Genomic DNA, 114,364 nt, shown 5'->3' with positions numbered 1-114,364 from the left:
ACGTACAATGTGTTAAACGGTGATTTGTTTACAATTTGATAATACTAAATTAGGGAAATAGGCTACACATAATTCATGAAAAAAGTCGCAGATTTACAAACGCCTCGATCAAATGGTATGTTTATTAAAATGTTTAAAACTGGAGCTATCATAATTAAAGATATTCGGTATCATCATTAAGCGAATCTGGTATTTCTAGATCTAATAAAGTACACTGTTTAAGTAATAAACCTTGGTAGGAACCATAAATTTGTCTTTAAGATGAGAATTCCCAAACAAACTCAGTATCACTTCTCGTGCCAAATTATTTAAAAACTCTTTTATAGTCTATCTACCGAATGTACTTTCGAAGAAAAATTGTATTATTCCTTTTTTTATTTGTCGTTTCCATGTTTGTGTTCGTTTATTGGAGCAACACAGGTAAAACTAATTAAATGAGTGTTTATTGTTAAATAAACACAATTTCAGATGACTACCCACCACTGCCTTGGGAAGAAAATAGTGTTTCACGAAATGCAAGCGATTATATTAGTGAAACTGTAAAACCACATCTATTTGGAAACAATTTTTGTGCAGAAAAAAAACTTTTACTTGTTATGATTGTGTCAAGACCTCATGGATTTAAAGCGCGCTGTGCCATCAGGGAAACGTGGGGACAAAAACGTGAATATTTCCATTGGAAAAGAAAATTTCTAAACGTGTTGTTTTAGATCCAAATGTGTCATTTTTCTTTTTGCTCGGAGAAACAGAAGACATGGCCGTTCAAGTGAGTGAAAAATTTTATTAAAAAAAGCAGTATTATCGCCAAACAGTTTAGACTAATCATGGAGAGTCGGACGTACAAAGACATCATTCAAGAACGCTTCATGGACACGTACAACAATTTAACGTTAAAATCCATCCACATGTTGAAACTGGTCAAGAAGCACTGTACGAAAACACACCAATATCTCATGAAGGTTGATGATGACGTCTTTTTGAACGTACCTTTATTGCTGGAAACTTTATCAACGCGCCGCGAACATGAAAATGTTCTTTTTGGACGACTGAAGAACACGTGGCCTTTTAGACGAAGAGGCTCTAAATGGTAAGGTCACAGTTTTTCGACGTACGATAATTTTGTTTCGCAGGTACATGCCTTATAAAATGTATCCTTATTCAAAATATCCTCCTTATTTGTGTGGTCCAGGATACGTGATGTCAGTTGATGTCGCTGAAAAATTTTACTTTTGCGCTATGCATGTACCTTTGCTTCACCTTGAGGATGTCTTTTTAACTGGAGTCTGTGCACAAACTATGAATATAAGTCACATACATAGTAAGAAGTTCACGTGTGATCCGTTGAGCAAAAGCATATGCCATCATAAACATCTCTATACTCTTCACTATGTCACACCCCATTATATTAGAGAGTATTTTCGAATGTTGGATAAAGATTTGTGCGTAAGTCATGTGGATTTTAGTGCTGTTCTGGTAAGTAAATAAGGTAGAATTTAAAGTCTAGTTCACTCTTATCAGTCCACTCTACTGTGTAAATTTTCGGGCGTAAATCAGGCTTTCAAATCTTTAGGGAGAAAACTGAATGTAGCGATTTTCAAGGTTAACACGTTGTCAAAGTTGAGTGTATTAATATAGTATATTAAAGAACGTGTTTTATAATGGCACGCGGTTCCGGTGGGACGAGTGCACCAATGCCATTATAAAACAAGTCCTTTATACTATTTTTTTGAATTTGCACCCCTTTTTTAATAAAAAAATTAAATTTTACGTTACACGATTGGTAATGGTTTTGTAACCACGACTTGCCGCTTGATTTTCAAATTTAATTGAATATTTGCCATTTATTGAGTTTCACTGTCACTGAATTTTGACATAACGTAACCTAACCTCACAGCCAGTATTCATATCTATTATATTTAGGTACAATTATTGTTGGCCGCAAAAGACAGTTCAATTATATTCATACATTTTTATTCACGCAGCAATTTATTAAACACAAATCGTAAAAACCCAATTTACCAAGAACTTGACAGGAAACAGGTGACAGCCAGACTAATTAGTTCTGCCAATTCTTAAAAAACAAAATTTCCTACTTTGAGTTCTTTTATAGATACCTATAAACGACTCCAAATTGAGTACTCTAATGGACCTATTAAAGCGGTAAATTCGAAAAAATAATTAATTAAACATTTGTTGCTACAGGAAATTTTTAATAGAGACTTATTAGCTTCTAGGCATGCCACAGTTGCGTCAAGGTCAAATGCTCTTACTGCCAATTGTTATCAATAAAAATTTCTACGAGCTGCTGCCAACTTAACTTTTTAATGAGTGGACCGATAGTGATGAGCTCTGGTATATTTTTTTAAAGATTGCCTTAATCTTAAAATCGGTTAACTCAGTTATTCAATTACTCAACAAATTCTGTGCAACTTGTGAAATATTTGACAATTCACTAAATCTAGAAAAAAACGAAGATAAATATTATAGTTACTGTTGAAAATCGTGGTAAGATTCTAATACTTCAATAATAAAGGTACCTAACGGGTGTTCAAAAACGATTATATTTAGGGTTGGCGGTGAAAATTCACTTGTTTACGCCTATTTTACAGTGTCAAAATTGGCAGATATGGAGTGCGGGTATTACCGCCTGTAAAGTATGCAACCTTCCACTCTGGAGGATCAACAAACCGTGTCGGCCCATTTAAATATCATCGAAAGAGTTGTTTAGAGGCAGTATTTAATTATTTTTTGCATTGTAGTTGAGTTGTAACTTCTTAAAATGTATTGCCTTAATGATAATTTTGATCAGTGAATGGTAAATGTTTAATTTCAGCCAGAATACAAGCTGGTATCTATTATTTTTGGCATATTAAGTTAAATTTTGATAAAATCGTAAAATTCTTCCAATTTATATGCAACTTTGCAAAATCCATGACGATACTAATTACAGCAGATATGACAAATTAAAACTATTAGAATTTTTTGAATAAAACTATTTTCTTGTAATTTACTTCGCGTTAGGAATATTTCTAAAAGCTAGGTATTATTCTAATAAGAGAAGTTGCTTAGAATCGAATTTTAAATTCATTAATACCAAATGAGAAGTTTTTAAACGAAAATTTTCCAATTTTTATTTTACCACATACAGTTCATCTATGCAGTAATACATGGTATAATAAGAAATGGGGAACCAAAATGAGCCATAAATTCTTTAATACATACAATGTTGTCCATGCTCTCTTACACAATTTTGAACCACTTTCAACTTTAAATTTTGAGTTTCCCTAAAGTATTATTTTTGCGAACTATAAAATTAACAAAATCATTTATTTAGCAGAAATGAACAAAATAATAATATTTCATTATCAATAATTAACGATCGAATTTAAAGAATTTAATATATAAAAAAAATCGACAAATGAATTTTAAGTTGAAATTTTGTAAGGAATGTATTCTGATCAACTTTTCTTGAAAATCGAAGATGTCCAACCCCAAGGAAAAGTTCATTTTATTCAAAAACTCGTAGACAATCTATCATTTTCAAATTCTTTCTTCTAAAATTAAGGAAGATAAAAGCTTATTCATTTAAAGTATAAAACACTGTATTATTTTTTCGTCTAATCTGCAAATATTTCAATTTTATTTTAATTTTCATCGTCAAGCGACAAACCCCTCTAACTTTTTTTGCGATTTTTAAAATATCAAATTGGAAAGTCGTCATTCGTTGGCGTTTTTGAACCACTAATTACGCCAAAAGTGTCCGAAAATAAACAATTACTACTCAATGGCAGTATAGATAAGACATATTAAAAGATTGCAACCCAAGCATAGTAAAAACACAATCAAAAATAATTAAATACTGCATCTAAACAACGGTTTCAATGGTATTTAAATGGACCGGTAGGGTTTGTTGATCCTCCAGAGTGGGAGGTTGCATACTTTACAGGCGGTAGTGCTCGCCCTCCATTTCATTAAGTTGACAGCAAAATAATGTTAGGTTAGAAAAACACTTTTATTGCAAATTTGCTTATTAACGCAGAAATAAAAAACCTTTTCTTGCGTTTCGATAATAAGACATAACCATGAATATCATATGTTCTTCAGACAAACCCATTGTGGTAACACAGTAATGAACATCAAAACTCACAATTTAGTTCTGAAAAGAACTGTTTGTTATCACAGGAACAAAGCTAAAGACGAAATTAGCAACAAATTGACAAAACCGTTATCAAAATGTCAAGTGTGTCGTCAAATCAGATCGGCAACCAATCATACACAACTTACGCAGTAATTAAAAAGTTAAGTTTCAATTCCATAGCCAACCCTAAATATAATCGTTTTTGAACACTCGTTATAATGTTATTGAAGTAATAGAAATATACAGAGTGTCCCAGAACTCGCGCCCCAGAGAGAAAGGGCTTATGAAGGCAACAATTCTGAATCAAAATTTTTTAACTCAAAAAACATCATCCATTGGTCAGTTGAACATTAGACTCTCGTTGCCTAGGAAATTGGGATGGCCTTTTACTCCACTTCTTGAATAAGCTGTCGGGATTGGTTGTTAACTTTTTATCAGTTTTTGAATACTATTAAACTTAGTCAACTTTTGTTTTGAAATTTACCATCTGTATTGCTGTCGGCAGCCTCCTTCGCTCCTGGGGCGCGAGTTCTGGGACACCTGTATAATAATTTCTTTTTTCGCAGTAGTAAACAAATATTTCAAGCTGTAATGGAATTAAGCAATTTTCTTCATTTCCTCTAAAACTGCAGGTTGTGTGGTTAACCAGTTTGCTGTTTAAGCCATCTATAGGTGCTTCATTACATTCCTAATATGTACATTTTTTCAGAATATTATTTACTTTCTTGGATTTCCATGAAGGATGTTTATGAATCTCGAAACAACTTATACAGGATAGGTAACCTTAGGGCTACAGAAAGTAAAATATCTTGGAATTTGCAATTATTTTAAATTTTTGTTGTATTTAGAAAGCTGCAAGGCTTTAAAATAGTGTAATGAACGGTCAGACAGCCCAAAAAAACTTAATTACTTTTCACGCCGCCTAACGTTACCTAACACCCTGTATAAGATCCCTAAACGAAATGCGATTGTTTGTTAAATTATAATAAATGTTTAATTTTGTTACTATGTACATAAGAAAATAATTATTGCTTCTTCAAAATGAAGAGTTCGCTGTTATTGAGACAAATTTATATTCAAACATTTAACTTATAAATACAAGTAACATTGTTTACTGGAAAATCTATTTGAAAACAAAGACCCATACAAGAACTTGCAATACAAAAACATTTCTTATAATACTTGATATTATAAAAATATGCCAATAAACAAAAATACGAAAAACAATTCAAGAAAAATATAATCCCGACTTACATTTGGCAAGACAGTTTCAACCTGTCTCTTGTAGATCAATTTTTATTATTCATCATCTGCTATTCTACAAAAGTGATCAAGTGACGCGACTATGGACTTCATCATTTTTTTCTCACGTTTCTTCTCTTTCTTTTTTAACTTTTCAGGTACATATTTCTTTTTCTTTGAATATTTACATGTGGGACTCTGTTTGGTTTCAAGATCCATCTCCTCAGTCACCAATTTTCGCTTCTTACAGTTGTCATTACACATTTGTTCCCTGACTTCTTCTAAAAATAAAGCAGTGGCAGTCTTCTTTTTCTCTAATTTTCGTTTTTTCATCAACTTCTTTTTTTCTGCTTTAGATAAGTCATCAAATGTCCTCTGAGCTTCTTCAAAACTTCTGTGACAGTCACTTAATTCACTACTAGTTTCTTCAATGTCTTGTTCAATTCCTTCATCACAAACATTTGAGTTTGGATCAACCACGCTTGAGTTGTTACTATTTTCATCTTTAATACTCTCGTGACTTGAATCTAATTCAGGTGTGTAATATTTAACAACAGTAGCATCATTGAAACTGACGCTTTTACGTTTGTTTTTGATTCTCTTTGAACTAGAACCTGAAGCTTTAGGTTCCTCTGTAGCACTAGATGCTGCTTCTTCTTTATGTTTCTTGAGTTTTTTGATTTTTTTCTCCAAACTGCTGACGTTATCTGTTAACGAGACATTTTTCATTTTTTTGAGAAGTAATTTTTCTTGTTTTTCAATTCGTGACAGCTTTCCACTTAATCTAAGACCATGTCTTGCACCCCTAAAAAATGACATTTATTGGTTGTTATGGAAGTTATAGAAAATTTTACTTGTGAGCAGTGCGCCCCCCACATGCTGCAAACAACTCATCATCATTGAGGGCACTGAATGACATCAAAGGTTCAGGAGCTTCAACTTCATAACTTTGCATTCCTCTTTCTGTTATTTTAGCTGTCTTTAAAAATGTCCCATATTCAAGATTTTTATTTTTCTTCAATTCCCTCAATGAATAAGTTTTTGTGGAGATCTCAACTGGCTCTTCTTGTAATTCCAATTTAACGACGTCTTTTTCTACTTTGACCTAAATGCAGAAAATGTAGAGTTGTCACTTTGAATGTTAAGTATTACATTAATATTGCTGGCTGCACTGTTGAAAATTCTTTCCCACCAGTTGTTGGTGAATTGGTCTCCAACGTCAACTCCAATACCAGCGTTGTCGAACTTTAATTTCGGTTTTAGGGCTTCAGAAATGCCGTCTTCGTTCTTGCCCAAACCTTTACCTGATAAACACAACATTTGGGGTTAGGTTTTTAGTCCATGACGACTAGCTGAAATGTACTAAATTTGATATGAAAGCTAATTACCATCTTTCCAACCGTATTTTTCTAACTGTTTTTTGGCAAAATCCATTTATGCACGTGGCCTTTTAAGCCCATTTGACATACAAACAGTAACTTTTTGACGTTTTGTTTGACAAATGACAGAAAGCAGCAAATGACAGGCAAATAGAGGGGGAGTTGACGTTAATTCCAGTGGCGGCGCACATGGAGGGAAATAGGTCTTTGACTTTACAGGCGATTTCTGAGTTGCTGCCGTAAAATGCTTGGGACCCATGACAAGTACCAAGGGTTCTCAAACGCAAAATCAGGCGTAAAAGATTACCTAATCACGCCCGTTAACATCATGGCTACTTCAGTATTTTATTTAAATAGCTATAGTTCGTACAGTAAGTGTTTGAATGACAGAAAAGTCACTAAATCTACGCAATAAAAAGTGTACCATACGCGCGAAATTTAAAATAATAAAATAACCCCAGTTACTGACAACCCTGTCAACTCCATTTTGCGTAGGAATTTGGTGTTTTTAGTGTATTTTGTAGCATAATTTGCTGCCAACCTATATGTCAACTGTCGAAATCTCCCAATCTCTCACCGGATATACTATATTAATTTTTTATTTCTTTGTTTATATAGGGATATCGCACATTTGACTTCAGCGCCGCCTACCGCCAAGTGATTGCATATATTGAAGTAAAACAAAACGTTTCCGTTGTCGCGTTACTTTCGGGGCCTAAAATTGCATTGTCCTGCAGAATTTTTGTTGTACACTTTGCATAAAAAGTTTCACATTGTTCGTGGAGTATTTTAAATTGAAGATCTCTCCTGTAAACGTTTTTGTGGTGTTACTCAAGTAAAAGACATGAAACTTGATAATAGGCTTATTTTTTGCTTTAATTTGTCATTACACTAGTTAATTGAAGAAGTGGGAAATCATTTTCAACGTAAAATTGTCTCTTAATTTTGAATCTGAAGTCTGTTTTGATCCATCAGGTCCGGACTTGGAGATATTATTGAAAAAATATTTTTTTTGGGTTATGCTGTATAACTCAGTTTCTTTTTAAAGATGGAATTGTGCATTACTGTTTTAGAAAGCCTATTAAATAAGCTTTTCAATGAGTTATAGAACTCAACACTGGGGTTAGTAATTTTAAAGATATTATTAAAAAACTAAAGTCATTTCCGAAACCCAAAAATGTTACTTTTAAAAGAATTTCAGGCGGCGACAGTATTGGTGGTTTTGTTTTGGGTACAAAACTAAATCTTTTATCGGTTTTCTGGTTTATATGACAACAAAAAGTTCATCTTGCAGGAATAAGGGCGTTTTTCTATATTTTTTACAGACGTGACAAATAAATTCCTAAACCACAATAATTGATATGATGGAAAGAAAAAACTATTATGTTATTTAAAATTTACTGGAATTGTACATAATTCGCTTTTGGAACGATTTGGGTCTCGTATTTGGTAATGAAACTAGCAAATTTATGAGCGCGCGTGAGATGAGATGTTTACTAATAAAAATGTCAAATTCGCCGTGTGAGGGCGCTGATGCAAGTTTTATGCGATACGCCTATAGTATACCTTATTTCAATTGATAGCGAGGCCCCCATTTTAGTGTCAACGAGTATATATGAGTGAGCAGTATATTGTACTAGGTCGGCAACTTTAGGTTTATAAAAATGTTCCTATAAAGAGATTGAGAGATTTTGACAGTTGACATATGGGTTGGCAGCAAATATGCTACAAAATACACAAAAAACACTAAATTTCTACGCGAACTCCAGTGACATGTTATAATATACCTAGACGGTGAAAAGCTGGTGGTGGGGGTAGAAATCCGTGTTCCAAGCATGGGCCATCTTGGAAATAGCATTTGTGTATGCAGTGATACAAGATGTTTATAAATGTTTCTAGCATCAAGGGCATGTCAAATAAATTTGCCGCTCTTTACAAATGTGGGTTTAGATTTTACAACTGACATTTGCAGTTAACCTCAAACATGGAGCAAAGTAAGTTTTGAGAAATAAACTGTAACCGTAACTAAAACGTCATTGAAATAAGTAACATTATAAATAATTTTCAAGGTAGTTATATTCACTATGAAAACAAAGCGGCAAAATAGTGTACGACACGAATTCCAGAGCCTCCTTTGATGCTAGAAACATTTCTAAACACCTTGTATAAATCTGATACACCGGCGTATCAAATGTTGCCTATATTGCAAAAATCTGTTTTACATTTTAAAAGGTAAAAAAAATGTTATTATAACTTTTTTAAGATGTTTTTTCAACGATGGCATTAAAATAAGTTGCCAAGCGTCGTTATTGATTAAATAATGAGTTAAATAATAATTTATTTGTAAGAAGTCAATGGTATAGTTTGTACGGTGAGAGATTGAATGACAGAAAAGTCACTAAATCTACGCGATAAAAAGTGTACCAAACGCGCTAAATTTAAAATAACAAAATAACCCCAGTTACTGACAACCCTGTCAACCCATTTCACGTAGGAATTTAGTGTTTTTAGTGTATTTTGTAGCATAATTTGCTACCTACCTATATGTCAACTGTCGAAATATCCCAATCTCTCACCGGATAAACTATAGTCTGTTTTCTTTTCTTTGTTGTAGAATTCTCAGTGATTTTTGATAAACTAGTTCTATTTTATCGTAATCCAATGATAATGAGTGTAAATACTAAATGGTCTGTAGTTTTTATAATGTATAATGTATAATTTTAATGTATAAAAATAATTAAAAATTGTAGAAGTGATTTAGTTTTGAAAAATTTTAAAATGGTTAAATAAAACCTAGTTTTTAATTAAAGGCTCTTCTTTATTATTTTGGTCGTTTGGTATACAACTTAAGTCATAATTTATCCAATTTTGCATGTTTCTTTAGACTATTTTCGGTGGTTTATTTAAACTTAGAGTAAAACATGTCACTTGAAAATTGCGGGTTGCCTAAAAATTTGAATCCACAATTTCAATTTCACAATTTCTAGGCCCTTTCCTGTGTATGACAAAAGTGATTTGTCGTTTTGTTTAGTATTACAATGGTCAAATGTGTCATTGTTCAAGAGTTAAAGAGTTAAAAACAATTTGTTTCATGAGATATTGAAAATTGGCAGAAAACGAGGCACTAAACATATAAAATTGAAAAAAGCCAAATACAGCTACGTTGATGTTAGTTTATGGATTTTACTTGCAAAAAAATTGTTGGAAAACATTCAATAGCCACAGGTGTATCATTTCCGTGACTATTAAATAAATATGTAACTTTCTTTTAAAACCAGAGCCGAATTACAGAATAAAACCGAATAAAACAGAATAAGTTCACAACAGCCTTCTTTTAAATCTCCGAAGAATGCTTGTTTCTTTAAGACAATTATCTGCATCGTAGGGCATTTTAAATAAACAAAAATGCAACTTTATGTTGCTTGTTAGATACTGTTGTTCACCGTTAAAACCGCCATTTTGTAGTTTAGTGGCGCCATCTACTGACACCCGAATAGCCCCAATCGGTCCACTCATTAAAAAGTTAAGTTGGCAGCAACCCCTAGCGATTTTCATCCGTAACAGTTGGCAACAAAAGCGTTTGACGTTGACGCAACTATAGCATGCGTAGAAGCTAATCGTCTTGCACAACATTGCCAAAACTTGTTAAATCTCTATTAAAAACTTCCTGTAGCAACAAATATTTAATTAGTTATTTATTAATACATCCAACTTTGACAACGTGTTAACCTCAAAAATCGCTACATTCATTTTTCCCCTAATTTTCTCCCTAAAGATTTGAAAGCCTGATTTACACCGGAGAGTGGACTGATAGCAATGAGCTGGACTTTATAATGATGTTCTAATAATCAATAAAACAACTGCAAATAGTGAATTCGGATTTTGAAAATATTATTATTAAGAACAAAAAATATTTTTTTATTAATTTATTCATAAATTTTCTTCAGAGTACAAATATTTTACACGCTACATTTTTCTTAAATAGTCAACATAATTTAGACAACCACGATTTGCTTACGTACATAAAATTAAATACAACATAAAATTTAGTCTACCTAGAATATGGCTTAAAGAATCAGAATCTCACGTAAAAGGCTTGCGTAACCCTCGGTCTCACAGTTTCTCTAGTGATTGTGCTAAACTGCCCTTTGTAATCTGTATCCGAATTAACAAAATGCTCTTGAGGATTAATGTATGGTACTGCTTCATATCTTTGCCTTGTAGGTTTAGCTTGATAATAATTGGAATTAGCTTCTTCACCAACATATCTAGGCCTCTGATAATTGTATTCATTTGAAGAACTAAAACCAGCTGGATATCCACGAACGGGCAAATTAGGCAAAGTAGGATTTAAAGCATCATTTAAAGTGACATCATATTCATCTTCTTGGAGGTTGTTTAGTGGATCGGATTCCAACACTTTTGGTTTCTGAGTTGTTCGTGGACCTGAATATTCTTTGTTGGGTTTAAGAGTCGGCCTTGGTACTGTTTGAGGACGGTTTGAAACAGGTTTGAACTCTTCTTGGAAAGAATCAGTCTGTGATTGCGCGTATTTTTGGCGCATGGGCATTTTTATAACAACAGCGGAAGGCTTGAAAAGTGGCTTCACATCCACGGTTTCCTCTTTTTCAACTTCTTCCTTACTTTCTGGTTTCTTGTCAACAGCTTTGCCCCCCACAGGTTGTAGGCCTCTGGAAGAATACGGGTTGCCCCCTCTACTTGGAAGAAAAGGTCTCTTTACAATTCGTACGATCGTTTCTGGTCTTAGTTCTTTAACTGTCGTGGTTGTGGCTGTTGTTGTCGTCGGCTTCGGTGTTGTTGTTGTTGTTGTCGTTGTAGTCGTGGTGTGTTTCTCTACTTTAGTCTGTGGTCGAATATTGTCTTCTTCGTAATCATCATAATAATCGCTGTCATGTGAAGGTTGTTTTTTATTCTGGGTGGAAATTCGTGGTCTTTCTCTTTGAAGGGGGCTGTATTTCGGCTTCAGCGGTCTTCGAGGCGGTTCATCTTCGTAGCTGTCATCTCTTATTGATTGTGACGCTCGAAGTCTCGAAGACGTTTGTTTTCTGGTGTCTCTTTCTTCTTCGTGTTTAGTTGAGTGTTTTCTTGAATCATTTTCAGGTTTTCGGTTTTTTGGAAGTTCTTCTTCATAGTCATCGTAATATTCTTCTTCAGCAGGCGGTGGTGTTTTCGTTGTCACAGGCTTGTAAGCGTACTTGCTGGCCTCGTTTTTAGGCACCGGTGGTTTAATTCTAGGTGCCGTTCGTGGTCTGTCATAAATTGAGCTACCACTCGTGGGTTTAATGATTGGTTTATCAGCTGCAACGCCTGTTGGAGCAGATTTTTCACTGTCTTCGTAGTCTTCTTCAACAGGTCGCCTGGAACCTCCCTTAGGACGACTTCTCTTCCTGTCTTCTTCTTCCGGGTCCTCATCAGAAGGCCGTCTTTTATGATATCTTCGTTCCGACGTTCTTTTATCCGATTTTCGATCATCTTCATATCTGTCATCTTCTTCATCATCGTCTTCGGGTTTTCTTCTGTCTTTGTTTCTTCTTCGATCTGGTCTACGATCATCTCCTCTCCTGTCGTATGGTTTTCTTCTGTCTTCGTCTCTTCGCCCCGATCCTCGCCTCGCATACCTCTCATCTTCATACTCTTCGTAATCATCATCATAAATTGGTCTAGGTCTCGGTCTTGGTCTTTTCCTTCTTCTAGATTCTGAGCGCGAAGGCCTTTCATCGTAGTAATCATCGTATTCATCATCGTACTCGTAGTAATCAAACTGTGGCCGCCTTCTCCGCAGAGGCCTCCGTCTTCCTCCTCCAGGTCTACGAGGACTCGCCGGAGCTGTTGCTGGTACTGCCGCCGCCAACGCAGGGTGTGGTTCTGAAGGTGGAGTGTACACAATCAAAGGTTTCAATGTCGTGGTCGATGCAGCTTGGTACAAAGCGTCATTTCTGTAATAAGCCAATCAATAAACATCAATAAAGCAGTAGTTTACAAACCTGTGCCAATATTTCTTTGAATTGACGCAATCCACTTCGGACACAAAATGGCAAATAAAGGTTTTCTGGTCAAAGGCAGTATAATTTGCACATAAAAAGTCATATCTCGTTCCAAAAAGGCAGTGATGATAGACCTGTAATAAATACGACCTTGGCATCAGCAATAATGATCGATAATTAAATGTTAAGCATGGACTAGTGCGGGCACTACCCAAGGTTACTAAAATTAACAGGTTTGCTACAAAGTTTTGAGCCAATAGGAGCAGGCCTCTTGAACTGGCGCAAATACGTCATCGGAAAGCCCTTTTAAATTCCAATTGAATTTTTTTATTGCTATTATTATTTAAAACGGCAATATTTAACACTCTGATGCTTCTACAAGAACTTTGTTAAACAACATTGGCGATCAACAATGTTTTTACACCCCCAAACCAAATGTCAGAACTTTCTTGTGACGTCACACGTCCCTAGTAACCAAAAGAGGGTGGAGTTTCAGCCTTAGTAACGAGCAAACCTGCTTAATTTAGGAACCTTGGGCACTAAAGTCCGTTTTTTTTTTAAAAAAAACCACCAACACCGCAATCTTCCCCTGCATTACAACCGGCAACGTTGCCTAGGGAGATTTTTTGGTGAGAAAATAATTGTCAAATTTTTGACATTTCTGAAAATGACGCACTGTTTTCGTTAAAAACGTTTCTTTTATAGTAGGCAGCTTTTACCATGGCGTACCTGACTTTTAGAGTCGAATATTATCTTATTGCACTCATAATGTGGAGGGTGTAAACAGGCTATTGTGTCCGAAAATTAAAATTTACGACATCTTCAAGTAGGTAGAAAAATGTGGACCCGTGCCGCTTCCAGGTATTAGCGCGGGAGCTCAAGATGATTGTTGATCCCTTCACCGTGTTTTTTTTTTAATGACGTTGATAAGCTTTTAATTTTTGTTTATTAAATTAAATTTTAAACAAGTTAAAAAAATCGTGGGCTATAAAGTTTTCAAAATTTTAAAATGAGATCGAAAAAATTAGCATCATTTTAATGTTGGAACGTGTATTTTACATAATTATAAAGAATTTTTTAATCACAGTAAATGTCTGACACTTGCTGTGCCGTTTATAAATTTTAAAGTTATAAAGACAAATGACAGGTTACAATTTTTAAACATCAATCAATTTGATGTGGGGAATTTTAATTTCACGATAGTAATTCAAAATTTAATATCAACAAGATGTTTCTGAATTTGCAAAATAAATTATAAACATTCGTTTCCTTCTCATTGTTTTTTCCCAGAACGGTAGGTACCATTTGCACTCGTATTTGACATACGCAAAATTAAATTTCTATCGCAATCCAATTTTGCTGTTTAATTAATCCACAAATACGTAGTTTCCAGAATCTTTTGTAAGAAGTCTGTTTAACTATGTATTTGTTCTTAATTCTTTCATTTTTAGAAAAAGTGGGGACTTTAAGTCGAACATTAAAATGTCGTTAAACTAAAAGGTTTTTTTAAACAATCTATTTGGAGTGGTAATATGTATAAAGACGACCGCTAAGTATGAAAAATCATTTTGATATTAACTGTTTGGCGAATTTTGTTCACTTTGTATTCTTTACAACCTATTTCATCCTTGGTTAGATCAATCTAATGAAGAAGTTTGAAAAATTGATGTCTCTCGGTTTTTTCAAATTAATAAACAAAAATTAAAAATTCAATAACGTTTTTAAAAGAAAACATTGAAGGGATCAATAATAATCATCTCGAGCTAATACCTGGAAGAGGCACGGGTCCACCTTTTTCTACCTACTTGAAGATGTCGTAAATTTTAATTTTCGGACACAATAGCCTGTTTACACCCTCCACATTACGAGTGCAATAAGATAATATTCGACTCTAAAAGTCAGGTACGCCATGGTAAAAGCTGCCTACTATACACCCTGTTGGACTGCAAATCAAAGTATTTAATAGTGAAAAGACTCGGCACAGCCTGAAAAGCCGTTTTGTGTAATCAAATTGTCAATTAGGCGACTAACCTATTTGATTTTATCACCAAAAAGTCACCATCGACGACGTTGCCGGTTGTAAAGTGGTGGGAGAGTGCGGTGTTGGTGGTTTTTTAATAAAAAAACGGACTTTACCGCCTGCAAAGTATGCAACCTCCCACTCTGGAGGATGAACAAACCGTACCGGTCCATAAATACCATTGAAAGCGTTGTTTAGATGCAGTATTTAATTATTTTTTACTATGGTTGGATTGCAATTTTTTAATATGTCGCGACGTGAGAATTATAAGGTTCTAAGTGATTTTTTGTGAAAATTTAAATTGTCTGTTTTGCGATTTTTTTAAACATTTTCTATCATGTATAAAAAAGAAGTGAGTTAATATTTTAACAAGCCAAAATGATTTTAATAGATCCTGCCATTTTTTGAAATAAATGCTTAATAAATTAAAGAGAAATCACTGGATAACGTGAACACTGATCAATTTAATGCAAATGTTAGTTAGAACCTTATAGTTCTCAGGTCGCGATGTATTATCTATACTGCCATTGAGTAGTAATTGTTTATTTTAGGACACTTTTGGCGTAATTAGTGGTTCAAAAACGCCAACAAATGACGACTTTCCAATTTGATATTTTAAAAATCGCAAAAAAAGTTAGAGGGGTTTGTCGCTTGACGATGAAAATTAAAATAAAATTGAAATATTTGCAGATTAGACGAAAAAATAATACTGTGTTTTATACTTTAAATGAATAAGCTTTTATCTTCCTTAATTTTAGAAGAAAAAATTTGAAAATGATAGATTGTCTACGAGTTTTTGAATAAAGTGAACTTTTCCTTGGTGTTGGACATCTTCAATTTTCAAGAGAAAAGTTGCTCAGAATACATTCCTTAAAAAATTTCAACTTAAAATTCTTTTTTTGATTTATTTTAAATAATAAATTCTTTAAATTCGATCGTTAATTATTGATAATGAAATATTATTATTTTGTTCATTTCTGCTAAATAAATTATTTTGTTAATTTTTTAGTTCGCATGAAATAATACTTATATAAATGGTATAAATAAATTTAAAATTCGATTCTAAGCAACTTCTCTTAGAATAATACCTAACTTTTAGAGATATTCCTAATACGAAGTAAATTACAAGGAAATAGCTTTATTCAAAAAATCCTAATAGATTGAGTTGATTTTGCAAAGTTGCATATAAATTGGAAGAACTTTACGATTTTCTCAAAATTTAACTTAATATGCCAAAAATAATAGATACCAGCTTGTATTCTGGCTGAAATTAAACATTTACCATTCACTGATCAAAATTATCATTAAGGCAATACATTTTAAGAAGTTACAACCCAACTACCACACCAAAAATAATTAAATTCTGCATCTAAACAACGCTTTCAATGGTATTAAATGGACCGACACGGTTTGTTGATCCTCCAGAGTGGAAGGTTGCATACTTTACAGGCGGTAGTGCCCGCACTCCATAGACAGTGTTGTAACTATAAAGACCCGATATTTTACTTACATAACACAATGAAAGTTTGACATATTGCATTTTAAGAAAGCAAAAAGTAGTACGAGTGTAACGGTAGCAGAAATGCCCGAAATTTATTGTTGCATTATTTACCACAATATCGAATTCGTGAAGAAATTTGTAGAAGATAAAGTGGTTTATGCATTTTTTGAACATACAGCCGGGGACAAAAAATGTTAGACGTCAATGTCATCTAATTGTCACATGGTGTAAAACCCCACTTAGAATTTGTAACCTTACTTTTTTGCATTGCCAATTTTGACAGTTTTAATGTTTTAATTTCAAAATAGATAAAGTCCAGCTCATTGCTATCAGTCCACTCTCCTGTGTAAATTTTCGAAATTTTTTGGGTGTAAATAAGGCTTTCAAATCTTTAGGGAGAAAATTAGAGAAAAATTGAATGTAGCGATTTTTGAGGTTAACACGTTGTCAACGTTGAGTGTATTAATAACTAACTAATTTAAAATTTGTTGCAAATTTTTGAAACGTCAGAAAAATGACGTCTAAGATTTTGTGTCCGCGGCTGTATGTGTTTACATAAACAGCGATTTGAAGAAAACCTTAAATAGTGAAATACCACGATTCTTGGTTTTCAACAGATGATTAATGATGTTGTTTCCATCAATTAAATTTTGCAAAAATACTTATTTAATGTCAAGGCCAAGTTTGTAAAGGATACCGAGGATTTGTAATAAGTTCGTTACTGAAATTGTGCTTTTAATAAGCAAACTAAAAAAATAAGAGAAAATCTCTGATAAGAACACTAATTAATTATGTATGATGCGTTAATTAAAGTAATTAACAAAAGTTTTATAAAAATGTTTTGGTATTTTGTCTACGCTTTCTAAAATTTTTTTGCATAATTAATAAAATCGGATTTTCATATCTTTGCTTTAATTCCGTCAACATAAACAATAGACGATTTGCCAAATCAAAAAATGTTCACCCAACAGAACACAATATATTTTGTCAGTTCTAAATAGTTTCATGTAAAGAAAATTTGGAATTTGCAAGAGTTCAATTATTTGTAAGATTTTCGTAGATTTGCATGCTACGGTTGGGGATATGAAATTCTGAGCAGTCCGTTTTTGCCATTTTAAAAAGTCTCAATGTAAATTCAGCTTTACTCCCTCAAGTTTCCAAAAAAGTCATATTAATTTTCACATTTCTTAATTTCCTAAACTTATCAGTACTTTGAAGTTGAACATCTGAAGCGAAAGCGGTTAAAAAAAGGAAAATGTCTCAGGGACAATACAATGCCGCACGGAATTCATAACTTTGACTTCACAGTGTCAAAATGACAAATATGCCAAGAATCAAAACAACAGTTATGAGTAGGCAATGTCTACTTTAGAAATTATGACAAATTATGATTCTAGAAAATGAAGAAATATCTGCATTTTGCTCATTTTGAAAAAAATGTTTAAATAATGGAAATACAATAAAAACAAATAAACATAGGTAAATAAGTAAATCAGACTTTTAACTAGAATTTTAATGGCTTAGAGGTGGAGTTAAACCTAAGTAACAAGAAGATAACAAGAGAATAGTTTGGGTTTGATTACTAAAAATAACAATCCCTTTGAGGAAAAAGATAATTAGCAGAATAAGTAGATCAATATTCTAAATCTGTAACCACTTTAGTCTTTGGTCTTAATACCATACATTTTACTTACATTCTTTGCAATTCTATATAATTATGAAAATTACAGTAAATGCCTAGAAGATATGAATATTAATTCTATTTAGCAAGTGATTAAACTATAAAAGCAATGTTCAAATCTTCGTTATTAATTAATATTCAACAGAAAATCAGGAAATTAGTATTTATTGGACAGTGGTGCATTAGTTTAATTAATTTTAAATTGCTGACAACTTAAGTTTATAATTTTAGTTAACAAAACGGATAATAACAAAATGAGAAAGTGAGATGGATTGGATTCCTTTTACTTAAAAAAATTAAAACTTCCTTTTTTGACATCACGTGCAACAAATTTTGAATAGCAGTTGCCGATATCTAAAACTGTTGATTTTGATTTAAATTGATTGTATGAAAATTTGACCAAAATACTTTCCTATCAGTCAAAATGAAGGTAAAGCTTTAATTCACGATAGATTCTGAGAGGTGACAGAGACTGAAATTTATGATTTATCAATCTTCACTGGACCGTTTGTATTTTAATGAACTTTTTATTTTCCACAGATTTTATAATTTGACGTCCGATTGTTTTATCTGATCTATATTGTTATTTTTTATATTACTTTTAGAGTAGACGGTGGTATCATCATCATAGTTTATCATAATTCTTCTACGTATTGACTTTAACCCTTTTGATAAAAATATGATGACTAGTATTATACGTAATCTTGCAAGTAGAAAGAAGAGAAGGTCATTTCCGATCAATTATAGATTTGAAATTCGATTAAAGTTTTATTTTTTTTATTTTAATTTTAATTTATGATTTGTAGTTATTTGTACAATATATTTTTTATTTGTGAACGAATTTCAATAAAATTTAAATCGAACATTATTAATTTTACATTAGTCTATTTCAACGTTATACATATACATACTGGGTGATTTTCAAATAAAGGCGGAAAAAGAAATCCATTACAGTTTATTGTAAATGAAGAAAGTTAACAGGTTTCGTTTTTTAAACTGCTTTAAATTGATTTCAATTTTAATAGTACGCCAATGATTACTAAGGTTACTAATGTTACTATGCATTATTAGCGAACAAAATTCTCTGCTGTGTTGTTAAGGTTATTTTGTGCATATCAGTGGCGCCGAATAAGGTCAGGATTTTGAAATTTTTACTTTTACCTTAAAATTAATAAAAATCACCGAAAACGTCTTCTACGTATCTCCATAAAGCCCAAGTCCGGACTAAGGGGGGGCTAAGGGTGCTGTAGCACCGGACCCCACTTCCTTAGGGGCCCCTTGCCATGTAAAAAATTACATTTAAAAAAATCAAATCAAGTAAGTAAAAGTTTTTTTTGCATAATTTTATCGATGGGCCCCCTTTTACAATTTAGCCCCGGGCCTGTAATTTTCTTAATCTGGGCTTGGTAAAGTCGTTATTTTTTTTCAGTTTCTGTTTCAAATTCACCCTGTATATGCAATATTAGCAACCATTTTAATGGATAAACGGTTTTTTAGCCAAAGCACTGTTATAATTATCAAAAGATTCAAATATCAGACTACAATAAAGCCGAAATAAGCCTCAGTAGGTTGAAATGAATTATAATCAGATTATAACCTCAAATGAGAAATTTAAAACATCCAAAAATGATTCTGTTGATTTTAGACATGTTAGCTTAGTTTTTCCTCTATTTATTGGAAACTAGATCTACATGCTACTTTGAGTAGCTCACTTCAAGGTTTTAATTCGTCAAAATTTAAGTATTTACGCATTGGATTGTACATGGAAGGGTATTTTAACACACACGGATCTGGTTTTAGTACAATTCAGCACATAAATCTTATTAAATTTATCGCAATGCTAGAAAATTTTCGAAATGTGACATTGAGATGAGCGATTTGAAGTAAATGGTATTAAGATTTTAAGATAAGATTAATTTTAGATAATTTAAATTAATATTAATAAATTATTTTTTTTTTTAAGAAAATGGTGACATCTGCAATGCCGAAGATTTGGACTGAAAATTCTTAGCTGGGTTACCTTACATATTGTATGTTTTATCATTTTTTAAATTAAAAGATTTTTTAACCATCTAGGAAATGAATATATCATCACGTTTACTGTCCTTATTAGATAAGTACTTCTAACAAGTAGGTACCTAGTAATTTCATAGAAACTTAAAACACTGGAGATTTTTTTACATACACGTATCTCTCTTCCTAGTCATATTCTCATGTCAACACCTCTGCTACAAATTATATATTATTACAATACTACCATACAAATTACTGTTTATGTCATCGTCTTTATTGTTCGTTCACTCGGCAGTGGAAAGTGGTGTACAAGTCAGTTCCGCTTTTAAATAATCATTTTTTCATTTACATTTTTTCTCTATACATAAATTACCAAGTAGGTACCGTGCACCTTAATTATCAATCATTTTATCTTTCTGTGTTCCGGTATTTAAAGCGATCACTAGAAACAGCAAATCAAACGAGCCAAAACGAAAATGGTACGGTCGAATTTCGTTTTGATGAAAAAAATCTTTACGTTTCCGCACTCTGATTCTTGATCAAGATAAATGTTATTTTTAGAGTTAGAACAGACCATGAAATTTGCGTCCAACGGCTATATCCATATCATTATGTTAATTTAATTGTTAGACAACAGTTACAAAATGTCAAAATCTCAGGTGTTTTTTGAAGTTACAAGTTGTTACAAAATTCTAATTAATTTTGACGGAGCAAACAAAACTAAACTTCTATTGCTTGGTGTTTTAGATAATTAATAGTTATTTACAGTCGCGTGTGGTAACTTACATTTTACACATGCCGTGCGGTAAAAATTGCCCAAATCGTCTGCTCTTCAGATGCGTTTAGAAATTAAAATCACTTTTCCATAATGAAAATTGATCACCAAAATGGTATTTACCTACATTATTATCTCATTTAAGACAATATTTCTATTTTTAATGTCATATTAAAACATTTTTTTATACAGCGCCATCTTGTGTACTTTTTGTGGACCAACTACAGAATTGACAGATGACGAAATTTATAAATGTCAGAGGTGACAGTTCTTATGAATTTTGAAACTGACAGCGTATTTCTTCACTTTTAATTACAGTGAATGATAAAATGGGGCCGAAAAAATGAGGCTGTATTAACAGGCTTAAATTTTAATGCACGAAACCAAAACTATGTAATTATTCAGACATTTTTTATGCGCAAATAACTCTTAAATCCACAGTTTTTACCCACATTTATTCCACTAGTGGATTAATAGTACATTATTATATGAGTATGTTATGAGGCCCATTATTCACCTCAACCGAGGGGTTAACCTTTCATTCTTAGAAAATAAATAAGAAATCACTAGAAAATGAGGGGATATCATTAGGACATCAGGGGCAATCGATAGGAAATATAGGGAAATCAGACGAAATCACAAGGAAATCAGGCAAATTTGGACAAAATCCCAAGGAAATCAGGCAAATTTAGACGAAATCACAAGGAAATCAAGAAAATTTAGACAAAATTCCATAAAAATAAGGAGAGAGTTGACAAAATCACAAGGAAATTAGGGGAAGTTTGAGCAAATCACAAGGAAATATTGAGAGGTTGAACGAAATCACAAGGAAATAAGAGGAAGTTGTACGAAATCACAAGAAAATGAGGGGAAATCATTAGGATATCAAGGGCAATCGACAGGAAATCTAGGGAAATCAGACGAAATCATAAGGAAATCAGGCAAATTTGGACAAAATCCCAAGGAAATCAGGCAAAGTTAGATGAAATCACAAGGAAATCAAGAAAATTTAGACAAAATCCCAAAAAAATAAGAAAGGAGTTGACAAAATCACAAGGAAATCAGGGGAAGTTTGAGCAAATCACAAGGAAATATTGAGAGGTTGAACTAAATCACAAGGAAATAAGAGGAAGTTGTACGAAATCAAAAGAAAATGAGGGGAAATCATTAGGATATCAAGGGCAATCGATAGGAAATCTAGGGAAATCAGACGAAATCACAAGGAAATCAGGCAAATTTGGACAAAATCCCAAGGAAATCAGGCAAAGTTAGATGAAATCACAAGGAAATCAAGAAAATTTAGACAAAATCCCAAAAAAATAAGGAGAGAGTTGATAAAATCACAAGGAAATCAGGGGAAGTTTGAGCAAATCACAAGGAAATATTGAGAGGTTGAACCAAATCACAAGGAAATAAGAGAAAGTTGTACGAAATCACAAGAAAATGAGGGGAAATCATTAGGATATCAAGGGCAATCGATAGGAAATCTAGGGAAATCAGACGAAATCACAAGGAAATCAGGCAAATTTGGACAAAATCCCAACGAAATCAGGCAAAGTTAGAAGAAATCACAAGGAAATCAAGAAAATTTAGACAAAATCCCAAAAAAATAAGGAGAGAGTTGACAAAATCACAAGGAAATTAGGGGAAGTTTGAGCAAATCACAAGGAAATATTGAGAGGTTGAACGAAATCACAAGGAAATAAGAGGAAGTTGTACGAAATCACAAGAAAATGAGGGGAAATCATTAGGATATCAAGGGCAATCGACAGGAAATCTAGGGAAATCAGACGAAATCATAAGGAAATCAGGCAAATTTGGACAAAATCCCAAGGAAATCAGGCAAAGTTAGATGAAATCACAAGGAAATCAAGAAAATTTAGACAAAATCCCAAAAAAATAAGAAAGGAGTTGACAAAATCACAAGGAAATCAGGGGAAGTTTGAGCAAATCACAAGGAAATATTGAGAGGTTGAACTAAATCACAAGGAAATAAGAGGAAGTTGTACGAAATCAAAAGAAAATGAGGGGAAATCATTAGGATATCAAGGGCAATCGATAGGAAATCTAGGGAAATCAGACGAAATCACAAGGAAATCAGGCAAATTTGGACAAAATCCCAAGGAAATCAGGCAAAGTTAGATGAAATCACAAGGAAATCAAGAAAATTTAGACAAAATCCCAAAAAAATAAGGAGAGAGTTGATAAAATCACAAGGAAATCAGGGGAAGTTTGAGCAAATCACAAGGAAATATTGAGAGGTTGAACCAAATCACAAGGAAATAAGAGAAAGTTGTACGAAATCACAAGAAAATGAGGGGAAATCATTAGGATATCAAGGGCAATCGATAGGAAATCTAGGGAAATCAGACGAAATCACAAGGAAATCAGGCAAATTTGGACAAAATCCCAACGAAATCAGGCAAAGTTAGAAGAAATCACAAGGAAATCAAGAAAATTTAGACAAAATCCCAAAAAAATAAGGAGAGAGTTGATAAAATCACAAGGAAATCAGGGGAAGTTTGAGCAAATCACAAGGAAATATTGAGAGGTTGAACCAAATCACAAGGAAATAAGAGAAAGTTGTACGAAATCACAAGAAAATGAGGGGAAATCATTAGGATATCAAGGGCAATCGATAGGAAATCTAAGGAAATCAGACGAAATCACAAGGAAATCAGGCAAATTTGGACAAAATCCCAACGAAATCAGGCAAAGTTAGAAGAAATCACAAGGAAATCAAGAAAATTTAGACAAAATCCCAAAAAAATAAGGAGAGAGTTGATAAAATCACAAGGAAATCAGGGGAAGTTTGAGCAAATCACAAGGAAATATTGAGAGGTTGAACCAAATCACAAGGAAATAAGAGAAAGTTGTACGAAATCACAAGAAAATGAGGGGAAATCATTAGGATATCAAGGGCAATCGATAGGAAATCTAGGGAAATCAGACGAAATCACAAGGAAATCAGGCAAATTTGGACAAAATCCCAACGAAATCAGGCAAAGTTAGAAGAAATCACAAGGAAATCAAGAAAATTTAGACAAAATCCCAAAAAAATAAGGAGAGAGTTGATAAAATCACAAGGAAATCAGGGGAAGTTTGAGCAAATCACAAGGAAATATTGAGAGGTTGAACCAAATCACAAGGAAATAAGAGAAAGTTGTACGAAATCACAAGAAAATGAGGGGAAATCATTAGGATATCAAGGGCAATCGATAGGAAATCTAGGGAAATCAGACGAAATCACAAGGAAATCAGGCAAATTTGGACAAAATCCCAACGAAATCAGGCAAAGTTAGAAGAAATCACAAGGAAATCAAGAAAATTTAGACAAAATCCCAAAAAAATAAGGAGAGAGTTGATAAAATCACAAGGAAATCAGGGGAAGTTTGAGCAAATCACAAGGAAATATTGAGAGGTTGAACCAAATCACAAGGAAATAAGAGAAAGTTGTACGAAATCACAAGAAAATGAGGGGAAATCATTAGGATATCAAGGGCAATCGATAGGAAATCTAGGGAAATCAGACGAAATCACAAGGAAATCAGGCAAATTTGGACAAAATCCCAACGAAATCAGGCAAAGTTAGAAGAAATCACAAGGAAATCAAGAAAATTTAGACAAAATCCCAAAAAAATAAGGAGAGAGTTGATAAAATCACAAGGAAATCAGGGGAAGTTTGAGCAAATCACAAGGAAATATTGAGAGGTTGAACCAAATCACAAGGAAATAAGAGAAAGTTGTACGAAATCACAAGAAAATGAGGGGAAATCATTAGGATATCAAGGGCAATCGATAGGAAATCTAGGGAAATCAGGGAAAGTTAGACGAAATCACAAGGAAATCAGGAAAATTTAGACAAAATCAAATCAGGAGAGAGTTGACAAAATCACAAGGAAATCAGGGGAAGTTTGAGCAAATCACAAGGAAATATTGAGAGGTTCAACGAAATCACAAGGAAATAAGAGGAAGTTGTGCGAAATCACAAGAAAATCAGGAGAAGTTGGACGAAATTACAGGGAAATATGGAGAGATTGAACAAAATCACAAAGAAATAAGAGGAAGTTGTACGAAGTCACAACGGAAATCAGGAGAAGTTGGACGAAATTGCAAGAAAACAAGAGGAAGTTGGTCAAAATCGCAAGGAAATCAGAGAAAGTTAGATGAATTCACAAGAAAATAAGGAGAGGTTGAACGAAATCACAAGGAAATCAGAGCAAATTAGACGAAATCACAAGGAAATGAGGAAAGGTTGGACAAAACCACAAAGAAATCATTGGAAAATTAGGGGAAGTCGGGTGTATGCCTGGCCATAACCATAACAAGCGAGTGTAATACTATGCTTTATCTACGACCATTCGTGAAATAAGTATGACTTGTTAAAGTGAAAGTCAAACACCCCTTGAAACGACGGCGTAGCCGGAGTGCTTTAATGATTGAGCGCTGTAAAATAGATATCGCACAAGAGTTGTATTAAACTAAATAATTGAATTTTTCGAAATTCATGAGAACTGTCACATCTGACATTTAAAAATTTCGTCATCTGTCAATTCTGTAGTTGGTGCACAAAATGTACACAAGATGGCGCTGAATAAAAAAATGTTTTAATATGACAAACTACGCGTTGTGTTACAAGTTACAAGCTATCTATCTTAATTGTTACATGCGTTACATGAAACCGACGATAGTTTATCTAAATTCTTTGTTTTATTTAGAAATTTCCATTTTATCGCTTGTTTATTTTAGGAACAAAAAGCGACTCGGTACTTGACAGTAATTCACCAGAACAATTTCACCGTCAAAGTGAAAGTGAATTATAATGATAATCAAAAGATAAATCTTGCAAGGTCAATTTTTGTGACAATTGTGGTTCAGTTGCCTGAAGATATTATCAACGGTGATAAAACCTGAAGGCAATGAAGCGCCGATTTCGTAATACTGGATAATTTCTCACAAATTGCAAAAAAGTCCTTCAAGATCCTTTGACCTTAGGAATTTATTAGAAAGCGGCAGCAAAAATGCAGGATACTGCAGGAACTGTCTTGCATAACAATAAAAAAACTGTTATGGTGTGTTTTTACCTGACATTTATGAGGAACACTGGCATAGAAACCGTCATGTAAACCATCGCATTTGAAGTCAATGTCTTCAGGCACTCTTTCGTAAAATGGATATTCCGATAAATTGTACCCATTCAATTCTTTGGGTAAGTTGGGGTCCCATATGTAATCCAGTTGGGGAATTCCTGTCAGAGTTTGTTTGGTCCCATTTGCGGCTTCTGTACTCACTTCTGTTGCAGTCTGGAAAAATAAATATCGATAATAATGTGAAGGTCGTTTAGAACCTGTCTCTCGGAATGTATTGCAATGCGTGTTCGATCTCAACAGCCAGAGACAGACTCACAATATGACTTTAAGTAATAGAAAGTCCAACATCTAGACCGCAACGAAATTCTTTTATAATTATAATTATAAATGATAAATGCAGTGTTAATGAGCTCAGATTTAGTCAACTCGTAATTGTAGGAATTTTTTATCAAAGTGCGTATCAGAACCATAGAGAAAATAGCAGCTTATTAACACAAGGTATTCAACAAGGACGCCAAGATCGGATATAAACAAGAACTTCAAAAAAATCTGTTATGTAACAATGGTTAGGTGTTTGAAATAAAACACTAATTTTATGGGCAACCGCGTTTCAATATAACAATTACATGGAATTAACAAAAGAAGTTTGAAGTATTTATTGCTGTTTTTCAGTGGGTGCTTTTTGATTCTCATTACCTCTAAGAGTGGCATTGTTTGAATTTAATGTCGGTATTTCTCTTGTGGCTAAATGAAAGTGAAATGGGAACCTTGAATTAATGTTCAAAATCCATGGACTGCATTATTTACATAACTTGGTTTTTTTATGTAGCGCTTGTTCAAGAATTTTTCAGAAAAAGTTGCACCTCTTGCTTCTCAAAAGGTGATAAAACAAGTTCTCTTCTTCTGACATAAATGCTACAAGGTGTTTATAAATGTTTCTAGCATCAAGGGTGGCTATGAAATGTAAAAAAAATTTACCGCTCATTACAAACGTGGGTTTCCATTTTTCTACTGACATTTGCAGTTAAGTTAACCTCAAACATGGAGCAAAGTAAGTTTTGAGAAATAAACTGTTCTAGTTGTGGTTTAAAATCTGAAAATTAAAAACTTGGACACAAAATTGTAACTGAAGCGTCATTCACGTAGGTAACATTATAAATAATTTTCAACATAGTTATATTGACTATGAAAACAAAGCGGCAATGTTCATGCTAGAAACATTTATAAACACCCTGTATAATTTACACTACTAGACGATCAATGTCTTGTAGATTTTCATCTCTAAATGTTAAACTTGTAGCAACACAATAATTTCAGGTGATGCTGTAAATTTTCTGGCTCCTTTTAAGCAGGATCCGTTAAGTTGCGCCAATTCTGCGCCACAATTTTAATTTTTTGCGCTACCTGCCCTAGAAAGCTACAATCATTTTTTTGCCCGCGTCAGGTCAGGTCAGGTCAGGTCAGAATGAAATAGCAAATATTGGAATTTTTTTGCTCATTTTCTAAATGAAAATTTATAAAATCCGTCCCTGTCGGGCTAAAATTTTAAGATTTAGAACAGTGAATTAGCTACTCAAAAGTAACAAGTTTCCCAAATATCGTTACGTTGGCACTAAAACTACAAAAATTAAGGGCCGAATGCAAAACATTAGAAATTTTTGGCCCATTCTAAAAATGCAAAATTCAAAAATCCGTCCCTGTCGGGCTAAAACTTTGAGATTTAGAACACTGAATTAGTCGTTCAAAAGTAACAATTTCCCCAAATTTCATAACTTTGGCATTCAAACTTCCGAAATTACAGGGCCGAAATGTGAAAATTTCCAGTATTTTACAATTAATTTCGTATTTTTGCTAATTTTGGGAATATAAGAATGAAACTTGGAGACATTACTCCTTTTAAGACGTGTATTTAGTCTGCCAAATTCGAAAATTTTAGAACCAGAAACAGAAAATTTTTCATATTTTAAAAGCGAGGTATACAGATTTTCGAGGTCCATCGATTTCAGAGGACCAGCTAGTGAATGAAGGTAAAACAAGGAAAAAATTTTGTAGCCAACTTTGCGACGAGTTTTTATCTAACTTGCCAAGTCCGCAGATTCACATCTTGAAATGTTTAAATTCTCTTTAGATCTGCGCATAATTGGCGCAATTGATTGACATGAAAAAAAAAATTAACTGGGGGGGCTGGGGCTGACGCAGGTAACTTTTTAGGGGAGGTAGCGCAAAAAATTAAAATTGTGGCGCATAATAGCGCATAATTAGCGCATTGGCCTATGTAATATTTCAAGTTGTCTGTGTGGCATTCGCCAAACAAAGATTTTCAGTCGCAGAAAAAGTATAGTTGAAAACTCGCATCGAATGTCGATTTCCAGCTTGTGCACAAATATTCATATTCGCGAGAAATAAATAACATTCCAACCTAGTAGGAATACTTTTTAAAATAAATAATTTTTCCACGAATAATTTTATAATACAGTGGTGTATAAAATGTGAATTTTAAACAGTGGACTTTCTTTAATTTCTAATTTTTGGGGTGGGCGGGCGAAGAACTGGTTTTGTTCTTCTGTAAAATCTCTTCCCAATCTTAGAAATAGATTAGTTTCTGTCATTGGGTAAAACTGAAATAATTTATGGCTTTATCTACGTAAATATCAGTATAAGTTTTTGAGGATTTTGTTATCACAACAGAAGATATGTAATAAGTTAGTGTAATTATTATTATTATATAATTAGCATATTTATTTGTACTTTTTAATACAAGTTGCAAGTTTGATTTACTGCAATTTTATTAATGATTTCTAGTGATTAATTGAAAAAGTATGAGCACGGTAGTTCCATCAATTTAATAGAGCAGTGAAACTATGACTGACAATAATTGGTTTAATTAATCTTTTTTTTGTATAATATTAATTACGATAAATCAAGATAAAAGAATTAATTTAAAGCCGACATAATTAAATTAAACTAAATTGATGGCATTACATATTTTATAGCCTTTGGGTGAAAATATTAAATGTTCCTTCAAGAGTTAAGTGCCTTTAGTAAACTTTATTTATTACATATAAAAGGTTCCAATTTTAGTTTTACCAAAGTTGGTATTAATTTAGCGTGGGGGAGTGTCAAAATAAGTTTGTTTCCATTTTGATTGACATTTTTGGTTATATCAGGAATTTATTGAAAATACAAAGAGATTTAAGTCTCATTTGATAAAAAGAGGATAATAAAAGATCACTACGTGATGTGGATGTTTTTTTGACTAGTAAACATGTTTGTAAACAAATCGCCTATTTTTGCGAATTCAACCTTTGGGCGAACATTTTGCAGTCTTTTAATCGAATCTGGGTTTAGATTCGAAGCAAGTGAACTATTGAGGTTCAATGAGCCAAAAAAGACGAAAAGGTTATATTTTTCTCTTTTTTTTGTGGAACGATCGGATGTTAAGCCATAAACTTAACATTACTTGCACCCACTGCACCTTCTCATGTTAATTACAGTTAAAATATCTTAAATTACAACTCTTGTTTTTAAGTCTCACTGTGAATTATGGAGATCTAAATATTATCTAAAAAGAAGTTTTTGTCTAAATTTTGAGAAAATCAAATAATTTCTCAACATTGCTAATATTATTTCTGTCATTTCAGTTAATTGTAAACAAAGTCAACTGTCAACAAGACAATGCATGCGATATCACTAGGAGGTACAACCCAATCCACAATTTTGCGGACAGTCCCAAAATTTCCAATACTTTGGAGTTTGGACCTCACGTTCAAAATAAACAGTGTATAAACGCTGTTTCCCAAAGACTGCAAAAACCGTTCGAACAAAAAACGTTTACGTTCGCCTCTTATCTACCATACTTCTTTAACTTTCACTTAATTACTGATTTTAAAAACAACATTTTCAAAAGTGTCTGTTGCGACCGACAAATTAATTTGTTGAAATAAATTCAGCCTTCAAAAGGGCCAATTTTTATATCTAATGGTGGTAAGGTGGTTTTCCCCGACTTGCTTTGTGGATAAAGCTGAAATCTAATTAGAAAAGAAATAATAAAGTTACCTGAAGTTATTACGAATAATGACCAAATGAAATAAATTCAGTTTCATTAGTAAACAAAACACTTTTTATAACTTTAGGTTTATCGGGTGCGATTTTGGTTCTCTAACGATAATTATCGGTACCGAGAATTTCGTTTGTTTACATCACGTGACCATTTTATTTCTCTGTTTTACCGGTCCCGTGGACGAAATTTTGCCAAAAGAGCGACACTATTCTATGACTTAAGTCTGCCTTAACACAATGCATGCCGTTTTGGCTCTCAAACGATAAATAAATATTTTTGTTAGTAATTTTTCAGAGATCTCATTGAGGTTGGTAATTTGGTTCTCCCTAACACGTCAAGCGCTGTTGCCACATCTTTTTGTTAAACGCTAACTTCAAGTGTATTTTGAAAAGTTAATATCTAACCTAACAAGTGTCGCAGAGCATGTAAACCTGCAATTTAAACCTTCAAGAAGCCTTTTTATAATGATAACAATATTTGTTTTTGTGAACCATCGCACGAAGCAGTGTATTTTTTTCGATTTCTGACGTCCGCCGTTACAAAAGTTGGCCTGATAGTTTTTTAACTGTTATATGCCGGTAATGAGTAACGAAGAGAAGTATCTCTTGGGTGTTACTTAACATTTACGAAAACTTCGCTCCTCAGGTTTGATTTTAACAAGGATTTATCGCCAATCTTCCGATTCCGGTTCAAATTTGGTCAAGTGTGTTACTCTTTTTGAAGCATGTGCAATTTGGCTTAATTTTATTCCTTTCGCAAGAACGGGGAATAAAAGCGTTAAGTCAGGAATCGTTTAAAAGGCAACTCCGTAAAAGTTGATACATTCAATCTTCCCTACGAATAGTAAAAAATATCTCATTTTAGAAAATAGATAATAGATAACATTTCTATTTCAGTTTAGTGAATTCTTTAAAAACACAATGAATAACTTGATGTCATGTGAGAACCTGACCTGACTTCGCACACACCAGTGGCGACTCGCAATATGAGGCAAATTAGGCTGCGCCTCACCACTTTTGTATCTGGCAAATTTAAAATCATACTACATTTATTATTACACTTTTGTATATAAATTTAATATTAATGATCACTTATTATAATCATAACCCTTGAAAAAAAATAGACTTCAGTTTGTTGTTTAGAATATATCGCATGAGGCTCATTATTTTCAGTTTCAGTTCCACTCATTTTACATGCGATATTCACGCGAACTGGAACATCTCCAGACGACCCGATGTACTCGGTAATCTTCGTCGTACAATATTTTGTAATTGTATTAAATTTACCTACTCTTGGAGGACGTGTGATGACTTTTATCTGGTTTAATCTGTTCTATGGGTTTAATTATACCCAATGCGGTATTCTACGTAAGAGGTAACTTATGGTTACTCCTAGCCTTTAAAAAGATTCCAGGAAGCATGTCAAAAATACATAGTGAACAACACAAAAAAGAAATTTGGAAATCCCAAACGCCCAAATTTAAAATTGTTTCTAATGATAAACTTAAAAATCGTTCTAATAGGAGAACAATTGAATTGCACTTCAGATAGTTGTGCTAATTTTAAAGAATTTTTTGGCTAGATTAATATTTATAGATATTTTCACAAATCAATTCAAAAACGAAATTAATTACCATATTACCAATTTAGGTGTAATCTATAATGAGCCTCACCTTCCCAAGTGATCACAAACTGTAAAATGGAAGTTACCAATGTTTTTGATCAGAAAGCTAACCGCTCGCAAGTAGAAGTGCTTGATGCCTCATTTGGCTATTTGTTAATGTCCTACCTTTTGACACTGTTTTAATCTACAGCAGATTCTCCAAAGGTTTAAGATATATTCTTGTATTGAACCGTTGTTGTGCGGTTCTAATAAATAATTTTGAAAAAGATGCAATACAAGATGATCGAACTGTTAACCACGACGTTGAGGCTGATATTATCATTCTATTGCAGAGTTTTGAATTATATATTTTCTTTTATTTTGTTGGTAACTATTTGATTATTTATTCTCTTGCCCACTCACATTCTCAATTCATATTCCAAACCTCGCTAGTTCTACTGTTCATAAACTGAACGTAGAATTTTTTTCTTGCACAAAATTGGCATATGAAACTGTTCAGAGTTGTTGGTTTTTACTAGACTTGGCAACTCTGGCTTCTAAATATTTTGGTTTCAAATGGACACCAACGCCTTGAATAAAAATGTTTCCATTTTATAATTATTCCAAAGATAAAACAAGTAGCAAACTCCTTTGTATGGACATTAATGTAAGATTTTGGAACAATCCATCAAAAAGGAAAGAAAAATCAGTCTTTGCTGTCCAGTTAATTTTTTACACACAATGTTCTTCATGTTTCATCTAAATAATGAAAAACTAACCTTAGAAATAAATATAATACATTCCTGCATTTAGCCATCGTCGCATTTCTCAATTGAATTATGTTAATAAACGTTAATTTGTAATTTTGCTTGTCTTTCGTAGTGAGTAAACAAACTGTTGAGGTTATGTACTACCGAAAACATCTTTTCGGCTGGGTTCAGGCTGCCGAGAAGTTTTTTGTTGCAGTACCGATAATAGCTGCGTCAGTAACGAAAACAATAGCGTCAGTACTGTCAACTAGGATGACGTCATTGACTTGGACAAAAGTCAGATAAGAAATACATGTTCTATGGTACGAACTGTCAAGAAAATATTTGGTTATAATGTTCTAAAGGCTTTCTTATGGTTTTGTTCCGTTCAGACCATGGGACGGACTTACTCATTTACTTCGTAGTGCCCTTAGACAACATCAATTCGAATCATTTTGCATGTTTTTTAAAAATTCTAGATCGGTAGAAAACAAGTGTGAAATTATCGTCATCTCGAATAATATGTGGCAACAGCGCATCAATTTTTACGGTTGGTGAAAACCGAAAAGTAACCAAACGAAATGCTCGGTACCGATAATTATCGTTAGGAGAACCAAAATCGCACCCTAATAACACTTTTGAAAAAACCATTAGCAAAGAATAAAAATAATCTAACTCAAAATAGTCCACATTTGAACACTTTGGCACTGTAAAACCCACATTTCTGTACCACGATTATTGCTAAACTGACGGGAATTCGGATAAAAACACGCCATTTTGCCACTTACATATTTATTAGCGTTTTTCTTTCCAACACTCAAACCATTCCGACTAATCAGTCTCACCAGTATTTCTGCAGAAAACTTTAAACATTTTTTTCTCGGAAACGATGACGTTTTAGAACGCAAAATTTGGCTATTATGACAAACTGTGTTGTCTGATATTGGGGTTAAAATCTTTGCACTTTATTCGGGTTCACCCTGTATGTAATGAATTTCAAAACCTCATGCAAAAGATGCCGGTCCACGACGAAATATTGAAATGAAATCTCACTATAGAAAATTCTTTATTTTGTAAGATTATTTAAGATTTTATGCTGATTGTGAGTAAATCAATTTGAAATGTGTTCATTTGACAAATTTTTGAAAAAAAGTCATTAAAACCCTGCAGACGGTACAATTGTCTTATAAATTTATTGTTAAAGGTACAGATGCACTACCGAAATCGAAAAATTTTAAGTTTGCATGACGTTTCATTTGATCAATTCTGAATTACAAATGATCTTTTCTGAAATACAATTTACTAACATGAATTACAATTGATATATTCTGATATTAACTTGACTAATCTGAACTGCAATTGATATTGTCTGAAATCAACTTAATCCTTTCTGAAATACATTTGGACATTGTGTAGTATTGTTACTTGGTTTCATGTGAACGATGCCACACTGATAGACATTGCTGATTCATAAATCTTTTTTCCGATTTTTTTCGCATCATGCTTTTGCGTAAAATGTCCTTTAAGTAGTAACATTTGAATGGTCCATTTGAAGGTGAAATTATTGCACAGAAATCGTAAATTTTGACATTAAACTTTTACTCTTTAATCCATCATATATCCAAAAATTGAAGATTTGATTTTTTTTAACATTTTTCTGGTTCTATTCATATTCTATGACATCGTCCTATGATAGATACAGTATCACGGTGGTGCGCGACTTTTCGGACATCTGTATGTACAATTGAATAACGAGTTGACTATCCTTCCTTCCAGTATGTAGATGCGACATATGTTAGTTTTCCATGCATTTTTTTGGGCATTTGTTATATACATTATTATGAAAAGCAATAATTTGATTTTTATGTTTAAAGAATCTTTTTATTGAGTGAATAAATTCAACTACTTTTTCATTGACAAATCAATACCCTACAATAGTTTTATTATAAGTTGTATGAAAACCAGTTTCATCAATGCAAATTTTCTTTTATTCTTCTTATGCCTGCATTTAACAAGATTTCTACTAGTTTTGTAGTTTAAGATGTTTTTTTGACTTTCTTTGTTTAGTTTAATTTTCTATTTAATACAGGCTGTCCCAGAACTCGCGCCCCAGAGAGCAAGGGAGGGTGCCGACAGCAATACAGACGGTAAATTTCAAAACAAAAATTGACTAAGTTTAATAGTATTCGAGAACTGATAAAAAGTTAACAACCAATCCCGAAAGCTTATTCGAGAAGTGGAGTAAAAGGCCATCCCAATTTCTTAGGCAACGAGAGTCTAATGTTTAACCTGACCAATGGATGATAGTGTGTCTCCATAGTTACCAATTTTCAAATTCTGTTCAGCTTCGGGATTGGCTGCAGTTTTTTTGTCTTATCTCGGTTTTTTTTTGAGTTAAAAAATTATGGTTTCAAAATTTTCGTTCAGAATTGATGCCTCCATAAGCCCTTTCTCTCTGGGGCGCGAGTTCTGGGACACCCTGTATATTCATTATTCAACACAACAGTAGAAAGAGGGCTATAATTTTGTTATTTTTTCATTTTCTTTAGCATGCCTTCACAAAGTAGAGCCATATCTTGTAAAGCTGCTAATTCTGTTTCTAATTCCGAAATTGTATCTAAGAATATGTATTTTTGTTATTCTTTTTATAATTTCGAAGCTCAAAATGGACTAAGCGATTATATTACAGAAAACTCTCATTTTCTCATTTCTCTTCTGATCTTTATCTCTTCTACATCTCTACATTCTTCTTTTTGTTATTTTTTTTGTCAAACAAATAAAAATCATGTAATCATTGTTTTTGTAAAACATAGATTTGTTTAAACCCCACTTTGAAGTCTTCTTCTCTTTACTTGTGTATCTTTTAGTATTCTTCTTTTTCTATACGTAAGTATACGTTTTTTATTCACAAATGTTCATTATAATGTTTTAATATTACATTTTTTTTCCTACTGGGCCAAATAAATGGGTTTTCTCAAGGATATTTAATTTCTTCTTTTTTGACTCCTAAACCTTTATTTTCTGCCTGCTGTTCTATTTCTTCAGCTAACACCTGCCACATTTTTATAAATAACTAAATAATTTGACAAATTTAACGATCAAGGTTTTTTAAGCTTTTAGCTTTTTGAGATTTTCACCGAGATTTTAACTTTAAGTCGCTATATGTATGTATACAGGGCAGCCATTTCGGCGACAAAAAACTTGCGATAATCCATAAAAAAAAACAATAACATTCCCAAACGAAGGATGACAATGAACTAAAGAATCTATTGTGTTTTTGCATGAGTTCAAGAAACAGAGCGCAAAAAACCTATCAGAAATAAACCTTTTTATTGAAAACAGCGGTGAAATTTTATTATCAATACCAATTTATGAATGAATAAACGTAAACAAGAAAGTCGTTCCCAAACAGTGAGACCGAAAATTCAAATTCAAAATTGTTGTAGCTCATTTTTTATTCCCCAAAACCAAAAAGATTTTTTACTCAGTTTATCAGTTTAAACACCCTGTATGTGCTTTTATTTTAGTCATCAAGTTTTTAAACTTTTATGTTTTCTTACAGATTAAATAATAAAAAAATACAGTTAATTTTTAAATGCTGGCAAATGAGGTAATTATCACAGATGAAAGTGAAAAATTAAAATTACTTAACACATCCTTTGGTGTGCAAATCATTGAAACCTGAAACTTTAACGTTCCAATATTTGTCCCAAAAAAATTACTTACATAACTTTCTAGAAAGCACATTACCTGAGTAAAAATTGACATAAGTTAAAGGAGCAAATAAGACAATAACAATAACTATTCTTGGTTTAACAAAATGGAATTAATAAATCCATTTTATAGTAATTTATCTTCATTTACAAAAGGAATAAAATTTAAATTAAGCTTTTGTTTAATCAAAGTAAAGTGACACCGTTTCATTTGTTCATAATGTTGTACAGCTTCCACGTTAAATGCCATTGTGTTAACGACGCGACACGTGGTAAATCAATATTGCGCAAATTATTTCATTTCATTGGTGAAAATTATTAAGAAAGCGTAAAAAATTACACTTGACCTAATAGAAGCTACCCTATTACAATCTTGCAATTAAAATTGATGAGCATTCTTCAAATTTTTAAGAATAGTTTTATTGGGGATCGATACAGTTATCGACGTTTTATGTATAACTGATACAGCAAACCTACACCTTAGCGCCAATACTCATAAATAGATTTCCAGCTGTTTCTGACATTTATTATTGACATCTGTCATATATAATATTTTTATTTTGTCATTTGTTTTATTTTTTAGGTGGGTATTATTATTTTGGACTTCTGATACCATGATTTAGAGAAATTAATTGCCAACTTAATTAATATTTATGGAAACTTTACCTATAAACTCTTTCTATCAATATTTTTTTGGATTTTTTTAAAGCCCATTAGTCTGATTCTTTCAAAATATCTAACAACGCTATAAATATCAGAATAAAGCAGGAAAGTTGTTTTCTGAGATGGATTCACGTTTTTTAGGATCGTCCTAATGCCAAGGTTTTTGATATTTTTTTCAAACTCAGAATGTTCACTTTCACACTGACCTCATCTGGAGAAGATTCTGAAGAAGTTGCTTCTGTCGTGGTAGTCGTAGTCGTCGATTTACCAAATATTAATGCTGTCGCTCTAATTCCGTAAACATCCTGAAGACTCAACCAAAGAACACCTAACAACAATAAGAAAAAGCTCATTATAAAAGAAAGTTGTAAAAAATGCAATAATTATTTATAGCATATGCCACGCAATTGAAATGAATCTGGGTGAAGGTTATTAGATCAAGATTTTTTTGAATTTTTGGTTTTTGTTTGTGTACTAAATGCGTATTTTAACGATGAATCAAATGAGTTTCTTGGAGTGACTGGGACACATTTGTATTTCTAGAGTGTATTAAGTGCATGAGTTTGAATGGTTAATGGGAAGTAGATAATTTCAGTAAAAGTAAAATGGACTAGGCATAACAAGTCGAACAAAATGGAAAGTTAGATTTATTGAGAAAATTTATGGAGTGGTTAGTGGAATTTCAAGGTAATCTCACAAAATTTTCGAAAATAAAATACACATTATTGTTATACCAACCTGCCGATAACAGTATCCAAATTCCAGGCGGTCTTTTCATCCTTCTGCAACAATGAAAAATGTATGAAAATTTGCTCAATATCCGAGATTACGATAATTAATCTTTGCGCAATTAGTGTGATGAAATATTCAGTGTTTTTCATGAATAAATCGTGCCGAACTAACAAAAATGTGTAGGTTTCTTCTTCACGATCATCGTGAACTTCGCAATTATCGGCGCTATTACTTAAATATTACTTAAATTGCTAAAATAGTAAAAACCCCAAAGGAGTGGTTAACGATCGGAATTTCATTGGAAGGTTATTTTCGCATAAATTACAAAATTAAGGTTATCGATAATGAAAATTCACTTTAATGTAGATCATGCATTGAAAGACTGCATTAATGTCGCTCGTTCAGTGAAAGGGAAAAGCCTCGAATTGAGAAAATTTGTACAATCTGAGTATATCGATGAGTTTGTAAAAGTATACCTAATATTGTTTTGTTGTAAAGTCCGTTTTTTCATTAAAACCGCACTCTCCCAGCACTTTACAACCGGCAACATCGTCGATGGTGACTTTTTGGTGATAAAATAAAATAGGTTAGGTGCCTAATTGACATTTTGATTACACAACAGGGCCTTTCAGGCCGTGCCGAGTCTTTTCACTATTAAATCCTTTAATTGGCAATCCAACAGGCTGTAAAAGAAACGTTTTTAACGAAAACACTACCTAATTTTCAGAACTGTCAAAAATTTGACAATTATTTTCTCACCAAAAATCTCCCTAGGCAACGTTGCCGGTTGTAATGCAGGGGAAGATTGCGGTGTTGGTGGTTTAAAAAAAACGGACTTTAATAAAATACAGAGAAAAGATATTTAGCCAACAACTGTTTATTACAAAGTTTATGGTTGTAGTTATGTTAATCGCATTTTATGCGTGGTATGGCTAATAAAACATGTGCTGTTAGAAAACAAGAGGTCAGGATGGATTCGCTATGTTATGGTTCGTTAAAGTAATGTTGAAAATAAACGCAAATTTACTTTTCGTAAGATTGTATCGGTCGTAAGGATTTTTATGCACAATCAGTCAAAAACGCACATCTTTCCTAACCGCTAAGAGGTTAGAAAGTAAGCGATTCCAAAGGTACCCATTTCAGCGGTCGAAAACAACTCAAAAGCAATCAGTAATGAGTCGTAATCGGACAGGAATGAAGCACTTCCCAACCTCTGGGGGCGGCACAGACGATTTTCAACTAAATTTTTAAATTAAGATACAAGGTGTTTATAAATGTTTCTAGCATCAAGGGTGGCTCTGGAATTCCTGTCGGACACCACTTTGCCGCTTTGTTTTCATAGTGAATATAACTATCTTGAAAATTATCTACAAGGTGTTTATAAATGTTTCTAGCATCGAGGGTGGCTATGAAATGTCAAAGAAATTAGCCGCTCATTATAAATGTGGGTTTAGATTGTTCAACTGACATTTGTAGTTAACCTCAATCATAGAGCAAAGTAAGTTTTGAGAAATAAACTGTTCTAGTTGTGGGTTGAAACCTGAAAATCAAAAAATTGGACACAAAATCGTAATTGAAACGTCGTTGACGTAAGTAACAATATAAATAATTTTCAAGTTATATTCACTATGAAAACAAAGCGGCAAAGTAGTGCACGACAGAAAATCCAGAGCCACCCTTGATGCTAGAAACATTTATAAACACCTTGTATAATGGAGTGCGGGCACTACCGCCTGTAAAGTATGCAACCTCCCACTCTGGAGGATCAACAAACCGTGCCGGTCCTTTTAAATACAATTGAAAAAAATTATGAAAAACTAAAGTTTTTTCGGTTAAACCGATTTTTTGAATAAAGTGAACTTTTCCTTGGTGTTGGACATCTTCGATTTTCAAGAAAAGTTGCTCAGAATACATTCCTTACAAAATTTCAACTTAAAATTCTAATTTCGATTTCTTTTAAATATTAAAATCTTTAAATTCGATCGTTAATTATTGTTAATGAAATATTATTATTTTGTTCATTTCTGCTAAATTAATGATTTTGTTTATTTTTTAGTTAGCATAAAAATATACTTAATGGGAACTCAAAATTTAAAGTTGAAAGTGGTTCAAAATTGTGTAAGAGAGCATGGACAACATTGCATATGCTAGAATTCATGGCTCATTTTGGTTCATCAATTCTTATTATACAATGTATTACTGCTTAAAAGAACTGTATGTGAGAAAATAAAAATTATCATTTTGGTATAAATGAATTTAAAATTCGATTCTAAGGAATTTCTTTTAGAATAAAACCTAACCTTAGAGATATTCCTAACGCGAAGTAAATTACAAGAAAATAGCTTTATTCAAAAAATCCTAATTGAATTAAATTGGATTGAATTTGCCATATCTGCTGTATTTAGTATCGTAAAGAATTTTGCAAAGTTGCATATAAATATCCCTAAAAAAGAACTTTACGATTTTATCAAAATTTAACTTAATATGCCAAAAATTAATAGAGATACTAGCTTGTATTCTGGCTGAAATTAAACATTTACCATTCACTGATCAAAATTATCATTAGGGCAATACCTACATTTTAAGAAGTTGCAACTCAACTACAATGCAAAAAATAATTAAATACTGCCTCTAAACAACTCTTTCGATGATATTTAAATGGGCCGACACGGTTTGTTGATCCTCCAGAGTGGGAGGTTGCATACTTTACAGGCGGTAGTGCCCGCACTTCATGTTACTTACGTCAACGACGTTTCTGTTACGGTTTTTTGTCCAAATTTTTGACCAATCTTCTGTCATTCTTATGTCACTTATGTTTAGTGAACGGATAATAGCTGGATTATGTAAACAGGCGTAGATGGTAACCGCAATCGATTTTTTTTTGACAAGTGATTAACCTCAAAGACACATTTTTGTTTTAAAAAGTGAGTTAGTCTTTATAACATTTAGTTAATTGTGAGAGTTAAACCCCTAATTTATTTTTTTTCCAATATAAATGTGTTAAAACTATCTCAGTTGTTATTTTAGATTCAATGCAAATTGTCTTAAAAATTTGAGAAAAAAAGCTGTTTTATCAAGTTAGTTTTTAACTTCATTACGTCAAAATTGGGAACCACGTTTACACCCATCTGTCAACATCTTGTGTCACAAATGACATCTATCCTTTGGCTCGCTTTCGATTGTAACAAAAGTCTTACTTGGTGAAATTGTCGTTTTGTCGATGTTAATTAACGATTTCTGGTGTCCATAAAGTCAACATGCCCGTTTTAATCAAAATTAACCTTTATAAGAGTGAATGAAGTGACTTGTGAAATTTTCGTGTAAACGTAGTTTGCCGCGGCGCTGTCATAATTTTGAAAACTAACTTGATAAAACAACGTTTTTTTCGCCAATTTTAAACACAATTTGCATTAGATTTAATAAAAACTCAGATATTTGTGTTACAGTTATGTTGAAAAAAAATTGAATTCGCGAATTTCCGCAAAAACTCAAAAATCGCTAAAAATTATACTTCGCCAACCAAACCGTAATAAAAAACAAATATTCGCGTCAGCTTCTAGAGCTTTGTCAATGTGCGTATGCAAATTTTCAAAATTGTAACTTTAAAATGAAAGACGATTTTGTATATGAAAAAATAAAAGAGACAAAATAATTTATACATGGAAAGAAAACTGATTTGGTATTTAAAACAGGAAACAAATATATATTACGTAACATGACATTATAATCAAGATTAATTTAGACCTGCGCCTCCACAGAGAAGATAGTGACGTAGGATTTGTTTATCGATTATTCAGAAACATGTGAACTCATTGTTTCAGTTGTCACCGTTATGAAACATTTGTTGGCATAACACTAAACCGCAAGAATGTCTAATATGTTACAGATGGAAAGATGTAAAAAGACCCAAACAAACGGATGCGCATTAGCAAATCACGTTAATGCTCATGCGCCAGCGAACATCTGATGTGATGCAGTGGCGTCGTGTCAACACCAACATTGGTTGAAAAATAAAACCACAATTATGGGACGTGATTATAATCTAGAAACTACGCCCTAGGTTTAAAAATCTTCTTTTATATAATTTTTAGAAACCTTTGCATTCTGATTCGATAATAAATATTTGCGGGAATGTTCTTTCAAATAGTTCATCTGTGACGCCTATGGTTGGGAGGCCCGTCAAATGTCAAAAATACCCCTCTACCATGCGCATGTTGGGTTTATTTAGATATTTCCAACTATACGTCATTAATTATAGAAACAGTATCCCAATTTAATTTTGACGTTTTTACTTGAACAACATACAAGGTGTTTATAAATATTTCTATCATCAAGCGTGGCTATGAAATGTCAAATAAATTTGCCGCTCGTTACTAATGTGGGTTTAGATTTTTCAACTGACATTTGTAGTTAACCTCAATCATTGAACAAAGTCAGTTTTGAAAACAAACTGTTCTAGTTGTGGTTTGAAACCCGTTAATCTAAAATTTTGACACAAAACCGTAACTGAAAAGTCGTAGACGTAAGTAACATTTGAAATAATTGTGAACATAGTTATATTCACTATGAAAAGAAAGCGGCAAAATAGCGCATGCAGGAATTCCAAAGCCCCTCTTGATGCTAGAAACATTTATAAAAGGCGAATAACGGAGAATACTATCATCGAATTTACAGTTTTAAGTTGGAATAACTGAAACTGCCTCCTTTACACAATTTGCTGTGAATTTATGAAAGTCAAACATAAATTAATTATTGTAATGTTTTTGCAGGGTTATACATATTTTCATTAGTGTATCTACATAATAATGTCAACGGAATATTTATGGAGGAATTTTCCATAGAAATTGCATTGCTTCAAGTAATAGGTATACTTCCAGTTTTAAAATACATCCATAGTTATAAATACGATTCTAATAAATCAGTTTCAGTTAATCAGGAATTGATACATTACTGGCAGGCTATTTTACGTAATATAAATTATTTAAAATTGTTATATAATTATAATTGTATTTGTTTCAAATCCAATTTTGCTAATTGTTATTGAGTATAAGCTTTAGTATAATAGTTTACGTCGAGAATAAATGTTTGCATGATTGGAAATTACTGACATAAATTTATTAAATAAAATAAATATTACTTATACATAATATTATCGTTATAACACTATTATCGAATGATTATTTTGTTGCCATTTACAATATTTTGTTCCTGGCAATTTTGATTGATAATAATCAAGAATTAAGTAATATTTAAATAATATTTTAACTCAAATTAACAGTAATATTAATAATACACCAACCATCAAAGACCAGCGATAAATTGTTAAATTTAAAACTTATACTCTAATTTATTATGGACACTCATAATTGATGCTTCGGTAGTCAAAGATAATGACACAGTTGTTTTGAATTATTTTTTAAATTAGAAGCCAGTGAAAGCTATTTGATTTATGTTAGGATTTATAAATAAAGTTGGAAAATTTTTAATTTATTTTGAGTTAATTTGGCCAGTTTTTTACTTTTGTTTTGAGAACTTACTAATTTGAATAAGTTAGATTTATGCATTAAACTAAAGCAAATAATATGCTAATATGTAATGAGTTATTAATTTGTCAGGAAAATGTTTCCGGAAATCATGGTTTTTAAACAAAATGTTCAAGTGTCAAAGCAACATTTTGTAATCTGTCACGTAAATTCGACAAACTGACCCGTAAAATTAACTTTCAGAACGTTTTTACCGATTAGTATCAAGGTGATTAAATTTTCCTGCGCCTACATTAGCAGAGAGAATGAAAGATAATTTCCAGGAAAAACTATTTTGAAACTCCCGTGTGGCTGTATCAAAAATATATGTGCTGAATCTTAACAAATTTATATTTAATGGTTTTAATGTGATCAATGCAAATCAATGGAAATTTTGATTTAAAAAGTTGCCACAAAAAATAATACTTAGCATGTTACGTTGTTTGATATTTCAGTTTCTATTAAAATTGGAACAAATACAAAACAATATTCAATTAATAAAAACATGATAAAAGCACAAAAACAAACTGTATAAAAATCAGTGTCCGATACTGATTTTTCGGATTACAAATTGCGTAAACACCATACTCGTTGGTGACAAAACACTTATGCAATTTGAAATTCTATTTTGCACATATAAAAGCGTATCCACACTTCATTATCAAGTAATTTACATTTTCCGACAGAATATTCATTAATTTTACATTTTCATGAATTCGCAGACGTTTTACGACTAAAAGTGTTTAATTATTATCCTTTCTATTTTTTCTTTGTTTGTTACTTTCATTATATAAAGAGTTAGAACCGTAACCAAGATTTTCACCGGTTTTTCTATACGCAACAGGGAAATATTCAAATATACCTGTCTTTGATTGGCGAATTATACAGAAAATGCTTACCTACTTGTAGCACACATGATTGTTACGACTATATATTCATAGACGGAACTTCATATCTTTTATAAAATAAAATGATTAATTTATATTAATTAAATAAAAAAATACTAAAATGTTACCCACGCATTTAGTTGTAAATTCTTTCCAAATCTAAAAAACGCAAATAGTTTGTTTTCATTTTAGAGGACACCAACTCTGAAATTAAAACATAGTAGACATAGACAATCAATCATTCTTCTGTTACGTAAAAGTGTCGAATGCATTACTATTTATTTAAAGTGTTAGCCTAATTTGATTTACCAGTGGCAATGAAGTAATAAACAACTTTTACTTTCTACGTCAAGAGAGGGTCTATTTTTTTCATTTTGGCGCGTACGTGTTTTGTACCAAATTGCGACAGAGAAATGATAGAACATTTATGGGTGACGCTATTTGATTCCGAGTACCGATAACCGTTAATTTCATTGTTTCAGAATGCATAAAGTGTCTGGTACTATAATTTGGCCGGAAACTGGATCATGTGACGGGTGTTTTCTCTCCGGAATCTTGTTGATTGGATGAGAAACTGGTCAATGATTGCAATTGCTGATTTTACATAAGACAATTTATAAGCTAAAAAGTATTAATGTCGTGCAATGAACTTGTTATTTCATTTCCTCAAAGTGCTTCCGTTAACACAGGTTCCTTTTATGTCGTAGACTATTGTTGGGTTATCGAAAGCATAGCAGTTGTGAATATTAATTAATACACTTCGTGCACTGAACAAAATTTGCAATGAACTTGAGCAATCAAGTTGGGAACCTTATTACTCACAAGTGAAGACACTGACTGCTGACTGCACCTCAGAATATTGCTTGTAATTTGAATGAAATTAATATTGAAAGGTTTATGCACAACATATTTTAGAACTTTTCTTTGTAACATTATAAAAACACACTAAATTACTAAAAACTCCATCAGTTTGTGCAGGTAAATTTAATTTACAAATTAGATACAAAATGACTTGCAGGAGTAAATAATAGTCTAATAAGATACTATTTATTTAACAATAAATTTCTAAAATTGGCCAAAATTGAATTAAGATTGAAATCAGTTTAATTGTAAAGTGCAGCTCATTGCTATCAGTCCACTCTCCTGTGTAAATTTTTTGGGTGTACATCAGGCTTCCAAATTTTTAGAGAGAAAATTAGGGGAAAATTGAATGTAGCGATTTTTAGGTTAACACGTTGTCAAAGTTGAGTGTATTAATCAATGAGTAATTAAAAATGTGTTACAAAGGGATTTTTTTAATAAAGATTTAACAAGTTTTGGCAATGTTGTGCAAGACGATTAGCTTCAAGGTTTTGCTGCCAATTGATGCCGATAAAAATCACTAAGGGCTGCTGCCAACTTAACTTTTTAATGAATGGACCGATAGTAATGAGCTCTGGTAAAGTATATCCGGTGAGAGATTGGGAGATTTCGACAGATGACATATAGGTTGGCAGCAAATTATGCTACAAAATACACTAAAAACATTAAATTCCTACGCGAAATGGGTTGACAGCGTTGTCAAGTAACTGGGGTTATTTTGTGATTTAAATTTCGCGCGTATGGTACACTTTTTGTTGCGTAGATTTAATTACTTTTCTGTCATTCAAACTTTCACTGTACGAACTATATAGTTCGTACAGAGAGAGAGAGTGAATGACAGAAAAGTCACTAAATTTACGCGCGAAATTTAAAGTAACAAAATAAGCTCAAACTCAATATAGCATAGTTTATTGTGACAAACAAATAAATAAAATTCTTAATAAAGCAACAAAATAATAAACAAATACGCGAAAAACAAAATAAATAAAAATTTTAAGTAATAAACAAAATAATAAGTAAATAAATTTAAATTAAATTCCAGTCTTTTTTTTTAGACCGCAGCACAAGTAAATCCCGCCTTGCTTTGGTTCTATACGTTGACAACCAACCAAACGAAATATCACCAAAATCAAGAGTGTAAAATAAAATACATACATCGAAACCGCAATCATCAATTTTTAATGATACATTGAAAATAAAAATATATGTATTAAAAATCGATGTTTTTTTGTCGAAATCGATGTAAAAGTCCCAGATTTAACCTAAACTATACCAGCGTAACACGTTATAATTTAATTTTTAACTGTATTTCATTTTTTTGTGCTCCCGCTATGAGAAACTCTGATTTAACACAATAAGATATTGGAGTAGGTCAGGTTAACTACATACTTTGAACCATACTCAATTTGTGTAGAATTACCGATTAATGAGAGCTAACAGATGTTTAAAACAAAGATAGTCTAGAAACCTTGAAAAAATGAGTTTATATGACGTTATTATGACACTTAATTTACATCCCATATGGTCGGCCTTCTTTATAGTCCAAGAATACAATGAAAAAATAGGACTAGAAAAAACCCAAAAGATAAATATCATAGAAGACTGTGACATTGTTCAACAATAATAATTATAGTTAATTGGACAAGTATAACTTTCATTTAAATCGTAAAACCATCATTATGCCGTTATTTCCATTATACCATCATAATATAGTGTATTAAAACACAAGTTATATAATCATAAGAAATGATACTCCTAAAGTACCAAAATAAAAAAATATATATTATTGGCTCTAATAGAACTCTAACTTTTTTCTAATTTTTAAGTCCCGAATTCTAATACGAGATAAAACCACTTTTCTTATTACATTAATAAAGTTTTTTCATTAAACTTTAGAAAGTAATTTTCTGTATGTAATAAAATTGTAATGAATAATCATTAATTCTTCAACTCATTACTTTTATAATTTACTGAAAGTTATTATTTAACATACAAAAATTGTTCTCACCTCACTCAGTCTCATCACACTATTACCACTTTCCGTAAAAGCTTTAGTTTAATTAATCAATTTTATTATAGTGCGATAATTTAAAGAATAAATTGAGCAGGGCATGACTTTGTTTCATAGTTTGGTAACACTGAAAAAACAATTAAAAAATTAGACCTGCAATAACATTGTGTTGTATAAGGTGTTTATAAATGTTTCTAGCATCAAGGGGGCTTTGGAATTTCTGACAATTTCTGTCAAAGTTTTAGATTTTCAGGCTTCAAACCACGACTTGAAAGGTTTTTTTCAAAACTAACTTTGTTCTAATGTTTGAGGTTAACTACAAATGTCAGTTGAAAAATCTAAACTCACATTTGTAATGAGCGGCAAATTTATTTGGTATTTCATAGCCACCCTTGATGCTAGAAACATTAATAGTTCGTACAGGAAGAGATTAAACGACAGAAAAGTCACTAAATTTACGCGCGGTATTTAAATTAACAAAATAAGCTGCCAACTGTCAACCCAGTTCACGTAGGAATTTAGTGTTTTTAGTGTATTTTGTAGCATAATTTGCTGGCAAGCTATATGTCAACTGTCAAAATCTCTCAATCTCTCACCGGATATACTATATAAACAACTTGTATTTGACTGAGATTTCTTATGCAGCTCGCACATAACCTCCAACGGGTTTAAACGTCAATCAGTGTTACCAAAATTACATTAATATAAGTCATGCCTGATTGTGAATAAGATATCTATGTGCCTGATTTATGTTTTAAAAGCTCACCCGGTAGTTTAGGTATGCGCATAAAGAATGATTGATGTCTCAACATTGTAGTATTTTCTTCTTCTGCACGTATTATCAACAAGAATATAAATCAAAGTGACAAAACTTATGTTACAACATGTTGAATCCTTCAATCTAGAAATTATCTTCTCAAATAACTTCGACTAAAACAATTCCAGAGAAAAAAATAATGATAAATCGATTGTAAACGCGCATATTTTAGTTTTCAGAAATCACTTTCAGTAAATGAGTGACAAGTCGCCTCATCTAATGGTAGTTAATGTTGGCAGGTTGACAACTAAATTGTAAAAGAAAGTCAACATATAGTGCAAAGATGTTATGCTACATTAAAAAAGCATTCAAAACTGCCTAGGGGAAAAAATAAATTTTACTTTTAAAATAAACACAATCAGTATAGTATATACTCCGGTGAGAGATTGGGAGATTTCGACAGTTGACATATAGGTTGGTAGCAAATTATGCTACAAAATACACTAAAAACACTAAATTCCTACGCGAAATGGGTTGACAGGGTTGTCAGTAACTGGGGTTACTTTGTTATTTTAAATTTTGCGCGTATGGTACACTTTTTATCGCGTAGATTTAGTGACTTTTCTGTCATTCAATCTCTCACCGTACAAACTATACAACGTTATTAAACTGAATAACCAAATTTAATTTATTGAAATGAAGGCATTGAGAAGAATTTACACCTTTAAATTGAAAAATCTTTGACGTTTGAGGCAAAACTTCAAGATGTGAGTCATCACAATTTATAGAAATATAGAATCAAATTCTGTTCTTTTTCAAACGTAATAAAAGTAACACATTATCCAGCTCAATTGTCAGGGTATAAGTTTCACTTACATGCTTAAGCAGAACACAGCACTTTATAAACCAGCTCATTACTATCCCACTCATTAAAAAGTTAGGTTGGCAGCAGCCCTTAGTGATTTTTATCGGCAACAATTGGCAGCAAAAGCGTTTGACCTTGACTCAACTGTGGCATGCGTAGCAGCATTGCCAAAACTTGTTCAATCTCTATTAAAATCAATCTTTTGTAACAAATTTTAAATTAGTTATTGATTAATACACTCAACTTTAACAACGTGTTAACCTCAAAAATCGCTACATTCAATTTTCCCCTAATTTTCTCCCTAAGGAATTGAAAGCCGGATTTACACCCAAAAATTTTCGAAAATTTACACGAGAGAGTGGACTGATAGCAATAAGCTGGACTTTATGTTGGACTCACCGTAACCATAGAAATGTTTTCATTGCACTATGATTCTGCATGAATTTAATGTTTTTATAGTATATTAAAGAACGTGTTTCATAATGGCCAATTTGGTGCACGAGTTCCCGGTGTACAAAACGAGCCGTGGTCCTTTATACTATTTTTTCGAATTTGCACTCTTTTTTTAATAAAAAAATTTACAATTCTAAGAGTTTTCGTGTTACACGATTGGTAATGGTTTTGTAACCACGACTTGCCACTTGATTTTCAAATTCAATTGAGTTTCACTGTCACTCAATTTTAACCTAACGTAACCTAACCTCACAACCTGGAAACAGGTGACAGCCAGACTAATTAGTTCTGCCAACTCTTTAAAAACAAAATTTCCTACTTTGTTCTCTTATAGATAGATAAACGACTCCAAATTGAGTACTCCAATGGACCTATTAAAGCGGCAAATTCGAAAAAAGTAATTTTCTATGGTTTGCAAAAAAAATCAATGCAATTCAGAGCACACAGAGCTTTATTTTTGCTCTTAATGACATAATGCACTATATAAATTAAAGTCTGGTTTTGAAATCGACTCTTCTTTTCTTTTGGGCCAACTTTTTTCATCAAGCCAAAATTGTTGCGTTACTTTTTTTTCTCTTAATATCTGATTGCTACATGTTTTAATGCGAACTCTCATGTCGTGTTACGACTTACCACGATAATAATAGTAATTAGAATTCAAGTCATAACAAGTCACATTTCGAACTCAACTTTCCTCTGTACTCGTCACTTTTTTAATGTATTCAAATTTGCCTAATTGGACCAATTTAAATTTTGTTTGACATCGACGTTTTCATCAATAAACAATACAACTGACCTAGTTCACTGTTCTCACATTTCTATCGCAATTTTGCAAAATCTTGCAGCTACACTATGAACATGCCATTGAATTTCACCGCATTGCTTCAAAATTTGGTTACATTTATGTTTCACTTTTTATAATGTGTGAATGCTTTGAAGATCGTTGCTCCCACATTCTAAATGTGTAAATTTTTCACGACGAGAGATTTAAACTTGAACGATTTAATTAATGTAAATGTAATGTAACTATCTAATAGGGGAATTCGCATTTTTGAATTTTGACGAAAATCGATAGTTTTCATTCGTATAATATGATGTCGCTATAAAGTGTAATATTTTAAATGTATTGAAATTAATTATACAAGGTGTTTATAAATGTTTCTAGCATCAAGGGTGGCTCTGAAATGTCAAAGAAATTTGCCGCTCATTACAAATGTGGGTTTAGATTTGTCAACTGACATTTGCAGTTAACCTCAAACATGAAGCAAAGAAAGTTTTAAGAAATAAACTGTTCTAGTTGTAGTTTAAAACCTCAAAATCGAAAACTTGGGCACAAAACCGTACCTAAAACGTCATCATAAATAATTTTGCTGATAGTTATATTCACCATGAAAACAAAGCGGCAAAATAGTGCTCGACAGGAATTCCAAAGCCACGCTTAATGCTAGAAACATTTATAAACACCTTGTATTATTACCCATGGTACATGCAAGTATTACATTTTTTTATTGACTTTAACTCTATTTATTAAAGTGCTTTAAACAAACTTAAAAACAATGAATTTTTTGTCTTTTGGCCTAACGAGAAAACTATTCGATGAAATTTACCAATTTGGTTGCGACTTTCATTCTATAGAGTAGTTTACAGTGTGTCCCCAAAATAAGTTTGCAGAAGGTAAAAAAACTTTGTTTTTCGAATTTGCCGCTTTAATAGGTCCATTAAAGCACTCAATTTGGAGCCGTTTATAGATATCTATAAAAGAACTCAAAGTAGGAAATTTTGTTTTTTAAGAATTGGCAGAACTAATTAGTCTGGCTGTCATCTGTTTCCTGTCAAGTTCTTGGTCAATTCGGATTTTACGATTCGTGTTTAATAATAAATTGCTGCGTGAATAAAAAATGTAACAATATAATTGAATTGTCCTTTGCGGCCAACAATAATTGTACCTAAATATAATAGATGTGAATACTGGCTGTGAGGTTAGGTTACGTTAAGTCAAAATTCAGTGATAGTGAAACTATACTATTTTAATTTAAAATAAATAAATCTTTGAATAAAACTTTAATATTATCAGACTGGTGTTCCTAAAATCGTAAAAAACAAAAACTAACAAAGAACTTTTTATTTTTAATTTTGCAACAAATGCCAAAAGAATAAAATCTTTCAGCACATAGTTCAATAATTCTAACTCGTAATTCGACTGCATTTATTATCCGATTTTTTAATGCTTACTCATTATTGGGTGAATTTGCCTTTAATCTTTAATGCACTATTTGATATTTTGAATCGACAGCCTGCTATTATGTACTTACGATTAGAAAACTGAATATTTAAAAATATGAAAAAATTGATTGTAAGAGTATAAACTAATAATTTTCAAATTTTAATTGCAGATTTATCTGTTTTGAATTAAGCTAAAAATGTTATTCCTTTGTCGTTTTTGTGTAAAATGGAAAATAATATTTTTTTCCCTCTTGTAAACTCGATCCGGGGACCAACTGTATAGTGGATTGTATAGAAATTAAAAATTAAATAAGCGACAAAAGCTTTGGATCAGTTATTGTTATTAATTTGATCAGATTATAAAAAATCCAATATAGAATATAGAAAAAAAAATAGATATATACTATATGTCAGAATTATTGACATCTCGGTAGGCCATGTCTGTGTAAAACGCCTCTAACAATGTGAACGACTTTTAGCATTTTGGTTCTAAAACTGTCAATGTAACATTTTGAGGTTATGAAGTAAATTCCTTTTTTTGAGCTAATGGATTGATATTTTAATCAGATTCTGAATCTACCATCATAACACAGATTTCTTCTGCTTCAGATTCCAGTTTCTCTTCAGAATGTGATGAATCAGATTCTAAGTTGACGTGACACACATTACATACACATAGGGATAAATATAAATCTAAAAACACTAAATTCGCTTATATTAGAAGATCCTGCCAACATAAATTTGAATTTCCAAGGCACACTGAGATGTCAATAATTCTGAAATATAGTATATAGCATATCCGGTGAGAGATTGGGATATTTCGACAGTTGACATATAGGTTGGCAGCAAATTACGCTACAAAATACACTAAAAACACTAAATTCCTACGCGAAATGGGTTGACAGGGTTGTGAGTAACTGGGGTTACTTTGTTATTTTAAATTTTGCGCGTATGGCACACTTTTTATTGCGTAGATTTAGTGACTTTTCTGTCATTCAACCTCTCACTGTACGAACTATACCAGAGCTCATTACTCATTAAAAAGTTAGGTTGGCAGCAGCCCCTAGCAATTTTTATCGGTAACAATTGGCAGTAAGAGCGTTTCAAATGTTTAATTAGTTAGTTATTAATACACTCAACTTTGACAACGTGTTAACCTCAAAAATCGTTACATTTAATTTTCCCCTAATTTTCTCCCTAAAGATTTGAAAGCCTGATTTACACCCAAAATTTTTCGAAAATTTACACAGGAGCGTGGACTGATAGTAATGAGCTGGACTTTAGTCACTATATACAGGGTGGCCCATCTAAGACTTTCGGGCTTAATATCTTTGTTATTTTTGAACGGATTTTTCCAAAATTTAAAATATAATTTCTTGAATAGGTAAGGATGATGTGACATTACCAGCGTCATCGTTGTCTTAAAAATGTTAATTTTACTTGTCTTATTTTAAATTTTAATTAGTTAAGATTTATGTCATTTTATAAAACATCAATAATTATCCGAGTGTGCCAAAACTCAACCGTCTAGCTAGTCAAGTTTCCGAGAAAAAGAGAAATAAGACCCTCAACATTTCCAAAAGAGGCAAAATCATAGTCGGCTATGAAAAAAATAATTTCCCACGCCCAATTTTGGACATCCCTGCGTTCGGTCTGTCAATAATCGCTGACGTTCTTGACATTTGTAATATTTCTCATTTGAGGTTATGTTTACTTGGATTTTTTGCACCAAAACGTTGCCTGATGCATTGTGATTAGTTTCCAATTTCAAAAGATCGAGATAAATCGTTCTGCGCAAGTTTAAATCAATGATATTCATCATCATGCTCAAAAGTAAACATAACCTCAAATGAAAAAAATCAAAAATGTTGAGAAACGATGCTCGGTACAATGCATTGTGATTAGTTACCAAAAGATCGAGATAACATATCGTGAATGTGCAAGTTTAAATCAATCGTACTGATCATAATACTCAAAAATAAACATAACCTCAAATGAATGTCACAAATGTCAAGAACGTCACGGATTAATCAACAAGTCAGGGATGTCCAAAATCTGAACTTGCTGTAGAAGTCGATTATTTCATAGCCGACTATCAGTTTGTATCTTTTGGAAATGTTGAGGTTCTTTTTTGTCGTTTTCTCGCCAACTTGACTTGCTAGACGGTTGATTTTTGGCACACGCGTAAAATTATTGATGTTTTATAAAACTACATAACTCTTAACTAACTGAAATTTAAAATAAGACAAGTCAAATTTACATTTTTAAGATCAGGATGGCGTTGGTAATCTCACATTCATCCTTACCTATTCAAGAAATTATATTTTAAATTTTGGAAAAATCCGTTCATAAATAACTAAGATATTGAGCCCGAAAGTCTTAGATGGGCCACCCTGTACATATATAAATCTGACTGTGTATTCGTAGAAATTATCGTTAAATGCGGTAAATGCGATAAATGCGCCCGCCGACCGAGAATAATGCAAAGCAAAAATGTGAATAAACGTGCAGTCTAAAAGTAGACCGGTTGAATAAAAAACATCAACATAATATTTTATAATTGTATTTCTCTTGTATAATAAAAATCCAACCATTCATTGTAAACTGACATATCAGGTTAAGAAAGACACTTTCACAGCAACAAAGTTGGGATTTCTTGATAAAAAATGTGTCGGCTTTTTGAAATCCCGTTTCCATTGTGTATAAATTCTCTTCCAAAAACAACCATAAATTGCAACGGTTCTGCATACGGAATTCTATCAGTGGGCGGAGCGTACAGCTCAGTTGTGACGTCAAACCAATGAAAAAGTGTTTTACTTCCCGCCTGAATATTTAAATTTCTTTAGCCAATTTTGGCAAATCCGTCATGTATTTTTGAAAAATGTTTGCACCACTGCGTTATTTGAACAATTCTACAAAATTTGGTGCAAAAATATATAGGTTACATTTTTTACATTCTCCCTGAAAATATCCACAATTAAACCAATTACAATTTGAACTTTCTGGTAATTGGGAATCACTGGTTTATAACAGCTCGTGCAACCAACACGCAGGGAAATAGAGCAGAAAGTGCCGTTTTGATAACTTAAGCGCTTGGCCTTTATTTTGTATAGCCATTGTTTTATGGTTTTATCCTTGACTATAACAATTAAAAGTCAACGCGATTGGGATCTGTCAAGTTTCTGCGATAATGAGGAACTTTCAAATATCTATTTTTATGAAAGTTGCAGTTTGAGAGTTGTCAAACGCATTTACCTAGCTTATGCAAGAAATATTGATTTATGCGGTTGTCTTATGTAATTGTATTATCAGGAGGAATCTTGGATGCATGATTTGGCTACTGGTTTTAGCACGTGCTACCTTATCTCGAATGTCTTTAGAAATCATTGAACACCTTCAAAAATGTACTTCCTTATCTGTAGCAATAGTTCTATGGTCTTTTGAGGGCGTTGGCGAATGTCTTTACCCATGTGGAAAATGGTACGAAATGTAACTACCGCCATTAAAAAGCCGATCACCTTCACTTTGCGTCGAACAGACTTAAAAATTCACTTGCAGCCACACCTTAGCTACGCTTTTCATATTCTTAACACAACGAACAGGTGCCTTTGTCATTTCGGATAACAGAATTCCAGATCGTAGATAAACCAAATTCCTGAGGTGTTTTATAATGTGTTAACACCAATGGAAAGTCATAATAGCGTTATTAACACTTATTAACACATTCATATTGGTCAAAAATTAACGATTTCTTTATGCAATAAAGCGTGGATTGTTACGTAAATAAGTTACCTAGAAGTAAACCGGAAAGTTTGATAATGTCATAGGAAATCAATTCGGAATTTTTATTGTCTTTGAAAGCTGCTGATCATGTGAATTTATTACCTGAGATCCTCACTTTTGGCTTGATTTCCGTGACTGATGGTGCGAAAAGTGAAACCATGAAAGGAAGCGGGACTAAAATTTTGGGACTCACACAATGGGTGCTAAATATTTATAACAATACCCACTCATCACGCCAATTATGACAATAATTTTACAGAAAATTGCATAAGTCTGTTTGTGGAATCTCAGCAAGGTTCCGTTTTAATGTCCAATATGTTTCCATGAAGAAGTGAATAACATCGTCGAAAATCCGGTTTTTGAGAAACTCTAAAGTTCGTTCAACCGAAATAATTCTTAGATGTGTCAATATTTACACAGAATAGCCATTTTGGGCCAACTGGCCCGTGAAATACAGAGTGATTCTTATTAATATTAACCACAGACGGCTTTGCAAATTTTAACGTGTTACACATAAGCGTGGAATTGACGGGGGTTAGGGTGCGTGTAATAATTAATTATTTTTCGGCAATATTGAACATTAACCGCTACTTGTTATGCACCAGTGATGCGAACTGAAATGATGCAAATTTAGTGTAGTCAAAGCACATTTTGGACCATTAAAATGAATTTCTTTCACCGCGAAATGTCACCAACTTCGCTGTCACTGATCTGTCATCTGTCAAGTCAGGTGGGAGTGTTTGCGGATTGTGGTTGGTACAACACAGATGTACACTTTTACTTAGCTTGTCTCATTGTTATGCTTGGTAACAAATGACAAAATAACGTTCTCCAGTGAAAAGCACACAGTTTTTTCTAACTTGAGCAAAATCGTATGGTGTAAGAAAACACATGCCCAAAAAATGTCAACGCACCCTTTGGTTAATATCAAGATACATACAAGGTGTTTATAAATGTTTCTAGCATCAAGCGTGGCTTTGGAATTCCTGCATGTCGTACACTTGTTTACATAGTGAATATAACTATCTTGAAAATTATTTATAATGTTACTTACTTCAATGACGTTTTGGTTATGGTTTTGTGCCCAAGTTTTCAATTTTTAGATTTTAAACCGCAACTGGAATAGTTTATTTCTCAAAACTTACTTTGCTTCATGTTTGAGGTTAACTGCAAATGTCAGTTGACAAATCGAAACTCACATTTGTAATGAGCGGCAAATTTCTTTGACATTTCATAGCCACCCTTGATGCTAGAAACATTTATAAACACGTTGTATAAGACTGGTACGTCAACTCCTTACTGTAAAAATGTGCCCGATTTTTGGGACCAGATAAAACCTCACATAGATGGCGACACTCTAGCGAAGGACTGTCAGGTAATTGTCAATTTGCGATTTTGAGGTTAAAAAAATTTTGTAGTAATCTTCATGTTGATTAAGGAGTAATTTTTCAAATAAATATGTAGGTGTATATTACCGAAGGAACTCTAAAAATAGAAACATCACTGTTTAAAAGTTTAACGTGTCCACAAATGACGCACTTCGTCATTTTTAATGGTTATTGTTTAATGTTTAAACACAAAATCACCGTTCAGAGAACTCAAAAACTGTGTCCTTTATTAATAACGGTTAGGTTACGGGTTGAGGTAACGGCTTTCAGTTTAAAATTGACAGTTAATTGACAATTGTCAGTACGATGACAGTCCTACACTATCCTAGCGACACCTAGCGAGTGTTTGACCTGGTCCCAAAATTACGACACAAAATGGCTACCGAGTTGGCGTACCATTCTTCTTATCTATCTTGGTTAATATTAATAAGAATCACACTGTATAACAGAGGTGTTCAGTGACTTGAAAACAAAGGTATTCACTTTTAGGTTCTTGTAATTTCCTTCTTATTGTTTGTTTGGTCTTATCTTAAATGTTTGCGGTTTGTTACCTGTTGTAATTGTCATAATTGGAGGTATGAATCAAATTTTTTTTTGTTTACCATTAGAAAATCGGAGAACTTTAGATGTTTATAAATTCGTGATAAATAATTCCGTCAATTCTTGAAGATTCTGAAAAATGCCAGCAATGTCTATCAAATTGAATTTTAAAGGATCGTAAAAAGTAGAAACCAGTTAACACTCTTTTGATTAACAAATTCTCAAAAGCAGCAAAGGTCATTATTTACAAACCATATGCTTGAATTTAAATCTAACTTGTAAAAATTGTTATTTGTGTACCAAGGCCAAAAAGTGGTTTTTTTTTGGCCGAGCCGAGGGCAAAATATCACTTTTTAGATTTTTTAGGCGACATCATAAAATTTACAAGTTAATTAATATTTATTTATGGTTTTTTGATTTAATCATTTATAACAACTGAATAATTGTAAATATTTATGAATCCTTCAGAAAAGTTCATATTTTCTTCATTTACATTTGCCGTTTCGGCATGTGTAGCTTCTCAATTTGTATGAATTAGGTTTGATGCCAGCACTGCTAGACATGTTCATTTTCAATAATTCAACATGTCTTTGTAGCACTTTATAGCAGTTTGTCGATTTGATTTTACGAAAATAATTATAACATGTGAGCCACAAAATTTTTGTTTAGGGTAGGCCATGAAAGAGAGAGACAAACATAGAAGTCATGTCGGAGTGAAATTTTGTTTTTGATATAACCTCAATTTTTTGATGAAAATATGTAACATTACGAGGTGCAAATAAGAGAAAATGTATCGTGTGTCTCTGCAGAATCAATAATGTATTGAAAACTAATTGAATTAAATAAAATGACAAATGTCAAACTACTGTCAAATTTTTTCGACTAAATTTTGTCAAAGCCTACCCTGAATAAAAATTTTGTGAATCACACGTTAAAATTGGGGGTTATGTCGGTATCTTGATGTAATATGCAAAACTAGGGATAGATGGCGCCACCATAGATCGGCCAAAAAAGACTTACTTTTAGGCCGCATTTGAGGCCTAAAAATCCCATTTTTAGTTTAAGTCGCCTAAAAAATTAATTTAAAATTTAAATTCGGAGGAACTTAGAAATAGAAGACTAATGATTTGTTTTAAAAATTCTGAGGTGAAGAATTAACAAGTTACGTTGATCTTAAATTTCTGTTAAATTAAATGAAAACACTTTATTTGCTCATGAATACTGCAATTTATTGGGAAAAATATCTTGTTTGTACGTCAAAGTAAATTAAATTTCAAATAACAAATTGCATAATCGAGACAAATCTTTTTATTGTATTTCAAACAAAATTATCTTCTTATATCTGCTTACTCTAAGATATTGCTAGGAGTTTTTGAAAATTGTTATAATTTTCATCTTTAGAGGTTATCACATTTTCTTAAATTTTCGTATTCGTAATTTTTTATAATTTTAATAATTTGGATAATTATTCTTTTATGAATCTTAGATTATGATATATTTAGGATCTTTTATTCACAATTTTTTAGACTTCAAGACATCCTATTTCTTAAGTTTTTCGGCTAGGTCCTTATTTTGACGATTCCGATCTTTAATTTTCTCAATTTTAACTCAGTTTTTCAAAAATATCAAAATTTAAAAGATTTGAAGGCGTTTCAAATGGGAGAAGTTAAATAAATTATATGTAATCTGTAAACTGAAAAATTGTCTGATCGGATAGTCTATGAATAAGTTAGAATATAAAAATAAATTTTGTAATAATAGAGAAAATGAAAATAATTATAAAAAGTTTGTCGATACAAATCAAACACAAAAAAGTCAGCAAAAATTAAGTTCAGAATATTTCCGTATAGGAAATATGTACAAGGTGTTTATAAATGTTTCTAGCATCAAGGAAGGCTCTGGAATTCCTGTCATGCACTATTTTGCCGCTTTGTTTTCATAGTGAATATAACTATCTAGAAAATTATTGATAATGTCATTTGCGTCAACGACTTTTAAGTTATGGTTTTGTGTTTAAGTTTAAAATTTTCAGGTTTTAAACCACAACTAGAACAGTTTTTTTTTTTCAAAACTTACTTTACACTGTGATTGAGGTTAACTACAAATGTCAGTTGCAAAATCTAAACCCGCATTTGTAATAAGCAGCAAATTTCTTTGACATTTCATAACCACCCTTGATGCTAGAAATATTTATGTACCTATACAGGGTCCGGCAACACTTGTGTCCACCCCCAAAATCGCCTTCAATTTTAAAGATAAAATTTTGAAAATTTACAAACGCTCATAGTTGACAAAGCTCTAAAAGCTGACGCAAAAATTTGTTTTTTATCACTGATAGTGTTGGCGTCGCGACGCCCTTAAAATGTCATTTTTAGTTAATTGTGAGGGTTTGTGATATCAACCTCTAATTTAATTTTTTTTCAATATAAATGTGTTAAAAATATCTCAGTTGTTATTTTAGATTCAAGGCAAATTGTCTTCAAAATTTGAGAAAAAAATGCTGTTTCATCAAGTTAGTTTCCAATTTCATTACGTCAAAATTGGGAGCTACGTTTACACCCATCTGTCAACATCTTGTGTCACAAATGACATCTAGATATCCTTTGACTCACTTTAGATTGTAAAACAAGTCTTACTTGGTGAAATTGTCGTTTTGTCGATGTTAATTAACGATTTCTGGTGTCCATAAAGTGCAACATGCCCGTGTTAATCAAAATCAACCTTTATAAGAGCGAATGAAGTGACTTGTGAAATTTTGGTGTAAACGTAGTTTGCCGCTGCGCTGTCATAATTTTGAAAACTAACTTGATAAAACAACGTTTTTTCGCAAATTTTAAACACAATTTGCATTTGATTTAAAATAAAAACTCAGATATTTGTATCACAGTTATATTGAAAAAAATTGAATTCGCGAATAATTCCGCAAAAACTCAAAAATTGCTAAAAATTATACTTCTTAGGCGTCGCGACGCCAACCAAACCATGATAAAAAACAAATTTTTGCGTCAGCTTCTAGAGCTTTGTCAACTATGAGCGTATGCAAATTTTCAAAATTGTAACTTTAAAATAAAAGACGATTTTCGGGGTGGACACAAGTGTTGCCGGACCCTGTATAAATGATTACATTGTATTTTTTTTTCAACACCATTTTTGTTTTTACGAACGAAATATGTTTCTGAATTAAATTTAAAAAATCATGGCGAAAAAATTTTAACCAGTTTAAATAGGAATTATTCAGCTTAGCAAAATTTTCTAATGTTCAAATTATAAAAAACTAACTGCTATGCGACTCAAAAAATTTCAGATCTTTAACGTCTTAATATCTAAAATTCTAAAAATCTATTAATTAAAAATAATATAATTTAAAGACATGAACACGAAATAAAATTAAAATCTAACATTATGTCGTAAAACATTATAATAATAATAATTAATCAATATTATCTTTAACATCTTTGACTTCAATATAGTTGCAAATTTATTTCTTTAGAAGGAAAGTCCAGTTTCTAGAGAATTTTCACATGTCGTGACAGGATGCTGATATTTTTTTCTCAATTTAGTTTTTAATTACATCTGATAATAACCGTATTGTTAGTGTTTTTTAAAAATTAAATTAAAAAAAAGGGTTTAAAATAATAACCCAAGTTTAGAATAAAACTGTATATTTTAGAAACTTTACAACCGAATTCAAATTAGTAACAATATTGTTTGTGTTAACCACAAAATAACAGAACAAAACGGACATCTTCAAGAAAGTAAAACCAGACATAACTCTTTGTTAATGCAAGTGAAACCACCAAAAAAGAGAGCAAAACTGAAGAATTCTTATTTAAATTCCAATTACTTTTCAAAATGACTACCAACGGTAAATGTAACCGTAACTTCAAACTTATATAAAAAAAATACGTGTCATCACTACTGTCGGCGGCCTTCTCATTAGTTATTTTAGCACTATTCTTCAAAAATACGGAACCATGAAGTGCTATTACTACTGACATTGAAAAGTTGACTTCATTAAAGTAAAAAAAAGTTTCACAAGTTTGTTTTCGTCTAGTCTTTCAAATAAAATAGCTAAAGGTTTTAGAACAATTGTTGACCTTTCTTTGGAATTGTGCTTTAATTTTACTTTTGCTCACACCCCACAGGTGTGTTCTTTGAAAAATAGTTGGCATAAATTAAAGCCTGCATTAAAGCCATGAATGACAATTGCTGAGCATAAGAGAAAGGAAAATCGATTCAATATTTTTATTGTAATTCACGTTTACTGACCACATCTGTTATAGTAATTATTGTAATTTTAATTATTCTGCTGATTGCTGGTAGCACGACGAATATTTAGCGAAAGTTAACAAATAAATATGGAACTTTGACTTTTACCCGAAATGTCACGTTGCATACCTAAGTGCTTTATTTTATTTACAAATTTAAGAAATTTCAAGTTTCTAACGTAATTGTGAAATCATTGCGCACGCTTAAGTAGCTTAATTATAATGCGTCTTACCTGTGTTTAACTAGAACAACTGTTTTCCAATGAATTAATTCGAAAATTTAACGCATTTCACTGCACAATTTATCACTCGTCGATTTTACGAATCGCTAAAGTCTTTTGTAAAATAAATCAAATACAAGTAGGTCATCAAAGTCAAAATAGTGGTCAGAAGCAGATACTTGAAATAAATTAGCAAAACGTCTTTAACACAACCCAAGAACGTCTTCACTGCTTCCAGAATTCTAGTCCAAACAGACAAAAACTTGCTTCAAAAAAACGTTAACCGGAAACATCGAAAACGGCAAAACCGCATAAAGTCCAAATCTCATCAACTTGAATCCAATTTTTGAAAAACCGTAAAATTTTCGATAACAACTTTGAACCATCCCAGTTTCACTTATTTGTTTAATACAAAGCGCACAAACTTTTTATTCACGCGTTCTTCGCATCTCACCTGACTGCAACAATCCAAGTGAACTGACTAAAGGCGAAGACAGAATTTTCAATTCTTCAGCTAATGTCGGCGCGATTGGGACAATGCGGTGTGGGGGCTTTCTACTGGGACTGCGGTGCCAAAGACCCGATTTGCCGCTGCCTTGAGAACGTGGTGCTAATCCGACAACTTTCTAAGGTGGGATATGACGGACATTGCTGTCTCCTTTTAGAATCAGAGGCCATCTATGCGCTCATTCATTAGTCTATGCACACGCTAATCGGTTTATGTAACACGGCTGTTTAGGGGGCGACCTGTAAATTCTTACGACATTTATGGACCCTAATTGACCCCAGAAAGAGGTGCGTAAGCAAAGCACTTCTTGCTTCTTTCTTCAAAAGTGCGATAATTTCATGGTTGACTACCGCCAAATTCCAAAAGTAATTACATTGGTCTGCATAAAAATAACGACATTTCCACCATTTGTTAAGCGGCAATTAAAACCACAGCGCTTTCGTTCTAATATTGATTTGTAAACAAAAGAAGAAAGTCTAATCTTTCCCATTCTAGAAATTTGTTTCATAACGAACGCTTGAAATATTTATTTCATTACTACAAAAGTACAAAATCTTATCTTATTCAATGAACTAAAATGAAAGGATGCTCGACACAGCTACTCATTGAGTTGAAAAAAAATGGTAATGACTGAAAACAATGAGATGAAGATAATTTATTGACTATGGAATAAGTTAAATTTGACGAGGTTTTATTGCGGTTGGTTGTACTGCGGTATTCTGTAGAGATCTTCATTGATGCCATACAAACTGGGGGTTCCCGCGCAGTCTACGTTGAACCACCAATCACAAACGCGCGCGAACTGGTTGAAAATCGTGCCATTGGGGCAAAGGAAGCTGAATTGCTGCCCGCTAGGCAAGCACCAGTGCCAGACCTGAAGAAGAAAAGTAAAAAACGTAGTAAATATATGCAAGCAATAAAACACTTCTGTATTATTGGTTGCATACATTAATAATCAAATTAATATGTAATAAAGATTATTTATTAGTGACAAGGCTTTTAGTACCTGGCATTGCGCTTCGGGGTCACTGTAGTACCCTGGCAGTCGTTGATCGCATCTAAACGACAGCCCTTGTGGCACCTCACTATAAATAGGGTAATCCTGTCCTGGTACATATCCGTCCAGTTGCTAAAAATCGATAAATTAATGAAAATCGCTGAACTGAATTTCCGTTTTTTATCAAAATGTCATCACTAAACCGGAAACGCTCTGACGAATCTCTCGCTTCTCTATTGTAATACTGTAGGGTTACGAATTCAGGATTTCCAGACGGCTGAACATCCTAATTTTGATTTTTGAAAATGAAGAAGATTCAATGTGATGAGTTTAACAACGCATTGTTGGGAAATTTAACACTTGAGCAAATCATTGTTCTTAAACGGGTCAAGATGACGTAACACGTGCACGCATTTTTATGGGAATTGGGTCAAAATGATTTTCGAAAATTTCTATAATTGCGCAATTGATGAACTTACACAAAACACCAAATGCACTGTAAATCCACACAGAACAGCGATGAAAAACACGTGAGGTAATGAAGACATTTTGGGCACGTAACACTGAGACACTTCAACCCTGAGTGATTGGTATTGTTTGGTGGGTGGAGAAGTAATGATTCTTTTAATTGCCGGCTCTGTTTTATATGGGAGATGCTTGGCGAAGATTAAGTAAGATCTTCAGTGGTAGCGTAATAGTGGATTCTCATACTTTCAGATGTGGTGGAACTGTTTTTGGTCTCACACACCTTATGATAGATGCAAGAACTGAAAGCTATTCACATTTTTTAATTGAAATATTGACAAATTCCAACTTCATTATTATTGCTGGTCTACTTTTTATTTTTCTGCAGAAAATTTTTAACCTTGTGTCGTGTATTGTTAGAGGAACAATTATAGCAGACAGTTATTGAAATTGAAGTGCTAATAATTGAAGTAACAATATCAAAATTTGTAGGTAAATAACTTGTGTTTGAACATTAAACCAATGATTTTTAGATAGTGGTTTAGACAATTTAGTTATAGAAGTTCTGCCATAAAAAACACCACGACGTTAAGGGAATGGAATATTGCATTCAATTTTGGAGATATTAAGGCATTGAGCTGACTTTTCCATTACAGTGCTACAAAAATAGTATATTATTATATGAGCAGTTATGGTACTCATTAATGAATTAGTGAATAATGACCATAATTGCGAATATAATACTATACTTTTTCTACTCCACCCTCCGTGTCTCTTCAAGGTCGTGATGTCGCCACCTGCGTCCACAAGTAAAGTTGCTGAAGATCTCCTAAATGAATGTCCAGTATACAATTCAGGGTTAGGAAGATCCAAAAATGTGGCAATTTGTCTCCCTATCGAAGCAAACTTGTTAATTCCAATTCTTTGACTTGTGCAACGACCATTTTGATAATTGCAAAAAAAAGAACGGCATGCAACATCAGGAGGGCGTAGAGCGTATTTCTTGATTATTTCATAAAAAAACACCTGTGATTGTAAATTTGCGAACTATTTTGTTTTTTGTGTTCGGTAGGTCACCAACATTGCAGACGTTAAATCCTGAATATCCTGAATATTCAGCACCGGCAGGCACCCATTACACCCATAATTAATGTCACCTAAGTAAAAAAAACATTAGTAACATTTTTAGTCACGCAGGTTTAACAAACTGTACCTTGGTTGTCAAAAACATTTTGTCATTTCTATTCTTGATGGAATTGTGTATCTCTTTTGAAGTGAATGTTTTAGCTTTTCCGTCCGTCTTAGTTTTCCGTAATTTTCCAATTTTATATTATTATGAATTTCAAGAGTTCTTCTTAACATGGAATATTGAGTCCAAAGTGTTGAAGATTTATACTTATCAGCCAATTCTCTAAAATAAGCCAAAACTTGTCCTTACGCCAGTCCATGAAAGATTTCTATGTAGTCTCATAAAGTTTCAAGATTTAGGTGGCAGTAAAGCGGCCGTTGTTGCTTTTGCTGCTTTAGTTATCTCGGGAGGAGTAGAATTTTCCAAATCACTATCATCACTATCCAGTTTTTAACATAAAACCCACTGTAGTTCACTGCAATTATTAGATTTAGAACGTGAAATTGTAAACTGCATCAGATCACGAGAATCAACAACTGTCACCATGGTAACGCTGCTTCTTTTCTGTGATAGGTTAACATAAGCGCGGACGATTTGAAATCATGAAAATTGTCATAGCAACCACCCAAGGGTTTTTTATTGGTTCAGTGCACCAGTGAACTATTAATTCATTATTCACATGCTTGAAATATAGGTAACATTATTAATCGAAAAAGTTGAAATAATGGAAATATTATTAAACCGTCGTAGAAAAATAAATTAAAAATGTAATCCTTTACTTTATTTAACCTTTTAACTTCTAATCTGCCATTTCGAGTAAATTTCTATTTATACCTACACCGTAATTAAATAAACACAATTAACATGTGATAAGTTCAACAACCACATTGTTCTTGAACCACTTACGATTTTGATAAGTCCGTATTTGAAGATTTGGGACGCCAGATTAGTCCAATTCATTGTGAAAATGCTGGGCGTCGAAAGACCTAAACCTTTGCAAGGTCTTAACATCGCCCAAAGACAATAGGTAGAGATAGCAAATTACAATTAAACACATGTACCTAATGCTATCACTGTTATCTGCAGGATGCTTACGTTTAATGTTGTCTTACTTGGTAGATCACATGAATAATGTATATTTGACGAAATTAAGTTATTTTATATTTACAGGATATGATTAAGAAAGCCGTTATCATAAAAGAATTTGATTGATTCATAAAAGGAAATGCGTGACAATTCGCTATAATCTATAAGTCATGCAGAAAGTTACCTTTATCTGACAGCAAGGCAATTTAATATGGCAATTGAGCGTTTGTTTTACACCAAACTACAAAATTTTCTCGTTATATCTGGCAAATTAGAATGTTATTGTAAAAGCTCAATTTTCATAATTTCTTTTTCATTGGATCAATTCTTTCAATCAACTTAAATATGCGGGCCCACACTGAAGTATTGTGTCTACTGGACCAGTTATTGCTATTGTTTACTAATTACGTGTTTCTTAACAGACCCACTAACAAGTCTTTTATTAATTAAGAAGAGATTCTAATGATATTGTTCGGATGTAGCAGAAAAAACTGTTTACATAATAAATGTTGCCAAAGTTTTCAGGAACTAATCACGTGGAAGTAAGTCTATCTATTGTGAACATGAAGCAAGTTTTTGAGACAATATTAATTGTGATCAAATATTTAATGCTTTGTTAAAGTGACTAGTGACGGTTTTTGCTTATCAATGCGAAAACATCACATGAGATGCGATATTAAGTTATAAAGATATAAAGTTAAATTAGTTCTTAGATCAAGAGATCAACACTGCGAATTTTTCAACTGTCCGCATTTTCGCTTGAAGTCTTTGAATCTAAAACCAATAAACAATAGCAATAATTAAATTATAAGTTTTTGGAAACCTCAAATTAAAAAATTGGGACTTGATGGGCTAAAAATGTTAATTAATTAACATTGTTCCGTTGACAACGTGTTAACCTCAAAAATCGTTATTCAATTTTCCCCTAGTTTTCTCCCTAAAGAATTAAAAGTCGAATTTTCGAAAACTTTGCACGGGAGAGTGGAGTGATAGTAATGAGCTGGACCTTATAAAACTTTTTAAATCAAAAATAATATACAAGGTGTTTATAAATGTTTCAGCATCAAGGGTGTCAAATAAGTTTGCCGCTCATTATAAATGTGGGTTTAGATTTTTCAACTGACATTTGTAGTTAACCTCAATCATTGAACAAAGTTTGTTTTCAAAACTAACTAAGTTGTGGTTTGAAGTAGGAGTAATTTTTTTTGTATAAACATCTGAAAATACAACCTGTCGCTGACACCTTATGTATTTTTAATACAGGGTGATTTTTTTAAAACGGCAGGCGTTGTAGAATTTTTATTTATGAACCGATTTCAAAAATTTAAAAAACAAATTAAATGGTTTTTAATTTACTATAAACTGATGATTTTAAATTTTTTTTAAATGTCGTAGTATCTTTTGGGCGATACTCAACTTTCTTATTTTAAATTGGAACCCATTTTTTTTTCATAATTTGGAAGATATTAATTTTCTTGATTCAGAAATGTGTAATATGTTCTACTTTTACCAAAAATATTTTTAAAAAAATTATCAAAATTGAAAAAAATAAGCAATAAAAGTTAATAAAATCTAGGTGCATGGTGTCAAATAAAAGAATGTTGTTATTGTAATGACAAAAAGCAGCAAATAACAGAAAGGATCGGCATTTTTTTTGAAATTATTAATAACAAAAGACAATAATAATTACAAATCAGAAAAAACAACTACCTAATTTAATTAAAATACTGTTGAAACGCCATCCCGTTTTTTTCATTGCACAATTGACACCTACGAGAAATGCATTGTGCATTGTAAGGTGTAGCCCCATCTTGTTGAAAGAAAACTTGTTCTTTCTGTTATTTGCTGCTTTTTGACATTACGACAACGATATTGTGTTATTTGACACCCGCACCTAGATTTTATTAACTTTTATTGCCTAAATTTTGTCATTTTTGATATTTTTTTTTTTAATATTTTTTGTAAAAGTGGAACATATTACACATTTCTGAATCAAGAAAGTTAATATCTTCTAAATTATGAAAAAAAATATGGGTGTCAATTTTAAATAAGAAAGTTGAGTATCGCCCAAAAGATACTAAGACATTTAGAAAAATTTTAAAATCATCAGTTTATAGAAAATTAAAAAAAATTTAATCTGTTTTTAAATTTTTGAAATCGGTTCATAAATAAAAATTCTACAACGCCTGCCGTTTTTAAAAAATCACCCTGTATAATACATATTTCTTTTATACCCAGGATTATTTTTGATTCTTTTTATCATTCTTTTCTCCACTAAAAAATAAAAACTAAAACAAAGTTGCATTTACGGTACTGCAATTTTATTCAATTTTTTTATTGCATAGCTATGGCATCAAGGTTTTTATATGGATCTTTTTGTTATTTATAAATCCAGTAATATTATTAGGTGAAATAAATATTTATGTCCAAGACTCATTTTTCTGTGTCTTCGTACCAATTTTATTTTTACTGTCAAAGTAACTCAGCGAAAAAGTAAGAAAAAAGGCAGGAAATGGCCATCTTCAAATTACAAGCAGAACATTAATCTTTTTATCACAGGAGATTTCAAAGAAGTATTTTTATCATATAAGTATTATCTTATCGTTCCTTACATCATAAAGATATGAGTCAAAAGTCTGATATTAACATGCTTTAAAGTAACAAATCGACAATCGTCATCAATTTCTATTTTTCCAATTTAAAATTTAACCGATAAAACACTAAATGTGTGTGAAGGATTTTATTGGTCCTCATTTTATTTACCAACGATAAACAATTACTTTACTGATAACAGTTTTACGAGCTTTAACAGTATTAAAGATAACATTTTAATATCGGCTGTACTTAGAAAAATATTATCAGTAATATTAAGTAAAGTTTGTGAAGAAAACATAATTATTATTTTCATTTAACGCAATAAAAAATTCAAATATTTTTCCGCCGCTCAATGCTCAATGCTAAAGACTCCAATTGTGTTAATCACCGCGATCAAGCCCAAAGATAAAACAAAGTGTAATCCAAAATAACAATTAACTATTTAAATCAAGCATTATTTTTCTAAATACAAACAATTAAATTACAGTTTCTAGTAAACACCTTGAAAAAATTACGTGTAATTATCAACTTAATTAGACTTAAATAGATCCTGCATTTACATTGCCAAAAATGTTTCTGAAAAGATCATGCAACAGCGAGTAATACAGTAACAATGTACAACGAATTCTCATTCTCAAGTTGAGTAATATAATGTAATACATTTATTTTTCTTGATTTGACGCTTCACAGGAGAATTCTTTCAACCAATTTGTATCACTGCTATTGTCTTTTTATAGTTTTTAGCTTCCTGTCGAGAAAAGTCTGCACGCGTTATGATACGTTTACGGTTGATGTAATGTGCAGATGTCCGACCATCTGTCTTTGCACCTGTCTGGAAGTTATAACAGGTAAAATCTTATTTCAGTACGTTCATTATGATGTAGGTGTTGTGGACACTAAAATATTGCACACTTATCAATTAACAAACAATTTAATCTACCTTATCATTCGATAGTTATGACGATGTGAGGTGGGGGCCCAGCTAAAAAATCCGCAGTGGCCCTACACCTCGTCCACAGGAAGGATGTTCAACAACAGTATGAATAAAGCAGTGGTGTTTATAACGTGAAGTGAAAGTATTCAGATCAGTTGAGCGACAGTAATTATTGCAATGGAGGATAACGAGTTGCTTGTTAGTCTAAAAGACTTGCCATTCAAAGCTAACGTCAAGTATTTAGGTGAGTTTTTGATAAGAATTGCGCGTGTCTATAAATCGATAAGAGGTATTAAACGTATCTTTGTTATAGGATGCCAACCCGCGAAGGGATTATGGGGAATGAAACACACCAGGAAACCAGTGGACTATTTAGTGAGCAAGGCGAAGAATCTTACTGGAAATCAAATTTTACCAATCGTCAAGCTCGAAATAAACCTTCAAGGAATGTCTTTCGAAAACATTACAAATAAGAAGGAAAAATCTCCTCCGGTCATGTTCGCGATTGATTCCATTTCTTATGGCGTGCAGGATTTAGTTTACACGAGAGTTTTTAGTATGATTGTGGTGACGGGCACCGAAATAAACAATGATACGATCCCATTTGTTTGTCACAGTTTTGTGTGTGAATCCAGGAACCAAGCAAGGCAGATCACTTATGCCTTAGCTGCAGCTTTCCAAGAGTATGGGAGACAATCGAAGCTCGAAGGAACCGACCAAAAGAAGAGGTTCGCGATAGACTTACGCACGCCGGAAGAGCAAGCAGAAGCTTCCGAAGAAGAGACAGAAGCTTAATAGTATATTATTATATGAGCAATTATCGTAGTCATTATTGAATAATGACCATAATTGCGAACTATACTTTTTCTACGACCACGTAGTGAAATTAAATTTTTACAAATGAACATTTTAACTTTAATCCATTTTAATTTTAACCCGGTTTATTTATGGATATGTATTGTAAAATTCGAACAGTTTGCAATACTTAGAGATGGTGTGGTGATGCCCATCGTTGAATTCTCCTTTGATGTCTTAATAATGGAACAATTTTTTCTGTCGTATCCAATTTGTTTTGCAATGAGTCATCGACTTACTAGACCTCCACCCTCCGTGTCTCTTCAAGGCCGTGATGTCGCCACCAAGTAAAGTTGCTGAAGATCTTCTAAATGAATGTCGCAATTTGGCTCCCCATCAAAGCAAACTTGTTAATTCTTTGACTTGTGCAACGACCATTTTGATAATTGAGAAAAATGAACGGCATGCAACATCAGGAGGGCGTAGAGCAATGTGTTTCTTGATTATTTCATAAAAATCACCTGTGATTGTAAATTTGCGAACTATCTTGTTTTTTGTGTCGGTAGGTCACTAACATTGCAGACGTTAAATCCTGAATATTCTGAATATTCATTTCTTTCATCTCATTGCACCGGCAGGCACCCATGAAAAAAAACATTAGTAATAACATTTTTAATCACGCAGGTTTTACAAACTGTACCTTGGTTGCCAAATACATTTTGACATTTGCATTCTTGATGAAATTGTGTATCGCTTTTGAAGTGAATGTTTTAGCTTTTTTTGGTTTGTATCCGTCCGATTTGCGTTTGAGAAATGCGGTTAGTTTTCCGTAATTTTCCAATTTTATATTATGATGAATTTCAAGAGTGCTTCTTAACATGGAATATCGAGTCTAAAGTGTTGAAGATTTATACTTAGCTAATTTTCCAAAATTGCTTTTTTGTCCTTACGCCAGTCCATGAAAGATTTCACCGATTTAGGTGGCAGTAAAGCGGCCGATGTTGCTTTTGCTGCTTTAGTTATCTCTGGAGGAGTAGAATTTTCCAAATCACTATCATCACTATCCAGTTTTTAACATAAAACCCACTGTAGTTCACTGCAATTATTAGATTTAGAACGTGAAATTGTAAACTGCATCAGATCACGAGAATCAACAACTGTCACCATGGTAACGCGCTGCTTCTTTTCTGTGATAGGTTAGCGTAAGCGCGGACGATTTGAAATAATGCAAACTGTTATAGCAACCACCCAAGGGTTTTTTATTGGTTCAGTGCACCAGTGAATAATAAAAATCCCCACCTATGATTGGCTATGAATTCATTATTCACATGCTTGAAATATAGGTAACATTATTAATCGAAAAAATTAAAATAATGGAAATAGAAAAATATATTACAGTATGTATAGGTACACAATAAACCAAACGCAACACTAATTTGTTTATATTTTATTGTTGTCTGAAACCACATTTGAATACTGATCGTGGAATTGTTAAGTAAAAAACATCACAGGTACAAGATTCAAGAACAGTCGGAAGTTATTCACTCGGTCTTCACTTTCTTCTCGAAGCTCTGTAAAAATCTCTTCCATATTATTAATATTTCACTGTTACTCTCACCTCTTTAGCAATATTTTTCAAATTCAGGGCTGTGGCCCTTCCAGTATTCTGGACCAAGTTATAGAGAATCCCATCGTCTTTCTTTAATAACTCGTACGGGTGGTCAAACTCTTCAACGCATCCAGCGCTCATCACTAAAATCTTGTCTGAATCCATGACAGTATGTAACCTGTGCGCAATGGTCAACACTGTGCACTCTGCAAACTTTTCTCTTATCGTGTTTTGAATGAGGGCATCCGTATGTGGATCGACATTAGCAGTAGCTTCATCCATCACCAAAATCTTGTTGTTTCTGATCAGGGCTCTGGCAAGACAAACCAGCTGTCTTTGCCCAACACTGAAGTTTGCTCCTCCTTCGGAAACATTCGAGTGGAGACCGGAGGGAAGCTCAGAGACTACATCTTTCAGTTCTACTTGCTCTAGTGCATTCCAAAGAACCTCATCGGTGTACTCTTCAAACGGATCCAAATTCTTGCGCATCGTTCCTGAGAACAACACTGGCTCTTGAGGGATGATTGATATTTTTGACCTTAGTTGTTCTAAAGGTATTTTCGTGGTGTCTACATCATCAATTATAATACTTCCTTCGATGGGATATAATTGGAACAAAGCAGTGATCGTCGACGATTTGCCAGCACCGGTCCTACCAACAATCCCAACTTTTTCTTTGGGTTGGATGGTAAAATTCAACTGCCTCAGAACGGGAGGATCTGTTGGATTATATCGAAGACACAAATCACAAAACTCAATTTTTCCATGCACTGGCCAGTTTTTCGGTAAATTGACTTCTTTTCGTTCTGGTTCACTTTCTACTGTGTTGTATTCTAGAAGGCGTTCAACAGAGACCATGTGGTTCTCCAATTCGCTCCATTGCCGCATTCCCCATTGGAGGGAGCCAATAAGCATAATGTACTGAGTGACGACCAAACCGATGTCTCCTCCATATACACCTATAAGACATTGTTAGTACAGATGAAAACACTCACTCATTGGAAGTTACTTTTATTGAAGTACATTAGGACAAAGACGGCGAGGGCGAAGAAGACAATGCAGATCATGTCGAGCCAGAAACCAAAACAACGGTTGGAGGCGATGAAAAGAAACCAAGCAGCACTGTGGTTGTCTTGGTAGTCATCAAATTCTTTGATTAAGATTTTTTGGGCTGAGAAAGCTCGAATGGTGCTCAGACCATGCATGGAGGCTGTCATGTGCCCGAAAATTGGGCTTCTCGCTAAAAATAGTCATTAGTAATAGGGTATTTTGGCAGACCATTTCCTGAGAAAAATTTCATCGATGCCCTAAACAATTTTTTCGAATTTGCCGCTTTAATAGGTCCGTTAGAGTACTCAATTTGGAGTCGTTTATAGGTACTCCTCATTTATTTTGAATACCGCATTTCAAGGTCATAAAAACTTGAATTGAATCACAAACGGGTCTTTGGATGTTCAAGTGCTCGTTTATGTTCAATCCAATGCATAAATCTTCTCAAATTTGCCACAGAGCTCCACAATTTCTAAAGTCCAGCTTATTGGTATCAGTCACTCTCCTGTGTAAATTTTCTAAAATTCTTGGGTGTAAATCCGGCTTTCAATTCTTTAGGGAGAAAATTAGGGGAAAATTGATAACGATTTTTGAGGTTAACACGTTGTCATGGAGTGCGGGCACTACCGCCTGTAAAGTATGCAACCTTCCACTATGGAGGATCAACAAACCGTGCCGGTCCATTTAAATATCATCGAAAGAGTTGTTTAGAGGCAGTATTTAATTATTTTTGACAGTGTTTTTACTATGGTTGGGTTGAAACCTTTTAATATGTATTATCTATACTGCCATTGAGTAGTATTTGTTTATTTTAGGACACTTTTGGCGTAATTAGTGGTCCAAAAACGCCAACGAATGACGACTTTCCAATTTGATATTTTAAAAATCGCAAAAAACTTTTTTTTTAATATTAATCTTTAAATTTGATCGTTAATTACACTGTGTAACAAAAGTTTAGAAAAGTCATATTTGTCTGATTTTTTTGTTAATTAGCTTTCTTTTAAAGAATATAAATATCATTTGTGTGAGTTGTCCCCAAGGAAAATTATAAATTCATTTGTTTCTCGCTTTGGAAAATTAACAATTATATTCATAAAATAATACAAAAGTGTTAAAAATACAATAAACTATAAAATAAAATGCGGTTTTACGTTAAAAGTTCAAAATATAATTTTTGTTCTTTTCCTTTTTGCTAGCAAATGAAAAATAACGGCAACCCAAAATAGCAGTTACTGAAATGATCTTGAAGTTCTAAAGACACTGGTATTTGTAAATGTTATTGTCTTCAAAGACTCACGAATACCATGTCTTTAGACTCGAAGGGCAATTTTTACAAAAAAAAATATTTAACCCTTGACATAGTGAATTTGGAGATTTTAATGCCGAAATAGACTTTATACGCTTTCCAGAATTTCAAAATTATTTTGAGTTTATTTTATTTAATTGTCATATAACACTCCCTTATGTAGATAAATAGATCCGCAAATAATTCACATCTTTTGTGGAAACTTTTTAATTCGCATAAGCGAAAACAAAAATTTTTGAAAATATTTTTTTTCTCTTAATATAACGACATTTCGACAAAACCAATGATAACATGTCAAAAAGTTTTTGTTGTTACATAGTGTTATTGATAATTAAATAGTATGATTATTTTGTTCATTTCTGCTACATAAATGATTTTGTTTATTTTTTAGTTCGCATAAAATTATACTTAATGGAATCTCAAAATTTAAAGATTTTGGTTGCCAATTCTTATTAATTAATGTATTACTGCTTAAAAAAACTTATGTATGTAATAAAATAAAAATTGGGAATTTTTCGTTAAGGCAATACATTTTAAGAAGTTGTAATCCAACTACAACACAAAAAATAATTAAATTACTGCATCTAAACCAACGCTTTCAATGGTATTTAAATAGACCGGCACGGTTTGTTGATCCTCCATAGTGGAAGGTTGCATACTTTGCCCGCACTCCATTGAATAACGATTTTTGAGGTTACTTTACTTTTTAATAAGTGGACCGATAGTACTCTAATGGACTTATTAAAGCGGCAAATTCGAAAAAAGAAATACAAATTTAAATTTAGTCTTTTTATTCATAAATGTCGGATCTGATAATATGCACTAATGCAATTATCGATAATTGCACTAGCTAAAACTTGATCGTGATTGGTTGAAAATAAAACATTGCAGCTTTCTGATTGGCTTAAATTTTTCGAAGGAAAGTCACTGGAAATTTCACTAGTGAAAATTTCCAAGAAAAGTTTGCTGTGATTGGTTTATTTAAAAAAATAAATGTATTTTTTCTATTTCGCGTTCATAATGAAGATATTTCGGTATCGAAATGGACCAATCCCGTGCCAATATTTCCAGGAGCATTTATTTTTCTTAGGTTTGCAGCAAAACCGTCAACGTTGACAATTTATATTTTGGTTTTGATAAACCATGATAAATCAATGAATACACTGTTATTTCTTGTTGTACTTGGCTTAATAATTCATCAGAGAAAAACTCTTTGGATGCAAGAGAACCATCATGATCATGATCAACATCTTTGCTCTCTTGGCTCCCTTGCGCTCCAGTAACCTCAAAACGTCACACCTGTCAAACTGACTGAAATTGGATTTGGCTACTTCGAATTTTGCAAATGCCAACGACCCTAAAATTCCCTAGATTTCGAAATCAAGTTTTTTCGTTTAAAATAAGGCGAAATAGAAAAAATAGCGCATTTTGCAGCACTTATTACTTTGGTGAGTTGAATTCTCGCTAAAACTTGATCGTGATTGGTTGAAAATAAAATATTGCAGCTTTCTGATTGGCTTAAATTTTTCGAAGGAAATAGTCGTAAGTAATATAACGAGTGGGCTAGAAATTGTCGTCATTAGTGATGAGAATTTAACGAACTGACAAGCAACTGACAGATCGCGTGGAATTGCCACGGAAATTTCACTAGTGAAAATTCGCTGTGATTGGTTTATTTGAAAAAATAAATGTCTCTTATTGGTTGAATGTATGGTGAGTTGAATTCTCGCTAAAACTTGATCGTGATTGGTCGAAAATAAAACATTGCAGCTTTCTGATTGGCTTAAATTTTTCGAAGGAAATAGTCGTTACATTTTTGGAATTTTATTAGGTACTTACTTATTCCTTCAATCCTTTTAACGCTCCTGCTGGTCTGAATGTAGATGATTCTTAAAAAGTAAAAAATGGTGATAAGAACCGCAGATGGTATAAAGAGCCACGGATCCACAATAAACGACAGTGAAAAAACACCAATTAACATAAGGGCCACCTACAAAAACTGAGTTATTTCTTACTTCCTTACTTACTATTTTTCTTACTTCTATAACGTCAAACAAAACTGGTGGAATGTATTCATCAATATATCCCAGATCTTTCGAAAACCTGTTCAAGATTCTCCCGGAAGGATTATTGTTGTAAAATCTCATTGTGGCTTTAATAATGCTCGAGAAGCTATTACTGTGCAAGTTAATTGACGCAATTGTGAAATACAGCATGAAATATAGAGAATGCACAACAGAAAAAATGATTGTCCCAAGAGTAATGCCTGAGTACGCATAAATAATGGGAGCTCTGTCCAAAGTCTCGTTTGTTTCTGTCAAATTATTGAAGACTTTGTCGGTAAAGTCCTGTTCCAAATTGACCCTAAAATTCCACCATTACGAAACCGTCTTACTTACGTCATTATTTACCAATAGGAAACGTAGTAATCGCCGGCGTTCGCAATAAATTGACCTATAAGAAAGGCAGCTGCAAGTAAGATCATCATCACTTTTCCCCCACCAGCTTTCAGGTACGCGAAATACAGGGCAGGTTTGATGCTACCACTCTTCATTTGTTCCTTTTCAACCAATGGCCCTTCTTCTTCATCTTCTTCGTCTTCGTTGCATTCCGAAGTTTGTCTTGACTTTGCTTTTTTCTTGTCTTTTTCATCAACTTCTTCTAGTTTGAGTAGTTTTGCAAAATCTAAACCACTGGTTTGTAACTCCGCGAATTTTCCTTCCATTTCAATTTTTCCATCTTTCATTATGATAATTTTATCGGCGTTGCTTAAGTATTGTAGCTGATGCGTAATGAGTATGCAGATCTTGTCTTTAAGATACCCTTTCACACACCTGTCGTATAAATGTTTGCCGACATTGGCATCGACCGCAGACAAAGGATCGTCGAGGAGATAAATGTCTGCCTTTTTATAGATGCACCTGGCAAGATTTATGCGGGCTTTTTGGCCACCACTCAAGGCTTTTCCTTTTTCTCCGACAAGAGTTTTGTCTCCGTATGGAAAGAGTTCGAAGTCAGAAATTAAAGCGCAGACTTCCACCACCTGCTTGTAGCGTTCTTCGTCGTAGTCGCTGCCGAAAAGGATGTTTTGACGGACGCTACCAGAAAAAAGCCATGGTTCTTGAGACGAATACGAGATTTTACCCTGTACGTCCATTTTACCGCTCTCCAAAGGCAGCTCTTTGAGGAAAACATTTAATAAACTACTTTTGCCACTTCCAACTGGACCGATCACAGCCACGACTTGATTTGAGGATATACTTAAGTTAATTCCTTTCAGGGTGCTATCACTGTTTTCTTCTAACCATTTTGCGTTCACGTTCTCCAATAGTATTTTTGGTCTAGCTTCCACAGAGCTGTGGTAAGGCACTAGAGATCCATTACTGGCGTTCTTGCTCACTCCATTTGTTATACTTTTGATTTCTTTGGGGAAGTTGGCTTCTTGCTCGGCATACGACAAGAATTTTTGGATCCTCAAAAGTGAGATATTGACTTCAGCTATCGAAGAGATGCTAACTGAGAAGAGTATAGTTATTACTGGTCTGAGTACGTCATAGATCGCCTTTACGGTGAATACTTTTTCGGCAGTGATATAAGAACCGAGTAATACGTATCCTAAGATGCTAATGAAGACTGAAGTTCTCGTGACAAACATTTCAAACGAGTATACTAAACCCAATAAGAACGCATGGGATCGAATGGCATTCATTTCTTTCCTACAAAAATCAAAGGTCACAGTTGAAGAATTCAAGGTTGAGCAACGTACTTTCTAGCAAATCCTATAAGTTGTGCGAAAGGCTTTTCCCAACAGTACATTTTAATCACTTGTATCCCTGAGATAATCTCATTCATTAGCCGAACTCTTTCGTCAGTCCTTAAGGCTGTTCTCAACCTCAAAACCGACGTTCTCTTACCCAACCAAACTGCAAGCAAAATTACACAATATTACAGTCAAGTTCATCAAACCTTGGCCTCGTAACTTATTGATTCTTGGAAATTACTCACTTTGCATTGGAATAAACGATAGCAGAAAAGCCACACCAAAGAAGGCTGCCACTCCTATTTCTCTATAAATGAGATACGTGCCCACAGCGGCCTGAATAGGCCCTATCCACACATAATGGGCCAACAAAAAGCCCTGATCAAACTTGCTCACGTCATTCGAGAGTAAATTTACTAATTGGCCGACAGTGGTGCTGGCCATGGCAGTGCGACTCAACCGGAGGGTTTTTCTGTATACTAAAGAACTGCACGAAACTCGCATTTTCATCGTAATGTGCATGAACCCCATCATTGAAGGGTGGCTCAAGAAGGCGTCCACGAGAAGGCACAAAACTACTGCAGATGCTTGCAAGTAGGCCTCAGTTTCGGATATGTTCTTTTCATTGTTTTCGAAATAGGAAACTAGACGACCGATTGAGAGTGGAACTAGAACCCTGAAAGAAACAATCAATTATTAACACGTGTTTTGTGAACTTTGATTCAAGATAAACAATGTTGGCGCAAATTAATCGTAGTTAATTGTAATTATTAGATGTTGAATTGCAGATGAGTTGCTTGTTTAGCATGAGTCAAACTCGTTTGTTAGTGACATGAATTAGTTATAAACTTGGTTACTTTCCTGTGGTGTTGGAGACAAAGTTTACCTACCCTTACTTATTAGTCAGAATGAAACTCTCTGAGTTTAAAAATTACACTTTAAATATGTCTAAACATTTACCGTTGTATGAACAATCTTTGTAATAACAAATAACCCATGTAAAGTCCGTTTTTTGATTAAAAAACCACCAACACCGCACTCTCCCAGCACTTTACAACCGGCAACGTCGTCGATGGTGACTTTTTGGTGATAAAATCAAATAGGTTAGTTGCCTAATTGACAATTTGATTTCACAAAACGGCCTTCCAGGCCGTGCCGAGTCTTTTCACTATTAAATCCTTTGCTTTGCAATCCAACAGGCTGTAAAAGAAACGTTTTTAACGGAAACACTGCGAAATTTTCAGAAATGTCAAAAATTTGACAATTATTTTCTCACCAAAAATCTCCCTAGGCAACGTTGCCGGTTGTAATGCAAAGGAAAATTGCGGTGTTGTGGTTTAAAAAAAACGGACTTTATGTATAGTTTATCCGGTGAGAGATTGGGATATTTCGACAGTTGACATATAGGGGTAGCAAATTATGCTACAAAATGCACTAAAAACACTAAATTCCTACGCGAAGTGGGTTGACAGGGTTGTCAGTAACTGGGGTTATTTTGTTATTTTAAATTTCGCGCATATTTTCGCACTTTTTATCGCGTAGATTTAGTGACTTCTCTGTCATTCAATCTCTCACCGTACAAACTATACAAGATGTTCATAAATGTTTCTAGCATCAAAAGTGGCTCTGGAATTCCTGTCGTGCACTACTTTGACGCTTTGTTTGCGGTTTGCGGCATCGTTTTTCTTGAGATTTTTTACATAATAGTTTTTAGATTTTCCAATAGTCAAAATTTGCAAATTTTCGCGAAAATTCATGACTAAAACTATGGCCAAACTTCTCATATCGATATCTCGCTTGTTTTTTAGAGTAAACTTGAGTTATTATACATCAGTGAACGCAGAATTTTACGCAGATTCCAAATCTGGGATTTAAATTCAGATCCGGCAACAAATAACTGAGTTATGGCCGATCAAATTTCGGATAGTTGATTTTCATTTTTTCTCATTTTTCAAAGTTAAATATCTCGGAAACTATTAGAGATATTGAGATGCGGCTTGCGCCATCGTTTTTCTCGGCTCATTTTACGTTAGAAAAAGTGCTCAAAAGCCCAAAATTCGATAGTAGATTTTTCGCGAAAAAAAATTGCGACTCAAACGATGAAAATTTTTAATTTTTTTTATTTTTGGGCATAACTCCTAAACCGTTTGTTTGATCGATCTCAAATTGAGCCAGTACATAGATTTCGAGCTCCTCTTTCGAATGATATATAATACAATGGTATTAAAAGTCGTTTTTACATTAAAAATAGTGATTGAAAATCACCCCAAATTGACCAGTTCCAAACAGTTTTTTGTCAATGCTTTCTTTATTTCGTAGGTAAACTCAATAAATTTTGACTCATTTTACGCAGAATCTCACGCTGAATCCAAATCTGGAATTTAAATTCCGATCCGACAACAAATAACCGAGTTATGGCCGATCAAATTTCGGATAGTTGATTTTCATTTTTTCTCATTTTTCCCAATTTTCAAAGTTAAATATCTCGGAAACTATTAGAGATATTGAGATGCGGTTTGCGGCATCGTTTTTCTCGGCTCATTTTACGTTAGAAAAAGTGCTCAAAAGCCCAAAATTCGATAGTCGATTTTTCGCGAAAAAAAATTGCGACTCAAACGATGAAAATTTTAATTTTTTTTTTTTGGGCATAACTCCTAAACCGTTTGTTTGATCGATTTGAAATTGAGCCAGTAGATAGATTTCGAGCTCCTCTTTCGAATGATATATAATACAATGGTATTAAACGTCGTTTTTACATTAAAAATAGTGATTGAAAATCACCCCAAAATGACCACTTCCAAACAGTTTTTGGTCAATGCTTTCTTTATTTCGTAGGTAAACTCAATAAATTTTGACTCATTTTACGCAGAATCTCACGCTGAATCCAAATCTGGAATTTAAATTCAGATCCGACAACAAATAACTGAGTTATGGCCGTTTGAATTTTTGGGTTGCGCCAGATGGCCAAATTTTTGAAGGTTCCAAACAATTCGTGCTCAGTATCTCAGAAACTATTACAGATATTGTGAATGTAATTATCTTCAAAATTATTTATAATGTTGCTTATTAAGTCAACGACGTTTCGGTTACAGTTTTGTGTCAAAATTTTTGATTTGCAGGTTTCAAACCGCAACTAGAACTTAACTAGGTTAACTAGGTTAACTTCAAATGTCAGTTGAAAAATCTAAACCCTCATTTATAATGAGCGGCAAATTTCTATAACATTTCATAGCCACCCTTGATGCTAGAAACATTTATAAACACTTGTATATCAATTTCCATTTAGTTGCTGTTTAGCTTTACTATAAGTAATAAGCACGACCTGCTGAATATCTACGGCCTGTGCAAAATCTCATTTCCCCGTATCAAGAATGTTTCCGAGAAAACGCATTTTTTGCCGAGGAGGGCGCTGCTGCTCGGGCGCTTTTGACATTGTTGACAAATTGAATTTTGGGGTTAGTACGATTTTTGACTTTTGAAAGCTACACAATGTGTTTACACATCGTAAACACAGCACACAACGAAAACTTGAAAAAGCAACAAACAACGTGTAATAATTTCAATATTCAAACTTACAATTTGAAATGTCAAAAACAATGTTGGTAATAAACCCAATATGGCAAAATGTTCCCAAAAGTGCCCGAGCGGCGGTAGTGGTAATAAGTTAAGTTTAGTATAAGTTGTAAGTTAGAAATGTATAGAGAAATGGAACAGATGATAAGAAAATTTATATTCACTCTTTGACACATAAATATAAACATTAAATAATGTTATCCCCTTTCAGGCACAGTGTGTGGAATGTAGGTAAAGTATTACATAACATTTTATATGATACAGAAAGCTCCTGCTTTTACTTGAAATATCGTACTCAACTTTAAAACTCTATTTAAGAGAAACAATTCTGTATTATTTACAGATTTTTGATCAGAAACAAAATTGTTTTTTATTGCTACAAATTTTAATAACTCAGAATGTATCTAAAATACCTTGCTAGCTTGACAAGAACCTATTATGAATTGATGAGAACATTCGAAACTGGCGCTCATAATTCAGAGCTCTGGGTAATTAATTTATGGCACCTGTGCCTACTTTTACTTTACTAATGTAATAAAACAGTTCAACAATTCGTGGAAAAATAAGTTCTTAGTACTGAGACTAATGCAAACAAAAACATTAGAAAATCTTTTATATTTATTTTTAGATTTAGAGGTACATATACCTATTCTTACAAGAACTGTAAATAAAATATTGTGCAAAGGAGTTTATGTTAATATCATAGCTTTTAAAAAACACAAGAATACATAATCTTTGAATGTATACTTAGCTTTATTTGTTTTAATTAAGATAAATGAAAATTGTCCATTGAGCTTCTAACATTTTCAAAAGTTAATAGTAAAAGTATATAAAGAGTGCGCACTATGAAGACGAAGTAAAAATGTCAAGTTTCTATATTGTCATCGTGTGGAAATCGATAAGTTTATCCCCTCATTGCACAAACAACTATCACAAATCGAAACAAATTTGTGCACTTTTACATATTTATGTTATAAGGGAGAGTGTATCACCCCTGCGAAGTAGCGTATAGACAGAGCTCGACAGCTATCCTCTTTTAGAAAGCAAAACTTTTCTTGTTCGCCAAATACATTTTTTTTTCACAATAATAGTGAATAAGGACGAATTTTATCCACGAAAAAATAATCTAGCGCACGAAGCGAAGTGAATGGATACATTTTTTATTCACGTGTATTATAGAATTTTTTTTCCAATTTCGTAGGATTAAAAAATGTCTTACTGCTTTTCGTAAACTAATTTTGATTTTTCTAACAATAAGTTAAATAGTGCAACTGTAGTTTCGTTCAAAAAACATCTTGTCGGTTGCCTTATTTGGTTATTTATCATTTCAAACACTCTTTTATAGTTTACCCGGTGAGAGTTTGGGATATTTCGACAGTTGACATATAGGTTGGTAGCAAATTATGCTACAAAATACACTAAAAACACTAAATTCCTACGCGAAATGGGTTGACAGGGTTGTCAGTAACTGGGGTTATTTTGTTATTTTAAATTTCGCGCGTTTAGTACACTTTTTAACGCGTAGATTTAGTGACTTTTCTGTCATTCAATCTCTCACCGTACAAACTATACTTTGTAAATTGGAAAATTGTATAATTTGCATGAAATGTTACTTATTAGAAATAAGCCCTCCGAAGCAATGACAACTGTAGTGTGAATTTTTATTTTTTATATTATTATTCACGTTGTCAATGGCAGTGTCAATAAAGTGTTGATGTGAACATTCTACAGGTCCGGCCCCAAAATCGTCTTTAATTCTAAAAATTAAATTTTGAAAATTTGCATACGCTCATAGTTGACAAAGCTCTAGAAGCTGACGCAAAAATTTATTTTTTATCACGGTTTGGTTAGCGTCGCGACGTCTAAGAAGTATATTTTTTAGCGATTTTTGAGTTTTTGCTGAAATATTCGCGGATTCAATTTTTTTTCAACATAACTGTGATACAAATATCTGAGTTTTTATTTTAAATTTAATGCAAATTGTGTTTAAAATTTGCGAAAAAAACGTTGTTTTATCAAGTTAGTTTTTAAAATTATGACAGCGCAGCGGCAAACTACGTTTACACCAAAATTTCACAAGTCATTCACTCTTATAAAGGTGAATTTTGATTAACACGGGCATGTTGCACTTTATGGACACCAGAAATCGTTAATTAACATCGACAAAGCGACAATTTCATCAAGTTAGACTTTTGTTACAAACTAAAGCGAGCCAAAGGGTAAATGTCATTTGTGACACAAGATGTTGACAGATAGGTGTAAACGCAGTTCCCGATTTTGACGTAATGAAATTGGAACTTGATAAAACAGCATTTTTTTCTCAAATCTTGAAGACAATTTGCATTGAATCTAAAATAACAACTTAATAACAACTTTGTTATCACAAACCCTCACAATTAACTAAAAATTACATTTTTAAGACGTCGCGACGCCAAAACTATCAGTGATAAAAAACAAATTTTTGCGCCAGCTTCTAGAGCTTTGTCAACTGTAAACGTATACAAATTTTCAAAATTTTATCTTTAAAATTAAAGACGATTTTGGGGGTGGACCCTGTATTTATCCTTTTGATATTGTTTGGTATTGTATTAATAATGACATTTATAAAATAAAATAAACATTTTATTATTGGGAATTGAAAATAGACATTTATTATATAAGAGTGTAAGGAAGCAAATTATTCACGACAAAAATCTATTATTTTCGAGAATAAGATTTTTGGAGTGAATAATCTGCCCTTACACTCGAATGTAATTTTAGATTTTATCCAAAGCCTCTGTTGGCTGCAATTAAGGCACTAAAAGAATTGACAGAAGTGACAGCAGTGACAAACTTTTACTATTTAGAAAGCTATGCCTGCGTTGTTGTCATGGAAATGTAGTAATTTTTTTTTTCAAACGTTATAAAATTATTTATCTAGCTCGATTGTCAGGTTATAAGTTTCACTTAAATGCCTAAGCAGAACACAGCACTTTATCTGCTTGGGCTTCACCGTAACCATAGAAATGTTTCCATTGCACTATGATTCTACATGAAAATAAATTTGTCACGACAAATATCAGTTATTCTAGAGATCTTAGATCGAGAGAATAAGATTTTTGGAGCGAATAATCTGCCCTTACACTCGAATGTAATACGAGATTTTATCCAAAGCCTCTGTTGGTTGCAATTAAGGCATTAAAAAAAAATTGATAGAATTGACAGCAGTGACAAATTTTTAGCGTTTAGAAAGCCATGTCATGGAAATATGGTATAATTTTCTTTATGGCTTCTAGAGAATAATAGAGTACTTTTTCTATTTCGCGTTCATAATGAAGATATTTCGATACGCGTTTGAGCGTTTTCGGTATCGTAATGAACCAATCCCGTGCCAATATTCCCAGGAACATATATTTTTCTTAGGTTTGCAGCAGACAAACCGTCAACCTGCCGTCAACGTTGACAATTTAGATTTTGTTTTTGTTAAACCTTGATAAATCGATCAATACACTATTATTTCTTGTTGTACTTGGCTTAATAATTCATCGGAGAAAAACTCTTTGGTTGCAAGAGAACCATCATGATCATGATCAACATCTTCGCTCTCTTGCGCTCTGGTAACCTCAAAACGTCACACCTGTCAAACTGACTGAAATTGGATTTGGCCAAAGTTCTTAAATTAAGCAGGTTTGCTCGTTACTAAGGCTGAAACTCCACCCTCTTTTGGTTGCTAGGGACGTGTGACCATAAATGACGTCACAAGAAAGTTCTGTCAATTGTTTTGGGGTGTAAAAACATTGTTGATCACCAATGTTGTTTAACAAAGTTCTTGAGGAAGCATCAGAGTGTTAATTATTGCTGTTTTAAATAATAATAGCAATGAAAAAATTCAATTGGAATTTAAAAGAGCTTTCCGATGACGTATTCGCGCCAGTTCAAGAGGAATGCTCCTATTGGCTCAAAACTTTGTAGCAAACCTGTTAATTTTAGTAACCTTGGGATTTGGCTACTTCGAATTTTTTTCCCGAACATTTCGCAAATACCAACTACCCTAAAATTCCCTAGATTTCGCAATCAAGTTTTTTCGTTTAAAATAAGGCGAAATAGAAAAAATAGCGTATGATACTTGTTCATAATGCATTTTGCCGCACTTACTACTTTATGACGTGCGTGCGGCAAAATGTTCATTATGAAACGCGTTTCATAATATACTATTTTCGAATTTGCCGCTTTAATAGGTCTATTAAAGTACTCAATTTGGAGTCGTTTATAGGTATCTATAAAAGAACTCAAAGTAGGAAATTTTGTTTTTTAAGAATTGGCAGAACTAATTAGTCTGGCTGTCACCTGTTTCCTGTCAAGTTCTTGATCAATTTGGATTTTACGATTCGTGTTTAATAAATTGCTGCGTGAACAAAAAATGTATCAAAATAATTGAATTGTTCTTTTGCGGCCAACAATAATTGTACCTAAATATAATAGATGGAATACTGGCTGTGAGGTTAGGTTACGTTAAGTCAAAATTCAGTGATAGTGAAACTCAATAAATGTCAAATTTTAAATTGAATTTGAAAATCAAGTGGCAAGTCGTGGTTACAAAACCATTACCAATCGTGTAAAACGAAAAGTCTTAGAATTGGAAAATTTAAATTTTTTATTAAAAAAAGGGTGCAAATTCGAAAAAATAGTATAAAGGACTTGTTTTATAATGGCATTGGTGCACTCGTCCCATACAAAACTCGCCTACGGCTCGTTTTGTACACCGGGAACTCGTGCACCAAATTGGCCATTATAAAACACGTTCTTTAATATACTATTATCTGTCTCAAATGAGTGAATAAAGACTACTTTATTAGTGCATTTTGGATAAAAGTAATTTTTCGAATAGTATGGAAGTAAACGAATAAATTTCATAAACAGATGTTGAATTGAAGTTTGCGTCATTCCAGTTTCATTCTCTTTCGTATTGTATAAGGAGTTTAGTGACTGTTATAAATTTATATAAATATTATTATGATAAATACATTCTACCCTAAATAATTTGACTTTGTGAGTATTTACGGACATCCTTCTGTATAATACATTAATTTTAATTTATAATTAGAAATCAATAGTCGCTATTGTTAAGTTTTCTGCAACGAATTTTCCGACCACACAATCAAATTAGCGTTTTTTATAGTCGATTTTTCCTATTAAAGCAAATATGTCACTTGTTAGACACTTAGAAAATTTGGCGACGGAAAACGAGGTTTTTAGTTAGGAATTGCATACTGTTAGGGTAATTGCCATGAATGATTATGAACTTATGAAATTCAAATACGAAATGCTGAAGTACAAAGTGCACATCAATAACTACGTTGTCATGAGCAAAATTTTGGCAGTCTAGCAAAAAAAAACGGTAAAGTGGATAACCACATCGTTAACTTTAACAAGTTCAATGGCACATTTATAATTCTTAAATATTACAAGTTCAATGAATTCTGTCAATAAATGGCTCAAAAAAGTTACATAAAACCTGCTATCATCTGTTATAGATTTTCCACATCAATTCTGTCATCTCAATTTAAGTATTTTTGTTTTTAGCAATATCGTGATTAATTTCCGTTCTTATTTTATAGTCACCATGACATTCTATAGAGTTCTTAATAAATAGAATTCATTAAATTTTGATTTAGAAATGAAACTCCTAGAAAATCAATCCGACAACAGATAGTTACGGCCGATCAAAGTTTCGGAAAGTTGATTTTCATTTTTCCTAATTTTTCCTAATTTTTAAAGTTAAATCTCTCGGAAACTATTTGAGATATTGAGATGCGGTTTGCGCCATTATTTTTCTCGGCTCATTTTACGTTGGAAAATGTCCTCAAAAGCCCAAAATTCAATAGTCGATTTTTCGCGAAAAATTTTTTTTATTTTTGGCCGATACCTCGTTTATTTATTAAGCAAACTCAACAAATTTGGGTCTCATTTTACGCAGAATTTCACGCTGAATCCAAAAACATGATATTTTTTGAATTTTCGTCAACAAATAAAAGTTTTTTGATTTTTCTACAGTCGAAATTTGCAAATTTTCGCAAAAATTCATGACTAAAACCATGCCAAACTTCTGATATCGATATCTCGCTTATTTTTTAGAGTAAACTTAAGTTATTATACATCAGTGTACGCAGAATTTTCCGCAGATTCCAAATCTGGGATTTAAATTCAGATCCGACAACAAATAACCGAGTTATGGCCGATCAAAGTTTTGGAAAGTTGATTTTCATTTTTTCTCATTTTTCGTAATTTTTAAAGTTAAATATCTCGGAAACTATTTGAGATATTGAGATGCGGTTTAAGACATTCTTTTTCTCGGCTCATTTTACGTTAGAAAATGTTCTCAAAAGCTTGCGAGTAAAACATACTTTAATTAATTAATTATAAGGATTCTTAATACAAGGTGTTTATAAATGTTTCTAGCATCAAGGGTGGCTATGAAATGTCAAAGAAATTTGCCGCTCATTACAAATGTGAGTTTCGATTTGTCAACTGACATTTGCAGTTAACCTCAAACATGAAGCAAAGTAAGTTTTGAGAAATAAACTATTCCAGTTGCAATTTAAAACTTGAAAATTGAAAACTTGGGCACAAAACCATAACCAAAACGTCATTGAAGTAAGTAACATTATAAATAATTTTCAAGATAGTTATATTCACTATGTAAACAAAGCGGCAAAATAGTGTACGACAGGAATTCCAAAGCCACGCTTGATGCTAGAAACATTTATAAACACCTTGTACAAATCACTGTTAACATAAACCTACTTCATCCACTAATGTAATGAAATCATAGCTACATGAAATTCGTCATTGCCATTTCGCGTGTTTATTCAATTCGGTTAAGTTCAATGTCACCATGTTTACAAAAATCAATATTTCCAGAGATAAGAATAGACACTGCAACATAATAAACGGGTGCATTTTTAGTGAGGTTAAAACATATTTGATATGATACAATCTCCACCAATTAAACAGAAATGTCATTCCTTTAATCTTAAATCATTAATTGTCTACCTACAACGTGGTCCACTAGTCATATGTATTAAGCCTGACTAAATTCACACACCAACCCAATAGTTATTTGTGTGCCAAGGCCAAAAAGTGATGACACAAGATTTTTTAGGCGACTTCATTAAATTTACAAGTTAATTAATTTTTATTTAAGATTTATTGATTTAATCATTTATAACAACTGAATAATAGCAAATATTTATGAATCCTGCAAAAAAGTTCATATTTTCTTTATTTACATTTGGTGTTTCGGCATGTTAGCTTCACAATTTGTAGGAATTAGGTTTGATGTGCTTTTTGATGTTGCACTGCTAGACACGTTCATTTTCAATAATTCAACACGTTTTTGTTGCACTTTACAGCAGTTTGTCGATTTGATTTTACCCAAATAATTTTTAAATTGAAAAACTATGGATAGATGGCGACACCATAGATCGGCCAAAAATGTTTGCGGCCAGAAAAAACTTTAATAAAATTAAATTTTTAGTCGCCTAAATCATATATTTTCATAGCTTTTGAAGCTACTTTTCTAATTTATGGTGATTTACTTAGTTTTAGCATTGCTTTTCCAAAAATTTTCTTAAGTAAAAGGATTTATAAAAAATTAAATAGCTATTCAGGTTTCTATGCTTAATGTATTGTGATTGACAAAAGCTTTCAAAAATGTATTTTGGGTTGCATTGGCATTTAGACATTTTAATGTATTAAAATATAATCGAATTAGCACACATATAGATTCAAGTACATTTTTTAAAACCTTAAAAGTTCATAAACCTACATTTTATTGATTAACGTCACCTTGTACTCAATTAATAAAAACTGTAGTTATGCAACAAACGGAAGCGAGTTTTTGACGTTGATAAGAATTGAACATTTATTACATTATTTTCTGATAAAACGAATATTGTGATAAAGGCACTTACACTAGTAATACTTCATCCACAACTTTTACTATTCCCAACCACGCAAACTGAGGACCAAATAATTTAAGTAAAGCTCTATGTAACGCAGATTTCTTATGCTTTCTGTGTTCTTCTTTCCATATTTTTTCGAGTTTTTCCCCCAAAATCCCAGATTTATGTTCATCCAACGGTTTGAATAAGTCTTCTTCGTTTAATCCATTTTTGAAGCTTCGCTTAAATATCGGAAACATGTATCTGAAAAAGAGATTATTATGTAATAGTGATTGTTAAATAATTGCAAGTTTTCGAGGACAGTCGAGGTTTGAAACCACGAACGAAATCACATTTTTTGCTTTATCTATTTTTATTGTTATAATTAGACACTGAAAATCTCCGAAAAAATGTTGACATTTTCATTTTTATCAATATCGTTGAACATGAACACGAGATTTCATAATAAATGTGCAAATATTTTACATGGAATTAGAAAAATAAACAATGCGTGCGTAAATAGTAGCAAAGGAATTTAATTGAAAATTTAATTAGAGATTAAATAAAAAGGTGACTTTTAGGGCATTGACAGCACGAGCTTTCTCTTTTTGCATGTCTCGGTAAATGTCAAAAAAAAACTTACACCAATGTAAGCAATGAGAACACATTGGCTCTCTCTGCAGGATTAGACTTTTTTTCTTTTTTCTCAGACGACGTATCCATGGCTAAAATATCACAATAAACCTACACTAAAACGTGTATTTTTATAAAAGTCGTGCAGTGTTTCTCACACGAAAGCAGGACGCAAACTGACGAGTTCGGTGTAGATGCCTACTATTCAATGAGGAATAACCATGCGTCATCGACGCCGTGGCGTCCACACTATTCTAGCAGGAAAATATTATTGGTTGAACAAGAAAATCAATCTGAGGTGGTGCTATCTCTCTTGAGCGCATACTTGGAATAGGAGTCTGATAACAGTTAATGTGAACAGTTTTATCAAAACTATTTTTTTCATACATTTAATTGTGTTGTGTTACATTATGTTATGAAATACTTATCAACGTCAGATAATCTCAAATGTCATTAAAGCTTAAATGAAGCCACTACTTAAAATACTTGCAGTTGCGCAACTTCGTGTAAAATTCTATTGATACAACAAGGTAGATACAAATATGTCTAGGTGACATGGGTTCAAACAGTACAGTTAACATTTAAATTTATTCATACAATATATTCGATTTTTTATTAATATCGTTTTGCCAAAAAAACATCGATTTTTAATACATACAGGTGTCCCAGAACTCGCGCCCCAGAGAGAAACGGCGTATGGAGGCAACAATTCTGAGCCAAAATTTTGAAACCATAATTTTTTTACGCAAAAAATAACCGAGATAAGACAAAAAAACTGTAGCCAATCCCGAAGCTGAACAGAATTTGAAAATTGGTAACTATGGACACAGACTATCGTCCATTGGTCAGGTGAACATTACACTCTCGTTGCCTAGGAAATTGGTATGGCCATTTACTCCACTTCTCGAATAAGCTTTTGGGATTGGTTGTTAACTTTTTATCAGTTCTCGAATACTATTAAACTTTTTTGATCAATTTTTGATTTGAAATTTACCATCTATATTGCTGTCGGCACCCTCCCTTGATCTCGCGGGCGCGAGTTCTGGACATCCTGTATATTTTTATTTTCGATCATTAAAAATCGATAACTGGGGGTAACTGTATTTTATTTTACACTCTTTATTTTGGTGATATTTATAAAGAAGACTGGAATTTAATTGAATTGAGTTATATTTTAGAATTTTGTTTATTCTTATTAATCTCGAATTTGTTATTTTTTTTATAATTTATTTACTTATTATTTTGTTGCTTTATTAAGAATTTTACTTATTTTTGTTTTTCACAATAAACTATGATATATTGAGTTTTTCATTTAAAAACGAAGTTTTCTCCGATAAATTGGAGATCGATGTAATTGTGTTCTTGTTAAATCTGGGACTTTTATATCGATTTTTTTATTAATATCGATTTTGCCAAAAAAAATTCGATTTTTCATACATATATTTTTATTTTCGATGTATCATTAAAAATCGATGATCGCTGTTTCGATGTATGTATTTTATTTTACACTCTTGATTTTGGTGATATTTTGTTTAGTTGGTTGTCAACGTATATTTTAGAATTTTGTTTATTCTTATTAATCTCGAATTTATAATTTTTTTATAATTTATTTACTTATTATTTTGTTTATTATTTAAGGCTTTTATTTATTTTTGTTTTTCTCCTATTTGCTTATTATTTTGTTGCTTTATTAAGAATTTTATTTATTTTTGATTTTCACAATAAATTATGCTATATTGAGTTTTTTATTTAATATTTTTCAAAATCGATGTTTTCTCCGATGGATTGGAGATCGATCGATCGATCGATTGTGTTCTTGTTAAATCTGGGACTTTTATATCAATTTTTTATTAATATCGATTTTGCCAACAAAACATGGATTTTTAATACGTATATATTTTTATTTTCGATGAATCATTAAAAATCGATGATTGCGGTTTCGATGTACATATGTATTTTATTTTACACTCTTGATTTTGGTGATATTTTGTTTGGTTGGTTGTCAACGTATAATTTTAGAATTTTGTTTATTCTTATTAATCTCAAATTTGTTATTTTTTTATAATTTATTTATTTATTATTTTGTTTATTACTTAAGGTTTTTATTTATTTTTGTTTTTCTCGTATTTGTTTATTATTTGGTTGCTTTATTAAGAATTTTATTTATTTTTGTTTTTCACAATAAACTATGCTATATTGAGTTTTTCATTTACAATTTTTCAAAAACGAAGTTTTCTCCGATGTATTGGAGATCGATGTAATTGTGCTCTTGTTAAAATTGAGTTCAATATCGATTTTTTTTACTCAATGTTCCCAGATTTAATACAGTTTTATTTTGTTGTGAATTTAATAAATGATTTTAAACAATTTTGGGTACCTATTTATGCAAAATTACAGAAAGTTAATTTAAAATTTAATATAAGTAAACAATGAAATGGATGCCTTTTCTAAAAACATACAAATTTCTACTTACAATTAGATATCGTTATTTGGCTATAAAAAGGGGGTAAGTAAGTAAAGTGAAATTTTACTCGATTAACTTTGTCTAGTAAACTATTATTTATCAAAATATGTCATCAAAATAACAGATCTAAATTTTGTCATACAGAAAGGAGTTTCTGACATGGACATGGTTATGACTGGAGGATAATTGATAAAGAAGAAAAATTGACAAAAAGGCAGTATTCTATTTAAAGAATAGCTATTTGTGTACCAAGACCAAAAAGTGTTTCTTTTTTGGCCGAGCCTGTTTTTAATAGCCGAGGCCAGAAAGAAGGCCGTCATACACACAAGATTTTTTAGGCGACATCATTAAATTTACAAGTTAATCAATTTTTATTTATAATTTATTAATTTCATCATTTATAACAACTAAATAATTGTAAATATTTATGAATCCTTCAGAAAATTTCGTATTTTCTTTATTTACATTTGCAGTTTCGGCATGTGTAGCTTCACAATTTGTATGAATTAGATTGGATGTGCCAAAAAATAATAAAATTGTTTTCAATGTTTTCATAAATATCAACAACTGTAAAAATCTAATCTATAACAATGAAATTGTTAAATATAATTTTTTTTAACCAAATATTTGTTGATTATTTAAAAAGAAAGAATGCTTTTTTCTTTTAGTTAAAAATGCACATAATTCGTTTTAGTTTTCATTTTGAGGGCAAAAAAGAATTAGCAGCAATATGGTAATTGTTTTTTTCCTCACCCTGTATAGTGGGCTATACCAAAATTGTATAATATCAGAGACATCTTGATTTTGCTGAAAAAAATTAAATTCGCACAACAAAGGATATTTGTGCAAGAAAAAATGTCAAGGGGGAAAGTTTTTTCACGATCTGAACGACATTTTGATGTCTACATAATAAAAAATTAAATACTTATTTGGTTTCTTCACATTCTTTGAACATTTTTTCTGTGGTTTTTCTAATTTTTTTCCAAATTCAGAAAGATTTCGCTATAATATTCTATGATTATTCTGATTATTATCTTTCCAAGCTACTCTAAAATTCTCACCAGTTGCAACGAAAATTTAAAAACATTGTCTTTTTTGTGAACTTAGGCACAGTTTAAAAATAAGTAGAGAACAATAGCCTCTCTAAATTTCAGGTATGACTTATTATAATATTTAGAAAATTTTGAATAAAAATTTCCAAAACTTGTGTTTTTTGTTTTATAATTTTGTACTTTGGCACAGTTGAAAAACAAGTTAAGAATGATAGTTGACTTAAATGTCATTGTTCCGTCACTGAATTTAGAGGTTCTAACAAAAAAAATGACGAAATTTTGGCTCGTCTTTAAAATAAAAATCTATAAAATTTGTCTTTTTTGTGCTATAATTATGTACTTTGGCACAGTTGAAAAATTAATAGAGAAGAACAATTTCTCCAAATTTCATGTCGATAGCGTTAAAACTACAAAAAGTCTTTTTTGTTCTATAGTTTTGTATTTTGGCATAGTAGAAAAACAAGTTAAGAATAGTAACTCTCCAAAATTTCATTAGTCCAATATTAAAAATACCAAAATTACAGGTTGTAACAAAAAAATTGGAAAATTTTTGACTCGTATTGTTGCCCAGTGTTATTTTGTATCAGATATAAAGTCTTGTATGCAATTCGTCGGAGTAATATTTAATAAAACATTTCATAACATCAAAACTATGCTTCTTTACAAGTAAAATTCCATGAAATTAAAAAGTTTGGTTTCTACAATAACAAATAAAGCGAAGTTAATTTTTAAGTAGTTTGTTTCAACGCGTCATAAAGCAATTGTTTGGAGGGCAAAACATACTTATAAATTATCCATAAAATAACGTAGCAACAACACAAAATTCATAATGTAAATCGGAGTACAACACAAAAAAAAAATTCAGAAAAATTTGGACTTTTTGTGTTGAATTAGAATTCCGATGCATAAATCGACCATAATCATTCTACCTTGCTTCAAATTTGGTGGTATCAATTTGTGGTTAAACACCTTCTTAGGAGAGAATGATTGTAATCATTTATCTAAAATGCGTTCTCTTGTCCCAATGAATCAACATTAGTGATCTGACACAATTAGTTTGATTGTAGTTAGGTATGTTATTGGAATTAAATTGACATAGAGGACACATTTTTGATAGCTTTGTTTTTAAATGTTGGAAAATATTGTTGACTTACCTAAAACACTCAAACAACTTTTATTGTTTAGTCTTTAATTATTATTTACATTTTATAAAACTAGTAAAGTCCGTTTTTTTGTTAAAAAAACCACCAACACCGCACTCTCCCAGCACTTTACAACCGGCAACGTCGTTGGTGACTTTTTGGTGATAAAATCAAATAGGTTAGCTGCCTAATTGACCATTTGATTACACAAAACAGCCTTTCAGGCTGTGTCGAGTCTTTTCACTATTAAATCCTTTGATTTGCAATCCAACAGGCTATAAAAGAAACGTTTTTAACGGAAACTGCCTAATTTTCAGAAATGTCAAAAATTTGACAACTACTTTCTCACCAAAAATCTCCCTAGGCAACGTTGCCGGTTGTAATGCATGGTTCTAATTCTATGTTTTTGTATTCTAGCAAACGTTCTAGTGATATCATGTTGTTTTCTAATTCGCTCAACTGACGCAGCTCCCATTGCAAAGCAGTAATAAAAGTAGTGTATTGTGTCATCACCAAACCAATATCACCACCATAGTTACCTAAATCGTATATTATAAAACAAGTCCTTTATACTATTTTTTCGAATTTGCACCCTTTTTTTAATTTTCCAATTCTAAAAGTTTTCGTGTTATACGATTGGTAATGGTTTTGTAACCACGAGTTGCCACTTGATTTTCAAATTCAATTTAAAATTTGACATTTATTGAGTTTCACTATCACTGAATTTTAACCTAACGTAACCTAACCTCACAACCTGTATGGGCAACCTCCCACTCTGGAGGATCAACAAACCGTACCGGTCCATTGAAATACCTTTGAAAGCGTATGTTAATTATTTTTGACTGTGTTTTTACTATGGTTGGGTTGAAACCTTTTAATATGTATTATCTATACTGTCATTGAATAGTAATTGTTTATTTTAGGACACTTTTGGCGTAATTAGTGGCCCAAAAACGCCAACGAATGACGTGTTTCCAAATTTGGCATTTTAAAAATCGCAAAAAAAGTTACAGGCGTCGCTTGACGATAAAAATTAAAATAAAATTGAAATATGTGCAGATTAGACAGAAAAATAATACAGTGCTTTGTACTTTAAATGAATAAGTTTTTATCTTCCTTAATTTTAGAAGAAAGAATTTGAAAATGATAGATTGTCTACGATTTTTTGAATAAAGTGAACTTTTCCTTGGTGTTGGACATCTTCGATTTTCAAGAAAAGTTGCTCAGAATACATTCGTTACAAAATTTCAACTTGAAATTCTTATTTCGATTTTTTTTAATATTAAAATCTTTAAATTCGATCGTTAATTATTGATAATGAAATATTATTATTTTGTTCATTTCTGCTAAATAAATTATTTTGATTATTTTTTAATTCGCATAAAATTATACTTAACGGGAACTCTAAATTTAAAGTTGAAAGTGGTTCAAAATTGTGTAAGCCCATTTTGGTTCCCCAATTCTTATTACTGCTTAAAAGCACTTACAGCCGCGAACACAAAATCTTAGACGTCATTTTTCTGACGTTTCAAAAATTTGAGTGGAGTCTGTGCTTTACTGTCGACGTTTAAAACATCAAAGTAGTGACAAGTTGACAATTAAGAATTATCAAGACTGAAACGAATAAAATTAGAGTAGTATCTTTAGTACAGAGCGGTATGATCTAGTCAGTTCCTTGCAATATTGAAAACACCGAAAATTTTGAAATTAAAAATTATAACTCAAAATTGACAGTACAAAAAAGTAAGGTTGCTAAATTCTAAGTGAGGTTTTACACCATGCGACAATTAAAGGACATTGACCTCTAAGATTTTCTGTCCGCGGTTGTATGTATGTGATAAAATAAAATTAGGAAATTTTTTGTTTAAAAACTTTTCATTTGGTATAAATGATTTTAAAATTCGATTCTAAGCAACTTCTCTTAGAATATTACCTAACTTTTAGAAATATTCCTAACGCGAAGTAAATTACAAGAAAATAGCTTCATTCAAAAAATCCTAATAGATTGAATTTGTCATATCTGCTGTATTTAGTATCGTCATGGATTTTGCAAAGTTGCAAGTTGCATATAAATATCCCTAAAAAAGAACTTTACGATTTTATCAAAATTTAACTTAATATGCCAAAAATTAATAGATACCAGCTAGTATTCTGGTTGAAATTAAACATTTACCATTCACTGATCAAAATTACTGTTAAGGCAATACATTTTAAGAAGTTGCAACCCAACTACAATACAAATATAAAATACTGCATCTAAAACAACTCTTTTAATGGTATTTAAATGAACCGACACGGTTTGTTGATCCTTCAGAGTGGGAGGTTGCATACTTACAGGCGGTAGTGCCCGCACTCCATTCTCATCTATTATATTGGCCTTTCAGGCTGTGCCAAGTTTTTCACTATTTAATCCTTTGATATGCAGTCCAACAGGATGTAAAGTCCGTTTTTTTTATTAAAAAACCACCAACACCGCACTCTTCCACCACTTTACAACCGGCAACGTCGTCGATGGTGACTTTTTGGCGATAAAATCAAATAGGTTAGCTGCCTAATTGACAATTTGATTACACAAAACGACCTTTCAGGCTGTGCCGAGTGTTTTCACTATTAAATCCTTTGATTTGCAATCCAACAGGGTGTAAAAGAAACGTTTTTAACGGAAACACTGCCTAATTTTGAGAAATGTCAAAAATTTGACAATAATTTTCTCACCAAAAATCTCCCTAGGCAACGTTGCCGGTTGTAATGCAGGGGAAGATTGCGATGTTGGTGGTTTAAAAAAAAAACAGACTACTCTAATGGACCTATTAAAGCGGCAAATTCGAAAAATAGTTAAAGTATCGTTGATTAAGAAAAGAAAAACAACTTACTGCCACTGAAATACATGAGAACTACTATAGCACCTGCAAAAAATACAATGCACACCACATCGACCCAAAACCCAAAACACCTGTTCGCTGCTATGAATAAGAACCAAGCAGAACTGTGGTTGTCTTGGAAAGCATCAAATTCTTTGATTAGAATTGTTTGGGCTGAAAAATTTCTAATTGTGCTTAGACCTTGTAGAGAGGCTGACACATGTCCATAAATAGGACTTCGTGCTAAAATGTTGTCATCACACTTTTGTCTTCTTTCATTTCCAAAGTCCAGTTCATTGCTATCAGTCCACTCTCCTGTGTAAATTTTCGAAAATTCTTGGGTGTAAATCCGACTTTCAATTCTTTAGGGAGAAAATTAGGGGAAAATTGAATGGAGAGTGGGCACTACCGCCTGTAAAGTATGCAACCTCCCACTCTGGAGGATCAACAAAGCGTGTCGGTCCATTTAAATACCATTGAAAGCGTTGTTTAGATGCAGTATTTAATTATTTTTGACTGTTTTTACTGTGGTTGGGTTAAAATCTTTTAATATGTATTATATATACTTCCATTAAGTAGTAATTGTTTATTTTAGGACACTTTTGGCGTAATTAGTGGTTCAAAAACGCCAACGAATGACGACTTTCCAAATTTGGCATTTTAAAAATCGCAAAAAAAAGTTACAGGCGTTTGTCGCTTGACGATGAAAATTAAAATAAAATTGAAATATCTGCAGATTAGACAGAAAAATAATACATTTGTACTTTAAATGAATAAGCTTTTATCTTTCTTAATTTTAGAAGAAAGAATTTGAAAATGATAGATTGTCCACGAGTTTTTGAATAAAATGAACTTTTCCTTTGTGTTGAACATCTTCGATTTTTAGGAAAAGTTGCTCAGAATACATTTCTTACAAAATTTCAACTTAAAAATCTTAAACTTAAATCTTACAGCAAAAACAAAAATTTTTGAAAATATTGTTTTTCTCTTAATATAACGACATTTCGACAAAACCAATGATAACATGTCAAACAATTCGTCAGTCTCTAACGATAAATATGAAAAAAAAATAACAGAATAATTTTTGTTGTTACATAGTGTTATTGATAATTATATATATTATTTTGTTCATTTTTGCTAAATAAATGATTTTGTTTATTTTCTAGTTCGCATAAAATTATACTCAAAATTTAAAGATTTTGGTTCGCCAATTCTTATTATACAATGTATTACTGCTTAAAAGAACTTATGTATGTGATAAAATAAAAATTAAAAAATTTGGTATAAATGAATTTAAAATTTTTAACTAACTTTTTCCTAACGCGAAGTAAATTACAAGAAAATAGCTTTATTCAAAAAATCCTAATAGATTGAATTTGCCATATCTGCTGTATTTAGTATCGTCATGGATTTCGCAAAGTTATTGAAAGTTGCATAAAAATATTCCAAAAAAAAAAATACGATTTTATCGAAATTTAACTTAATATATGCCAAAAATTAACCCAGATATAGTAAATCCGGTGAGAGATTGGGAGATTTCGACAGTTGACATATAGGTTGGCAGCAAATTATGCTACAAAATACACTAAAAACACCAAATTCCTACGCGAAATGGGTTGACAGGGTTGTTTCTGTCATTCAAACTCTCACTGTACAAACTATACCACCTTGTATTCTGGCTGAAATTTAACATTTACCATTCGCTGATCAACATTATCATTAAGGCAATACATTTGAAGAAGTTGTAATCCAACTACAATACAAAAAATAATTAAATACTGCATCTAAACAACGCTTTCAATGGTATTTAAATGGGTTTGTTGATCCTCCAGAGTGGGAGGTTGCATACTTTACCGGCGGTAGTGCCCGCACTCCATAACGATTTTTTAGGTTAACATATTGTCAAAGTTTGGTTATATGAACATCTCACATTAGTTAGGAATTAATCAAAGGTTAGTTTTAAAAGAGAGATTTAAATAAGGATTTAACAAGTTTTGGCAAACTTGCGTCAAGGTCAATCGCTCTTTCTGCCAACTGTTTCCGATAAAAATTACTAGGGGGTGCTGCCAACTTTACTTTTTCATAAGTGGACCAATAGTAATGAGCTCTAGTATAGTCTACTCACTGATTCCTTCAATTCGTTTGATATTTCTGCTGGTGCGCATGTATATAATTCGGAGGAAGTAAAACACAATGAATAAAAGCACCGCGGGTACAATCAGCCAGTAAAACACTATGAAAGAAATGATTAAAGAACCCAGTAACATCAAGGCCACCTGAAATGTTATTGAGAGCTTGTAACTGTAAATCAGTACCTTACTTGGATGACATCAAAGAGTATAGATGGAATGTATTCATCAATGGAACCCAAATCTTTTGAAAATCTGTTCAAAATTCTCCCGGAAGGATTAATATTGAAAAATCTCATTGTGGCATTCATGAGATTGGAGAAGCACAGATTATGAAGATTTACTGAGGCAACCGTGAAATGAAATAAGAAATAAAGAGACAGTGTGGTTGATAAAACTACAGTTCCTGAGATCATTCCGGAATAAATGTAAATCATTGAATCTCTATTTAGAGTTTCGTTAACTGTTAAATTATTTTTGCTGAAATCTTGTTCTAGCCGGACCCTGTCAAAAAAACAAATTTATTATTTGAAACCTTGATTGTTCAGACTTACCAATATGAAACGTAATAATCACCTGCGCTGGCAACAGCTTGAGCACCTAAAAACAAAACTAAGAGAACTAGTGCTCTAAAAGTGCCTCCACCGGCTTTAAAATACGTAAAATATTGCTTTAAATTATTGCCATTCTTTCTTATTTCTTCGTTTTCAACTACTGGTTTTTCGTCTTTAGTCATTTCTTCACTGTCATCTTCGTTTTGAATGTCGTCATTTTCTTCCATTCGCTCGTTTTGGAATGTTTCAATCAATTTGACGATATCAAGTCCTTTAGATTGTAGTTCGCCAAATGTTCCTTCATTTTCAACTCTTCCGTCTTTCATTATTATAATTTTGTCAGCATTGCTCAAAAACTGCACTTGATGAGTGACAATGATACAAATTTTATCTTTAAGAAACTCCTCCACACAGTTTTGGTACAAGTGTTTGCCCACGTTGGCATCAACAGCTGACAAAGGATCATCAAGAAGATAAATATCAGCTTTGTTGTAAATGCATCTTGCCAGATTGTGGTGTAGACTGTACTTAAAAATTGGGAACATGTATCTTGAAAATATAAATTAGAAGAGTGCTAAGCAATCTAATAATACATTGGATAAATCCAAGAAAACGAAATAATAAAGCCCGTTTTTTTTTTTTAAAAAACATCAACACCGCAATTGCCTCCTGCTTTACAACCGGCAACGTTGCCTAGGGAGATTTTTGGTGAGAAAGTAGTTGTCAAATTTTTGACATTTCTGAAAATTAGGCAGTGTTTCCGTTAAAAACGTTTCTTTTACAGCATGTTGGATTGCAAATCAAAGGATTTAATAGTGAAAAGACTCGGCACAGCCTGAAAAGCCGTTTTGTGAAATCAAATTGTCAATTAGGCAACTAACCTATTTGATTTTATCACCAAAAAGTCACCATCGACGTTGCCGGTTGTAAAGTGGTGGGAGAGTGCGGTGTTGGTGTTTTTTTTTTAAAAAGACTAAAATATATTCTATTTAAAATGATCAACAATCAATTAACTACATTAATAGTAACTACCTAGTAGCTGAGAGCTTCTTTGCTCTAAATGTAAATTCATATGCTACACAATAAAACAATTTTTAATTAGATAAAAAAATATATAATTAAGCAATAAATAAATATTACGAGTTACAAAACAAATATTGACTATAAGTATTCAGCCGAGATCAATTTTCTATCCTTTAAGTTTGTTTTCGCTTTGTGTAACTCTGTAAAAAATAAATATAAACTCTATTCAAAGCAAATTAGACCAACGTACCTCTTTGGCAATATTTTTCAAATTTGCCGCAGTATTTTTCCCAGTCGTTTGCACCAAATTATACAACAATCCTTCTTGATTACTAAGAAGAACAAACGGATGATCGAATTCTTCAACTGTCCCACCGCTCATTACTAAAATTCGATCAGAATCCATCACAGTGTGCAGCCGATGAGCTATCGTTAAAACGGTACAATCAGCAAATTTCACTCTAATTGTATTTTGAATAAGGGCGTCCGTGTAAGGATCTACATTAGCTGTCGCTTCATCCATCACTAAGATTTTGTTGTTTCTAATCAGTGCTCTAGCTAAGCAAATTAACTGCCGCTGACCAACACTGAAGTTGATTCCACCTTCAGAGACGTGCGCTTGTAACCCATCGGATAATTCATCGACCACGTCTTTCATTTCAACCTGTTCCAGAGCGTTCCAAAGGGTTTCATCGTTGTATTCCTCAAAAGGATCAAGATTTTTGCGCATGGTTCCAGAAAACAGGACTGGCTCTTGAGGAATGATTGATATTTTAGATCTTACGTCTTCCAAAGGTACTTTGGTGGTGTCGACACCATCTATGATGATTTTTCCTTCGATTGGATACAACTGGAATAGTGCGGTGATTGTTGATGTTTTACCAGCGCCAGTACGACCAACTATCCCAATTTTTTCCTTCGGATTGATCGTAAAATTCAGGCTTCTAAGTACTGGAGGATCATTCGTGTTGTATCTAAGAGAAACGTCCTGGAATTCGATCTGACCTCTCTCCGGCCATTGTCTTGGGATTTTCACTGGTTCTTCGCGAATGGGGTCGGTTTCAACTTTGCTATACTCTAAAAGACGCTCCAAGGAAACCATCTGATTTTCTAGTTCGCTCCATTGACGCATGCCCCATTGAAGGCCGCCAGCAAGACCAATAAACTGAGTAATCACAAGACCTATGTCTCCTCCATACAAATCTGAAAAATATATATTAAAATTAACTTAAAACAATAACAAAAAGTACTTTGTTTGAAGTAAAGCAAGATGAAGATGGCAATAGCTACAAAAATAGCACTGACTGCATCAATCCAGAAGCCAAAGCATCGATTCGATGTGAGAAAAATGTAAAAAGCGGAGCTGTGTCTGTCTTGGTAATCATCAAACTCTTCAGTTAGAACATGCTGAGCAGAAAAAGCTCTAATCGTGCTTAATCCGTAGATTGAAGCGCTCATGTGACCATAAATTGGACTTCTTGCTAGAAGTAGAGAAATGAGAAATTAGACAAACCTCAATCGCAAATCGTACTTATTCCTTCAATTCTTTTAACACTTCTACTGGTTTCAATGTAGAGATTTCTAAACGCGTAGAACAGAAGGAGGAGTATCAAAGACGGCAAGCAAAGCCAGTAGTCAACTATCACTGACAGAATTATGGCACCAAATAAGTCTAACGCTACCTAAAATTAGAAATTAGAATTCTTATCAAAAAGAATAATCTAAACCTACTGCAACCACGTCATAGATAATAGCCGGAATGTACTCATCCAAGTTTCCCAAGTCTCTGGCAAATCTATTCAAAATTCTCCCAGACGGATTGTTATCAAAGAAGCTCATTGTGGCCTTCATTATCTTCGAGAAACTCAAATTATGTAACGTAGATGACGCAATAGCAAAGAAGAACATAAAGTAAATCCCATGAACAATTCCCAAAATCAACACAGCCAAAATAATTCCTGAGTAAGTGTACAACAGAGTTTCTCTAGGAAAAGTCACGTTTCCTTCTGTTAAGTTTTGCAACAATTTTTCTTTGAAATCCTGTTCAGTATTCACCCTAAAATTATCGGTTCTTTATATTATTATAATAGTATATTAAAGAACGTGTTTTATAATGGCCAATGCCATTATAAAACAAGTTCTTTATACTATTTTTTCGAATTTGCACCCTTTTTTAATAAAAATTTAAATTTTCCAACTCGAAGAGTTTTCGTGTTACACGATTGGTATTGGTTTTGTAACCACGACTTGCCACTTGATTTTCAAATTCAATTTAAAATTTGACATTTATTGAGTTTCTGAGTTTGAACCTAACCTCACAACCTGTATTCACATCTACCGCCTGTAAAGTAAAGTCCGTTTTTTTTTAAAACACCACCAACACCGCAATCTTCCCCTGCATTACAACCGGCAACGTTGCCTAGGGAGATTTTTGGTGAGAAAATAATTGTCAAATTTTTGACATTTCTGAAAATTACGCACTGTTTCCGTTAAAAACGTTTCTTTTATACCCTTTTGGATTGCAAGTCAAAAGATTAAATAGTGAAAAACCTCGGCACAGCCTGACAGGCCGTTTTGTGTAAACAAATTGTCAACTAGGCAGCTAACCTATTTGATTTTAACACCAAAGTCACCATCGACGACGTTGCCGGTTGTAAAGTGGAGGGAGAGTGCGGTGTTGGTGGTTTTTTAATAAAAAAAACGGACTTTATGCAACCTCCCACTCTGGAGGATCAACAAACCGTGTCGGTTCATTTAAATACCATTGAAAGCGTTGTTTAGGTGCAGGAAGCAGTAATACATTATAATTGTATAATATGAATTGCCAACCAAAATCTTAAATTTTGAGATTCCATTAAGTATAATTTTATGCGAACTAAAAAATAAACAAAATCATTTATGTAGCAGAAATGAACAAAATAATAATATTTAATTATCAATAACACTATGTAACAACAAAAATTATTATGTTATTTTTTTCATATTTATCGTTAGAGACTGACGAACTTTTTGACATGTTATAATTGGTTTTGCCGAAATATCGTTATATTAAGAGAAATATTTTCAAAAATTTTTGTTTTCGCTGTTTGCCTCATTGCGAATTAAAAAGTTTCCACAAAAGATGTGAATTATTTGCGGATCTATTTATCTACATAGGGGAGTGTTATATAACAATTAAATAAGAAAAACTCAAAGTAATTTTTGCGGCGAAATTTTGGGAAGCGTGTAAAGTCTATTTTGGCATTAAAATCTCCAAATTGACTGTCAAGAGTTCAATTTTTTTTTTTGTAAAAATTGCCCCTCGAGTCTAAAGACATGGTATTCGTGAGTCTTTGAAGATAATAACATTTACAAATACCAGTGTCTTTAGAACTTCAAGATCATTTCAGTAGCTGCTATTTTGGGTTGCTGTTATTTTTCATTTGCTAGCAAAAAGGAAAAGAACAAAAATTATATTTTGAATTTTTAACGTAAAACCGCATTTTATTTTATAGTTTATTGTATTTTTAACGCTTTTGTATTATTTTATGAATATAATTGTTAATTTTCCAAAGCGAGAAACAAATGAATTTATAATTTTTCTTGGGGACAACTCACACAAACGATATTTATATTCTTTAAAAGAAAGCTAATTAACAAAAAAATCAGACAAATATGAATTTTCTAAACTTTTGTTACAGTGTTTAACGACCAAATTTAAAGATTAATATTAAAAAAAAAAGAAATAAAATTCTTAAGTTGAAATTTTGTAAGAAATGTATTCTGAGCAACTTTTCTTAAAAATCGAAGATGTCCAACACAAAGGAAAAGTTCACTTTATTTAAAAGCTCGTAGACAATCTATCATTTTCAAATTCTTTCTTCTAAAATTAAGGAAGATAAAAGCTTATTCATTTAAAGTACAAAGCACTGTATTATTTTTTCAACATTTTTTTGCGATTTTTAAATTATCAAATTTGGAAAGTCGTCATTCGTTGGCGTTTTTAGACCACTAATTACGCCAAAAGTGTCCTAAAATAAACAATTACTACTCAATGGCAGTATAGATATTACATATTAAAAGATTGCAACCCAACCATAGTAAAAACACAGTCAAAAATAATTAAATAGTGCATCTAAACAACGCTTTCAATGGTATTTTAATGGACCGGTACGGTTTGTTGATCCTCCAGAGTGGGAGGTTGCATGCTTTACAGGCGGTAGTGCTCGCGCTCCATTATATTTAGGTACATATATTGTTGGTATTTTTGATAATTTTTTTTTAAATATTTTTGTAAAAGTAGAACATATTACACATTTCTGAATCAAGAAAATTATACAACGCCTGCCGTTTTTTAAAAATCATCCTGTATATTGTTGGCCGCAAAAGACGATTCAATTATATTGATACATTTTCTATTCACGCAGCAATTTATTAGACACGAATCGTAAAATTCGTAATGTGAAATTGACCAAGAACTTGACAGGAAACGGGTGACAGCCAGACTAATTAGTTCTGCCAATTTTTAAAAAACAAAATTTCCTACTTTGAGTTATTTGATAGACAATGATGCTAATGTTTAATTCCTAGTTATTTTAGAAATTCAACGTAGCGACACAAAAGTATCTATTAGTTACTTTTTCCGAACGTGAATCGCTAATGGTACCTATAAACGACTCCAAATTGAGTACTCTAATGGACCTATTAAAGCGGCAAATTCGAAAATAGTATATTAAAGAACGTGTTTCATAATGGCCAATTTGGTGCACGAGTTCCCGCCGAGTGCACCAATGCCATTATAAAACAAGTCCTTTATACTATTTTTTCGAATTTGCGCCCTTTTCTTAATAAAAAATTTAAATTTTCCATTTCTAAGACTTTTCGATTTACACGATTGGTAATGGTTTTGTAACCACGACTTGCAACTTGATTTTCAAATTCAATTTAAAATTTGACATTTATTGAGTGAATTTTGACTTAACGTAACATAACCTCACAGCCAGTATTCACATCTATTATATTTAGGTACAATTATTGTTGGCCGCAAAGGACAATTCAATTATATTGTTACATTTTTTATTCACGCAGCAGTTTACTATTAAACACGAATCGTAAAATCCGAATTGACCAAGAACTTGACAGGAAACAGATGACAGCCAGACTAATTAGTTCTGCCAATTCTTAAAAAACAAAATTTCCTACTTTGAGTTCCCTATAAACGACTCCAAATTGAGTACTTTAATGGACCTATTAAGGCGGCAAATTCGAAAAAATTATGTTATAGCGACACTCACCAATAGGTGACAAAATAGTCGGAGGCGCTCGCTACCACTTGAGCCCCAATAAACACCAACAGCATCAAAATTGCGTTGCAGAGACCTCCACCAGCTCTGAAATACGACACGTACAAAGAAAATTTGACACTACCACTCTCCATCCCTTCTTTTTCCAATAACGGGCCATCTACACCCTCTTCATCACTGTTGGTCAAATTTTCATCAGGTCGTGGCTTCTTGTCCTCTTCTTTTGCCTCTTCTTCGTGTAATTGTGCCAATAGTTGGGTAAAATCTAACCCACTAGTCTGCAACTCCGAGTAAGTACCCACTGTTTTAATAGCACCATCGTCAAGAATGACAATTGTATCGGCACTGCTGAGGTACTGCAATTGGTGAGTGACCAACATACAGATTTTGTCATGAAGAAATTCTTTGATACAACGTTCGTACAGATGTCTACCGACATTAGCATCTACTGCTGATAACGGATCGTCCAAGAGATAGATATCTGCTTTCTTATAAACGCATCTCGCGAGGTTTATGCGCGCTTTCTGGCCACCACTGAGAGATTTTCCTCTTTCTCCCACCAAAGTTTTGTCTCCATAAGGTAACAAAGCAAAATCTGACTCCAAAGCACACATTTTTACAACTTGTTTGTATCTGTCTTTGTCGTACGAGTCACCAAAAAGTATGTTTTGACGAACACTAGCACTGAAGAGCCACGGCTCTTGGGAAGAATAAGAGATTTTACCGTTGATTAAGACAGTACCACTTTCCACAGGTAGTTCTTTCAACAACACGTTCAATAAACTCGATTTTCCGCTTCCAACTGCACCTATCACAGCCACTAGTTGATTTGAGGAAACCTCAAGATTGATGTTTTCAAGGGTGCTTTCAGGGGAATCGTTAGACCACCGTGCTGAGACATTTTGCAGGAAAATTTTGGGTTTGTCTGCGGCTTTTTTGGTAGAAGTAATCAAATCTAACTTCTTTATATCTTCACTTGGTTGTTCTTCCAGTGATAGAAAGTCTTGTATTCTCTTAACTGACACGTAAACTTCTGCAATTGAGTTCATGCTCAATGCAAATATCGTGGTAATTACTGGTCGCAAGACAGCATATATGGCGGTTACTGCAAACATTTTTTTGGCAGTAATAAAGTTCCCAAGAAGAACGAATCCCAACACGCTGACGAAGATCGAAACTCTGGTGATAAACATCTCAAAGCAGTACATAAATCCTAACAAGTATCCTCGTGAGCGAATCCCGTTCATTTCTTGCCTAAAATAAGCATTGTTAGACAATTATAAGGATTCTTATAAAGAATGAACCTCCTCACAAGTGAAATTAACTGTCCGAAAGATTTTTCCCAGCAGTACATTTTGATGACTTGCATCCCTGAGATAACCTCGTTTGTTAGTCTGACTCTTTTGTCCGTTCTTAAGGCTATTTTCAATCTCAAACCCGAACACTTTTTGCCCAACCATGCTTGTAAAGGGATGAAAGACAGTAGTAAGGCCATTCCATAGAAAGCTGATGGTCCTATTTCTTCATAGAGGAGGTAACTGCCAACAGCAGCTTGAATGGGGGCAATCCATGCGAAATTCGCCAAGACAAATCCTTGATCAAACTTGCTGACATCATTGGAGAGTAAATTCACCAACTGACCTATCGTAGTATTAGCAAGAGATGTTTTGTTTAGTCTTAAGATCTTGCGATAGATTAGAGAACTGCAAGCAACTCGCATCTTCATGGAAATATGACCTAGACCCATCATACTCCCATGGGCCATAATCGGATCGGCTAAGCGACATAATACTATCAAAGTCGCGTAAATATAAGCTTCAGTTTCGGAGATTAAAGTCTGATCAGTTTCAAAATAGGATACCAACTTTCCTATAGCTATAGGCATTACAACGCTGCAAGAAAAAGTTATGAAATTTCATGATCACCCTGTTTACTCACACTAAAAGAATCTCATCGACCAATCGCACGATTCCCATCATGACGAAACTTAAACCGAAGAGTTTGCATAAGGCTTTATACAACCCGAACTTATGCTTTCTGTGTTCTTCCCGCCAAATTATCTCCAGTTTTTCCCCTAAAATGCAGGACTTGTGTTCGTCCAATGGTTGGAAGAGATCATCTTCAGTGAGTCCGTTGTGATAGCCACGTTTAAAAATGGGAAACATGTAGCTAAAAATAGTGCCTGTTTATAGAGGATTTTTTTTCATAATTTCGTCAATTTTATCACCGACTTGTGAGATTAATTTTATCGCTGGAGTGATAAAGCGACTAATATGATAACAACAATTAAACCAGATTTGTAACAATTTAATGTTAAAATTATTTTATGTCTTACCGTTTAATTATTGGCTCCTTATGGCTGGGATTTGCGGTACGTTAGAGGTACAATTACGCCCTAGGGCATTAAGGTGTCATAGCAACCTCACAACAAACAGCGACTGGCTACGAATCTACTTGCTTCCTTTGCCCGCCATATTCAAATTGCATTTAAACTTAATTATCATCAAACAGTCAAATTCAAAAGGTCCTAAATAAATAAACTGGTTGTAACGGTTTTTTTGGGCGTTTTGAGGCTGTAACACATTCAAGCTTTGCAGTTCCACTGTGCGCACGTGTTTTTTTGAGGTTATGTCAAATGGGTTATCCATGTTGTGAATTTTTCGTATTCTTTATCGTATAAATCTTCAGATTTTGTTGGCAAAAAACTTTCAGTGGCTTTTGCAGCGTTTTCAACAATTTTAAATGGAATTTTACCTGTCATCTTGATACGCTTTCAGTTGTTTTGCAAAGCATTCTAAGATTAATTTCATTGACATGACACTAGATTATTTTAATACCGATTATAAAAATAATCCTAGTAATTAACGAATTACCTAATGATTAATAGTATATTAAAGAACGTGTTTTATAATGGCACCAATGCCATTATAAAACAAGGCCTTTATACTATTTTTTCGAATTTGCACCCTTTTTTTAATAAAAAATTTAAATTTTCCAATTCTAAGAGTTTTGGTGTTACACGATTGGTAATGGTTTTGTAACCACGACTTGTCACTTGATTTTAAAATTTAATTTAAAATTTGACATTTAATGAGTTTCACTATCACTAAATTTTGACTTTACGTAACCTAACCTCACAGATTCACATCTATTGACCTTGACAGGAAACACGTGACAGCCAGACTAATTAGTTCTGCCAATCCTTAAAAAACAAAATTTCCTACTTTGAGTTCTCTTATAGATAAAATCCGTTTTTACTTTTTTTCTAAAACCACCAACACCGCACTTTCCCACCACTTTACAACCGGCAACGTCGTCGATGGTGACTTTTTGGTGATAAAATCAAATAGGTTAGCTGCCTAATTGACAATTTGATTACACAAAACGGCCTTTCAGGCTGTGCCGAGTCTTTTCACTATTAAATCATTTGATTTGCAATCCAACAGACGGTTTTAACGGAAACACTGCCTAATTTTCAGAAATGTCAAAAATTTGACAACTATTTTCTCACTAAAAATCTCCCTAGGCAACGTTGCCGGTTGTAATGCAGGGGAAGATTGCGGTGTTGGTGGTTTAAAAAAAAAACGGACTTTATACTATAAACGACTCCAAATTGAGTACTCTAATGGACCTATTAAAGCGGCAAATTCGAAAATAAATTATAAATCAACTGCAATAGTATTTTATGGTTTCATTTATCGCAAATAAACAGTGTAGAAATCAGAAATTGTATATAAAGCCATTAGTATAGTTCGTACAGTGAGAGATTAAATGACAGAAAAGTCACTAAATCTACGCGATAAAAAGTGTACCATACGCGCGAAATTTAAAATGACAAAAAGTTTGCGTAGGAATTTAGTGTTTTTAGTGTATTTTGTTGCATAATTTACTGCCAACCTATATGTCAACTGTCAAAATCTCCCAATCTCTCACCGGATATGCTATAATTAAAATGATTAAATCTTTAAACTAACACAAAACGACATATGAAGTATTTTTTATAAAGTCTTTATGTAGATTCAAGAACAGAAATTTGTATTTGCGGAGAAATTATTTATTTTTGAAAAATCAAAATTTATTGGTAAGACATAAAACGTTGTATGTACCACGGGCATAACTTGATGTTTATGTTCGAGGGCAACTAGATTCCAAGGTCGAGGGCCTTCGAACATAAACATCCACATTATGCCCTTAATACATAAATAACTATTATGGCAGATTTTCGGAATTCTTTATCACCACCTGCTGTAGATTTAGATATCAATAGAAACGCCAAGGTCGTTATTTAAGGTTACATATTGTAGTAAGGCAACACGTGTCAACTTAAACATGTGAAATGAAAATCGGAGCTGCACGAGTTGGCCGAAGCTTCAAGATGTTTTTGTAGTTTTAGTAAAAAATCAACACCGGCAGATTTATTTTTAGTTTAAAATTGACTTACAAGAATGTGAGGTAGGAGAAAATATTGGCATTTTCCACGGGATTCGTTTTTTTTTCTTTCTTCATTGAAGTATTCATCTCGCTGAATCGGAGGGTATCGAAAAAACGGGACTGCACCTTCACCTTCCAAAGCCAAATACAAACTAAACACGCATGATCATGCAGATCATGAAACGTACTATCACATATCCGGCTAGAAAAGCAGCAATATATCAAGGAAAAATTCAATGAGAACGTGTTCTATCTCCGTCCGACACACTTAGACAGTTCCCAACCACTGAGGTTTACGTTCTTAATCTTCCTCGATGGCTTAACAATGGCTTAGAAAACGTACCTATGCATTCAAAGGACCGCAATGGTACTGCAATGGTGAAAGTTGTCTGATTAGATCGCGGTACAGTTATCCCCTGGAGAATATTTTTAAGCTGGTTTTTTCATATGTAAATTATTAGATTACATCAATTGGCACTGGAGCGTTTCTCTATTTTTGTGCTAAATATGCGAAAATTTTTGCAAAAGCCGCAAACAAACGTTAATCTGACCTCGTACAAGTTCTTATCGGGTCAATAAACTCGGACCTACGTAATAAAATCAGTCATTAAATTGAATTTCTTCAAGAGAAATAATTATTCTTGCACGAAGAATTTAAGGATTGTTTTAAATTCATTATCATTGGCATAAGCGAGTGGAATTGGAATGATTGAACTTAATTTTATTAATAAATGTTGATATATTTGTACTTCTTTTGTTTGTTGTTTACACTACAAAAATATCGAAACTTTTAAAAGGTTTGTTTACAAAAGTAAGCTATAAATTTACGAAAACTATTACATACATTCAAATATTGTAATTTTTAAATGCAAATTAAACCACCAGACTTCCAAGGATTAGAGAGAATTATTACATATTTACAAGGATACCTAATAATAATTTCAAATTTGTATTGCCTTATTGTTATATTCTTAATAAGTTGTATTAAATTTGATTTTGAATATAATGAATGAATTGAATATAATTTACTGTTGATTTCAGTGCACTATCGTTATCACATTATAGTACTTGCACTGCACTACACCGCGTACATAAATGCCTATTGATAAAGAAATTTAACTGGGGCTAATCTTCACTTTATAAAATGTCTAAACTGGAAATGATAGCACTTGAAACGTACAAAGATAGAAGAAACACGCATGTTTTTAATAAATTCGCTAAACTTTAGAAGATATTTTTTCTAACTTTTTCTTTGCGCTAATACAAAGTGAGGAAGCTAAAACAAACAATTAAGGCAAATCTTAACTTTCTAAAAAATCTAAACTGAAAATTACGGCACTTGAAATGTAAAAAAATGGAGAAATCGCGCCTCTCTTTGAAAAATTGTGTAATTTTTGTAAATAATTTTTCTATTTTTTTCTTTTGTTCTAATGAAATAAAAGAAATCCAAAACAAATATTTAAGGCTAATCTCAACTTTCTAGAAAGTCTAAAGTAGAAATTATAGCACTTGAAATGTAAAAGATCGAGAAAATGTGAATCTGTTTAAAAAAAAATCTAAATTCCAATAGATAATTTTCCAAATTTTTTCTTCGGCTCTAATCGTATGAAAGGACTCTAAAACAATTAACTGAAGCTAATCTCAACTTTTTAGAGAGTCCAATCTAGAAATTATGGCACTTGAAATGTAAAGAAATGAAGAAATCGCGCCCCTCTTTAAAAAATTGTGTAATTTTTGTAAATAATTTTTCTAATTTTTTCTTTTCCTTTAATGAAATAAAAGAAATCCAAAACAAATATTTAAGGCCAATCTCAACTTTCTAGAAAGTCTAAAGTAGAAATTATAGCACTTGAAATGTAAAAGATCGAGAAAATTTGAATCTGTTTAAAAAAAAATCTAAATTCCAGTAGATAATTTTTCTAATTTTTTCTTTTGCTCTAATCGAATGAAAGGACTCTAAAACAATTAACTGAAGCTAATCTCAACTTTTTAGAGAGTCTAATCTAAAAATTATGGCACTTGAAATGTAAAGAAATGGAGAAATCGCGCCCCTCTTTAAAAAATTGTGTAATTTTTGTAAATAATTTTTCTAATTTTTTCTTTTGCTTTAATGAAATAAAAGAAATCCAAAACAAATATTTAAGGCAATCTCAACTTTCTAGAAAGTCTAAAGTAGAAATTATAGCACTTGAAATGTAAAAGATCGAGAAAATTTGAATCTGTTTAAAAAAAAATCTAAATTCCAGTAGATAATTTTTCTAATTTTTTCTTTTGCTCTAATCGAATGAAAGGACTCTAAAACAATTAACTGAAGCTAATCTCAACTTTTTAGAGAGTCTAATCTAAAAATTATGGCACTTGAAATGTAAAGAAATGGAGAAATCGCGCCCCTCTTTAAAAAATTGTGTAATTTTTGTAAATAATTTTTCTATTTTTTTCTTTTGCTCTAATGAAATAAAAGAAATCCAAAACAAATATTTAAGGCAATCTCAACTTTCTAGAAAGTCTAAAGTAGAAATTATAGCACTTGAAATGTAAAAGATCGAGAAAATTTGAATCTGTTTAAAAAAAAATCTAAATTCCAGTAGATAATTTTTCTAATTTTTTCTTTTGCTCTAATCGAATGAAAGGACTCTAAAACAATTAACTGAAGCTAATCTCAACTTTTTAGAGAGTTCAATATAGAAATTAAAGCACTTGAAATGTAAAGAAATGGAGAAATCGCGCCCCTCTTTAAAAAATTGTGTAATTTTTGTAAATAATTTTTCTATTTTTTTCTTTTGCTCTAATGAAATAAAAGAAATCCAAAACAAATATTTAAGGCCAATCTCAACTTTCTAGAAAGTCTAAAGTAGAAATTATAGCACTTGAAATGTAAAAGATCGAGAAAAGGTGAATCTGTTTAAAAAAAAATCTAAATTCCAGTAGATAATTTTTCTAATTTTTTCTTCGGCTCTAATCGAATGAAAGGACTCTAAAACAATTAACTGAAGCTAATCTCAACTTTTTAGAGAGTCCAATCTAGAAATTATGGCACTTGAAATGTAAAGAAATGGAGAAATCGCGCCCCTCTTTAAAAAATTGTGTAATTTTTGTAAATAATTTTTCTAATTTTTTCTTTTGCTTTAATGAAATAAAAGAAATCCAAAACAAATATTTAAGCCAATCTCAACTTTCTAGAAAGTCTAAAGTAGAAATTATAGCACTTGAAATGTAAAAGATCGAGAAAAGGTGAATCTGTTTAAAAAAAAATCTAAATTCCAATAGAAAATTTTCCTAATTTTTTCTTCGGCTCTAATCGAATGAAAGGACTCTAAAACAATTAACTGAAGCTAATCTCAACTTTTTAGAGAGTTCAATCTAGAAATTAAAGCACTTGAAATGTAAAAAAATGGAGAAATCGCGCCTCTTTAAAAAATTGTGTCATTTTTGTAAATAATGTTTCTAATTTTTTCTTTTGCTCTAATGAAATAAAAGAAATCCAAAACAAATATTTAAGCCAATCTCAACTTTCTAGAAAGTCTAAAGTAGAAATTATAGCACTTGAAATGTAAAAGATCGAGAAAAGGTGAATCTGTTTAAAAAAAAATCTAAATTCCAATAGATAATTTTCCTAATTTTTTCTTCGGCTCTAATCAAATGAAAGGACTCTAAAACAATTAACTGAAGCTAATCTCAACTTTTTAGAGAGTTCAATCTAGAAATTAAAGCACTTGAAATGTAAAAAAATGGAGAAATCGCGCCTCTTTAAAAAATTGTGTCATTTTTGTAAATAATGTTTCTAATTTTTTCTTTTGCTCTAATGAAATAAAAGAAATCCAAAACAAATATTTAAGGCCAATCTCAACTTTCTAGAAAGTCTAAAGTAGAAATTATAGCACTTGAAATGTAAAAGATCGAGAAAAGGTGAATCTGTTTAAAA

The 114,364-nt window shown here is 32.5% G+C and overlaps 7 protein-coding genes across 12 annotated transcripts; 2 read left to right on the top strand and 5 right to left on the bottom strand.

Annotated features, from left to right (window-relative positions):
• Window positions 1–389: 389 nt before the first annotated feature.
• LOC148180741 (beta-1,3-galactosyltransferase 1-like) lies at window positions 390–5,172 on the top strand. The gene is made up of 6 exons (XM_088041977.1): window positions 390–420; window positions 469–663; window positions 711–766; window positions 813–1,087; window positions 1,131–1,473; window positions 4,848–5,172. Exons 1-6 carry the CDS (start codon window positions 390–392, stop codon window positions 4,875–4,877), a joined length of 930 nt encoding a protein of 309 aa, XP_087898103.1. The 3' UTR covers window positions 4,878–5,172.
• Window positions 5,173–5,316: 144 nt separating this feature from the next.
• LOC148180740 (uncharacterized) lies at window positions 5,317–6,899 on the bottom strand. Its single transcript, XM_088049183.1, has 4 exons — window positions 6,769–6,899; window positions 6,533–6,684; window positions 6,235–6,485; window positions 5,317–6,185 (listed from the first exon to the last, which is right to left on the bottom strand). Exons 1-4 carry the CDS (start codon window positions 6,812–6,814, stop codon window positions 5,438–5,440), a joined length of 1,197 nt encoding a protein of 398 aa, XP_087905309.1. The 5' UTR covers window positions 6,815–6,899; the 3' UTR covers window positions 5,317–5,437.
• A 3,771-nt stretch (window positions 6,900–10,670) lies between these two features.
• LOC148180739 (uncharacterized) lies at window positions 10,671–61,704 on the bottom strand. 3 transcript variants are annotated; one of them, XM_088041568.1, is made up of 6 exons: window positions 61,597–61,704; window positions 37,370–37,413; window positions 36,838–36,959; window positions 25,839–26,057; window positions 12,765–12,898; window positions 10,671–12,716 (listed from the first exon to the last, which is right to left on the bottom strand). In XM_088041568.1, exons 2-6 carry the CDS (start codon window positions 37,407–37,409, stop codon window positions 10,835–10,837), a joined length of 2,397 nt encoding a protein of 798 aa, XP_087897694.1. In that variant the 5' UTR covers window positions 37,410–37,413; window positions 61,597–61,704; the 3' UTR covers window positions 10,671–10,834. The 3 variants fall into 3 exon arrangements, with proteins under 3 accessions (XP_087897694.1, XP_087897686.1, XP_087897702.1); XM_088041560.1 differs by having other exon boundaries at window positions 61,155–61,702; XM_088041576.1 differs by lacking the exon at window positions 61,597–61,704 and adding an exon at window positions 54,828–54,850.
• A 586-nt stretch (window positions 61,705–62,290) lies between these two features.
• LOC148180738 (U-scoloptoxin(01)-Cw1a-like) lies at window positions 62,291–66,617 on the bottom strand. 2 transcript variants are annotated; one of them, XM_088048453.1, is made up of 5 exons: window positions 64,326–66,617; window positions 63,862–64,269; window positions 63,127–63,421; window positions 62,657–62,779; window positions 62,291–62,524 (listed from the first exon to the last, which is right to left on the bottom strand). In XM_088048453.1, exons 3-5 carry the CDS (start codon window positions 63,193–63,195, stop codon window positions 62,342–62,344), a joined length of 375 nt encoding a protein of 124 aa, XP_087904579.1. In that variant the 5' UTR covers window positions 63,196–63,421; window positions 63,862–64,269; window positions 64,326–66,617; the 3' UTR covers window positions 62,291–62,341. The 2 variants fall into 2 exon arrangements, with proteins under 2 accessions (XP_087904579.1, XP_087904587.1); XM_088048461.1 differs by having other exon boundaries at window positions 63,127–63,414.
• Window positions 66,618–69,008: 2,391 nt separating this feature from the next.
• On the top strand, window positions 69,009–69,761 carry LOC148180737 (uncharacterized). Its single transcript, XM_088029494.1, has 2 exons — window positions 69,009–69,100; window positions 69,170–69,761. The coding sequence occupies exons 1-2, from the start codon at window positions 69,034–69,036 to the stop codon at window positions 69,649–69,651; spliced, it is 549 nt and encodes a 182-aa protein (XP_087885620.1). The 5' UTR covers window positions 69,009–69,033; the 3' UTR covers window positions 69,652–69,761.
• A 1,322-nt stretch (window positions 69,762–71,083) lies between these two features.
• LOC148180736 (putative multidrug resistance-associated protein lethal(2)03659) lies at window positions 71,084–89,729 on the bottom strand. Of its 2 annotated transcripts, XM_088029476.1 has the most exons (10): window positions 89,515–89,729; window positions 88,902–89,135; window positions 77,622–78,052; window positions 77,383–77,539; window positions 76,028–77,332; window positions 75,656–75,980; window positions 75,456–75,606; window positions 72,270–72,500; window positions 71,270–72,219; window positions 71,084–71,222 (listed from the first exon to the last, which is right to left on the bottom strand). In XM_088029476.1, exons 1-10 carry the CDS (start codon window positions 89,592–89,594, stop codon window positions 71,193–71,195), a joined length of 3,894 nt encoding a protein of 1,297 aa, XP_087885602.1. In that variant the 5' UTR covers window positions 89,595–89,729; the 3' UTR covers window positions 71,084–71,192. The 2 variants fall into 2 exon arrangements, with proteins under 2 accessions (XP_087885602.1, XP_087885609.1); XM_088029483.1 differs by lacking the exons at window positions 88,902–89,135; window positions 89,515–89,729 and adding an exon at window positions 78,337–78,454.
• An 11,093-nt stretch (window positions 89,730–100,822) lies between these two features.
• Window positions 100,823–110,714, bottom strand: LOC148180735 (putative multidrug resistance-associated protein lethal(2)03659). Of its 2 annotated transcripts, none has more exons than XM_088043390.1 (9): window positions 110,453–110,714; window positions 107,950–108,180; window positions 107,316–107,903; window positions 106,003–107,265; window positions 102,461–102,785; window positions 102,261–102,411; window positions 101,980–102,210; window positions 100,980–101,932; window positions 100,823–100,929 (listed from the first exon to the last, which is right to left on the bottom strand). In XM_088043390.1, the coding sequence occupies exons 1-9, from the start codon at window positions 110,527–110,529 to the stop codon at window positions 100,903–100,905; spliced, it is 3,846 nt and encodes a 1,281-aa protein (XP_087899516.1). In that variant the 5' UTR covers window positions 110,530–110,714; the 3' UTR covers window positions 100,823–100,902. The 2 variants fall into 2 exon arrangements, with proteins under 2 accessions (XP_087899516.1, XP_087899525.1); XM_088043399.1 differs by lacking the exon at window positions 110,453–110,714 and adding an exon at window positions 108,347–108,776.
• Between the last annotated feature and the right edge of the window lie 3,650 nt (window positions 110,715–114,364).

The sequence above is a fragment of the Gnatocerus cornutus genome, chromosome 1 (genome assembly GCF_029298725.1).
Source record: "Gnatocerus cornutus isolate USDA-ARS CGAHR chromosome 1, icGnaCorn1.1, whole genome shotgun sequence".
NCBI classification, from domain to species: Eukaryota; Metazoa; Arthropoda; class Insecta; order Coleoptera; family Tenebrionidae; genus Gnatocerus; species Gnatocerus cornutus.
Note: the sequence above shows the minus strand (reverse complement) of the source record. Positions and strands in the feature narration are given on the sequence as shown.

Coding starts and splice junctions, on each gene's coding strand:
- LOC148180741 (XM_088041977.1), top strand. CDS start 390: ATGTTTGTGTTCGTTTATTGGAGCAACACAG. Junction 421..468: donor CGTTTATTGGAGCAACACAG/GTAAAACTAATT, acceptor ACACAATTTCAG/ATGACTACCCACCACTGCCT. Junction 767..812: donor CAGAAGACATGGCCGTTCAA/GTGAGTGAAAAA, acceptor ATCGCCAAACAG/TTTAGACTAATCATGGAGAG.
- LOC148180740 (XM_088049183.1), bottom strand. CDS start 6,814: ATGGATTTTGCCAAAAAACAGTTAGAAAAATACGGTTGGAAAGATG. Junction 6,685..6,768: donor AAAATACGGTTGGAAAGATG/GTAATTAGCTTT, acceptor TGTGTTTATCAG/GTAAAGGTTTGGGCAAGAAC. Junction 6,186..6,234: donor GGGGGGCGCACTGCTCACAA/GTAAAATTTTCT, acceptor GTCATTTTTTAG/GGGTGCAAGACATGGTCTTA.
- LOC148180739 (XM_088041568.1), bottom strand. CDS start 37,409: ATGAAAAGACCGCCTGGAATTTGGATACTGTTATCGGCAG. Junction 26,058..36,837: donor CAGAATCTTCTCCAGATGAG/GTCAGTGTGAAA, acceptor TTATTTTTCCAG/ACTGCAACAGAAGTGAGTAC. Junction 12,717..12,764: donor TCAAAGAAATATTGGCACAG/GTTTGTAAACTA, acceptor GGCTTATTACAG/AAATGACGCTTTGTACCAAG.
- LOC148180738 (XM_088048453.1), bottom strand. CDS start 63,195: ATGTCTTCATTACCTCACGTGTTTTTCATCGCTGTTCTGTGTGGATTT. Junction 62,780..63,126: donor CAGTGCATTTGGTGTTTTGT/GTAAGTTCATCA, acceptor ATCGATTTTTAG/CAACTGGACGGATATGTACC. Junction 62,525..62,656: donor ACCCCGAAGCGCAATGCCAG/GTACTAAAAGCC, acceptor TTTCTTCTTCAG/GTCTGGCACTGGTGCTTGCC.
- LOC148180737 (XM_088029494.1), top strand. CDS start 69,034: ATGGAGGATAACGAGTTGCTTGTTAGTCTAAAAGACTTGCCATTCAAA. Junction 69,101..69,169: donor AGCTAACGTCAAGTATTTAG/GTGAGTTTTTGA, acceptor TCTTTGTTATAG/GATGCCAACCCGCGAAGGGA.
- LOC148180736 (XM_088029476.1), bottom strand. CDS start 89,594: ATGGATACGTCGTCTGAGAAAAAAGAAAAAAAGTCTAATCCTGCAGAG. Junction 89,136..89,514: donor TTCTCATTGCTTACATTGGT/GTAAGTTTTTTT, acceptor TCTCTTTTTCAG/ATACATGTTTCCGATATTTA. Junction 75,981..76,027: donor GATTACTACGTTTCCTATTG/GTAAATAATGAC, acceptor GTGGAATTTTAG/GGTCAATTTGGAACAGGACT.
- LOC148180735 (XM_088043390.1), bottom strand. CDS start 110,529: ATGAATACTTCAATGAAGAAAGAAAAAAAAACGAATCCCGTGGAAAAT. Junction 102,412..102,460: donor TTATCTATGACGTGGTTGCA/GTAGGTTTAGAT, acceptor TTCTAATTTTAG/GTAGCGTTAGACTTATTTGG. Junction 101,933..101,979: donor CTTGCTTTACTTCAAACAAA/GTACTTTTTGTT, acceptor TATATTTTTCAG/ATTTGTATGGAGGAGACATA.